This window comes from Gopherus evgoodei, chromosome 15, assembly GCF_007399415.2.
Source record: "Gopherus evgoodei ecotype Sinaloan lineage chromosome 15, rGopEvg1_v1.p, whole genome shotgun sequence".
Lineage (NCBI taxonomy): Eukaryota > Metazoa > Chordata > Testudines > Testudinidae > Gopherus > Gopherus evgoodei.
Window position 1 is genome coordinate 20,786,530 of NC_044336.1, and position 144,179 is coordinate 20,930,708.

Consider the following 144,179-nt stretch of genomic DNA (forward strand, 5'->3'; position numbering starts at 1 on the left):
GCACTTGGAGCTAGGGTTAGGTTACCTAAGGGTAGGGCTTCCCGCCCTAGGGTTATTGTTCCTATGGATAGGGCACTTGGAGCTAGGGTTAGGGTTCCTATGGGTAGGGTGCCCCACCCTAGGGTTAGGATACCTAAGGGTAGGACACTTTGAGCTAGACTCGCCCTAGACTCAGGGTTCCTATCGGTAGGGCACTTGAAGCTAGGGTTGGGGTTCCTATGGGTAGTACTTCCCAGCCTAGGGTTAGGGTTCCTAAGGGTAGGGCACTTGGAGCTAGGGTTAGGCTTCCTATGGGTAGGGCTACCTGCCTTAGGGATAGGTTTGCTAAGGGTAGGCCACGTGGAGCTAGGGTTAGGGTTCCTAAGGGTAGTGCTATCCGCAATAGGGTTAGGGTTCCTATGGGGTGGGCACTTGGAGCTAGGGTTAGGGTTCCTATGAGCAGGGCGCCCCGCCCTAGCATTAGGGTTCCTAAGGGTAGGGCACTTGGAACTAGGATTAGGGCTCCTATGGGTAGGGTGCCCCCCCCAGGGTTAGGGTTCCTAAGGATAGGGCACTTGGAGCTAGGGTTAGGGTTCCTATGGGATGGGAGCCCCACCCTAAGGTTAGGGTTCCTAAGGGTAGGGCACTTGGAGCTAGGGTTAGGGCTCCTATCGGTAGGGCACCCAGCCCTAGGGTGAGGGTTGCACTTGAAGCTAGGGTTAGGGTTCCTAGGGGTAGGTCTTCCCACCCTAGGGTTAGGGTCCTCAAGGGTAGGGCACTTAGAGCTAGGTTTAGGGTTCCTATGGGTAGGGCACTTGGAGCTAGGGTTAGGATTCCTGTGGGTAGGGCTATCTGCCCTAGGGGTAGGTTTGCTAAGGGAAGGGCACGTGGAGCTAGGGTTAGGATTCGTATGGGTAGTGCTATCCGCAATAGGGTTAGGGTTCCTAGGGGTAGGGCGCCCCGCCCTAGGGTTAGAGGTCCTAAGGGTAGGACACTTGGAGCTAGGGTTAGGGTTCCTATGGGTAGGGCACTTGGAGCTAAGGTTAGGGTTCCTATGGGTAGGGCTTCCCACCCTAGTGTTAGGGTTCCTAAGTGTAGGGCACTTGGAGCTAGGGTTAGGGTTCCTATGGGTAGGGCAGTCGGAGCTAGGGCTAGGGTTTCTATGGGTAGGACTTCCCACTCTAGGGTTACGGTTCCTAAGGTAGGGCACTTGGAGCTAGGGTTAGGGTTCCTAAGAATTTGTCACTTGGAGCTGGGGTTAGGGTTCCTATGGGTAGGGTGCCCCGCCCTAGGGTTATGGTTCCTATGGGTTGGGCACTTGGAGCTAGGGTTAGGGTTCCTAAGGATTTGTCACTTGGAGCTAGGGTTAGGGTTCCTATGGGTAGGACTTCCCACTCTAGCGTTCCTAAGGTAGGGCACTTGGAGCTAGGGCTAGGGTTTCTATGGGTAGGGCTTTCCGCCCTACTGTTAGCGTTCCGAAGGCGCCCTAGATCAGTTTTGAGCCACACGGTTTTATGTCCCTGGATTTTTGCTCTGAGTTTATCCAAACTAAACGCTGTGAAGCCAAACCATAAAACAACGATTAATTGATTTAAGACCAGAAGGAACCACTACATCATCTAATCTGACGCCCTGAATAACCGTGGCTGTGGAATTTCACCCAGGAAAGTCTTAATATGCTACCAACTATTCAGACCCACGAGAATTATGGTCCATGCTGCAGCTGATGGTTGCTGGGGGCCAAAGATCTGCTGTGTCACCAACTGTCATATGAGTTTTGTCATGAAACCAGGCAATTTGCTCTCAGAAAATGAATGAAGGCATTTTGAGTTTCAATAAACATTTTGTTAGGCCTCAAAAAGTTTTGCATGGCTGGTTTCATTTCTCTGTTCAAAATAAAGTTAAGTCTGAACCAAATCCCCAGATCAGAACTCCCCGGAAGTTTGGGTCACGTACTGAACTTAGGCTATGTCCACACTGCATTTGGAGGCATGATTTCAGCATATGTAGTTATCCCTGTTACTAGCTTTAATCTAGCTAGCACAGCTAAAGATAGCAATGAAGACACAGCAGCATCGGCTTCAGTCTGGGCTGGCAATGTGAGTACACACCTATGGGACTGGGTCGTCTTGGACAGATAAAAGCTAATGTGGGTATGCCACCTGACCTGCAATCACCCCTTCAGTTGCAGTGTAGACATAACCTGTGTGGCTCAGACCCCTCTCTAACTTAAATCATAGTTTGGGGCTTCATTGTGAAAGAACATGCTTACTGAAACACACTTGTCCTATATGCTTTCTCTGAGCAAGATTCTGATACTCGTGTCAACCTCCTAGAGCTACTGCAGGACTGTTCAGCAGTCCAGAATCCTCCATAGTGCCAAGTACTAAAGTCAGGACTCCATCCCTGGCCCAGCGCAGCCTCTGTGGTCCGCTGGGATCACTTGTGGAGTAGGTCCCATCAGTGTGAGCAAGGGGATCAGAATCTGGCCCAATTTATTTTTATGTCCAGAGCTTCCTCTCTTGATTCGTATCCATCAGTTTGTTTTATTTGTGTCTATTGCTTTTTATTTACTGTATCCAGCTTGTCTTTTTCAGTACATTTTAAATACTGAACTGCTCTTTTCAACCTGTCTTTAACACGAAGAACGGAGGATTCCCTGTACTGCTGGTTAAGGGTTTGATGCTGCCTTCCACAGAAGTTGCAGATGTTCAGCTGTTTTCAGAATCAGGCTGACTGTGTGGGAAATGAAATGGCCACAAGAGAGCGGAAGAGGACAAGGAATGGGAGAACTGCTGGCTCTACTTATTGACCAAGCTGAAAATGGATACGATACCTTTAAGGAGATATTTTTCTGAGCAGTCCTATTTCGGTTGACTTCCCCTTGAAGAGGCTTCTTGTGTAATGAGACTCTTAAGCGTGTGATGATTAATTTCAGCCAGATCTCTGGTTGCTAACATTCAGTCCTGGGCAGCCAGGCTTTGTGTGTTTAGCAGAAGGCAGCTCATTGCATGACATTGAGCCAAATACGCAAAACAAACTCGGAAGGGGGAGGCATCTCATGGAAAAGTGTATTTCCGGCCAAAACCAGGTCCCAGCTCTGTACTGCCCCAAACTTGGAGAGGTTTGAGATCCTGATCTGCCTTTGTGATTGGAGCCCATCTCTATGGATAAATCCCTATAAATATTATTATAGATCTAATGATTTAGATTATACAATGGCAAATGTTTGGCAAGGCAGAATTTCGACCTGGGGTTGGACTCCTATGTAACAGATGAGTGGAAAGAGAATAGAGGGCTCCTCCCCCTCTGAACTCACTGATGTAACAACCTTTCATAAGCATAAAAGAAACTGAAAGTTCACATCTTTTCTCTCTCCTTTTGGGCCATGGCGGCTGCTGCTAATCCTGTAAAAAGTCTCCAGGAAGAACTGACTTGTTCGCTTTGCCTGGAGTATTTTAAAGATCCAATCCTAATCACAAAATGTGCCCACAGCTTCTGCCGAGCCTGTATCACCCAGCACTGCAAGGATCCAGGAACCGACGTCCGCTGTCCTCATTGTAGGAAGAGCTTTCAGCAGGAAAACTTAATCTCAAACAGGCACCTGGCCAATGTGGTGGAAATAGTCAAGGGCCTGAACGGAACTGGCGAAAAACAGGGAGAGGAGAGCAAGGCAGAGAAACAGCAGGTAGTATTGAAACTCTTTTGTGGCGATGATCAAGAAGCCAGTGAATCCTGGGCTCGGAATCCTCACGCTGGGCTTCCCCCGGACAGGAGCGCATGGGAGAACAGGGTATTTACTGTGTGCCGCATATTTAAAGAAATAATAATTAATTAATCAATAATACATAGCACTTGTAAGAGCTATGGGGCCTGATGACAGTTGGGAGATGAGGGTGCTCAGCACACTCAGTAAATACCTTGCAGAACTGGGCCATAATTCAGGATATACTCCCCTGGGGTCGTAAGAAGAGAGTTTGACTGTGTCTTTGCCAACAGGTTAAAATTGCTCTCACAACATTCATTTTGCATTTTCTGACTGCTTTGTGTTCGCTTTCCGGCATCACCGTGACAATAACGTTAGTGGGCAGATGTAAGGGAAACAGGAAGGCAGATTACTTTTCCTAAAGCAGCATTTATTTCTGGGGATGACTAATGGCCTGAGGTGATCCAAAGCCCATTGAAGTCAATGAAAGACAAAGGGGCTGCTCAGGTGTAATTGAGGTGCCAAGGTATAACCACCTTAATAATAATACTTGACTGACAAGCACCTAGATATCACAGTGATGGGCACACCAGGGCAGAAAGCCAAAGCCCTGCTGCCCTGAACCCCGCCATGCAGAGCTGAAGCCTGAGTAGCTTAGCTCTGGGGGACCCCCTATGGTGTGGGGCCCCAGGACAATTGCCCTGTTTGCTACCCCTAATGCCGGCCCTGGGTTTTATGTGCAGAAAAACAGTTGTGTCACAGGTGGGCCATGGAGTTTTTATAGCATGTGCTGCGGCCTCAAAGACAAAGGTTGGGAACCCCTCCTGTAACTAATCAAAACCACTCCATGTATTCAATGGGCGGAAAGAGTTAATGTTGCCGTGGGAACCTTGACATCTGCATTTCCTGCCCTCCTTGTCTTTCAGTTTTCAGCCTTAAAGTTTATTTTAGTGTTATTTATTTATTTGCACTTTATTTCTTTTAAAAAGTAAATAATTACTGATCTGTGTCACAGTTGCCCCTAGAGGCCTGAGCCAGGATCAGAGACCCTTGCACTAGGCTGTGCATAGACACCCACAGTGCCCCTCCCCAAACAGCAAACAGTCCAACTAAAATAGCAAAGACAAGAAAAATACCTTAATCTCTCCAGGACCAATATGCTGATTAAAAACTTGGTGTAGCGCAGGTAGCTTTGTCCAGCATGATTAATAGTGGGCATACTGTATTTTTGGATCCACTTTTGTTGTAATCCTCTCTGCAGTTACTCTTTCATTTCTTAATTAAAAAAAAAAATTAGTTACTTTGTGGGACCAAATAACGGCAGATGAAATTTAGGGGCTCTAGACACTAACTAATTTGTGGCTGCGGTGCCTTCATGGTGTGACTTGCACCCACATTACAATTCTGCAGCTCTGACGAGAGAGGCTCAGTTAGGTTGGGCAGAAAACCAGGCAGCTGGAGTGATGGGGAACAGATATTCTGGAGAGTAGATTTCCTGGGCTTGCCTCTGACAAATACATTAATGGTGCAGGGTGGCTTTCACAAGGCCAAACCTCAGTCATCTGGGAAAGTCTCTCCATGCAGGCCATGCTATTTTGAGGCACCATTGGCTTCACTTTTGGGAGGAAGAGGTGTATTTAATCATTGTCCTTCACCCAGTCTGTGTTTGTTGCCCTGTCTAGTAGTGTTGTTGTTTCTCTTTTGCTCCCAAGACCATGTGGATCCAATGCTAGTGTAGCCAGTGATTTTTGGACAGGGGCTTTAGCAAATAATTCAGCCCCTGGGGAGATGTGTGTGGGCTTCAATTAGACTCACCTACCTCTGGAATGGTGCTTGCAGCCCCTGGGGCAAGGTATCCTCCAAACTGGGGCCCCACAGTGTGAGGGAATCTCCAGAGAGAGAAGGGGAGGGTGTTTGCAGCCCCTTCGGGCTGGAGTTGGGAGGGAACTTTGCCGACCCTGAGGTAGATGCCATGCCTGGCGGGGCGGATGGGTCTGCAGCTCCTAATGCAGAGCCCCCTCCCCTGCCTAGCAGGGGTCCAGGGGAAGGAGGATGGAGCTGGTGTACTGTATGAAACTGCTCTGTATAGGAATGTGCTACTGGTAGCAGTTGCTGATGCGTTAGATTGTAAGAAACTGCTATTGTATAAAACTGCTACCAGCAGAATTTTACGGCTAATAAGGGCAGGATGAAGGGCAGTGGCTTCAGCAAATGTTACTGAGCATGCTCAGTTCATGTGACCATACAAAAAAGCCATTTTGATAAAATAAAAAAGCCTCTCGCCCTCCTCCCCCACCAACTATTTTGGCAAACCCCAGTGTCTCAGTCCCACTGGGGTACCTGCTACCCCCTCTGTTCCTGCCTGTGCCGGGTTTTGCCCTCTGACACCCTCTGCCAGCGCCTCAATCCTGGGCTTAACTCCACCTCCTCTTCCCCCATCCCTGATTTTGCCATTTAGCCCTTCTCCTAATCCCACCTCCAAGCGCTTGACCCCCCTGACCAGTCAATTTCCACCCCCTGCTCAGACCCTGGCCACCCCCTGTGCATGTGGCTCCTCCTCCCGGGCTTTGCTGTCTCTCCTTCGTTCTGATCTGTCTCCAATCTCTGTCCCTCCCCCACCGCCTTCTTCTGTTGCCCGTCACCCGCCGCACCCACACACCCCTTCTTCCCAGGGTTCCTTCTTTTCAAGCCAGCAGCACCTGCCCTCTCGCCCAGCTCTATGCCACTGCCTTGTCCCCCGCCCCCCAGCTCATTTCCTATCGCCATTGTGACAGTGCAGTGGTGCCAGGGAGCTGTCTATTGAGTGTCCTCATCAGCCAGCTCCTGCTGGCCACTAATTCCACTGTCTCTCCGTGGTTCTCCCAGCCCTCTCCTGTAGATCCTGGAGAGAAGCAGGGATCGTCAGGAGCCCTATGGCAGTGGCTTTCAACCTTTCAAGACTACTGTCCCCCCTTTCAGGAGTCTGACTGGTCTCGTGTACCCCAAGTTTCACCTCACTTTAAAATGACTTGCCTACAAAATCAGACATAAAAGTACAAATGTGTCACAGCCACTATTGCTGACAAATCACTTTCTTTTTCATTTTTTACCATATTATTATAAAATAATTGGAATATAAATATTGTACTTACATTTCAGTGTATACAGAGCAGTATAAACAAGTCATTGTATGAAATTGTATTTTGTACTGATTTTGCTAGTGCTTTTTATGTAGGCTGTTGTAAAACTAGGCAAATATTTAAATGAGGTGATGGACCCCCAGAAGATCTCTGCATACCGCCGGGGATATGCATACTCCTGCTTGAGTATGGGACCCACCACAGATGGGGGCCTGAAGAGAAAAGGAGCAGCTACCCAGCACCACTCTGACTTCTGCTGGAGAGGATTGGTTAGAAAGACTGTGCCGCTGGGCCGTCTACTCCTGCTGTGTCATGTAGTACCTTGTGTCAAAGGCTGCAGAGAGGTCTCGCCATGTGAGCATGGAGATCTTATCTGACTTCAGTGGGACTGCTCACTGGCTCAGATTTAAGTACATGTTTTTCTGGATTGGGGCCAGAGTGCTCAGTGCCTTGCTGGACTGAGCCCTAGATTAGTATTGTTAATGTCTGACGGTTATTTGGTGGCTTGCATGGAATTTACTGGTTTCAGTTCATTTCCCAGTAGCAAAGTGACCACGTTACAAAACCATTCCCACAACTAGAACCTTGTGGACTGGCTCATGAAAGAAGCTCAGGACTGATGGATGTTTGGGGTGTATTTACAGCAACAGAAATCTGGTGTCTCATTCACCACAGGTGCAGCTCCATGAGCATAAGAGCAGTGAAAGATACAGTTATTATTAGCTACTATGAATATTTATTATTTGCATTGTGGTAGCAACTAGGAAGCCTGCATCAGAGATTGGGGCCCCATTGCAGCAGGCATTAGGCACAAAATACAATGCAAAGACAGTCCCTACAATCTCTGGCCCTGATCCAACAAGGCAGTTCAACTCATCATAAATTTTAAGTATGTGTATGTGAGTAGTTCCATCAACTTCAATGGGATTAGCGCCATGCTTAAAGTTAATCATATGCTGCTTAAAGAGTTTGCTGGACCTGGGGCTAAGTAAGGCAGTGTTAACAAGGCACAGATATTTTTCCCATCATGGCTTCTAATCCTATCACATTTTCTGCCAGGGTTCTATAAATCAACATTCATATGTTTCACTTTAAAGGCAAAATTGGAAATAAGTGAGGTCTCCAAGCAAATTGAAATGGCCCAAGATGCCATCAGCAGCAGCAAGAAGGCCAGCACTGCAATGAATGTATGTATACACATGATCAACCCCTCTTAATTTATGCGTTTACCCATCACTGAGAGATGCATGGCCACCTTTATTTAGCAAGGTGGAGCAAGGGGTCTGCCCAGGATCATCCACCTGTGAGTCCCCCTTTTACTCCCGCACCCCTGGTGGTTTTCTCTGAGGAGTGCTGGGTATGGCATCAGCTGTTATAACTATGCTCTGGAGCTGGTCAGAGTGGTTGCTCCAAATTTATGGACACCATTTGCCTCTTTTGCCTCCCTCCGAGGATTTGCATGTGATACATCTGTGCCTCTCGCAGCCCTGAGCACAAGGGACTGAGCCAGAATCTCAGTCTCTGTGTTACGACATTGGCAGAGGACTGCTGTCCTTTCAGTAGCCCAACCCTGTATTCCGAGTGCAACCCAAAACCCCCATTGCAGACAATGCAGGATTGTGCCAAGTACGTGTATTTATTAAGAGCACTGTCTTCCTCCGAATAAAAATAATCGTGCTGAAATGAAGTGGTCACTTGCCAGAGCGGGTTAGATCGGGCTTTAGATGTCGATGTTCCTCACCTCCTTGTTGCTAACAGAACTCACTCCTCATCTGCTGCCTTTCAGGAATTCGTGTCTCAGATCAAAGGCTTGATTACTGAAGACTTCTGTGCCATGAAACAATACCTTGAAACACAAGAGAGAGCCACACTGCTGATCATTGAACAAGAGCAACAGGTGGCTCACCAGAAAATAGAAGAAACGATCGGCCAGTTGGCCGCAAAAGTGAACATGCTCACAGAAATCAAAACCCAGCTGGAAAACAGGCTGCAAAATAACACGATGGAGCAGCTGAGTGTAAGTAGAAATCTATGGGCCAATGAGCATGTACTGAGCATGTGCAACTTTCACTCCCTGCACTAGTACTCTTCTTCAGATTTCCCAGTGCTGCATTCACACTGGTATAGAGCAACCAGGGTAGCAACAGTGGGAGCAGTAGTGTAGATCGGATCCTGCCATTATAACCACAATGACATTAGACCTGCTCTGAGCAGGGTTAGACAACACATGAGCTACAGCGCTGGCAGCTGGTCTACACTAAGGCTCCCACCTCTGCTGCTACTGGTGGAGTGGCACCAGGGAGAGCTTACAGGTGACAAATTTGAAGAAAAAAAAATTAGCGTTGACACAGCTTCTAGGTGCAGATTCAGAACCAAAGGGGTATTTTTTGCACAGGAAGGCAAGTTTGTTTGTATGGTGGCTTAATGCACAAGTCTTTCTTCTCTTGGCCAGCAGAGTCAAGGACAATAAGGAGTTTTTTAAGTATATTAGGATAAAAAAGAATCCTAATGATGGTATTGGTCCATTACTAGATGGAAATTGTAGAATTATTAATAATAATGCAGAAAAGGCAGAAGTGTTCAATAAATATTTCTGTTCTGTATTTGGGAAAAAGAAGAGATGATGAAATCATGTCATATGATAACCCTCTTTCCATTCCACTAGTATCTCAGGAGGATCTTAAACAGCAGCTGCTAAAGTTAGAGATTTTTAAATCAGCAGGTCTAGATAACTTGCATTGAAGAGTTCTAAAAGAACAAGCTGAGAAGCTCAGTCTTGGAACCCTGGGGAGAGCAAGTTCCAAAAAGCTGGAAGAAAGCTAATATGTCAATATTTTAAAGGGGTAAATAGGATGACCTGGGGAATTATAGGCCTGTTAGTGTGATGTTGATCTGGGGCAAGCTGGAGAGGGCGATATGGGACTCAATTAATAAAGAATTAGTGGAGGGGAATTAATGTAAATCAGCATGGGTTTATAGAAGACAGATCCTTTCAAATTAACTTGACATCTTTTTTTTTATGAGATTAATTTACAAGTTTGGTTGATACAAGTAATAGTGCTAATGTAATAGACTTAGACTTCTGTAAGGCATTTTACCTGGGCCCGTACAACATTTTGTTAACAAATCTAGAATGATATAAAATTAACATGGCGCACAATAAATGGATTAAAAACTGTCTAATTGATAGGTCTCAAAAATGTAATCCTCACTGAAAGGGTGTGTTTCTACTGGGTTCTGCAGGGATCATTTCTTGGCCTTATGCTATTTAGTGGGCTAATGTAATTCTTGGATGCATAAACAGGGGAATCTCGAGTAGGAGTAGAGAAGTTATATTACCTCTGTATTTGACACTGGTGCGACTGCTGCTGGAATCCTGTGTCCAGTTCTGGTGTCCATAATTCAAGAAGGAGGTTGAAAAATTGGAAAGGGTTCAGAGAAGAGCCAGGAGGTCGATCAAAGTATTAAAACACAAGCCTTATAATGAAAGGCTCAAGCAGCTCAATCTATCTAGCTTAAAAAAGAGAAGGTTAAGTGGTGACTTGATTACAGTTTATAAATACCGATGTGGGGAACAGATATTTGCTAATGGACTCTTCAATCTAGCAGAGAAAGGTATAACAAGATCTAATGGCTGGAAGTTAAAGCTGGATAAATTCAGACTGGAAATAAGAATGATTAACCATTGAAACAATATCAAGGATTGTGGTGAATTCTCTATCACTGGCAATTTTTACATTTTTAAAGTTTGGAATATTTTTCTAAAAGATTTGCTCTACTGTTTTTTTTTTTTGTTTTTTTTTCAGGGAAGTCCTATGGCATGTGTTATAGAGGAGGGCTTACTAGATGATCACAGTGGTCTCTTCTGGCCTTGGACTCTATTAACCTAAGACTGATTCATTTTTAAAATCTCTAATTTCTTCCTCCAGATCTCTAGAGTCTGAGAAGAAAGTCTAGAGAGAAAGAAATCATATCTGTGGGGGTTGGGTGGTTGCTTATTTAAACAAACGATGATCTGACTACAGAGACAAGTCCCTGTATGAGTTCTGTTGGGGAAAATGTTATTTTCATTTTTGATCAAGAACATATCTTTCAATATTTTCAGCAGGGTTTAGGTTCTTCTCCTCTGATCACAATATTATAAAGAAAACTCTCGTTGTGAAGTATAAGATTTCTGGAGAGTTTATTGGTGCTTTCCTCTCCTGGCTTTATGAAATCACCAGAAATTCTTGATGGAATTATTGCCATTTGTTTAGCTCCAGCTACCCTTGCATTCATCTTTTCTGTTGTCGTTAGGATACATCATCCAAAAGAGAAAAGTACATAGGCTCTCCGATAATAATTAATAAAATGATGCTTGATGCTAAGAAGATTAGTGTTGTCACAAGTGCTGTAGAAGAGCTCAAGAAACAACTGGAAGTGTTAATATTGAAGAAATATCCTGCCCAGCTCCCACAAGGTAAATTTACTTTATTTGTGTCTTTTGTTGTGAAACCTCTTGACTTGTTACAGGACTTGATCCTGCAAGATGCTGCTGCTGGAGGCTCTGCCCACTGTCACCTCTCTTTGAAGTCAACACCTTGTTTGGCACCTTGTTTGCAGGGTTGTACTTATATGACTTAGAGGGATACTGTTAGGACGTTTGGGCTCAAAATGTAAGATTTGTTTGAGTATAATAGAAATAGAGAGGTGTTTGCAGCATTTTTTTTAAACTCTCGGGGGGGGGGGGGAGGTTGAGCGGGAGGGAGTGTTCTAAATTCCCTTGCAGTTTTGAAGACCAAAATAATAATGTGCTATTCCATGGACCATGGTAACCAGAAAGTGGTTCTAGAAGCAATTTGGAAACAGATCAGTTATGTTTTATTCTCTGTTTACTCTTTAGATATCAATGTAAACAATTTCCTAAAAGAAATGCTGACCAGAAGTAGAGTCTTTACTAAGAATAGGCCAAATTCCCAAGTTCTTGCTCAGAGAGAGTTGTGTTTTAGCAAGGACTTTGGGATTTGGCTCAATATTTGCTCATGTCTCAGGTACAGTTCTTATGCTTAAGAAGGGGGCCTGTCCACTCAGCAGATGATTAGGAGAACTTCAGCCTAAGGACCACAGGCCTATAGTAGAAATTATTACTTATAAAGCACAATGTGCTAGTTGATGTACAAACAGAAATAAAGACAAGGTCCCTGCCCTAAAATGTTTTCAAATGCAATAAGAAACTGAACGAGAGTCTCATTTTCCCATTCTTGAGAAAACACCAGAATAATTAAACCAAGAGGGGGTTAGCTGTGAGCAGATCTTCTCTAGTGAATATTTCCAGTGAGCAGTCTTTCTATTTTTTCTTCTCCTCCTTTCACGTATAGTCCTTATACTGTGGGGACTGGAGTACCAATTCTGCAAACAGTTATTCGCATGCTTAATTTTAAGCATGCATATAGGTGTTTGCAGGATTGGGACCCTATGCAACAGGCAGCAATAGAAGTACAAAGTATTAACATAAAAGCAACATTGTTTCCAAAACACTTTTCCCAAAAAAACTTTCACCAGAACTGTGCAGACTAATGTTGAGAGTGACTCAGTCATATGAAAAGAGTTCCAAGTGGCAGTCTTGCACATATGCTTTACAGTGTTACTGCAAATCATAGACAGTTCCAGGAGTGGAAGTATTTAATGTTTTAGAAATACTCATGCAATTGCACATACCACAGTGATGAGTACAGTATAAGAACTTGTATAGAACAGATAGTTAATTTGTGATTACTTATACAATATCATGCCTAACTGGTCTGTTACACATCTAATTGGTCATATATAGGTATAGTGACTGCAGCTGCATGCAACTTGTTTTGATAATTGTGGATGTAAAGTATATATACCAACTGCACAAATATCTTTGCATGAGTAATTGCATACCCATTCATCTAGGAATCTAGGTCAGAGAGCATTATAAAAATGCCAGCTATTATTTTTTTCCTATTTGACATGTTCTGTAACTATTAGCCATTGCAATTGTATTTTGGTTCATAAATCTGTTGTTTGCCTTTTAGTCAAATAAACCCCTAACAGAAAGGTTTTTCCCCCTCCACATTTATCAGAACCTGTAGGTTTACTTCAGGAGAGGAGTGTCTGTTCCACATCTGTGGTGTCTGCATCTGACAATCCAGAACCAATTGCTTCAAGTCAGTTTTCTCAGTGTAAGTATGTAAGCCAATGTGACCACTGGATAGCAACATTAAAACGAAGGATTTTAGAATGTTCACCAACAGGGCCAGATCCTCAGCTACTCTGATTTGGTGTAGCTTCATTGACATAAGAGGAGCAATGTGCATTTACACCAGCTAAGGATCTGGCTGTGTATTTTTCAATACATCATTTGTTTAAAGGAAGAAATTTTCACAACATAATACAAAGTACTGAAACTGTAGCTTAACCACTAATCAAACTTATCAGTCTAAAAACCATACAGTAACTTGTTCAAATGAACTGGTGGCTACTTAGATTCTGATGGGCGTGGTAAGTATTCCACTTATATTGCTAATGGGATCATTGTGTTGTAAGACTGTGACTGGGGACAGAGTCCAAGTGGTAGGTACCCTCAGCTTCTACTGAAGTCTGTGAGCCAAATCCGGAGTCCTTAGTGAGTTTTTACTCAGTACTGGCAGCCAGTCAATGGAGTTTGCTTGAGTAAGGACTGGGGCCTGGATTTGGCCCCTGGAGTTCAGTGGAAATTAACGGTTCTCAGCAATTTGCCGAATCAGGCAATTTATGAATTTATTATTATTCGTTTATTTTGTTAAGCATCAGTGTCTGATCACTACTAGAAAGCTAGCATTTGGATTACCCTCATGGGGTACACATCCAGGAGTATGCAGAGGGCACTTCAACTTTCGGCTGTGTTTCACCCTTGTTGAAAATGTTTCATTGCCCAGCCTCCCAGGTGCCTTCAGGTTAGGAAATTTTCTGTTATCTACTTTAGGGGCAGTGAATGTGACCTTTGATCTCCAAAGAATCCATCATAACCTGGAGATCACATCTGAGAATAAGAAAGTGATTGTATCCCGTTTTCCATCTCCATATGACCCAACTCCCAAGAGATTCTGTGTCAGCCAAGTGATGTGTTCCCAAAGTTTCTCTGAAGGACGTCATTACTGGGAAGTAAGTACCAAGGACAGTGGTGGATGGGCTGTTGGAGTTGCTGATGGAAATATTGGTAGAAAAGATCAACTGGGGAGAACTGAACTATCCTGGTGTGTGGAATGGACTGGTAAGAATAAACAGTTGTCAGCATGGCACAGGAACCAGGAAACCCGATTAAGTGAAGACAGACCCCTAAACGTTGGAGTTTTCCTTGATCTTGCAAACAAGCAGATGTCATTTTATTCTCTCACTGATAAAGAAACACTCTTGCATAGATTTGAAATCAACATCCTACATCCTGTTTACCCTGCTTTCTGGCTGTATGGTTTGGATGAAGAAGGATCCTTAACTATAAATCATATCAACAGGAACTAGTCTGCAGTTCTTATGGAAACTGAAGATTTAAGCTGTGAATTGCAGAGTTGCAAGAATAGAGCTCTTATAGAGTTTTATGTTTTGGATGTGAGGCTTTTATATCATTATGCAGGGCTGCCATCTCTAGCATTGCGGGAAATTAACAGCTGATATGTTTTCTTCCTTGGCTTTTCTCTATTTTCTCCCTCCTTGTTACAAATCCTGCCTGATCCGCCCTGGCTGTGTTAAAGCAGGGTACGGGGGTACTATGTTTAACTCGGTTACACTCCGTTTCCCTGCACCTTAACTTAGCTTAACTTTTTGCTCAAGCAGAGGCCAAAATTGTGTCTTTCAGAAAGCATTAGGCAGAGTCAAACCTCAGAGCTATTGTATGTAAAACCCTGAATGTAGCTGTTAATAACAGTTCCCAGTCAGCTTGAAAGAGAGAGTACCTACATTTTCATGGCACACAAACATTTAATACACTCAAAAACATTGTTAATAATATTTGGAATACTTAGGAATAATTTATCTAAAGCTATTAAGTAATAAATTTCCAGTGTTTCCCATAGAGACCTCCCTTTGTTGCTGTTACATATATCTAAATTCAAGGCTTTAACATACATTTACACTTCTGTACCTGGGTACACACATTCCTCTGTGATCTTCTTTCAGAGATGATATCTCAGATGCTATAGTGTGTCTAGTGACTGCCACACCCTACTGCTGCATATTTTGGGTCCCTTCTAGCTGAGTTGCCCGGTCCTGCAGGTGTGCAGAGATGTAGTATTCAAACAAGTCTGTCTTCTCCCCATTGCTTTCTCTTCCCTTTCTTTGGGCCCTGCAAAATTCAAATGCTGCAGTACAGAGTACATTGACATGTGCCTAAGTGTCTGCAAGATCAGGGCCCTAAGAGTAAAATTTTGCTCTCTGAACTTCATGGAGGATGTAGGCTCCAATATTTCTGTATTTCCAACAGTGAAGATTTCAGCACGATTAGAGAAAGCAGAACATCGGTATTTATGGCCTTGATCTCATAAACATTTACAAATATGCTTAACTTTAAGCACAAGTCTTCCCACTGACAGAAGTCATTAGGACAACGCTTGTGCTTAAAGGTAAGCACATTCATAAGTTTTTGCAGGAATGTAGGTCTGTTGTGTGGATATGAGAGATGATGCACATGGGATGACTGACATGTAAGCAAGTTGGCCCTGGCACATAACCACACGGATATTTCTTTCCCCAAGTCGACTTGGAAAAGAGAGAAAGAGCAGCAACAAAGCAGGGAGCATACTGAACAGGATTTGGGCACTTCCAATTTCCCAAATGCAGACTGATCATGGCAGCTCCGAGACAGTAATTTGTCACTGTTTGTAAAATGACCCTCCCGTATAATCTGAAAATGGGCACTTGACGTTGGTTCTGACTTTTCATACATACCACCTGCATGTCTCATTTGCTGTCTTTTACTTTGTGTCATTGATGTGGATGATGTTTTTATTAAAATATATGAAAATCTGACTGTGTGTCTTTCATTACTGAAATCCAAATCACAATCCCATTGAAACTAATGGCGAAATTCCAAATTACTTTGATGGAATCAAAATGTAGCCCTTAGGGCCTAAACCTATTGCCTTTCCTCAGGCAAAACTACCATTGACTTCAGTAGTTTTACACCTGAGTAAGGAGTGCTGGCTTTGGCTGTTAGTTTCTAGGTTACACAAACAAAATGAGGGAAGGGTACACAATATTAGTCAGCGTGTTGTATTTCACGGGATAAACTGTGAATGTCTTGTTGGTATTTAACGGGAACTTTTTATTAAAGTTTCTGATTATTGTAACTAAATGACCCTATTACCGGATATTTCTCTTTGTCTTTATAAAATAGAAACAACATGTGAAGGGACCTTACCGCCTAAGCCTGTTAAACATTGGGGCACAAACAGAGGTGGAAGCAAAGTCCACGTAACATTTACGCCTGCAGGGTCCAATTTGTGTGGTGGTTAAATTGTGGTGCACAGGTGGCAATGTGGTGAGTCTTGCCCCGCACACTCAGCTGAGAAGAAGGACTCCTCTATGCATCCTGCTGGTTCCAGATGCGTAGATGGTCTCCCTACCCCACGCACTGAGGGATAGCAAGCAATGGCCCAGGTCCCCCGTGTTTGAAATTCTCCTCTGCCAGCCCTGGACTCAGTGTGGAGCGAGCCGAAAGACCTGCCCAACACACCCAGATACACTCATGTTACAGACATGCCTGTTACATGGACGGACATACAGAGACCCTCAACATGGAGAGAGACATAGAGCACGGTCAGACAGACAGACCTCCATGCCACAGACAGCCCCAGCACGGACAGACTGTCTATGGTGTGGGTGAGTGTGTCTGACACAGGGCGACCAGACAGCAAATGTGAAAAATCGGGACAGGGCGTGGGGGGTAATAGGAGCCTATATACGAAAAAGCCCCCACAATCAGGACTGTCCCTATAAAATCGGGACATCTGGGGTCCCCTAGTCTGACCCAGCATGGACAGACAGGTGCATTCATTCCCAACACAGACAGGCTCAGCACAGGCTCCACCACTGTCCCGCTCCCTGGCCCGGCCAGCAGAGCCCGGACCTAGTACGGGCCCTTCACCGCCAGGGGGCGCGCTCGTTCTCGCGCGCTCATGCTCTTTCCTCGCGCTAGCGTGTCCCCCTCGGGCTGCCGTAGCTGCTGCCGCTGGGGGGCTGGAGCGTGCTGGAGGCAAGGCAAGGCCGCAGCCTCCCCCCAGCCCTGATGTGAGCGGGACCCGGAGCCTGGGCCCAGGGTGTGGGGAGATGAAGAAGGACGTGAGGATCCTGCTGGTGGGAGAACGTGAGTCGGGGAGGAGGCTGTGGGGGAAGGGCGATGGGAGTGTGGGGGAAGGGAGGCGGGTGTGGGGGGAGGGCAGGGATGGGGGAGGGGAGGCGGAGGTTAGGGGTGTGCGTAGAGGGGGAGACGGGGGTAGAGGGAGGTGGGGGAAGGGGAGGGCAGGGATGGGTTAGGGGGATGTACAGGGGGAAGGGGAGGCGGGGGTAGAGGGATGTGGGGGGAGGGGATGGGTTAGGGGGATGGGGGAGGGGAGGGCAGAGATGGATTGGGGGAAGGGGAAGTGGGGTAGAGGGGTGGGGGGAGGGGAAGGCAGGGATGGGTTAGGGGGATGTGGGGGGAAGGGAAGAGATGGATTGGGGGAGGGGAGGGTGGGGATGTGTAGGGGGGAAGGGGAGGCAGGGGTTAGATGGATGTGGAGGAGAGGCTCATCATTAGTTCAGTTTTATATTTATGGGTGGACAGGTGAGGGGGGATTGCTCCCCTTCCCAGGGCTTCCCGTACCTCCTGGCTTGGAGATGGGGTCATCTCAAGGCAGCCTTCTGAGGCTGGTGACCAGGAGCTTTGCTTTGTGTGTGTGTCACGGAGACCATCCTTAGTAAGGTATAAAATCACACCCTCCACCCCCCATCTGATGCAGACTACCCTGCCCGCACCTGGCAGATGTCTTCTCCCTACCATAGTGAAGGGAGAATAGGTAGCTGAGTGCCACGGGGATGGTTCAGTTGTGCGAGTTAAACAGCTTAATTAAAACCACACCAAGAATAAAATAGGTAGTGTAGGAGGCTGTGTGTGTCCAATTAGTTTGCAATTACCGGCTTGAATTCTTACAGCTCTTTGCTAGGCAGATACCCAAGTCATAGCTTATCACAAAACTTTGCATTATAGCTTGCATACTCTTCTGAGCGGGCCATTTCAAAATTCTTGTCTCTTTCCTATATTTGGTGGTGTCCTGGCCCAGGATTGAAAGTATAGTAAGGTTTTTTTTTATATTCTGAATTTGGAAATTGCAAACACTGCGTTAAATGATCAGTGATCAGATGGGCACTGTGGTCAGAACAGGGGATTGGGAGTCCAGACTCCTGGTTTCTGCCATTGATTCATTGTGTGACCTTGGACAGATCCCTTGAACTCTCAGCCAAACATTTTAGAAAATGAATGTCTAAAGTTAGGTCCATTGGTCCATAGTTAGACACCTAAATCAGGGGCCTAAGTTTCAAATGTGCTGAGCCCACGGTATATCCCACTGAAATTAATTTGTAAAGCACTTTAGGGTCCTTGAAAGCAGAAGTACTATATAAGTGACAAGTATTTTATATAATACATAATTATATTAAGAATATAGTTCTTGCTTGAAAAGTATTGCTAACATAATTTCCTTGGCAACTGTGGGCCTAGCACGTAAAATTATTGTATAGTGTGGTAGTCCTGTGTACATTGTTTGGGGAAACTTTTAGGGTCTTTCTAGAGAACAGTGTTACAGCATGGTTCTCTAGAAATATGTTAATATGCTTTCAAATCTCAATGTAGATAAAGGCAATACATGGCCAGATTTTAAAATAACAAGTTTATTTGGCTTTAAATATATTCTTTATTCACTTGATTATACAACTGAATTTTTCCTATGTGACTTCTTTTCAGAACCTGTCCCTAACCTAGTTTCTTTGTTACTAGCTTTTGTAACACAACTGCTGCCTGCCAAGCTGACTTGCTAATTTACAGACAGTACAGAGTTTAGAATTGAGTTGAGTCTAATTGAAGCTCACTCTATAAGGAAACAGGCAGCGAGTTTTAAATTACACAGTCTTTCATATATTGTGATTGCATGGAATAATCAAAAATCTGTGTAGCTAGTGGATTAGGTAGAAAACATACAGGATAAAGTCATGTAAATTGTTAAAGATGGTCATTGTTGTACAATATTAGATTAAATGTTATATAACTTGCAGAAGACATGTTTATAAAGTGAGAAATGAGGACTCTTCAGAGATTAAAAACATGATTGGGAGAAAAACTCAATTCCAAGGTCACTTAATTGAAAATGTGTGTAGTGTAATTTTAATAGGAAAAAACAACCAGAATATTTCAGTGTCACAGATCTACAGTAATGAAAAGTTGAGTATTTTGGACTGGTTCTGCTACAGTGATTTAAGTACAGATGCAACACAAGGCTCAGTTCATATCTGATAAATGGGCACAGATCATGTTTTATAGGTAATATGTGTTTCTGCATTTCAAAGACCAGTACTGATCTGAAAGCACAGGAGTCATTTGACTTCTATATTGAGGGGGCGGAGACAGCTCCGGTTAGGCCAGTGGGGCTGTGCGTGGGGGGCAAATTGGACACCTTCCTGAGGCTTGCAGTTTGGGGGGAGGGGGAGAGAGGGCAGTGTCTTCCCAGCCCCTCCCCCCAAACTAAGCCTATGGCTGAAAGTGTATTGGGTTGCTGGGGTATGGATTTTTTAAGAGATGCCAAATTGATATTATTGCAAACTGTATTGTATCGATAATAACACATACATACAGCATGGGTTGTTCGAACATCTCTACCAGTATTCCTCAACTGTTTATTTTTTAGGGACTGTTTCTGATAGAAGTGAAAAGTTAGTTCAGTCTACATGCTCATTTGATATTGGCTTGTCAGCTGAAACTGCCAGTTATATTGATGGGAGTGATATATTTTTTTTTTTGATCATGTGGACACATCCGTTGGACTGGAACCACAATTCATTTCACCTAGGCCAAAAAAGAGCCATCAGATGATAATGCCAGTCTGAGTCAGATTCAGATTGTGATGTAAGGTGTGAAAACCCTTGCATCCTAGTGTATCCCCACATTCATTCAGTCCCCATTGTCTTGGTTTGCATTTTGAGGCTTTTTTTTTTTTTTTTTTTTGGTAAGCCAAATACTGGGATCCAAAATAGCCAAGCTGTCATGAATCTTTAATAGCCGTTAATTTGCAGAGAAGCTCTAGAATGCTGTTTTTAAGCTTCGTGATGTAAGAGGTTTAACTGTCATGCTCAGAAAAGAGAGAATACAGGTTAAACATTTCACAATACCACACAACTTTATATAGTAAATCTAACCGACAGATAAGCTATTATTGCTAAGACTAAATAAACAATAAAACTGAATTGGAAAGATAAACGTTCAACCCAGATTTAAGCAGAATAAATATAGTTTCCTGCATCTCAAGCAGTAGAACTCCAGAGAAACAAGACAGTGGAGATTCCACTAGATTAAACATTCAGGCAAATTTTGCCATGACACAGATTTTCCTAAGCCATTCTGTAAAAACGAAAAACCAAAATATAATCTAGCCAGGAATGTTATAAATAAAGTCAGTGAAACATTCTGGACCTAGAGCACATAACGCCTTATGAGTGAGGCGATCTTTAAAACTGATGCTGTGCTTTTTTGCAACCATTTTCTTCATCAGTTAAAATTATCCAAAATCTTATCCGCTAAACCAGCTGGTAAAGAATTGCAGCAGTTTAGTTTTTAAAAAAAGTAATGGCATTTCCATTCAGTTATTGGAACAATAGTTCTTTCCTTGCCTGCAAATAACCCGGCTACTACCATGAGGTCCTGGTCCATGGACTGGGGCTCCTAGGCACTATGGTAATACAAATTATTATTATTATTATTATTATTATTTATTAATAATCCAGAGATCACCACCCCTTCATCCTATGGAGACACCTTGCTTTTATTACAGTTATGCTCCCCTCCTTTTCTAGAAGGCTGTGTGTGCAACCTCTGAAGCCAATGCAAAATTTGCTCCATGAATCAGCTGTCAAGAGGCTCATGTGTAGCAAGAGGTTGATCTCTCTTGTTTTCTTCCCTCAGCTGCTTTAATAGCTGGCAGACTAAAGACCTTATACTTGGGCCTTTCATGAGTAATGACATAATGATTACACAAAGCAACAGGCCTGCTTACAATAGACTCTTGTTGTTAAATGAAGGAAGATTGAGACTAAAATTAACAGAATATATCAGCAAAGAATCCTGTGGCACCTTATAGACTAACAGACGTTTTGGAGCATGAGCTTTCGTGGGTGAATACCCACTTCGTCAGATGCACGAAGTGGATATTCACCCACGAAAGCTCATGCTCCAAAACGTCTAGTCAGTCTATAAGGTGCCACAGGATTCTTTGGTGCTTTTACAGATCCAGACTAACACGGCTACCCCTCTGATACTTGACAGAATATATCAATATTCTGTAAATAGCAAAGCAATTTGTCGTCACACATCTATCTTGAAATATAAATATAGATTTCTTCTTGCCTGATGAATCTGAAACAGTTTGGTAGTTATCAGTGGAAATAGCTGATAGTAACTTGGAGCCAAGATGGTAATTAGGTTCAACAAAAAACTATTTCTGTTTCATTAGAGATAGGAGTTTAAGGAAATTACCTGACATTTAGGATTGGATATTGCAAAGATATGTAAGGAGTGATTGCCAGAACTTGATATATTTGTTAAACATCTAGTAGCTGGAAGTAGAAAATGGCAAGTAGACCTGCCATCCCAAGCTGTTGAGAAGGGATGAGCTTTCTTCTAGGGTCCTGCCTTCAGTTCCTGCCTGGGAGTTCCTACTAACCAAACCTGGTACCAAATATGGAGTTTGATAAATTTGAAACTCAAGCCTCTTGCTGCAAGAGAAGGAACTCTCTCTCTCTCTTGCCTGGCAGCTACAAGAGTGGGAAGGTGGGTCCTCACTTTTTTCCTGGCTGTGGGAGATCTTTTCAACAGTATACATCTCACTCAGCCTCCAGGTTTTTGCCCTCTTGCCTAATGAGTAATTTCATTGCCTGCATTTGTTGCTGCAGAGAACTTTCCCACTAGGACTGGTATAATATTGTGAAGCTGACCAGAGTCTTATTAATTTTCTTCTTTGACTGCTTGGCAAACCAATGAACAGAAGCAGAGGCACTGGTGCAATCTGTCTGCAGACTCAGGAAGATGACATTGTGTCTGTTTATGCTTGGTTCAGATTTGGCAGGCTAATGTTTGGAAGGCTATCTTTGCAATAAAAAGAACTAGACAATTCTTAAAAAATGTGAAAGTGCAAATCTTGTAGATATTAAAGATTCAGTTTCACCCACTTGCCAGAGCAAATATCTTGCTCAGTTAGAGCAAATTGGTGACAGCATCAAGTCCTGGTGACAGCATCAAGAGTGCAGCTAGAGAATACATAATAAAATAGTGATTTTCTATTCAGTTTCTTATATCATGCTCATCACCATTGTATCTTAGCATTCTCCGAAGATAAAACTAATATAATGACTAACATAGGTCTGTAGTGATTTCTTGTTTCCACTTTTCCAGGGAGAACATTGTTCATATTTCCAATGGTAGTATAAATAGCATGTAGTACAGAATTAAGTGTTGTTGTATGGTACATTGAACAGGATCAGTATTAGTAATACACGGTTCTAGATAGAAAATTTCATCCTTTTATCGTTGTTTTTCAGTTTTTGCGAAGAAGCTGTAATTTGCTTATCAGATTCAGACGGAATCAGTTATGGGGTACTGCTATTTTCTTTTCTGGGGCTCTGTCAAATATGCCTCTTCATGCTCAAGTGCTGCAGATTGTAATGACCTCTTACCTTAGCCATCATGCTGCTTGGCTCTGTTGTGCTGAAGCAGCATTACTAGAAACAGCAGGTTTCTTCTGAAAATAGTACATCAAAGGGCAGGGGGTCCAATGACAATGGAGGGATTTTTTTAAAATATATCTTTAGCAGGATCCTAAAAATTGCCTACCCTCATTCACACAAGTGGTCCTAGTGGTCTCGTTGGGGTTACACTCATGATTAAGGACTATTCATATGTGGGCACAGTATTGAGTCCTTAATTAATAACATATCCTATTTTTAATTGAGGAAGGGAAGAACAAATAGCTTATTGTCCCGCACATTAAACTAACTATAAATAAATTGTATGAATTTCACACAATATTTAGTTCTTTAAATTGAGAACCTGCTGACGTTTTTCATTAATCTGTGACCACGTTGATTTTAATATGCTTGTTTCTTAAAATATGTAGCTTTTTAACATTAGTCTATGTCTAAAAAGTGCATCAAAGGCTCTTTAATAGTCATGGTATCTTTGCTAACCACTCATACAAATAAGCTTTTTAACTGATTCAAAATAAAACAGCTGTAACTGGCCTATGTTAGCCTTGCATATAAATCAAGGAAAATAGTATGTGCTCATCCTCCTATGCTATGATCATATACTTGCCTCTACTTAATGTTTTCCTTGTGATGAAGCTAGCCATGTGAAATTACCAGGATCTTCTCATACAAGAATATTTAAAATAATGAGAAATCAGAGAAGCACAAAGTCAGCTAGAATTAACTCTTCTTACCAGTATTTTTTTTTAAAATTATACATCAAAAGAGTGCTTAGCGTTTTGGCAAACATAGGAAAAAATAAAGTCCTATCTTCATGGAGTTTACAATCCAAACTAACTTCAGAAAGTGCTGTTCATAGATGATTGCTCCCTGTAGTATATTCTTCACTGTCCAATCTGATTTTATTGCAGACATCCCTGCCCTTCCATCTTTTTTTAATGCAGATGTCACTTTCTTGTTACATTAATTCTTTTAATTCCTTTCCTTCCTGAATTCTTATGCTAAAGTAAATGTTCTGTATGCATGCCCAGATATTTTCAGAGGTGCCTCATATTGTAGTTATTTGAGGCTAAATCCTGCTCACCTTATCATGTAAAGCTGGACAAGGCAAAAAAGATTTGATGTTTTGTTCCCTTAGCTGAAAAGTTTAGGCAAGTATTTGAAAACACATAGGAGACGGACCCACATTTCTTTACCAGAAAGGTCCTTAAAGCGACCCTGTGAAGGAGCTGAGGACCCATGTTTAGATTTTATTAAAAGAGACATTTTTGTTAAAATTTTAATATTGGAAGATGTAAAACGTTTTTAAAATGCTTCCCATCTTGAGATAGAACTGTAACTATTCAGTGAAGCGGAAGGTTAAAACAAATATTCTAATTCCATTATTTTTTTCCCTTCACAGCCAGAGTTGGAAAGACATCACTCATTATGTCTCTTGTCAGTGAAGAATTTCCAGAAGAGGTAGGACATCCCTATTTGTCCTCTAAATTGTGCTTCTCTGCTAGAAAAGCTACTTACCAGTCACAGAAATGTGCATGTAAGTTAAAGTTAGTGAAGTTGTAATTTTAAATCTATCAGTGGATTTTTTAATGTGGTGCTTTTCTTATTAAAGTATTTAAAAGGGTGATAAAAGGTATTGGCTTCTCCTGGAAGAATGACTTAAACTGGTTAGAAACATTTCTATATGGAGAACAGGAGTCATATTTCAGTTACTTATTTTTGCTCATTCTTTTCATATGCTTAACTGAACTCACACTTGTTCTTATTGATCCACGTACGCCTGAAGTGTTAGTCCTTTAAAAATAGTCAGAAAATAACATAGGTCAAAAGAAGGGAATAATGGAGGAAAAGATGTCGAAGAAGGAGCAGGGGGGTAATCTCTGCCGGAAGGCATTACTTGTAAAAACGTGAGCGTCTAACTATATAAATAAAGGTGAAGAGTTCGAAACTTGTCAAGCTGTATAGCCCTTGCAGTAGCAGTTAGTCAATATCTGTAATTAAGAATGACTTTGTATTATGTTACTTTTTGAAGCATGTTTTCATAACCCCTTGATGTAAATAATTGTCTAAACCTTTTTCAGATAAATATAGAAATGGTTGGGTTTTATTTAGTTGGTTATAGACTGGATTATACTAAAACATTTTCAGGCTATTCCTTTGAAAAAGGTAGCAGGCAATAAAACTTGTAGTGTCTTATTGTTAACACTCACTGGATTCCTTTTCTTGGCACGGTATTAGGGGAAAGATAGTTTATCATCTGTTTACGTAAATGTTTAAAGTTTGGAATGTGGGACTTGAAGCTGGCCTCATATACTATGACCGTTCGCTCTTTAAAACTGCAATGTCATGTTTCCTAATGTACGGCAGTATATGTCTGAAGTCCAAGAACAAGGCTGTAAATGTTTTAAAATATGATTACATTACTGATGTCACTACTGGGGCACCTGGCCATTGCTATCCCTTTAAATGAATTGCAGCTCTATATGACCTTTTTGTCTTTATACAGTAGAGTCCACTTCGACAAGTATCTTTTTTAAAGGAAAATTTCATCTACACTCAGCACAGCAATCTGATTGCTGAAAACAGCAAAGATGATTTCAGACCTAATTGTATCATATATAACTCTTCAGAAGGACTTGCTGGAATCATGCATGTGTTTGTTATGCAGCTCAGGACTATGTAGATGTGTCATTGGGGTAGTCTTATTTCATGCACCAGGTGTTGCCATAATCATGTTGGCAGAAATGTGACTATGGTCTGCAGCTTTACACAAGACCATTCTTTGAGCAGTCAGGCTTGTTAAAAGAACATAAAGATACGGAAAGAGAGATTTGCCAAGCAAAAAATCTGGTCAGTTGGATGAATTTCCTGGAGACTTAAGATTGATGTTACACCTTGGTGTTGCACTGTTAAGAAGACAGTATGGATTAGTGGATTGAGCGCTGTACTGGGACTCAGGAAACCTGGTTTCTATTCCCAGGTCTGCCAGTGGCTTGTTGTGTGACCTTTGGGCAGGTCACTTCACCTCTCTATGCCTCAGGTTTCCCTGTAAAATGGGATGATGAGACTGGCCTGCTTTGCAGTCCATGGATGAAAAGCGCTATATAAGACTGATGTATTATTTATTTATTTATTACCATGTTCCTGAATCTGGATGGGTACTATTTGGGGAATAAATTACCAGTCATGGTTGATGTACAAAATTTTTCAAAGCATTAGTTTTCATGAGTATCATTTTTGAGCTCCCTGTAAACTTCTGTAGATTTAATATTTAGCAGAACCTATGAAATAAAAGAGCCTGCCACGTGTTGTGATTTCTTGGAGAGAGCACTTTATCTATTGCATGTCATCACTATTAGACAAGTTTGGCATACTTTGGAGAAGAAGAGTGGTTTTCATAGGCCTAGTCTGCTTCATTCAGGTCAGTGGGATTTTTGCCATTTACTTAAATGGGAGCAGGATCAGGCCTCATATGTGCAAAAGAACAGAAAAATTAAAATGAGATTTTTGGCAGCATTTTTAATCTGGCATGTCTATGCAGCCAAAACACCCCCAAACTAACCTGCAGCAGAGTGTTTCAGAGCCCTGGTCAACTGACTCAGGCTTGCACTGCAGGACTAAAAATAATAGTATAGGGGTTTGGGCACAGGCTGTATCTTGGGCTGTGAATCACAGCAGGAGGGAAGAGTCTCAGATCCCAGACTCAAGCTTTAGCCCAAACATCTACACTGTCTTTAGCCCTCCAGTGTGAGCCCTGGCATCCCAAGTCAGTTGACCTGGGCTTTGAGACTTGCTACCACAGGTCATTTTTTGATGTGTACCCTTAAGATATGTCTACAATGCAATAAAACACCCACTGCTGGCCCATGTCATCTGGCTTGGATTGTGGGGCTATACATTTGCAGTTTAGTTATTTATGCTCAAGCTCTGGGACCTTCCCTCTCGCAGGGTCTTAGAGCCTGAGCTCCAGCCCGGAGCTGACCGTACACACTGAAATTTTATAGCCCTGCAAGCCGAACCCCATAAACCTGAGTCAGCTGACACGGGCCAGCCAAGTGGGTGTGTTACTGCACTGTCGACTTTAGTGTAATGTCCTTGGAAACGGATGTGGAGATAGCTGTACTAATAGTTGAAATAAACAAGAAACCAAAAATGTACCCATTCTACAGAATAGTATTGCTTAAATGATATATTTAAGCTTTAGGTGTAATTGTTAAATATGGTAAATTGATTTACAATTCAGACAGCAGTTTATTTGTAGGGTGCCTTGTAATAATGTTACTTCTAATATTTTGGGTCTGAGGCCATGTCTACATCTAAAATTTTGCAGCGCTGGTTGTTACAGCTGTATTAGTACAGCTGTATAGGGCCAGCGCTGCAGAGTGGCCACACTTACAGCAACCAGCGCTGCAAGTGGTGTTAGATGTGGCCACACTGCAGCGCTGTTGGGCGGCTTCAAGGGGGGTTCCGGGACCGAGAGAGCAAACCGGGAAAGGAAACCAGCTTCGCCGCGGTTTGCTCTCTCGGTCCCGGAGCCAGCCAGCAAACCGCAGGGAAGGAGACCTGCTTGCTCGGGGTTCCGGGACCGAGAGAGCAAACCGGGAACGCCGCGGTTTGCTCTCTCGGTCCCGGAGCCAGCCAGCAAACCGCGGGGAAGGAGACCTGCTTGCTCGGGGTTCCGGGACCGAGAGAGCAAACCGGGAACGCCGCGGTTTGCTCTCTCGGTCCCGGAGCCAGCCAGCAAACCGCGGGGAAGGAGACCTGCTTGCTCGGGGTTCCGGGACCGAGAGAGCAAACCGGGAACGCCGCGGTTTGCTCTCTCGGTCCCGGAGCCAGCCAGCAAACCGCGGGGAAGGAGACCTGCTTGCTCGGGGTTCCGGGACCGAGAGAGCAAACCGCGGCGAAGCTGGTTTCCTTTCCCGGTTTGCTCTCTCGGTCCCGGAACCCCGAGCAAGCAGGTCTCCTTCCCCGCGGTTTGCTGGCTGGCTCCGGGACCGAGAGAGCAAACCGCGGCGTTCCCGGTTTGCTCTCTCGGTCCCGGAACCCCGAGCAAGCAGGTCTCCTTCCCCGCGGTTTGCTGGCTGGCTCCGGGACCGAGAGAGCAAACCGCGGCGTTCCCGGTTTGCTCTCTCGGTCCCGGAACCCCGAGCAAGCAGGTCTCCTTCCCCGCGGTTTGCTGGCTGGCTCCGGGACCGAGAGAGCAAACCGGGAAAGGAAACCAGCTTGATTACCAGAGGCTTCCTCCTTCCACGGAGGTCAAGAAAAGCGCTGGTGAGTGTCTACATTGGATTACCAGCGCTGGATCACCAGCGCTGGATCCTCTACACCCGAGACAAAACGGGAGTACGGCCAGCGCTGCAAAGAGGGAGTTGCAGCGCTGGTGATGCCCTGCAGATGTGGACACTCTCAAAGTTGCAGCGCTGTAACTCCCTCACCAGCGCTGCAACTTTCTGATGTAGACAAGCCCTGAGATTTACATGAGCCTTCATTTCAGGTCTTTTCATAACAGTGATACTCTGGCACAGCAAAGCTTAGACTTGTGGCAGAGGCTTTAAGAACATAAAGAAAACAAAAACTTTTGCTGAAAAATTTAACAAAATTAATAATCACTTCTATTTAAAGTTTCCTAATCCACGGAGAAGTTTATCTATACTCTTTGTATAAACCATTGTTAGATGTTCATTTCCCTGGTTTATTGACTGTTTTTATAGAGGTTTTTCCTTCTTATTGTTTGTTTACGAATCAAGGTTCCTCCACGTGCAGAAGAAATCACCATCCCAGCTGATGTCACCCCTGAAAGAGTGCCAACACACATAGTGGATTATTCAGGTAGTGGTTCTATAGTACACATGGCTATATGACTTGTTCTGATCCAGGATTTCTTTCCTGCTTTAGTAGCCTCATCAAAACTTCCAGCCTCTGCCAGGAGCTGGACGTTAAATTAATGTTATTTTAATGTAGGTTTGTTGAGGTAGATTGACAGGGATCGATCCTGCAAACTTCACTGAGCCTAGTGCGTAGTGTTGTGAGTAGTCCCTCTGAAGTCAACAGTAGCAATGTTCTAATAAGGTCAGTGGGTGGTCTGATCATGGTCGTAAGTGTTTGCAAGGTCAGGCACAAGGCAACTAAATTCAGGGAGATCCAAAACTGCTCTCATCCCATTTAGTGAAGAAGTCACTAAAAATGTAGGCAACTTTTACATATTCTGTGTGCTGTGCCATCTTGGCACAACAGGATGAGATGACAACATAGTTTAAACTTCTGTGAATTTCTTTACTCTTATTTTCATTTTTTTTAAAATGTTCCCATCTCGTCTGGTGCTTGTTAAATAAATATTAATAGTCTGAATACTGAAATTGAATAGAAGGCATAAATAAATTGTACCATTGCCTAGCAGGCAGAAACTCAAGTCAATAGTTAAGTTTTATGCCATATCTTAAAAGTCAACAAACTCCGGCTCTGTCAGGCAATATAGAAAGCAATTCTAAAGTCAGGAACCTCTGAGGAAAGCTCCCTTCAAACATGCAAAGGCGGGGACCCAGGGCGAGGCTGCATCAGCAGATTTTCTACTGTTATGACTGCTTAGGGGTGAAGTTGACTTTTTTTGGTCAGTTTGTGTGTCAGTTTAATTTTAATGTTCTGTGTCCACTGATATTAGTGCATGCTCTGAATTTTAAACCATACAAACCTAGGTAAGTCAAATATCAGAATCCTTTTTCCTTTGAGTCTCCATTAGTTGGGAATGCTTGAGGCAATTCTACAGTTGATATGAGCAAATTCCTATGATAAATGTGATTTTAAAGATCTTACTACCACCTTGTTTCAGGTTTGTCTTGTCATGTGAACAGTAGTGGCAGTACAGCTAGTCTTTCCTCTATTTGAAGACTTCTCTCTCAGTAGCAAACACTTCCTTGGGGCTGTGACAAAGAAGATGATCACTTTCTAGTAATTACCCCAAACTCTGCCCACAAAACTTTTGAAGTTTGCTTCTTTGTGACAGTCTTTACAAATGATTTCATACTTCTGTCTCCTTTTGATGCTATCCTCAATTATTTCTCAGTTTAGTACAAAGTATTTTGTGATGAGCTCCCTCTGGGTTTAGGATTAACTGTCGCACAGCCAAGAGTTTTCCATGTTGTTATATAACATCTCTCAGACAGATATAGCAAAAGCTCTGATTTGCTAGGAATTATATTTGCTGGTAAAATTATAGTCACCAGGCTGGAACTGGCATTTTCACACAAATTTCCAGTATGAACTTTAAAGCTGAATAATTGCACTGGCAAGACAGGCTCCCTCTGGAAAGCATCAAGGATTGGGTCTGCTACATTTTATGCTATCTCCTTCTTGGGGTACTAAACTGATGGTGTTGTTCTGTAATGTAAATTCCAGCATAAAATATGACATTGTAGAACGGATAGCGAACCTGAGCCTGAGAAGGAGCCAGAATTTACCAATGTACATTGCCAAAGAGCCACAGTAACATGTCAGCAGCTCCTCATCACCTCCCCTACCCCAGGGGGAGGAGTGAGGGCATGGCAGGCTCAGGGAAGGGAGCAGGAAGGGGTGGAGTGGGGGCAGGGCCTGTGGCAGAGCCAGGGGGTGAGCAGTGAGCACCCCACAGCACATTGGAAAGTTGATGCCTGTAGCTCCAGCCCCAGAGTTGGTGCCTATACAAGGAGCCACATGTTAACTTCTGAAGAGCCGCCTGTGGCTCACCACCCCATTGTAGAACAACAGCATCACTTTAGCACCCCAAGAAAATGGCAGAAAATGTAGCAGACTCAATCCCTGTTGCATTCCAGAGGGAGCCTGTCTTGCCAGTGCAATTATTCAGCTTTAAAGTTCATACTGGAAATATGTGTGCAAATGCCAGTTCCAGCCTGGTGGCAAGGGCATTAGAAGCATATTTTTGTTCCACATACTTTGCTAAAAGTAATTAAAAATGAAAAAGGGCCATTGCCAGGATGGCTGTACCTGGAATGAGTACTGTAAAATATTCTCAGGTTTAGTTCATGATGATATAGAATATCAATGGCATTTTTTCCTGTTGCATGCAGAAGCAGAGCAAAGTGATGAGCAGCTTCACCATGAAATATCACAGGTAAGTGATAGTTTGGTATTAGCTAGAATTAAAATTAGGCAGCTTCTGCTCCTTGATTTTCCTCTGCTGTTTAACAAACTTTTAAAAAAGATTTTCACTCTAGAGAGCTTCTGGCTTGAATTATTGGAAGAGAGCCCTCCCATTCTTTTCTCTTAAAACTTTCCCCACCTTCCTGTTGGAGCCTTTTGTCACAGCAAACCTTCCTCTGGTCCAGGAAGATTGGGTGCTGTTCGTTTTCTAGGAAGTGTATCAGAGCAGTTATCAGTATTCTTGAGAAGAGATTGCTTTGTATTTCAAATCAGGTACTCCTTTGAGAGTGCTCTGCCTCTGCAGTGTTCCTGTATGGTGGAGAGAGGGGCAAACTTGTGACCTGGCAATGGTAGAATGTGATATTGGCGAGTTCAGGTTGATCACAGTGAAGTATAGATGGGATGGCAAAGCCCAAATCAAACTTAAATCCCCATAACCTCTGAAAACTAGACAAACAGCTGTACCCACATAACACCACCTCTCCTGGTTCCCATTTGTAATATTTGTCAGGGCCAGCCTTACACACACACAGTTCCATGGGATGCTGTTCTTTCTGCATAACCATTGCAAATGATCAGCTGTGCCTGTTCCACTTACTGGCCTGCCCAGAGAAGATGGCAGCTCTCAGCACAATATTCCTCCCCCTTTGGCAATTTGGGCTCATGTTCCTGCTTGGTTGGAAAGGGAGAAACCAGCATTCTTTCAGGCAGTCAACCGAGGGACTGACAGCATTTGCAGCAAAATGATCCCAGTGCCTGAAAAATCCTGTTAACTATTTTCCTGTCAACCTGTTGCATTACCCTTACACGTGAACTGCTGCAGTGAGGTGTTTGTGGAGTTACTAAGAAACCTTCATTTCCTGCCCTCAGTGCTTTCTGAGCATCTTAAATGCACCTTTGTATATTCTATATAGAGGCAGTTTTTTCATGTCCTGTTCTTGGTGGGTAGCCAAACTCGAGAACTGCAGCTCTGGGACCAAGGAAAAATAGATATGTGACAGCTCAAATGTAGGTAGCTTAGAAGTCTATGCCACCATTTCCCTGGAATGTACCTCTGCAAAAAACTGATTTGGGCATTTCTTTATATCTTCCATTTCTCCGTTCTCTTCAGGCCATCAGTCCGGCTTCAGATTGTCTGAGCAAGCTAGGGGCACAAACACTGGCCAACAATGAAGCATTTTTTACTCTTTTGTTGTGATGTTGCTAGGTGTGCTTTTTAACTGTTTGCTGTTCTAGGGAATCCACACATTCAGGATTCAATGGTTTCTCTTTTTCATTTTAGGCTAATGTAATTTGCATAGTATATGCTGTTAACAACAAGAATTCTATTGACAAGGTACGATGAAAACACCTTTTATACTATCTAGCTGCTTTTTAAGATGCATCTCCTGTGACAGGATAGGCACAGTGAAAACTTTGTTCTTAAATATTTAAAGTGCATAAAATCTCACTGGAAAATATTACATGGTATATAATCTACCAATAGTATTCTTTTTCTGGTGGTCCCCATCAGTCGTCTCTTTTCCTTGTTTAACACTGACACCTCAGAGTTTTCTCTTGGGTGTGCCATTCTCACAAACAAGGAGTACTAGATAAAATTCTCTTCTGAGCTTGTTAATTCCATTCAGTAATACGCTGGGAATGTTGCTATCAGTCAGCTTAGGCTTTTCCTTTTTAATTCCTACACCCTCATGGCCAAAAGTGGTGCTCATTCCAACTCACAATAAGCCCAGAAGGCAAGAGACCAGGACCAGCCATTCTCAAGTTTATTGTATGCAATTCAGTCATATTAGCCCAAGTGTGCGTTTTCTTGATAAGCGTTAATTTGTTGCTTTAGGTAACAAGCAGATGGATTCCTCTCATCAGTGAAAGAACAGACAAAGATAGCAGGTTTGTACTGAGAGGGAGGAAAAAGCATGAAATAGACCTAAGTATTAAGGGTGATGGGGGTGGTTAAGAAACATTGAGGGTATTGTTCAGCCAAAAAAGACAGATGAGAAGTTAGTCTGAAGTAGCCTCATTGCCTACATTTTTTACAGATATTTTTTAACTAGCAAGTGACTTTTTAACCCATCAAATATGCTGTTTTAAAAATGTCATTGATAGCTTGCACCATATATGTGAATGCCTTCCTACTTTTTCTGCTGTAATGGCCTGCACGGGTTTTCTTCCAATGCCAGTTAGGCTAAGAGAGAGTCCATGGCTTGATCACAATGCTGCTTCCATGGCTAGGCTTCTTCAGGCACCAGATGTTTTAAGTTTTGTACAGATCTATGAAATGTTGTTGGAAGCTGAGAAATTAAAGGAGAGCTTTGAAGGAAGTTCCGTGACAAGCTAAGCATCGGAGACACAGCTTGTATTCTGAACTTCCTGCCTTTTGTTGGCTTAAGCCAGACCCTCATTTTTGTGTGTGAATTTCTAGTTTAGCTATTTAAAAAAGAAAATCCAGAGGAAAAAAATCATCCGTGAGAATGCTGTCCATTTATTGTCCATGTCTGCTCTTTCTGAGTAATCATGAGCTACTTGGGGATGTCTTAGAGTGAAGTGTGGAAAACAATTATTTTTACCCAGTGGACCAACTTTCATATCTTTGCAAGGGTAATACATTGTGCATGTGCAGTAGGAATGCCCGCAAAATATCCATATGAAATTTTGTGTGTTACTGTGTATAATGGAAGTTTTATAAGTAATTAACCACACTGTTTAACTTTTCAAAAAAATCCAAAACAAGTACAGGCGAGTCTCATCTTACGCGCATTTAACATGCGCAAATTCAGCTTTGTGCTGTTGGCAAAAACAAAAAGAGAAAAATAACAATTTAAATACTGTACCTGTAGTGCAGGCGATTCTGCCCGCCATTACACTCAATGTAATTTTGACTATACACGATTTTCGCTTTACGCGCTGACAGCAGAATGTAACCCCAGTGTAAGATGAGACTCGCCTGTAAAGCACTTTGTAAGTTAAATCCTTGTCGCATTAATTTGTTTTGACACCATTATGAAATAAATCTAAAACTGCTAATTCATTTTTGTTCCTGCTCTTTACCATTGGCGTCTAGTCAGTCATAGAAACAACATAAGTGCAAATTGTTTACTTCCTTTGGAGTAGAATAAGTTGCCAAATAAAATAGATATTTTCAGCTCCTTCTCATTGTAAATCTCCTTTGATAAATCTTATGTTTTCAGGCTTCCTCTTATATTGGTTGGAAACAAATCTGATCTAGTGGAATATAGCAGTATGGAGACCATCCTTCCCATTATGAACCAATACACAGAGATAGAAACTTGCGTAGAGGTATGCTCCTACATTTTGGAATTAATTCTGAGTGAATAACAAGTACGACATTGCTGCCAAGTTTATACTTTAACTTTTTCGATTGTAGTAGTGATAGAGCAACTCAAAATGACTACATTGTTTGTATCGCAGTAGTGCTAAGACGCTGCAACTGAGCTGGAGCTAGTCCCCGCTGAGCTAGTCATTGCAAACACATAGCTCTCAATTTTTTTGAAAGGACCATATTTCCCTTCTTTTCAAAGGACCATTTAGACACCCAAAGAAGTGGTGAAATATTCAAAAGGGTTAACTAACTAATTTAAAGTCGTCTTTTTCAGTGTTCAGCCAAAAACTTGAAGAATATATCTGAGCTATTCTATTATGCACAGAAAGCTGTTTTACATCCCACAGGGCCTCTCTATTGTCCAGAGGAAAAAGAGGTATTTGTTTCTTTTTAAACCAATATGTGTGTGTAGTTGTAATAAACTTAGTTCTGCCAAAGACAGTTGGCAAGACAGTTAGGTTAAAATAGTAAAATATTTTTGCCTTTTTGCTTTTTATGCTACTTCCACCCCAGTAGATTTTTTCTTCTTTGATTATTTCTCTGTGTTGGTCATCGTGTGCCAGCTCCCTTATTCCTGTAGTCTGTGACGTTAATCAGAGCTGTGACTTTTACTAAGTCCTCTGTGGGAGAATGTTGCAGGATGTTCATTTTTACTTCCCAATTAATTACATGTACAAACAATTGCAAATTGATTTTCAGATTTGATTTGGTCATGGTTGTACAATTATGCCAAATGTAATCCGATATAATCTGGTTCCAGATTCTTTTTCTCCGTTAACACAGATGTACATTCTGAGTAACTCTGTTTACTTCAGGGTATTTACTCCAGTGTCATGGAAAGCAAAATTCTTTCAGAGCACTCTTGTGAGACCTTGATAAGAGCGCTTCAGAAAAATGAGTGCATATTTTTTCTAGTGTTCTAGTAACAGCCGTAGCTAGTTTCTTAGTACACAAGGAAACTAATTAAATGGATTACCCGGGTACATGTGGATTTTTATAGTAGTAATAATATAGGTTGCAATTAATAGGGGCACTGGATTTATCACTTATTGTGGATTGTCACTTCATCTTGAACTGTGGAGAAAGCCACTCAGTCTCAAACACTGAGTAATAGAAAGCCACAAAATAATCGCTGCTTGACTTTGCACATCCTGATTTTGCCTGGTGCTATTGTGTAGTGACATTGTATCACCAAAGTGCAATTAGTGTCATCATCCCTTTTCTTCCTCCCTCACTCCTCACCATGGCTGGTAGTCGGAGAAGAGTTTTCTCTCTTCTCTTTTTTCCCCTCACCATCTTATTTATTGGGAGGGAATTCCCCATCTTTCTATTTTCTCTCTCACTCATCAGCTTTTCCTCTCCCAGGCCGTTGGTCCATATGCTCAGTACTTTGTCTAATAGATGAGAGAGGACAGTTAAAATTACTGTGATTGGCCCCAGGGTTCTTCCTGAAACCCTCTCTAAACCAGTTGAACATGGATCAGGTGCCTGTTCAATAACAGTTCACTGTGGCTCTAGAGCCAGTGAATTGAATTTATTTTTTGTGTGGAATGTCCATTTAAGATGCCTTATTAGATTTATCTTCATTGATACACAGAAGATTCTTCTCTAGTCTGATCACATAAATAGACTTTAATTTTCGAATTAGAAGTAGAATCATAGAAACATAGGCCTGGAAGGGACTTAAAGTGGTCATCTAGTCCATCCTGCAGTGCTGAGGTAGGATTAAGTATACCTAGACCATCCGTGACATGTGTTTGTTTAACATGTTCTTAAAAGCCTTCAGTGACAGGGATTCCTCAGCCTTCCTTGGAAGTCTGTTCCAGTGCTTAACCATCCTTATAACTAGAAAGTTTTTCCTAATATCCAACCTAAATCTCTATTGCTGTTGATGAATCCGATTTCTTTTTGTATCTTCAGTGGACCTGGAGAAACACTGATCACCATTCTTTTCATAACAGCCTTTAACATATTTGAAGGTTTCCCCCTCAGTTTTCTTTACTCAAGACTAAACATGCTCAGTTCTTTCAATCTTTCCTTATGGGTCATATTTTCTAAACCTCTTATTGTTGTTGCTTGCTTGTGGATTAATGTATTATCTTAAAACATAAATATTTTAAAAGACGATCATACAGGGGCTGAGCAAGGGCATAATAGTCTAATGCAGTGGTTTTTAACCTTTTTTTATTTGCGGAGCCATTTTTCAAACAGAGGTGCGGACCCCTTTGGAAATCTTAGATGTGGTCTGCAGACCCTCAAGGGTCTGCGGAGCCCAGGTTGAAAACCACAGTGCTATGGAAATGACAACCTTTCACAGACCTCCTAGATAGTCTGCAGACAACCTCCCCCACACTTCCACCAACCGGCGTCTGCAGACCACAGGCTGAAAACTACTTGTCTAATGCACCTCAGCGTACATTAGGAAAGGCTTGGAAAATGATTTTCTTCAAATTTCTGTCATCAAATTTAGTTTTTAAAAACTTTTTACATCACAATAAGGCAACAAATACAGAGAACTGTTTTTGGATATTTGTATTTTTGGATACTTTTGGATTGTTCAGCCTGCAGAGATAGTCAAGATTTTATATAATTGAATTTAAGGACGTTTAATATCAAAAATGACTTCTTTGTAATCTTTTTGGAATATAAGTTTACTCTTCCCGGGTTTTGCTGTTACTTATATTTATTAATTTTCTAGGTGCCCATTCTGAAAATCTAAAACAAACCAAACATTAAATTGTCAGTATCTATTTGAATTCTGTTTAATGCTCTCTTGTGTTGTTAGTGTGATTATTTTCATGTTCAAGCAAAAAAAAAAAAAAAGTAATTTTCCTGTGAAAGTGGGTCCTAATTTCTCTCTTGATCTGTAGATGAAACCTGCCTGTATAAAAGCTCTGACTCGCATCTTCAGAATCTCTGATCAGGATAATGATGGCACTCTCAGTGATGCAGAGCTCAACTTCTTTCAGGTATCTCGCCACTATTTTTTTTATCACCCCCTGTTTTCTCCATACTGAGTACATGGTAGCTCAGCTCTAGAATACTATCAAAACAAGTTGAGGTGACTGGTAACGTTTGGATACCTATTTTTAATTGTGAAATTGCTTACTGGCTAGGTTGTGCCATTTTAGGCATTGCCCTGTGCTTGGGGACTGACTTGACCAAAATTTCTCCTTGTGTTATAGGAGAGCCAGTACAATGGGCACTGTACCACATAGCAAATAGGTGCATTATGTACTATTCTCCCTGCTGATGTGGATTTAGGGAAAGGCCATAGGCCTTGTTCCTCTTGGGAAACTGTTACCATCTTCAGTGTCTCCACTGGGATTGTGCTTTTAGTCCTGTGTGTAGTTGTGGCGGAAGTCTCTTTGCACACTCCCACTGGGTAGCGCAAAATCTTGCCCTATATAAATCATCTTTGTATTGTTGATGCCCATAACAGATACTGGGCCTCATTCTTCTTGAATGCTGGTCTAAAACCGGGAGTTATTCCCCTGAAGTCAGTGGAATGACACTGGCGTAAAATGAGTGAGATGAAAATCAGGTGTAATATTTCACATACCGAACTACATTTAACCTTAAGTATTAAAGCTAAGAAATGGAATGCAGAGTTAAAGCTTCTCCTCAAACCTGAATTCACATTATTGTGGCTAGCTATTGCTAAGATTGTAACTCGATTGAATGTCCTGCATTTGTCAGTTTAAACTGGCAACACTTTTCTTGAAAAACTAAAGAGAGTTTTTCTACATCTCTGCCTGTACTGATTAGTGCGAGTTTAAATACACTCCTGAGGTTCCCCGGTATTGCATTTGTTTCTTTAAACACCTGTTCCTCTCTAGGTGGCTGTGATTCTTTAACAGTCTTGGAAACCGAAACAAATAATAGATACCCTGTCTTGTTTTGCTCTTACGTGGGAGCAGTACCAACGAGCAAGGAACTGTCCTGCCTGCTTTGCTTTAATTTAAAGTTTGCTTGAATTGTCCCTACCATTAAATTAACATAGCTTTTAAGGCTGCACTTTGAGCAGGACATGCTGTATGACTGACTTAGTATCAGTGTTTCTAATAGCGTTTTCTTTGTTTGTTAGAGAATTTGTTTTAATACTCCACTAGCGCCTCAAGCATTGGAAGATGTAAAGAATGTAGTCAGAAAAAATCTAAGTGATGGAGTTGCTGATAACGGATTAACATTAAAAGGTAGGTATTGTTTGAAGAGAGACATTTAAAGTTGATACAAGATAAAAGTCCATGTGTAATCTATTGTTAAAGGAGGGAAAAGGAATTGAAATAGGATTTCAGTTTTTTGCTCCCTTGGCAACAAGAGTTGATCATAACTTGGCTGTGGCATGGGATAAAGTGAGAAATAATGAGGGAGAAAGAAATGGTGTTCCAATGGAGAATGCTTAAGGGACCAAAATGTCTGAAATAAGTGTGCTGATTCTAAGAAATTCTCCTTGGGCAAATTCTATAGTTTCCATTTAGAATAGGCTATTTGGTTAGTTTTTACCAGAGTGAGCACTAGCATAGATAAAAGTGTTGGTTCCCACCAGCATTTTAATGACTGCTTCGTAGATCTGTTTGGAGTAAGTGGTAAAAATTAAAGGTGATATCTTTTCTACTGCTTGTGGGAGCTGCAACTGTGAAAGCAAAAGTGAGAAATAGGGTGAAAACCTAATCTACACACAGCCATAAAAAATCATGTGTGTATTGAACTGGGGGAATAATCTCAGTTTTCAGAAAGACATGGAAAGTACGTAAGCAATTATCCTCAAATTTTGGCATAGGAAAACTAATACATGCTTCCGTGAAACTACTGTTGAAGGTTGTCATTCTTTGTATGTTTAATGGAGACCGTATAAAAACTTTTAGCATGTTACAAATTAAACCAGCTCTATAATAAAAATGCTGGTGCTAACACAGGAAACAAATTTTAAGAAAATAATAATTTTGGCTATCTGATTATAGAAGTATAATAGTACAAATTGAAGGTACAGAAAATGTCATGCAGTCATTAAGATTGTATATATTCCGCACTGTGCTTTTATGTTTGTGTATTTTTTTATATTCACTCAATGTAAAAAAACCCAGCAGCTCTCAATGTAAATGTTAAATGTTTGAAAGCCTTCAAAATCTTAACAATTATCATTTAATTTCAGGTTTTCTTTTTCTACATACACTTTTTATTCAGCGAGGAAGACATGAAACTACTTGGACAGTATTACGCCGCTTTGGATATGATGATGACCTAGAGCTCACACCAGAGTATTTGTTTCCTCCGTACGTTTCAGCTGTTAATTTTCACATGTTAACTCTTTATAGAACTTGTATGTCATGCCTTGGGATTGCTAAATCAACTACTTGCTATACAAACACAACTCCCAACTTTGTCAGCAATATTTGCATTTTCATAAACACATTATCGAGTATACGGTATATAATAATCTCTTGATGTATGTGTCACTTCAATTATTCATGTGCATTAAGGGCCTAATCCAATGCCCACAGAAGTAAATGGAAGTTCTTTCCAATTACTACCTTGAGTATTGGATCAGACTTGGACCAGAATATCCTTTTATATAGAGCAAGTAGAAGGATAAAGGAATTCCAGTTTCGGTATGTTACCAGAAATGTCTAAACGTTCATAGTGTCACCTAGTTTCACTGTGGGTTGCATATGGAGAGCAGAGGGACAAGGTATTTGCCGTACCAGATCAAACTCTGTTCGTTTCACTCCAGAATGCTGTCCCTGGCAGAGGTTCATATCTCACTCTTAAGAGGGAAGCAAACTTTTGTCTCTCATAATGCCAGTTGTGCAAAAGGAATCACATGGCGGAAGAAGGAAATTCTTTCCCTGAACTCTGCAATCAGTTTATGACCAGAACATGGGACTTAATTATCCTTTGTCCAACTATGACAGGAGACACTGAATGTGGTTTAATTAGGGCACTATTTTATTCCTAAATATCAGGGAGTACCCAGCAGATAAATGTGCAGTGCAGGTAATTCCATAATCATTTACATGTACTTGGGGGACGAGGAGGCTACTGTCCCCCTTCTCCCTTCAACCATCTTGGTCCCCAGCCAACCTGCTGCTTGGACCTTGCCCTCCTCTCCCCCCCAAATGGAGGGTTAAGGGGACTGTAAAGGGGGGGCAGGAGCCTTGCTGTACCAGTCATAGGAGCCCGAAGTCCCCCATTTCCATTCCTTTAAAAAAAAAAAAATACATCCTTTAAATCCTTTACCAGTCCGTTTTATCTGATCACCATGTCCCTTCCCTACGGAGTAAGTGCACTGGACATCCGTCCTACACATACATAATGAGTTGTGACATGATAGCTTAACTCCCATTTCATGTTTGCCCCAACTAAGCCCCTGCCCACTGTGGAGAAGGGGTAGGGGGGAACACTTGCGTTGGCCAACGTGGTGGTGAGGGAAAAAATTTCTTCCCAGTCCCCCAAGACTAAGCACCAATACCCACCGTGGATCATGACAAAATCCGGTATTTAGCTATGGCCATTGGTGGAAGGGTGGGTGCTACTCTATCTGGTCCAGGTAAAAGAGGGCTTTTCCTGCACTGGCATGAGCGTAGGCCTAAATAGTCTTCCCTCTCTTCTGGTGATCTGAGGGGGATGGATCAGTGTCCCTGCTGACCTGGTTTGAAGCTGCTGCAGGAAGTGACTCTCTGAGTGTCTAGTCCTTAAACAGGCCACACATCTTCTCCTATAAGCCCGCCAATAGCCCCAACTGCTTAATGTGTGCTGAGACCATTCTCTTGCCAGGCATAGTTACAAGTGGGATAGTTCTAAAATTGTCCAGCCCTTTTTATGACATTTAACTCCTTTAGGATGAGATTTTCAGAGGATCCGAAGGGAATTAGGTGCCTAAGTCGCTTACTTTCTTTTGACTATCCCATACCTATTTCTTTCATAGAATGCTGCTGATATTCCTGTTCTGTATGAAAGCGCCTTACATTACAGATGATTTTAGAATGCCTAGTAAACAGTGCTTGCTGTGTTTTCAGTGAAACAGAAAAGGAGCTGGTTGCAAAACCACTAAATGCTATTTTCATATTTATTTCTTGGAAGAATTACATTTATTATGTGACTAATTTTTGGTTCTTTTTTTTTTAAAATAGGCTAAAAATTCCTTCTGACTGCACAACAGAATTGAATCACCATGTGTATTTGTTTCTCCAAAGCACTTTTGATAAGCATGATTTGGTAAGACTTAGTCTGACTTAAGTGGTGCTTGTATAATGTTTTAATTGCTCTCTAAGCCTTAACTCTTTTTGACTTGATCTGTACAATGGGATGTTTATCAACAAAATCCAAACCCTGATGTCCAGACATCCTTTTTACCTTCTATTAGGATTGGATTGAAGTTTATGAAGCTGAACCAATTTTATTTTTCAAACTCAAAGAATTAGGAGTCAATACTCCTCTTTAATGTGGCACAGGAAACTAAATCAATACTTAATATTGGGAGAGCCATCTTCCTTGGGTTTAAATTGTTCTGCGAGCAGGTAACATTAGTGCCCCACACCATATAAAGTCTACACATGATGTCAATTTATCTCCTTCCTGGAACTAGGCTTTGTTAGCTCAAGTAACAGAATAAAACTCAGCATAAGCTTTCTGCTGGAGCCTGGCAATTCCTTGGGTTTCCTGAAGGGCTTCCATATTTCTTCTTCCAGTTTTCTTGGACTAAGGATCATGTTTCCCTCTGCTCTTGGAGTTGAACGGCCAGCACCGGTTACAATGTGGCAGCAGTTCTGTGAGGGTTCTGACTCCTGACAAGTTGAGTCAACAGAAAAGCTCTTCCTTATGCAGGGTCAGATTCTGCTGCCCTTTTAAATGTGTTGATCAGTGATATTCCTAAACCAGGAAAAATGTTCTTACCATGTTATGAAATTGTATTAAAAATATTTATTTTACACACCCAATCAAGAATGCTAGAAATGACAAATGCCTATGTAGGAATAAAGATTGACTAAGGCTTTAACAAAAGATCCAGTGTTTGGGGGGTTTGGACTTATTCTCCATTTTATGTATTTAGGTTCTTAATTTAAAGGAATAGTTGTGACCCTTTGTCTGTCTGAGGCCTGTTCTGCACTAGAAATGTTTGTCTCATAGGGGTGCAATTTTTCTTTTAAACAACCCTTTTATACCAGCAAAAGCCCCAGGGGAGATGCAGTTACACTAGCAAAAGAGTGCTTTTGTATATATAACTTATTTTGTTCAGGAAAGTGCATAAGTTGTACCAGCAGAAGCACTCATACACCAGTATACGCAGCTGGTATATTTATCCTTTCTAGTAACGGGGGAGGGATAGCTCAGTGGTTTGAGCATTGGCCTGCTAAACCCAGGGTTGTGAGTTCAGTCCTTGAGGGGGCCACTTAGAGATGTGGGGCAAAATCAGTACTTGTTCCTGCTAATGAAGGCAGGGGGCTTCCAGTTCTAGGAGATAGGTATACCTCCATATATTATAAGTCCCGAGAATCCTTTTAAAAAACTGATTATCCACCTATTGTAAGTAAATCTTTAACATAGTTTTTATGGAATGAATGCTGCACAGGCCATTCAAATCCCATACAAGAAATACTTTACTTTTGCAGGTATGTTTTGGTGAGAATATTATTGGTCTCTGATGTATAACTATTTGCATATTTCCAGGATAGAGATTGTGCTTTGTCCCCTGATGAACTCAAAGATTTGTTCAAAGTCTTCCCTTATATACCATGGGGACCTGATGTCAACAATACTGTTTGTACAAATGAAAGAGGATGGATAACATACCAGGGGTTTCTTTCTCAGTGGACGTAAGTATGGTACATTATATGTTGCTGTTGCGCAGGAGTTACACTAGGACCTTACAGTGGCCTTACATTAGGACTTCATGTGATGTAATAACCTATTTTATTGCACATTTATATGTGTAGTTCTGAATATGCTATGCAAACTTTTGTTTAAAAAAAATGAATAGTAAATCTAGTGAGGTAACTGAAAAAATCGTTCTAGAGTTAAAAAATTTTTGATGAATGTTGTCAGAGTGATCTGCTTCATTGAGTACTTTTAAATAACTATGCTAATTAAGATGCCACAGTTTTACAGTGTGATTTATTTTTAAGTTATTCAGATCTAATCAAGTAAATAGATAGCACTGGCAGTGCTGCTGTTCAAATGTTTATAGCAAATGGGGTGCCAAAACTGTGGAGAGCTACGTTAACGGATGAGTTCCTGAGACTGCTGTACCGTATTCAGAGAATTGAGAATTACAAGCAAAGTTAGACACACAGCTCTTGTTTTAAAGGGAATAGGAAAGATTATTGCTATAGAGACTTGCTCAGTAAAACATTGTCCTTTCCATTTATGTGCATTATTTGGAGCCAGAGGTTCTCCCTGAAATGCCTTGGTGACGTTTCAGTTTACTCCCGTAATGGGGTTTAGTCTGCATTATAAAGTTGTTGCGCATGTTTGGCTCAGCTACCAGTGTCCCCAGGAGAGGCATGCTGACTTCATGTGAATGGAAATTGAATTTCCTTGTACTATGGAGAAGAATGGTAATTCCTCAATAAGTTGGAGGTCATTCTCCAATAGGGCTTTCAGAGAAGTTCACATTATTTTTTTTGGCTGACTCCTTTTTGTTTATTGATTTGGAAACTTGCAATACATTTTCCAGAACTTTTATGTCTATCATGTTTACATAACTGACTTATAGAGAAATTCACTTAAATATCTATCACTGATTTCAGGGGGCTCTGCTAGTTCAGTAGCAGACTAATATCGCTGACTAGAGCGAGGTATAACATGGAAAGCATGTACAAGCTTCTCCATACTGCTCTGCCAATGCAAATCAATCCTGATCTCCAGCACCCTCAGTATACCAGTCTTGGTCCTTTCACTCACCTACCCAACCTCTGCCAATGTATTCCCATCCATCTGGATCCTGTCACTTGCTTCTCCTATCCAAACATTAACCAGCCATATTAAATTACATGGTGTGCTTTTTATATGAGCATCCGTGCTTGAAGAGGCTAATCTGAAATCACTACATTTCTTCTTACTAGACCTACATAGGATTGAAATATAGGTCTCCAGAAATACTAACTTTCTGTGCCAACCAGCTGTTGTCACAATAATATTTAAGGGATGCATGTTATTTTTGGATTTTGTCTGTCAGTCCTGCTGTCCTGAAGCTCATTTGAGAGCATTGATAGGCAAGTCTCCAAAAATCCAGTTTGTTTGATTTACATAATTGCTAAATCAAACATAACCTTGTGCTTGCTATGTAATTAATGCATAGTTTATCAGTGTATCACCTATGAGAGAATTTTTGATATTTCTCTAAGAAAAGCTATTGGATGATTCCATGTCAGGTACCACTTAAGTTTCCTTTGAACATGACAAAGCACTTTAGAGAACTATCATCTAGGAACAGTATTGAGGACATTCGCTATAAGATCCCATTTTAAAGCTTCCTGTTGAAGATCTGCTATTATGTAGAAAGGAAACAAGCTAAAATGTTGAAGAATTGACCAAAGCAATAGAGCTTTTGGAGCCACTGTGTGGCCTGCTGCTCAGAGAACTACAGGCTGTTCTGGAATTTGGGCAGTGTCTAGTGATCACTGCTTCAGGACTCTCACCGAAATTTGGAAATCTGCCTGAAGTAGTATGATCATTAAGTGTCATTAATTATCACCCTCTCAATAATTAGTCGATATTTTCTCTATATATACCTCCTGTAAACATTAAAGATGTTACTGTCTTCTGTTTGCGTTCCTCTTGACAATGAGTTGGGAATACAGAGGGGGAGCAGTCACATTCATTTTGCAATGTGGAAAGCATTGTGTACATGGTCTGCACAAGTGGGTTGATCTTAGCAGGGGCTGCCCTCATAGTATCATGGGTTCATTACATTAATAAAACTAGGGCCATTTAACTTTCAAACACGTGTGTTCTCATTATTGTATGGCACCAGAATACTTTGCTTTTGCCAGATGTAATACATAGGGCACAAGTACTTTTAATAGAAATCTGGAATGGTGGATGTTGGCAATTCAGGAATGATTGTTTTGGGATTTTTCCCCCTTTTTTTTCCCCTTAGGCTAACCACATATTTAGATGTACAGCGCTGCCTGGAGTACTTGGGCTATTTAGGCTATTCAATACTCACAGAGCAAGAGTCTCAAGCATCAGCAATTACAGGTAATTATCTGAAATGTTGTTTATACAGTTTGAGAGCTTATTTTAAAAGATCAGTTTCATACGCCCAATTGCCAAGAAGTAAATTGAGTTTAAATGAAATGTCTTGTGTGTTTTTTTCCTCCTTTACGCTTAGAATCCAGGCATATTTTGAAAAGGGAGAATATCCTGGAGAGCATTCTAGTTTGTTTATAAAAGGTTAAAAAAAAAAAGTATTTGACTTTTATAAATGGCGCGTCATATGAAAAGACTGGCTTGATTCCTGTTGAATTAGTTTGCATTTTGTTCACTTGAACTTTTTTTAAAAGCGTGTGCCATTGAGATATTAAAGACTTTAATTACAGATGTTTCAAATATGATTTAAGTAATTTAACTGTTCCTCTGTAGGAATTTTAATTTTTTTTTTTTTTAAAGTAACTAGAGATAAAAAGATAGACCTCCAGAAAAAGCAGACTCAGAGGAATGTGTTCAGATGTAATGTTATTGGGATGAAAGGCTGTGGGAAAAGTGGTGTTCTACAGGCACTTCTTGGAAGAAATCTAATGGTAAGAAACATTTTCTTTTTAATATAAGTTGTAATCGAAAAATATCGAGAATTAAGTTTAGGCAACAAAACTCTGTTGACCGCATGCATCTGCCTTAGAACTTTACTTGTTAGCTCTAAAGTCTGGAAGACCCATCATGGATTGCAGAATTTTCCAGATGATCAAGTAAGTGAATAGATATGACAATCAAGCATACTGCCTTGCAAAATGTGCTTTGTTCATTTCCTTTTACATTAGTAGTTTTAATTTTAATCTTAGATATTTCATGACTGACAACAGCTACAGATTTACTAGCATACTATGAAGTCTTCCTAATATAAGACTTCACCATAGTTCTCTGATACTAAGAATGCTCAACTGTGTAGGAATCTGAAAAATTATTTAAATACAGTTTTTATTGTCTAATCTTTAAATTCTGTGTGTTTTCAGAGACAGAGGCAAATACGCGCAGAACACAAATCTTACTATGCGATGAATACAGTCTATGTATATGGGCAAGAAAAATACTTGCTGGTAAGACTTACATCATGGTTGTTTACACACACACACACACACACACACACACACACACACACACACACACACACACACACACACACACACACACACACACACACACACACACACTTTGAATGTAGATGTGCAGCATGATAATATGCCATCGTGTACCAGCAATGCCTCTCTGCCATGTACATTGGCCAAACCAGACAGTCTCTACGCAAAAGAATAAATGGACACAAATCTGACATCAAGAATTATAACATTCAAAAATCAGTAGGAGAACCCTTCAGTCTCCCTGGACACTCAATTACAGACTTAAAAGTGGCAATTCTTCAACAAAAAAAACCTTCAGAAACAGACTCCAATGAGAAACTGCAGAACTGGAATTAATTTGGAAACAGGACACCATCAAATTAGGCATGAATAAAGACTGGGAATAGATGGCTCACTACAAAAACTAATTTCCCTCTGCTGATACTCACATCTTCTTGCCAACTGTTTGAAATAAGCCACCTTGATTACATTGGCCTCATTAGCACTACAAAAGTGATTTCCACCCTTTCTTGTCAGCTATTGAGAATAGCCACTTCCACTGTAATTGGACTAGCTTGTTAGCACTGACCCACCCACCCTACTTGGCAAGGCAACTCCCATCTTTTCATATGCTGTGTATTTATACCTCCTGTCATGGTATAATTCCCCACTCTGAACCTTAGCGTCCAAAAGATGGGGTACCAGCATGAATTCCTCTAAGCTCAATTATCAGCTTAGTACTTGTAGCGCTGCCACCAACCAGGAATTCCAGTGCCTGGTACGCTCTGGTCTCCCCAAAACCCTGCCCGGGGACCCCCAAGACCCAGTCCCCCTGGATCTTAACACAAGGAAAGTAAACCCTTTCCCTCACCGTTGCCTCTCCCAGGCTTCCCCTCCCTGGGTTACCCTGGAAGATCACTGTGATTCAAACTCCTTGAATCTTAAAACAGAGAGGAAAATCCACCTTCCCCCTTCCTTATCTCTCCCCCTCCCAGATTCTCTCTGAGAGAGAAAGTAATCCTAACACAGAGAGAAATTAACCTTTCTCTCCCCCTTCCCTCCTTTCTCCCCACCAATTCCCTGGTGGATCCAGACCCAGTCCCCTGGGGTCTCACCAGAATAAAAAAACAATCAGGTTCTTAAACAAGAAAAGCTTTTAATTAAAGAAGGAAAAACAGTAAAAATTATCTTTGTAAATTTAAGGTGGAATATGTTACAGGGTCTTTCAGCTATAGACACTGGGAATACCCTCCCAGCCTAAGTATACAAGTACAAATTAAAATCTTTTCAGCAAAATACCAATTTGAACTCCTCCCAGCCAAATACACATTTGCAAATAAAGAAAACAACCATAAGCCTAACTCACTTTATCTACCTAGTACTCACTATTCTGAACTTACAAGAGCCTGTATCGGAGAGATTGGAGAGAAACCTGGTTGCACGTCTGATCCCGCTGAGCCCCTAGAGTGAACAGCAACCAATAACTAACAGCACACACACAAACTTCTCTCCCTCAAGAGTAGAAAGTATCCTGTCCCCTGATTGGTCCTCTGGTCAGGTGACAGCCAGGCTCACTGTTCTTGTTAACCCTTTCCAGGCAAAAGAGATATGAAGCACTTTTGTTCTATTAACTCTTACTTACCTGTTTATGACACCTCCCTACTGTATTTGCCACTCCATGCATCTGATGAAGTGGGTTTTAGCCCACGGAAGCTTGTGCCCAATTAAATTTTAGTCTCTAAGGTGCCACAAGGACCCCTCATTGTTTTTGCTGATACAGACTAACACAGCTACCACTCTGAAACCTATCGGATGATAGTTAAGTTAACCCTTGAAACACTGGCAATGATACATTTGGCAGACAAATTAGTGCTTAAGATGTATTTAATCTTCAACAGGTGAAGATCTGTGACGATTGGAAATACACTTTAACATTTGTTTTAATGTAGTTCATTCATTATCATTGGAATGCTCCCTTGTTTTGCAAGTTCTTGTTTAGTCCTTTGCTCAGTGGTTTTGACTCTAGAATGAGAACCAGATTGAATGGGAATATAAGGCATTATGTGGTATAAGCAAATATTTCTTTATGCTGAGAGTATTTTCGTTGCCTGCAGATGTGGTAGTAGCAGGTCGTGTGCTAGCTTGTTGGCACATTTTCTGTATTATTTTGAGCTTGAATAACCCTAATAGGAAATTTAAAATAAAAAATAAATCAAAACAGAAGAGAAAGTTATGCAATGAATTTCATAATATCAAAACTTTTTTCTTTCTTTTTCAGCTACATGATGTTAGTGAATCTGAATTTTTAAGTGATGCTGAGACCATATGTGATGCTGTTTGCTTGGTGTATGATGTCACTAATCCTAAATCCTTTGAATACTGTGCTAGGATTTTTAAGGTTTGTATCTTTTGTACGTATCTCATTACACTGGTTAACCAGAGGAGAAATACATGTTCACTTTCAGTTATCAGCATTCCTGACTGACTGAGTTGGGCACCAGAAGTCCATACGACTCCTGCATGATTGCTGATTATATGCAACTGGTGCATTTAAAAATGCAGTAAGAATTCAGTGGGCTTCTGTCACTAATGCCTGGCTATGGTTTAGCTGCCTGTGCAGAACACTCTGCTTCTAGATTTGTGCTCAGCTAAGCCTTTGAATGCTTGATGTTGCCACAAGAAACAATAATAATAGGCTATTCCATGTTGTTTGAACACACGAACTCATGTTTATCGCAATATTTTTCTTTAAATTTGCAGCAACACTTCGTGGACAGCAAAATACCTTGCTTAGTGGTAGCTGCAAAGTCAGACCTACATGAAGTTAAACAAGAATATAGCACTTCCCCTGCTGACTTCTGCAAGAAACACAAAATGCCTCCACCACAAGCCTTTACTTGTAACACTGTTGATATACCGAGTAAGGATATCTTTGTTAAACTGACAACAATGGCCATGTATCCGTAAGTAGTCAAGCGTCATAGTTTTCATACTGCATGGATCATGACAACACTGCATGCCATTCTTAATCAAGAGGATGGAACTCTCTGCCTCATTTGAGTTGTTTAGCAACAGAGAGAGGTGCTAGTGATATCAGTGATTTAGAAGGTTCCATTAATCCAGTAGACACACAGTTCTGTTCATGTGTGCATACATAACTCATTGCTGTTAATCATTGTCAGTGGGGGACTGTAAGCATATGCAGAAGAGACTAGGCTCCCATATGTCATAACTACTAGTCTAGTGAGTTTATTAATGTAATAATATTAATAATAGTGTATAATTACTACAAAGTGTCTTAACAGTAGGAGTGAGTGCAATTAAGATATAATATTTATATAATATGCGCCTGAGTTTTAAAGGTACCGAGTACCCACACTTTCCACTGACTTAATACTGAATTGCAGGTGCTCAGCGCTTTTGAGTCCCTGTTTAGATCTAGAACTCTGGACAGGAATGGTGGCTTTTGAATGGCTATTGGTGGTGTTATGCCCCTATCATCTTATATCCAGTAGATGCATGAGTCTGAGAGCAATAACATAAACAAGTGCCTTTCTGGGAGATTACTTTAAGACTGAAAGTTACTGAGACTACAGTCATGTACCACATAACTGGGAAAGTGACATCTAGTATTTTTCTGTTTTCTTACCTACCAAATGGTAATGAATATTTGATGAACCGACACAACGTTGTCCAAATTTTATAACACTTAGCAATGAGATGCAATCCATGTTCTACTAAAATGGTAAAATCCTAGCATATTTGTAGCAATTTATTTTAGGTATATAGAAATGTATCTTAAATATTCACCAAATTACACATTCACAGTGTGCCCTATTGGTTGTTTAAAGCAATGAAAGTAACCAGTGAGATGAATGACCCAGTACTGCTTGGTAATATTTTCAAGTCATAGTCATAAAAAAATAAAATTGACTTACCTAACAATTATTGTAATTCAGATCCGGAGACCATTAGGGTTCATAATATTACTTAGTGTACAATAATTCCCTAGAAACACACTGAGATTTCATTGGTTAATAATGCCTATGTAGGACATGTTATTAATAATGTTTGCATCTTTGTTTCACAAATCTATTAGATATTACATATTTTATATGGTGCCCAAATATATATATTTGTCAGACTTCAGATTTAATGTATTTAAGATTACATTGCTTCTCACTAAGCATCTCACTCTGTTGCTAAGCATACTTTACATCCCTCTTTATTTGGTAGGTGGAGCTTTATGTATGGTGGTGCACTAGACATATATTATTAAATAACAGATGGATTCTAGTATGACAGCTGGCATTGGCTTTAAAATTAAAGAGAAATAATGTCTCCTTCACCCAGAAATCTGGATTTTAATAATAGGTTCTATTGAATTAGATCAGTAAGGTTTCTGTTTTGTTTTCTTCTTTGGTTTATTTGGTAGTGCTGGAATATTAGGACATTTAAAACTGTATGTGGCATTGAGTATTTGTTTGTCATATAAATATCCCTTATTCCTCCCTGGTTTTCAAGCATGTGTATATTAGTTGGGCGGGGGGGGGCGGTGTATGGAAAATGGGTTATTTGTGTCACTTTATAAAGTAAAATGTGTTCTGTTACTGAGTGATAGAAAATGTGACTTCTTCAATTTTCCTTTCCTTTGATTGAGAAGAGGGTGTTATCTACTGCTGTGCAGACACATTCCATTAAACCTTTGATACTTTGTTCCTGAAGACAGATATAACAAACATTTTTATTAATGTTTGCATTTTCCAGTTTTTATCTGTGTAGGAGGAGGCATTTGCCAGTGTGTCATGTAGACTTAAAACATCTAGCGCTGGAATTCTGCACAGCTTTAGTCTACCCTTGCCTCCCCGTCTGACCTTTCTTTTCCGTTTTCGGATGTAACTAATTTATTCCTAAATCTCTTGGTTTTGGCACAGCCCTAATATGTGCCTGATTTAATGAGCAAGATCTCAACACGTGTCCTTCTGTGTGTTTTCGCAGCCATGCCCGATTACGCTGTATGTGCGCCTGCAACAGGTGTACATTTTGCATCTGTCAGAACTTCCTCAACTCAGACTTGCTGCAATCTGTAAAGAACAAACTCTTCACTGCAGTTCTTAACAGGTCCTTAACTTTATTTACTAGGTACCCGGCGTGCTTTTAAAAATACTTTAAAAAAAAAAAAAAAAAAAAAAAGGGGGGAAAAAAAACAATTGATAACCTTATATGATGCAGATTTTCACTCCATATCCACCAGACAGAGGCTTCTCTTAATATTTGCAATAAATTTAGTCAAGTTTTATGACCTCTTTAACTTAAAAGTATAGTTGACCACTGAGGAATTAATCTAATAGTAATGTATTGAAGCATTGCCAACTTGATGCTCAACTCAGCCAATTAGATGGTAGCAAATATTGAAGAATTAGACCTATCATTTTAGGTAGATAGTCACGAATGAAAAACTATTAACATTTTAAAATCAGTTTAGTACTGAATAATATATAAAACATCTATGTAGTGTGAATTAGATCTGTATATCTCTTTGACATTAATTTTAGAAATTCATTTTAGGTAAGATATTGTTGCAGGCAAAAGTAAGGCTTATGTAGAGCAGTACTGTTCAGTGTAATTATGTATATAATACAATTCATACCATTTAGCTTTGTGGGAGTTAATACAAAACACATTTTACTGATCTTCAGTCTCTACAGATCAGTGGATATGATGTGAAGAAATCTGCAGCTTTAACAACCAGCTCCTCTTGAACAAAACACAACCTGTTTATACACTTTAAGAAAATTAGCCACTGTAGAAAACTTTGAAACACCCAAACACTCAGATATTTTGGAAAAAATAATTGATAAATGAACATTAACATGTTTTCGATAACAGATCATGTTTTCATAATAGAAAACAGTGCTGCATCTTGTCTGTCTTGTGCTGCAGGCTGTGTTTGTTAAACCCTTGTCTTTGACACACACAAATTACTAACAGCTGAAATTCTGTCATCTTGGCCCAGCAAATGAATGGGAGTTCAAACCGAACAATAATTCTGTAGTGCAGTGGTGTCATGTTCCATATTTTTCTTGGAGTGACAGATGGTTGTGATATGCATCTTGGAAGGTCAGGATTAGAATGCATTCTTTTATATCCTGAAAGTCTTGTTGTGTTGCATGTTTTGTGTGATACCTTTTGTTAGTTTCAGATCATTATAGTCATAAAACAGAGTAGGCATATGCAGGCTGTACATATACAAGGGCTCTGATGGTATTTCTGATTTGTGTGTGGAGAGTATGAAGAAAGTTCTAGTGAAATGTACCTTTTTAGAGTTCAGTGCACAACTGATAACAGTACAATGTGAATTTATAGAAGAGAAACATTTTAGCTCAGAAAATGAAGATTGTCAATTTAGAAATGACAATTGTTCATTCATGTTGCATCTTTTCTACATAAATTGTCCCTCAAACAAATCCCCTTGAAACTTGTCCCCACTCATGTATTCTATCCCAACCACAGAGCCAGTTTAACACACTTGAAAATCCCAGAAAACAGCAACTCTTCAGACTCCTCAGTAGGAAGGCTGTGACCGCCCTAAGGGGGTCGCATAATCCATACCCAGTTCCCCTTTCAAAATAGTCATGGATAGTTGTCCCTGTTTCTTAGCTACATGCTGCTGCTTCCCCTTGCTGCTTTCCTATTTGAGAATCCTCCATCAGATCCCTGACTAGATTGATCCAAGATAATAGTAGAGGCTTTGGCTGATGTGCTATCCTCTGTGGGCCAGTGCAATCACCCTAGCCCTTGACACTGTACAGTAGGGAATCATAAGTACCAGAATATGCCACCTTCTCTGTGACAGGCTTGTAATTTAGGAGGAGGATAATTTATGGAAGAGCTTCTGCCCTAACCATGTTGGAAAAAATGTTTGCTTGGTATGATCTGTTGTATGGATCATTTACGTAAAGCGAATTGTCTTTACTGTAGGAGTCCAGCCCACCAATACATTCATCTAACCAGCTCCCCTCCTGTCTAGCTTTTCCTTTTCCTCCCATAGCATTTCCGTACTGAACCCCTAAGGATCATGGGATACATAGTTTGACACAGTCTCCCCATACTTCAGCAGAGTGAACTGAGTAGTGTGTATGTAAATAAATGTATTTTAAAGAAAAATAGAGCTAAGATCTTTGTTCATTCTCATAAATATTGTTCCATAAAACGAAAGCAGAGATTAGCCTTTAATTATAGACTAACAAGGAGAGCCACTGGAGGTGAAAATTTAAAGAACATTTTCGTAGGGGAAATAAGGTATTTAAAGAAAGATATATTACAAGGGAACATTATTTGATGTCTGTTTAATGTTTATAAAACAGAAGAGCCTCAACAGAAAATGCATTTGAATTAAGAAGTTTATAAAATGCAGTTGTTATACTTTGTATGGTTTTCTCTGCTTGCTTCTACAGCTGCTTACCCATAAGTCAGAAAGTCAGGCAAAACATTACTTAACTAATAAGCAAAGAGGCTTGTCTGAGTGGAGAACCTACTGTCATGATCTCCCTTTCACTCCCAAAATATTAACCCTCTAGATAGCAGAGGAATGCATGATTAATCTGTAAACTGAACTGAATTTAGATTTAAACTCTAATTGTTATTGTTAGCTGGTGTTGCTAGTTAATGTTTATATATAATCATGATGACAAACATACTATTTTGTAATAATCTTTAATAGTCCAAACCCAGCAATTAACGTAATAGCAGTGATTTTATGCAAATGAAAAATCCTGCATCTATGTTCAACGTCTCTTGGGTCTGACTCTCTTCATGGATTCTTTGGGGATTTCCTAGCTTAGCAGAAAAACAAATTGAGAGAAATGTGGAAGTTTATCCATTTGCTGTGTCTGTTATGGAGGAGCAGGATTGTTGGTTTGAACTACCCAGGATCCTTGTTCATAGATTCCACTAGGAAGACGGCACTGCATTCCAAACACTGCTGATTGCATGTGAGAGAGAAAGCACTTGTTCGTATGTTGTTGTATTTTTACATTTTTAATTTGTTCTTTCCTTTAGGTGTTCATTTTCATTTGTCTGGCTGGCATTCACTCTCCTTTTACTACATTATTTTACCTCTTTTTAAAAACCTTCTTTAACCATCAATTTGGGGTGTTGTTTTTTTTTTAAACTATACTGCATCTATTTGGAATGCTCAATGAGATTTTTTCATTCTTTCTGCTCTGTTGGTTTAAAATCATTCATTCATCTTGTTTCTCTTATACAATAGCTGCATTTTACTCTGGCAATTGAGTTTATGGTTAAAAACAAGATGTTTATAGTAATTCTTATGGATGAGAATTAAGATGATTCCTTCCATCAGGGAGATTTTTTCAGTTAAGTTTAATTCTTAGGTTCTGAAATTGAAATAGTGGAAATAAGAGTGGGGTTTTATTTAACTTTTTTTTAAAAAATCTTGCACATAAAAACATTATTTCAACAGTTTTAGGATTTGTTCATACAGTTTCAGTTGCCTGTAAAACCCTCCTTCGGTGAAACCCAATCTGGAAAAAGCACTATTTACTAACTGTACTAGAGAAAAGAGTAGCTCTCTGAATCCAATATAAGTATGTAGACTTCATAGTATAGTGCATTTACATTTTTAGGCAATATGTTCTTACAGCCTTCCAAAATCACCATAAAAATCTGTTAAATTATACAGGCAAAGAAAACAATGTATTCACTTTTACCATGATGATGTTGATGAAAATAATGTTCTTTTATTGACCATTTCCTACCATTCATAATGGGCTATAGCCAAGCAGAATTTTGCAAAGCTATGCTAATACATTATTTTACAAATGGAGTATCTTGAACTGGCTTTTTGCATTGCCTCAGACATTGTGTGTGCACTAAAATGCACTTATTGCTTTTCATATTTTAGACAGCAAATGGGGAAAAAATTCTAATATCCAGAATGTGTTTACAACAGAGAAAATTATGTGCCTAAATGTAATATTTAAATGAAAGCTGCAGCAAATTGCATGTATACTTAGTGTGTTTTTATTTTAAATTCAGTTGCTTAACAACTTGTGGCTAAAACATATTGTATGTCAAAGTAAACTGCTGTTGCTTGCTGTTTAACTTCTTATTTATCATTTGGTGTGAGTATCCATATGGCTGGTCCATTTCCATCATGACAAGGTGGTGTTGACCCCATCTGCTACTCTTTTTATATTCTTTGCCAGTTAGCATGTGGATAATTTTTGGAGATTTTTTTTTATAATTAAGATTATCTTCCCAAACTTGGGATTTTTCTGCTATTAATGTTGATTAAAAAGGTTGTCTGTTGGCCCACAGCTCAACAGGGTCCCATGTGAAATTAATAGGCATGCTCAGTTAATATCTTGCTTACTTGTGATGCTAACTTCTTGTGAGTTGTTAAAGTCTGTTAAAAGAAACACTGTTCTAGACCGCAACATATGTTACTAATAGCAGGTGATAAAACAGCTAATTGCCTCAATGTTTAGGGACAATTTGAATCAAAGTTCTATGCTTTTTCTTTCCAAATTATTTTTAAACCTGGATTCTGTTTCTAAATGTAATGTGGAGCAAATGTGTCTTAACATAGAAATCTTATTTTGGAAGCTTAATAAACTACAGGAAGTTGACTAGCTACATCCTATTACTAGCAGGCAAGATCTCATAAAACTCTGCATCAGTTTCTAGTTCTAATTTAGGATAATCTTTCTCTTCTTGTTTAAGATAGGGACCAAATTCTTCCCGCATTTGGAGTTAGTGGAAGTATCTATTAGTGGCTAACTGACACTAGTAGAATAGCTTCTGACATACCATTTATACATTATAGATTCCTAATCTCTCACACATCATTTTAAAATTTTGAAATGTTATTTTAATATATTTGGCTTGCCTATGTATTTGAGAACAGAAGAAACTCCTAAAATGTGAAAGCTTTCTTTGATACTGATATGGAAGCTGTTGATTTTGGGACAAAATGTCATGTGGTATAACCACAGTAAAGTTGAAGGGCTTATATCAGAAATGAAATGTCCCCTTTTTATTATTTGGGGTTATTTTCACAAGAGATGTGAGTATGGCACTGAGGTGTGGAAAGATTCCATTGGCTGTGTACTCTGATTGTTATGGAACATTTATAAGTAAAGGCTGGGACTTTCAGAGGAGCCCAAAAGAATTGGATACCCAAGTCCCACTGAATTTTGGTTGGTTCTGGACTCCTAACTCCCTTAGGCTCCCTTGGAAGAATTTCTGCCAAAAAATACAGGGGATGATCGAGTTCCCATTGAAGTCAATAGAAGGACTCCTATTGGTTTCAGTGGGCAAGGGCTTGGGCCTTAGAGTTTGGTTAGGTTAATTTAGTTAAAGGAAAAGCTGCTTTATCCTTAGCCTTCGATTAAATGGAGAAAAAAATGCTACGCTATGAGTGAGTCATTAAATTCTCTGATGCTTTGACATGGGAATAGGATTTTGGCATGATCATGAAACTACATTAGTTGCTTTTAAAGGTACATGATCACTTTTAACCATGCTCAATAACTTTCTTTTGTAATGCTTGTTAAATGTTCACATGTGCAGAAATGTTGTAAAAGGCCAAACTATTCATTGGAAATAGTAGTAAATACAGACTTGAACGATAGATGGAGCTTCAGTAGACAAGCTGCGATGCATCTAAATTAAACAAGTGTAGATTCACACTTTTAAACTGATGCATTTAAAATATATATGTAAATATTTTGTCAGATAATTTAAAAAAAATTTGAGCTGTTTTATCAAAAATATACATCCTTCAGAGTTTGTGTGTATACACACATACTGTTCTATATTTTAACGAGTTTTGAAACTGAGGTTTTAGTGTACATATTCACTCTACAAAAACATTTTAAAGTTACATTTTCTTAACATACAGACTTGACCCAACAGTAGTAAAGGAAATTCATCAGAATTAGAGTTAATGCTCCTGTATTAACACAGCCTATTTTGCTGAAGTACTGCAATTAGGGTATGTTTTCATTACAGAAAGGTGTTCTTAACTTAGGTTAGCTAATTTGGGTTAAAATAGCAGCTTGGCTAGTAACACAGGTTAGCAACTTGAATTCAACGCCAGGATCCCTTATAGGTTTAACTCAAGCTGCAAACCTGAGTTAAAAGATGAGCTCCTGTGTCTTTGCTACTATTTTAGCTTGAGTTAGCTAACCTGGGTTAAGAACATACCTTTTTTTTAGTGTTTTGCAGTGTACAGTCTAAGGTGTACCGCAGTATCCTGGGGTAAAATAAAAGTCAAGAAGCATGGGTTTTCGGCTTCTATAGCAGCTTCCTTTCTCTTGTTGGTTAATGCTACAGCCTCCTAGGTCTTTAAGCATGCTCTTATTTTGTGTTTACTTTAGTTATCTAGCTAGCCATTGAACAAATTCCTATTTTTATATGTTAAGTTTTTAACAACTGCACAAAAGCAAAGGATTAGATGAAAACAAATTAGCAGCTGAATACAGCTTGTGTGAGATGTAAGTGTGGCATGCATTGAGTCACTTCCTGTTTGAACCATGCTATGAACTGCAAACTGTGCATATGTGTAAAAAAGGTTAAGACTCCATATAGATGAGTTGGGTGCCATGCTGTTAGCAGACGAGGAGAGCAGTATTATTCATCAGGTGCACGCCGTCAGCTCTGTAGAAGATTCCATCTTCATGGAGTCATCTCTTGATCCACATATACTTGAAGACAGGTAACAATATCTTGACTGGGATGATCTTGTCATTTTTCCCTTTCAAAAGAACAACCAAACTACTTGATATCTAGTTCTGAGATATTTTGTAGAAATTCGTTGTGGGAACTAATGCTTGCAAGAAACTGTGAGTTTGGTCTGTTCAAGATCATAATCTCGCAGGGAGCTTTCGAATAAGAATAGGAATTTGGAGAGCAGATGTGAGTGGTTGTTCATATGCTGCATTTCACTTCAGTAGAAATAAACAGAAGAACCCATATCTGTTCTGCAGCATGTGATACCCTAGTATGCAAATTTATAAGTACAATATATACAGGACCTGTTATTACTATAAATGTTTGCTAAACAATATTTTACACTGGTTTGTATGTTGTGGTAACAACAATTACACAATCCATGTTTTATAAAGCAGCATGATAGTTCTGTAATTCGTACTGTATAGTCAGCTAACTCTGTTTTGCACATGGTATACGCACAGAATAACTGTATACGCCTTGTGCTGTAACTGCTTTTAAAGCATCCACCCAGTAACCCATTATAAAAATATACAAGCTATATAAACTCAGCTATATTACGCAGGTTCTCTAAATCACCTCCATAACAATTAGTTTGAAACTTGGTGTGCTTTAAATTTAAGATCATTGTAATAACTTTTAACACTTTATCTACTCCTTTATGGTAAGCTGTCATACTTGAGACTCTTGAAGATGGCTAGCAGGGTTTAACTGAGCATGCTCACAAACTTTATTTGTGGTATCTGGGAGATGTGGGTCATTGGCTGTATCTATCTTGTCATGAATAATATGGCTTTTTATGTCATCCAACCACTTTCATCCTATTGTTTCATTGTTTCTTTTTCTGTCTGTCACGCACTGCCTGTTCCACTAGCATGTCGTTCTCTTAACAGTTTTCAATTTAGTACCTGTTCCTCTTTTTGTGATTATATATTGGGGAGGGATTTGCAAATTGTCATTGTGGTGCTAGCTTTTGGAGAAGTATTACTAGTCACTTGTCAGTTAACTAACTGGTAGTACAACATTGCTTGGAAGGTTTCATTCTGAAAAGCAGAAATATGTGAAAAATATTATCTTACTAATATTTCAGTGTGCGGGGATATTTGCTCACTCTGGATGGGCAATTAATTATTTGTAGCTGCTTTCCCTTATGGAGTAGTTTTTGCTGCTGTCAAATAAGTCAGTTCTGCCCTCGCCCCATTCACAGCGGACTAAAGGCTTGATCCTGCAGCCCTCTTCACTTGCATAGTATCTTTGATTTCAGTGGGACTTTCTAATGTGATCAAGGGCTGCAGCATCAGGTCCTGAGCCTTTAAGAGAAGTATAAATGCTTGCATTGATTAAAACTTTGTAACCCTAGTGTTGTGCTGCTTAAGCGTGACAAGTGTTAATAAATTTCCAAAAGCAGATTTTTATTTGACGAATTGCCTGACATTCCTGTCATGAAATTAATTAAATTCTTTATCTTTTTAAATTGCAGGCATGTGACACAAGCAGACCTCAAAAGTTCCACATTTTGGCTTCGAGCGAGTTTTGGTGCTACAGTCTTTGCAGTTTTGGGTTTTGCCATGTACAGAGCATTATTAAAGCAGCGATGATCTGAAAAGCAGTACCTGGCCCCTACCAAATAAAAATAAATTATGTATATTCTGAATGCTTTAAATTCTGCTAGAAATATTTATATATGCAGAGTTACTTTATTAATATTTGTAATTCGTGCATAAGAGTCTTTTAAATGAAAGTTATAACTACAGTATTGCATAATGTGTGGAAAAAATTGCATCGTTAACAGCCAACTAAAATGGTTTAATTTGTAAGGCCAAAAGGGAATGTTGTAAATAAACTGTATATATTAAGGCAGTAAGACATTGCTTCCCAAAAAGTTGTTAGAAATACTGTTCTTAGATGTTTCAGCATAGTGAGAGTGTATAATTGGAATTCATTTTCAGTAGAATAGGTTCAACTCAAGGATCATACTTGCTCAAGGATGACTTATTTATTTCATATGCATCTGAAGTTCGTTTTTGGGACTACAAGCTATACAAGGCAGAATATGTGGCTGGCTTTCTTTTTCTTTTTTAACTGAAGAGCCAGCCAGTTTACCCACTGAGCTATATTTTAAGGAAAAAGTTACTGTGGCAGATGTGGCCTAATGATTTTGTATGTTACATGATCTGTGACATGTTTAACTGTCTGAGATGCCTCTTTTAAAAGAAAAAAGTAAACTTTAAAAACTGCCAGACAGACTTCATATGCTTTGTGTAATTCTGTGTTGCTTCACTTTCCACTATGTTTTATAGCCCTTTCAAATCCGATGGAAAACAGTTTGTATATTATAAATGTTTATAATTCAAAAAGTGTTGCTGTTTAATTCCTCATTATAAATCATTCTTCTAAAAGCTGTGTACGGGGTAGAACTAACATAGTACACAGTGCTTACTCTTCTTCAGTGTGTATTAGTTGCATGGTTCACAGTGGGTTATATACCTAGCTAGAATTATCTTTAGACAGCACCTTTTTTAATGGATCAAGTAATCTAATGAATATAAAATCCTCATGACAAACCTATATTTTCCATTGCCGGCCTTTTCAAGTATTTCAATAAATAACTGTGTACTGTGCTTTGTCTTGATATCTTTATTTTTTAATTAAAAGTATGGTTGATTGTAAAAACCTACTCTTCATCACAGAGAATACTGTAGCAGCCCTTTAAGCTGTCAAGATGTAAATGTCTTGGATACATTGATTCTTCTGGCTTACAGTCACTCCAGTTACTCCTGATTTTCACCAGAGGAAGACAGGATTGGGTACTAAGCTCCACTGAAACAAGACTATATTGCCAATTCAAACTTTCTCCATCACTAACCATATTCTAATGCATTTTGATCCAATGGGAAAATGAAGAGGTTTTTCTCAAGATTATGTACTCTGAGGAGAGTAATTGCAATAACCATCTATTGTTGATCAAAAGTTACATGAAAAGCTTCCAGTCTATAGCTGGCTGGTTTTTGCAGGACCTACTATTGGCTGGTCTTAGAGGGATGCATTAATATGCTGAGCCTAGTGAAGAGAGAGTTACTGGTAGAAAAGCAGAGAAATATTCAAGCTTTTAGTTTTGTGCAGGAATTCCTCACTTAAAGTCGTCCCGGTTAACGTTGTTTTGATGTTAAGTTGCTGATCAATTAGGGAACATGCTCATTTAAAGTTGTGAAATGCTCCCTTCTAAGTTGTTTGGAAGCTGCCTGTTTTGTCCACTGCTTGCAGAAAGAGTAGTCCATTGCAGCTAGCAGATGGGTAGTTGGAACCAGGATGGACCAGCAGCCCCCCATCAGCTCCCCTACGTTCCCTGTGCAGCAGCTGTCCCTCCCCACACTGCCATGTGCTGCTCCTGCCCTCTGCCCCACTGCCATCCCTAATAGCCCTGAAGTTTGACTAGCCACTTGGGTAGAAAAGAGGCAATACTGGTAGCAGTGGGATGTAGTTTCATAGGAGAGAAATTGTGAGCTGGTATTCCTGTTGACCCAACATGGAGCAGGGGATGGTGATGCTTCCAGAAATCAAAGATGGACAAAAATAATTTCAAACAAGACCTGGAAGGTTCACAAAAGCAATGAGAGAGGCATGAGGAATCATCCCAGGAAGGGGATGAGGGTTGACTTGCAGACAGAAGTCAAATCTCTGTTGAAGCAATAACTACAAAGTTTCTAGACAGGTTAGGAAGCCCAGTTGCAAAGTTGGGGGGCCAGAATAAGACAAGACAGATCAAAGAGGTGAGAGCAACCTAACTGCCATCAACCAGAAGCCTTGCCCATGAAATAGTGGAAGGCAGGCAAGCTTTAGCCAGTTTGGAATTTGCTAACAGAGATGAGCTGCAGCAGAGAAATCGTTATTTGCTGGCATGTGCAAAACAGAGTGGGGGAGGAAGTGGGAAGCTTGTAAAACCGATTAAAAGCGTAATCGCTGTCTGCTACACTGTGACCTCGCCAAAGAAGTGGTGGGGAGAGAAGATAAATGAGGAAATTCACCTGCTCTGCTCAACATCAGAATACTGAAAAGCTCCTGGCCCAGGGAATTTTATTACAATGGCTGTTGAAGCTGATTTGATTTTTGAAAGCTTCTCGAAGAAAAGAAAAGATAAAATGGTTAGTGTTCTTCTTGGACAGATGCATAGTTTGGGGTATAAAATCTTTCATGGAAAAGGTAGTCACTAGAAATCTAGTTAAAGTCCTCTTTGGTCTGTAGTCCAAAACAAAGTTAAAATGTATAATTAAAGGGAATGTGTGTTAAGGCTCTTAATTTCTGTGATTATACAATAAGTTAGATATTTCTTTGCCTGTGTGACATGTCAAAATTAACTATAAAAGGATTATGAATGTCTTATTTTGACATTTGATTATAAATATTTTTTAGAAAAGTAAAATGATTCTTCTGCAGTTTTAAACGGGTTTTATTGCCTTTTTCACTATGTGCTCACTACTGTGTAGCCTGCATATTAATACAAAAATACATGAAATTACAATATGTATTTGGGGAATATATTTTAGTATTTATTGCTAATGCAAAGGACATTAATTTTTTAAATATGAAAGTGTTACTGCTGTCCAATTCTTTCAGGCATTTACTGTTTAAAGTTACATATCTCTTTAAATGTTTGTAGGATGGGAAGCTAGATCTACACCTTTTAAAAGTGCTGTCATTGCTTAAGTCATTTTTAGTATAAATATTTAAGCAATGTACTTAGTACACAGTAAATCAATTTACATCAAAATATTGCTTTCATAGCAATAGTGGACTTCAGTTTCTTCATAGACAGTGACATTTTATCAGAATATTTGTAAAGGGAATGGATATCTGCACTGTTGCTGAGAATGCCTAGGACAAAGTCTGGTGTGTACATTTCTAACTTCCCTTTTTATTCCAGCTGATTTAATCACAGCAGGAGTGGGAAGATTCTGTGTAGCTCTGACAGCTTCCTTATTTTACCACTTAAAAAAACCCAACAGATTGCTGAGATAATGAAAGCTGGAAAAAGTGAAACTGAATGGATTTTTATTTTCATTCTCATTCAGTTTAACAAAGAACATGGATTTGTCTGACTATAATTTAGGGGGAGGGATAGCTCAGTGGTTTGAGCATTGGCCTGCTAAAGCCATGGTTGTGAGTTCAGTCCCTGAGAGGATCACCTAGGGATCTGGGGCAAAAATCAGTACTTGGTCCTGCTAGTGAAGGCAGGGGGCTAGACTCAACTCCTTGACCTTTCAAGGTCCCTTCCAGTTCTAGGAGATAGGTATATCTCCTATTATTAGAATATATGTGATAGCCTTATGAATATGGCCTCAATTCAAAGCAATTAAGCACATGCTTAAATCCCACTGATCTTCAGTGTGGTGGTGTATACTAAGTATATATATGAAAGTTAAACACATGCTTAAGTGCTTTGCTGAATAGGGATGGATTTAAGCATGTACTAAATCAGGGTCTGTATCCTGTATCAACATCTAATTTGTATTCAGTGCCTGCTGTTTTTATTCTGTTTTTTAGGGTAGCATAGATGTCTCTCTTGTTTTGACTCTTCCACTCCTTCCAAAGAAGTCAGAAGAGATCTGGTAAAGGTTCTCTAATAGCCACTAAATGGGATAGGTTTCAATTTGTAGTGTGTAAATGCATTCCCAGACATCCATATTCAGTTCTGCACAGAGACAGTGGGAGATGGTGCTTTGTATAATTCATCCTTGACCCATTATAAATTATGGAGCAGCATTAATATGCTGTTAGGTGTGTCCAGTCTAATCCTTCTTGCTCAGTAGGGAGTGGAAATAGGGCTCAGTGGCTAGAATCCTGGACCCTGGGTTCTTTTCCTCGCTGGCCACTGACTTTTTGAATGCCCACGAGCAACTCTTAATCTCTGTGCCTTAGTTCATCTCTGAGATACTGAGACTTCATCTTTGTAATGTGCTTTGAGATCTTCTAATAGAGTATATACAAGTGTAAAGTTGTTTTTTTAACTGGAATTCCACAGGAAGAAGATGAAAGGGGAGTACTGATGGCCCAAAAGGTTCTAGATGTCTAATTGCTGAATGACTTCAGTGCCTAACAGTTCCCATTCTGCATCTGACGCAGTGGGTATTCACCCACGAAAGCTCATGCTCCAAAACGTCTGTTAGTCTATAAGGTGCCACAGGATTCTTTGCTGCTTTGACAGATCCAGACTAACACGGCTACCCCTCTGATACTTAGTTCCCATTCAGACACCTAAATGAAGTGGTCTTAGAAAGTGCTCTTCACCCATGAGCTCCCATGATTCTCAGTAGGAGCTACTTGGTTCTAAGCACTCGAGAAAATCTGGCCAGTTATTTGTAGATGGCCATATAACTCCACACTATGCTAACTGAGGCTAGCAGTTCTGTACGTAGCTAGACTTTGTTCCCATGTATGTGACAGCTGATTAATTTTGATGTCTATTTTAAGGGAATATCCAAAAAAAAAATCTGCCATTGGGGGAATCTGCTGATATGTAGGAAAGAGATGACAAATAATGTTCTTTAAATTATTTTTTGAAGGTCACTAATAATCTAAGATGCACCTTCTACAAATGCTCACACTGGGCTTTTCTTGAGAGAGGAATTGGATGGAAAAGGATTCAGAGCAGCAACCTATAGGCGGGAAAGTCTCCATAGGCTCATGCCAGCCAGTACGACAAGCCAGTCTCCACGTAAATCAAATGTGAATGTTTATTGGGGACAGAGTCTCGGTTCATCTCCTGGTGCCATACACTGTAGGTTTAGCCAAAACAACATATTTAACTGGTTTATATTTTTGTTAAATAAGTCACATACAAACTTCCCCAAAAATGTATAGTTCCATTTTCATTAACTTGCCTTTACAAAAGCCCTTCTCAGTTTGCTACCAACATGTTCCATTCAGTTTTAATAAGGCAAGACCTTAAACTATATTAAAAGGAACATAGGCTGGAGTTATCAGAGAGCTCTGCACCCAACTCCTAAATGTCAGTAGGAGTAGGGAACTTAACTCCTTAAATGTTTGGCTTCTAAGAGACTGGCGTGTGTGCGTGTGCATGTATCCATATGTAATAACTACTTTTGCACTTCTATAATGACTTTCATCTGAAAATCTAAAGGCACTTTACACATTAAGCGTCATACCACCCATTTTACAGCTGGGGAAACTAAGGCGCAGAGTGCCCATAGTGACACAATGAGTTGGTGGCAGAGTCTGGAATTCATAAGAGAATCAACACCACTGATTTATGTCATGTTTTTTCTACTGTTTGTTTTGTTATTTAAATAGAAATTTACATGGGTAAAGTATTGGTTCCGACTTCACAATACCACCCTCTACTTCTTTACAAAGAAACATGGAGATGCAGTAGGTGTATAAATTATTTACTTTTTCCATCTTTGATAGTATGGATATTTTTTCCTATTGATAACTGGTATGGTGTTCTTTTGCAGTTACGCCTCCACGGACACTACTCCATATACGTAGTAAGTAAAACCTGTGATCAAATACATGCCAGACTGTTTTAGAGAGACTCTCAGAAGTGCTTCTTGTATTTGTATTTGCACTGAGGGGAATCTTTCAGTGACTAGCTGGCTGAGGATTTCCATAACCAAGTCAATAGTTTCTGTATCCAATTTCATGTTTAAAGTCAGTAGTGAGGATCTGTAACTTGTGGAGGATCAGAGTTCAACACTCTGGAGCTGAGAGTGCTACAGTGGCACATGCCTCTCTACAGATGCTGCATCTCACCTTGCTTGTTATTGACCCTCCTGGACCATGCAAGAGTAGCCTTGGCCAGCTGGAGAGCAAACTGCAGTTAGCCCTCTGAGACTGGAAGGATAGTTGGTATAACATGAGACTTCAGGACTTCCTCCTTACAGTCCTCCCAAACACAGGGCCCGGTCCTGCAAGTCCTCGACACCTACTGAATTCCACACCAGAAGAGCTGGAAGGATTGGACCCACACAGAACTAATAATTTCTATTTTGTACACATATGGGAGTAGAATGTAAACAAATCTTGCTGTGTGAATCCTAAATGACCAACTATCACTTTTGAGAAGACTGCTAAGAATTTGGACAATGACTCGTTATCCGAAGTTGAGGGCCGGTGTGCTGCAAAGCCTTAAGACTGATGCACACAGGGACAGGAGTAGAGATTCCAGAGGGCAGCACTTCCTTACACTTTCCAAATACAAAATAGTGGGCTGTAGTAGTTCTGCAGGGGAGCAAAGAAAATGGTCAGGTGAGGTATAAAGTCAGCTCAGTAATAACGGGGGATTTCAACTGTTCCCATATTGACTGGATACAGGTCACCTCAAGACAGGATGTAGAGGCACGGGTCACTTCCTGGAGGATTCTCTGCAGCTTAAGGTCTTCAAACCACAAATTGAGGACTTCAGTAACTCAGACATAGGTCAGGGGTTTGTTCTAGGAGTGGGAGGGTGAGATTCTGTAGCCTGCGTTGTGCAGGGGGTCAGACTAGATGATCATAATGGTCCCTTCTGACCTTAAAATCTATGAGTCTGAGATAAAGTTCCTAGATACCATTAATGACTACTTCTTGGAACAACCAGTTCTGGAACTCACAAGGAGAGGGATAGCTCAGTGGTTTGAGCATTGGCCTGCTAAACCCAGGGTTGTGAGCTCAATCCTTGAGGGGGGCATTTAGGGAACTGGGGTAAAAATCTGTCTGGGGATTGGTCCTGCTTTGAGCAGGGGGGTTGGACTAGATGACCTTCTGAGGTTCCTTCCAATTCTATGAGAGGCAATTCTTGATTTAGTCCTAAATGGTACACAGGATCTGGTCCAAGAGGTGAATATAGCTCAACCACTCAGTAATAGCAACCATAATGTAATAACATGTAATATTCTTGGGGGGGGGGGGGAATACCAAAGAGACCCACCACAGAATCATTTAACTTCAAAAAGGGGAACTACACCAAAATGAGGAATCTAGTTAAACGGAAATTAAAAGGAATAGTCACAAGAATGAAATGCCTGCAAGTTGCATGGAAACTTTTCAAAAAACGCCATGCTAAATGTATACTCCAAATCAAATGTATATGAGAACCCAAAAAAAATGCCACCATGGTTAAACAACAAAGTGAAAGAGGCGGTTAGAGACAAAAAGACATCTTGTAAAAATTGGAAATCAAATCCTACTGAGGAAAATAGAAAGGCGCATAAGCTCTGGCAAGTTAAGTGTAAAAGCATAATTAGGCAGGCCAAAAACAAATTTGAAGAGCAACTAGAAAAAGACACACAAACTCACAAAAATAGTTTTAAATTCATCAACAGCAGAAAGTCTGGCAAACCATCAGTGAGGTTACTAAACTACTGTGGGGCTAAAGGAGCACTCAAGGAAGACGTGGCCATTGCAGGGAAGCTAAATTAATTATTTGCATCAGTCTTCAGAGGATAAGGGGGAAATTAATCCACCTGAACCATTCTTGTTAGGAGACAAAGCTGAGGAACTGTCCCAGATTGAGTTGTCACTAGAGGAGGTTTTGGAACAAATTGATAAATTAAGCAGTAATAAGTCAACTGGGCCAGATATTATTCACTCAAGAGTTCTGAAGGAATTCAAATATGAAATTGCAAAGCTACTAACTCCAGCATATAGCCTATCACTTAAATCAGCCTCTATACCAGAGGACTGGAGGATAGCTAATACAGATTTTTTTTAAAAGGGTTCTAGAGGTTCTAGAGCAGCGGTTCTCAAACTGGGGTCTGTGGACCCCAGGGGTCTGTGAAGGAATTCCAAGGAGTCTGCGAGTCATGTCCAGCTCCAGGGAATCCGTGAGTCATGTCTGGGACCACTGGCCATGCTGATCAACTCCTCCCCATCTCCCCAGTGCCTCCTGCACACTGCTTCGGAGGAGGGGGAGGGATGGATCAGGGGCGGGAAGAGGTGGGGTGGGGAATGGGGCCTTGGGGGAAGGGGTGGAGTGGGGATGGGGCCTGGGGCTGAGTGGGGTTGAGCACCCCTGGAGAAATTAGAAACCGGCTTGGCAGTCTGCAAAACTTTTAAAATCAAAATGGTGGTCCTTGGGTTGCTAAAACTTGAAAACTGCTGTTCTAGAGCCATCATAGTTTTCTGAAAATGTCTGCTCAATGCACAGCAGCAGTCAAAAAAGCTAACAATGTCAAGAAACGTTAGGTGCCACTATATAAATCCATGGTATACCCACACCTTGAATGCTGTATGCCCTTCTCGTTGTCCCATCTCAAAAAAGATATATTAGAATTGGAAAAAGTACAGAGAATGGCAACAAAAATTGTTAAGGGGCTGGAATAGGAGGAGAGATTAAAAAGATTGGGACAGTTTATCTTAGAAAAGAAACGACTAAGGAGAAATGTGATAGAGGTCTATAAAATCATGAATGGTGTGGAAAAAGTGACTAAGAAAGTGTTATTTACCTCTTCACGTAACACAAGAACTAGGGGGCACCCAATGAAATTAATAGGTAGCAGATTTAAAATAAACATAAGGAAGTTCTTCACACAATTTAAACTCAACCTGTGGAACTCATTGCCAGCAGATGTTGTGAAAGCCAAAAGTATTACCGGCTTCAAAAAAGAATTAGACAAATTCATGGAAGATAGGTCCATCAGTGGCTATTAACCAAGATGGTCAGGGATGCGAGACCATTGTGGATGTCCGGAAGCCTCTGACTGACAGAATTTGGGATTAGACAATGGGATGGATCACTCAATAATTACCCTGTTCTGGCAATTGCTACTGTCGGAAAATAGGATACTAGGCTAGATGGACCATTGGGCTGACCCAGTATGGCAGGTCTTGTGTTCAATGTGGCATAACCAAAGAGGTCAAGTCATACTGACCCTGGTTCTCCAGTGTCAGTGAAGCTATGCCAATTTATACTTTCTGGAAAAATTGGCCCAACGTGTTTTAAGTCTTTTCATCTATCAGGATTATGGTGTTTTTTTTTAAGTGCTAATAGCAAATCTTAGAGGTTGCACATACTTGTGGAGGCTTCTTTATAGAAACGCTTTTTAGGTGCAGTCAGTACGCGAGGCACAAGCTGTGAAAGCCGATTACCCTTTTGAGATCACAATGACAAACGGAAAGAAGAAACTCCTGGTAAGAACAGAATCTCAGTGCTATCAAACACCTGGCACTTAGGAGGTTCGGTGAGTTTTGTAGTGACATGGTAGCCAAAGTGTATTCCCTAACCCACTGTGCAGCCGGGACTGCTCCAGTGCTCTCCAGTCTCAAGCCATGTTGCTCTGTTATAACATTATCCAATGACTTTATCCAGTACACAGATATAAGATTGCTCAACTATGGCCAAAGACCTTTGCAGTGAGACTCTTTCCATTGACTTCACTGGGCTTTGAATCAGGCTCATAGTTTGAAATACAATTTCTTGGAATGTTCAGCTTTCATCCCTAGCTTCAATGTAAAGAAAAGGATCACAAGTAAGAAAAAGATACAGCCCTGGACTCCGGGAGGTGGAGAGGAAATGGTTACAACAGACTGTGAAATTAACATGCATCAATAAAATGTCTATCCTTTTGTTCCAGTTAAATGTCCCTAATGATTGTACTTCTTTTTCTATCAGTCTGCAGAATCTGCTGACTTACGTACTGCCTGGATTGAAATCTTATGGAAATCGATGCAGCTGCCAGGGCCTGGTAGAGAACAGTCAGCCTGCACGTGGTACAACTTGAGCTGTAAATTCAGTGTCGTGCAGTTGACTGTGGTGCTCTTCCTAGACGGTGTGTGATTCCCAGCTTGACAAGAACTAGAGCCTCTGGGCAAGAAGGTTTAGGGGATCTAGGAAAGCTTCAGCCTTGCCTCAGTTATTTAAGTCATTTGCTTCCTCTTCCTAAGAAATAGGAATTTTGTCATGCGAAATTCACAGCATCCTTAACAGCTGGTAACTTGTGTTGGTTCATGATTTAGTGCCTGAATATACCTTTGCTTTTGAGGTTATTATGGAAAGTTAGCAGGGAAGTTTCTGATTTTGGTATCTTTGTGAAATTTGTCTTTCTAGTTGGACAATATTCACCCTCCCCCCATACCCACCTGCCATCTTACCTCAGTAGCGATGGAACGTCTTCCTCCTCCCTCCAGGATGTAAAAAAAAAAATCCCTCAAAATTGTGTAGAGCTACTGAATTGGTGACCCCGACTGGAGCAGCAAATTGTGTCCCAATTGTTGAATTTTTACAGCATTTGTTAGCACACTCACATCATCAAATGTACAGGAAATGTATTTAGTATGTGAAAGCTGGAAAGCATATGCTACAGTGACTGATGGATGCTCAAGATTGGTATGTCAGGCTTGTTTTTGTCACATAACGCACAGTCAACCGGTGGAACTCTTTGCCAGAGGATGTGAAAGCCAAGACTATAACAGGATTCAAAAAAGAACTAGATAAATTCATGGAGGATAGGTCCATCAATGGCTGTTAGCCAGGATAGGCATGGATGGTGTCCCTAGCCTCTGTTTGCCAGAATGAGTGACAGGGAATGGATCACTCGATTATTACCTGTTCTGGCCATTCCCTCTGGGGCACCTGGCATTGGCCACTTTCGGAAGACAGGATATTGGGCTAGATGGACCTTTGGTCTGACCCTGTGTGGCCGTTCTTACGTTTTGTTTGTTGTTTTGTTAGGCATGATATTCCTATCTTGACGGAAAGAGCTCAAGTTGCTAGAGACCATAAGGAAGAAAATCATTACAACACTGTACTTTATCTCGAGGAGACCATTAGCTGCATATCCAGGGCCACTGATCTCTTAATATTAGAGGAGACTAAGAAAACCACTGATTTTCATATACCTCTAGTGAGTTCTTTCATATTTAATTTGAGTTTTGAACTTTGTTTTAAGGACATCCATCATATCTGAAAGGCAAAGGGCTTCCAGTAAGGATTTTCTGCCTTTTGTTATGTACAAACACTTCTCTGAGTAACTTGCCCCACTGACACTGAGGGAGGTCTCTGAAGGCTTTGGGGAAACGGGGTCCTGCTGTTTCATTAGCAGTCTGGCTCTAAAACATCATTGTCATTGCACCATGTCAAACAATTACAATTGTGACTCCTCTTCACAATGATATACTTCCATTTCTCAAGCACCATGAATCCAGAGATCTCAAAGCCTTTTATAAATGTTCTGGCTCATTACCTTTATCAAGTAGGTAAATGTTATTTTACCCATTTTGCAGAAGGGAGGCAAAGAGGAGTTGTGATTTGCCCAAGATTACAGAACATGCGGCAAAAAACTGGGCATGGAACCCAAGTGTCCTGACTCTGTCATTTGTTCCAAGTTTTAGACCATATATCGAAACCATTGGTTCAGAAACTTGAATAAATCAATAATTAGTTCATTAACAAAAGTCCACCTGATACTTATCTTTTGTTTCTCTTCTTTTTAATCAAGATTTTAATGAAGACAGAGAGTCAGCTATTTATGAAACTCTAAAAGTGGAGACCATGGAAGACAAGCCTAGTGATGAGATAGGTGAGTACAGTGGTGATATTAAAGCTGTCACAGTGGGAAATGTGGTGAGCTATATACATTTTCTCAATTCTCAGCAATTACTATGGTACCACAAAGTGCAGATCTGGATTCGAACTTTCCAAAGTTAGGGGGTTTTGGATGGGCTCCTTATAGAAGTAAGTGCTAACTGCTAATTTCTAATGTGCTCTCAAACTTTCCCAAAGGTAGGGAGCATTAAGGGGCAGGGTTTGGGTTCGGGTTCAGGTTCAGGACAGTTTCTGCATCACTGCGATCTTCCTGTTGAGTAGAAGAATGAGGCTACACTGCTTCTGGCTCCCTCCAGCACCACAACCCCCATTGTATCAAAGCAGGGTACCAACTTCCTGCTCCCAGGGGCTGAGAGCATGTCCTCCACTGTGCTCCCAGCTTAGTGGCTTGGGCTCTAAATTTCCCCCATGCAATCAGCTGTTGTATCTCACTGGGCTGATGAGTTGGCTCCGGAAGCATCTGTATGGAGAGTAGCCTTGGGGGAGTAACAGTGAGAAGTGTAGAAAAGAATGAAGGCGGAGGCTTTAGCGGTTCCCTCAGGCATACATTATGATCTCAGACGTTCAAATAGTCCCAACCAAACCTCAAATGCCTGTGCTTGATTAAACCTTTCCAATCTATCTGGAAGAAATCGGCTGGAGAAGGTCATGTTGCTCCTTCTGGACTCCATAATCATTTGCCACCTAGTAGTTAAAATAGTAGGTAACCATGGTGGTGGACTGATTCTGCCATTGATCAGTTTTTTCCTGGTGATATTGGCTTACTCCGCAATTTAAATGGATTCCAAAGCAATCAGAGGAAGGTGGTAGGAATACCTCTATCTCCCGCCGCTTATTGTAGTCTTCCTACATGGTCTGCCATTGCTGGGGACTCAGTTTACTATCCCAGGGATGGAGGGTGTCTCTCCTCTTGGGGCACATGTACAACTTTCTTTCCCAATGTTAATGGGAGTCATTCCCTAGACAACCCGTGACCGTGTGTGCGGACACCTCCGACATCTACTCAACGTCAAACCTACTCAAGTGCTGATGATCAGGTCACCCTTGTGTGCAGGTTTGCAAACATACTATGTGCTTGCTCACCCTGGATGGGTATTTTTACGGCAGCTGATTAAAGTATCACTACCACCACTGTCAACACCAATCCCGTAACCCCGTCATCACTGTAAAGCTGGGTGGGCAGATCTTTTGGCCATGCTGGTGGGTTTTTATGGGGATTTTGCCAGACTGCTGTAGTGGCTAGAGATCCACACAGGATATAAACCCTATAAATAATACAGCTTTGTACTTATCAGTGGTTCTTCTTTAGCTCAAGTGATAAGAGTGGAAAGGGGGAAAGGAAGGAGGTATGGAGCAAAAGCCCCCAAAATAAGGAACCAAATATATCCTAATATTAGAGAGGAACAATTGTGCAATGGTGAGGGTGGTAGCCTGGGACTTGAGACCATGTTTATTTCCCTGCTCTGCCACAGACTGCCTGTGTGGCCTTGGGTTAGTCTCTGAGCCTCTCTGTGCCTCAGTTCACCATCTGTAAAATGGAGATAATAGCACTTCGCTACTTCACAGGGCTGTTGTGAGGATAAATTCATTAAGGCTTGTGAGTCGCTCACATACCACAGTGATAGGGTCAGGTAAGTACCTTAGATATTGGTGATTAATTTTCATAAGCATTTTTTACTTAAGGTAGCCAGTCACCGGAGTGAAAAAACACATTATTTTTCCACCATCCTGGAAGTGGAACTCTAGTAAGAAGACAAGGTCTTTGGCCCCATAAAACTTCCTGAAGCATATACAACATAAGCACAAACGTCTGAAACACTAAGCTGTGTTTTGTTGCCACAGGTGGTGATTAAGTTTTATAGAATCATTACATTGTGCATTGACGGGAGACTAAAACATTTAGAATTCAGTAGATTAACACCAGCAGTATTGTTATTGACGGTGCTGCTATTTATTTCTATTTCACTTACTTTACAGATCATGACTCTAATTAAGATGAGGCCTCTAGTGTTTATGGGGATGTCGTGAGAACCAAAAGTATAACAGGGTTAAAAAAAAGAATGAGAAGTTCCTGGAGGATAGGTCCATCAGTGGCTACTAGCCAAGATGGTCAGGGATGCAACTCCATGCTTTGGGAGTCACTAAACCTCTGACTGCCAGAAGCTAGGACTGGACCACAGGCGATGAGATCACTTGATAAATTGCCCTGTTCTGTTCACTCCCTCTGAAACATCTGGCATTGGCCATTGTTGGAAGATAAGATACTGAGCTAGGTGAACCACTGGTCTGACCCATGAAATTCCAAGTTTCAGGGGAAAGGAAATTGAGGCTAGTAATGATATTGGTGAGCGAACAATGCATAGCTCAAGTAGCTGAAGAAAATCATTCTGTGGGTGGTTTATTGTAACAGGAAGGTATTAAGAACCATTTTTACTGTTGTCTGAGCTTTTTTAATCAGGACTGCGGCACTTCACCATTGGGTGGCCATAGAATTTGCCACAGAATCTACCCCTGCTGTGGATTTGTGCTTCAGAATCTAATCTTTCCTTTAAAGGAAAAAATAAGTCTCTAGTCCTTATGGTTGTGAAGACAATCTAAATATAAACTGATACATTGTGATCTTCCTGAGGCAGCAGACAGTCTGAAACAATAACTGAGTATGAACTGCCTTGTTCACTTCAGCAGTGCCTCAGCTCTGAAACCTAATGAGGAAAGTTTTTAATGAAGAAGTTTATTATTTCACTGCTGATCATTTTACCACAAATATTTAGTTAACGAGATTATTCCAAATTGCCTCTCTCAACTTCCTGGCTGCTAAAGCCACCTCTGTGCCCTATTTCACTCCCAAAGCTTCCAGATTTCCACCTACAGCTTGTACAGAGGAGTTATGTACTGTCAATGCAGAAATCTGTGGCATGCCAACAACTGAGAATGTAAGAAGAGGCTTGGGTTAAAATGAATATAAACATAAAATGGGAACCTGGATGACTGCAATTATGTAGTGACCTATTAAACTCAGCAAAAACCTCAACTTTTACGCTTACTTAGAGCTGCTGTTGGATTTCCAGGCTCCTGCACTAGGAAGCCACAAACATGCAGTGGGATTTTGCTGTAGAATGTCGATCCAGACTGCCATAGAGAACATGGGACCTCATGGCAGGCTCTGCCTGCCTACAGCAGAATGCAGTGCACCAGACCTCTCCATTCAATGGGATATCCTGGATGGCTGGTGAAGCATCGGTCCTGATGCTGGCTGTGGAAGCATCAGTTTCTGCCAAGCCCCTGGCCAGTTGGAAGAAGGGGCAGTTAGAATAGTTTTGAACACAACTGAGGAAGTGGCTATCTGAGTTTCAAAAATTGCACCATAAAGAAAGAACAGCAAGGTGGAGAGCTCCTCAGTCCATCCAGTTGGTCTTTGAAGGATGGAGCTCATTGTTTGAATCAATAGGGACCCTACACTTTTTGCAGTTCCGTAATTTCTCAGCTCCTGTATCATTTGGGGACATAGGCGCTGGAGCACAGCCACAGAGAGACCATGTGAAGATGGGAGTTAGACACCAATGTCCTCCCAGCTGCTGTTTGACAGACTGAGTTAGGTTTGCACAATACAGTCTGGAGAGTTTGCAGGCATGGAAACCTCCTCTGATTCGATTGTATTATGTTTTTCATTAGGGGAAGCTGGTGGAGATGCTAAAGAGCAGCATGGAGCAGCTGGTTGCAATACTTCTGCATATCCATATCTTGCTGTCAACAGCGCTGCCCCAGCAGAGGATGAATTCATGCCCTGAGCTCTTCAGAAGGAACCATTGGCTGCTAAGAAAGAAAGTCTATTAATATTAAGCGAGCTGCTCCCATCCATCCCTGAAAATGCTCAGGAAAAAAGTCCTCTTTAGGCAAAGCTGGCTAGATGGGGTTTCCTATTCTTTTCCTCTTGGGTTTCCAATCTGGGATCATTGTTGCTTTTAAAAACTTTTCCCTGTTTGGGTTAATTTTTTTTTTATTAATTAAATATGCTTTGTACTGAATTTTTGTTTTTCAAGCATTAAAAGATAATATGCATTTATTTCCATGGTAACATGTGAAAATAGCTTCTTGAAATATCTGACTTGCTCCCGGCTCCTGCAGATGGGAGCAAGCTGCCAGCAATGACTCATTGCTACTTGCCAGGAAAATTATACTTGGTAATGAAAGCAACTGAAAGTAGCCAGGTAATTACAAATAAACACGTTGCTAAGATGGACAAACAGAACTCCATGCGTTGACTGTAGCAGCCTTCAAGTTCATAGACTCATAGACTCTAGGACTGGAAGGGACCTCGAGAGGTCATCGAGTCCAGTCCCCTGCCCTCATGGCAGGACGAAATACTGTCTAGACCATCCCTAATAGATATTTATCTAACCTACTCTTAAATATCTCCAGAGATGGATATTCCACAAGTTCCCTAGGCAATCTATTCCAGTGTTTAACTACCCTGACAGTTAGGAACTTTTTCCTAATGTCCAACCTAAATCTCCCTTGCTGCAGTTTAAGCCCATTGCTTCTTGTTCTATCACTAGAGGCTAAGGTGAACAAGTTTTCTCCCTCCTCCTGATGACACCCTTTTAGATACCTGAAACCTGCTATCATGTCCACTCTCAGTCTTCTCTTTTCCAAACTAAACAAATCCAATTCCTTCAGCCTTCCTTCATAGGTCATGTCCTCAAGACCTTTAATCATTCTTGTTGCTCTTCTCTGGACCCTCTCCAATTTCTCCACATCTTTCTTGAAATGCGGTGCCCAGAACTGGACACAATACTCCAGCTGAGGCCTGACCAGCGCAGAGTAAAGTGGAAGAATGACTTCTCGTGTCTTGTTTACAACACACCTGTTAATGCATCCCAGAATCACGTTTGCTTTTTTTGCAACAGTATCACACTGTTGACTCATATTAAGCTTGTGGTCTACTTTGACCCCTAGATCTCTTTCTGCCATACTCCTTCCTAGACAGTCTCTTCCCATTCTGTATATGTGAAACTGATTGTTCCTTCCTAAGTGGAGCACTTTGCATTTATCTTTATTGAACTTCATCCTGTTTACCTCAGACCATTTCTCCAATTTGTCTAGATCATTTTGAATTTTGACCCTGTCCTCCAAAGCAGTTGCAATCCCTCCCAGTTTGGTATCGTCCGCAAACTTAATAAGCGTACTTTCTATGCCAACATCTAAATCGTTGATGAAGATATTGAACAGAGCCGGTCCCAAAACAGACCCCTGCGGAACCCCACTTGTTATACCTTTCCAGCAGGATTGGGAGCCATTAACAACTACTCTCTGAGTACGGTTATCCAGCCAGTTATGCACCCACCTTATAGTAGCCCCATCTAAATTGTACTTTCCTAGTTTATCTATAAGAATATCATGCGAGACCGTATCAAATGCCTTACTAAAGTCTAGGTATATCACATCTACCGCTTCTCCCTTATCCACAAGGCTCGTTATCCTATCAAAGAACGCTATCAGATTAGTTTGACACGATTTGTCAGTTGGATGTTCTTTCAAACTATGTAGTGCTGGATATTAATATAGCAAAAAATGGCCCCATCCTCAGCTAGCATAAACAGGCATTGCTCCACTGATCTCCTCAGTTGGTGCACACCGACAAACATCCTTTGACTTCAGTTAATGACTTATGACAATTTACACCAGTGGAGGATCTTCAAAGCACCATATAAACAATAATTAAACACAAAAAATAGTGAAGGTGAGATGAAAAACTATTTACCTGCTATGGCCTGAGTCCTGTAAGTTTCCTGCACCAGTTGTTTTTCAGTTGTTACTGCCATGCCTTAGATGTGATGACATCCTGAACATGGGTCTGATCAGGTAGTTCAAGACCAGCTAGCAAGTGGGCCTGTCTGATCCAGGTGTAAAGGAAGTTTATTTTTATGCCGCTCACATTGGTTGTTGCTAATGGCCTGTTCTTTTTGAGTGTTTGCGGGAGAGGGGGGAAGGGGGGAAAAAGCCTTATTTAAAAATGGCAAATATCCAAAGAGAAAGGAGCAGTGTGAATTCTCCAGTCTATTAATTTCCCTTACAAATCCTTCCTGGCAAAGACCTTGGGGTTGAAATGTCATTGCTCTAATTTATCTTGTGTGTTCTGTGTGCATTTATAACCCTCTGTTCTGCTCTCAGGCTATGTAGTGATGTAGATTTCCCTTTTTTGTGTGATGTGTAGAAAGCACCTCACATTCAGGATATAATGAAGCATAGTTTTGCAAATTATTCCCAGTTAAACATTGATTTAGGTTCAGTGCAGGTTCTGCAAAGCTGTTCAAATGCATCTGCTTGTTTGTAAGGCCCATGGCCAGGTACTTGAAGGCAAGGCTCAATAGATCATTAGGGGCTGAACGACTGGTGAAATGATACTTGGCCACTGTGCAGGATGGAGCTTGGGCAGGAGGAAAAGAGGCTGGTTGAAAGACTTGAGTGGTTTAAAACATTATCTAGGCTAATTTAGGGCTCAGTCTTTAGCTGTCTTCCCGTCTCAGGCAGGGAGTGATAGAAGTGTGAGGCGCCTCTTTACTTCCCTCCTATCCACATTGCTGCTGTGTGTGTGACAGGGAAAGCAGCCACCACAGGGTTGCTACTTGCCCTGCTGGGTAGACAGGCAGGGAAGGGGAGGGGCCTTGGCTTTGACACCACCTTCCCCCAAACAAACAGGCCAGTGCAGCTGAGCCTGCATGGAGTAAACTGTGCCTGGTACAAAGCTGGTGCAGCTTAATTCCTCCATGGAGCAAGGCGGAACCAAATGGTGATGGCGTCACCATTCATTGTGTCTGCTGGCGCAGAACACTGATGCACTGCCCCTTACCTAGGGCTAGTGATAACTCTGCTACCTCGGCCTTAGAGTGGCCTTAAATCTGTGGGGTCACCATGTTGCTGCAGAGGGCCCTCCTTGCTAGATCAGCCAGGGAGCTGTGTGCATTCGGGGCTACTCCTGGAGGCAGAGTGGGGATAGAGACACTGCCTTAGAGGCTGAACTCCTCTATCCACACCAGAGGCAGCACAGCAACTGACAACGCAAGCTCCCCCGCATTGACCATTCCACCGTGTCTCAGCCCTGGCCTGGAGCAAACCACTTCTAAGAGCGAATAAGGGGTTTAGTTCCCATTCAGTCTTTAGCCTGACTCCAGACACTACTAGCCAAGGTGGCTGATGTGACACAGGTTTTTGTCTGAGTGATTGAGACCATGAATTCTTCTCGCCAAGGCCAGCAAACAGCCGCTGGATACTTTTCCAGGGGCTTTTTAGAGGCGATGGGAATATCTAACAGGAGGAATATGAAATTAAACAGCCTTGTGTCAAGTGACTTCTCCTAACTCTGTTAGGTGGAATTTGCTTTTAACGCAGGGGATTCATTGAAGGGTGAGAACTTGTAGCAGAGATGCTAAACACTGTGTTTATGAGGTCTCCGAAAAGCCAGAAATGTGTCTGCATTCCGGAAAGTGTGTGAACCTTGTGTAAAGAGGAATCACAGAATATCAGGGTTGAAAGGGACCTCAGATGGTCATTTAGTCCAACCCCCCTGCTCAAAGCAGGACCAATCCCCAGACAGATTTTTACCCCGATCCCTAAATGGGCCCCCTCAAGGATTGAACTCACAACCCTGGGTTTAGCAGGCCAATGCTCAAACCACTGAGCTATCCCTCCCCCGATGTGGATGCCAAGGGCCAGATTCTGATCTTTGTTATGCTGGTGTAAATCTGGAGTGATTCTGTAGCAAAGATTAACCTTTCTATCTTTCCAACAGTAGCAATATGAAGCCACGTCACTGAAGAGCTTTGCTTATCCATTTATATGAGACTTTGCTGCCACTAGAGGGCAGTGTGGTTTCAAGACCTGAGTTTCCCTGAAACTACTTTCCACTGCAACCTTGATGCAACAATAGTACATTACCTGCCATGCTGCAGTGTTTCCAGAGACTGATTTTAATGGCATGCTCTTACTCAAAGTAATGGTGCCTGTTATTTTTTTATCCTCAGCTTCTACTAGAACAGCTGGTCTTGTTTCAAGGAGACCAGATGAACCTTGTAGAACAAAGGTACAAAATCAGTGCAAGGCAGGTGCTTTGTTTCCACTGAACACAACCAATTCCCTGACCAGGGATGCAAACTTCCTCATGTTAAGAAAATACTTCAGCTCAGAACATAATGCAGCAAACTGATAGTGTATGTCTACGTTCAGTAACTACCCCTAAGCTTTGAGAGGGTTTGAGCTGGAGGGGAAGGAAAGGGAGGATTTCCCTGTCTCTGATAGGAGCTCTTCCTCCCACTCTGCATCAGTTACTACTAAACCAGCCCTGGCAAGGACAACGCTTACACCTGGTTTTCAGAGTTGCTTCTGAGGAGCCTGGTTTTACCTTCAATGCAGGTCTATTGCACCAAAAGGCATGTGTGTGTTCAGATGCAGATTTCTGCTTGTGTGTATAAACATGCCTGTTCAGTGTTGCCAGCTCTCACGATATTTGTTGCTTTACTAAAAGCCCCAGCTCCTGGAATTGTGTAATTTGGTGAGCATCTTGGTTTTCCTTTAAAAAAAAGAAGTAAGTTAGTTTCTAGCCCTTCTGATTGCAGAGAAAAGCTGGAAGACCTGATCCAAGGACAACCTAACAGTGCAGAAACCAAAAGGTTTAAAAAACTCATGATTCTGGGGGCCTGACTCCAGATTTTTAAACAGCTGGGGCCAGCACTGCTCACAGCCACACAGAACACAAGGGCTTTTCCTACATATCCTCTGTGCAAATGGATCAAATAATTCATTGAGATCTAATGGATGCTTATCCAAGCACTCAGAACAGGCATCCTGAAACTTCAGCAGCAGAGCTAATCTATTCTGAGAATAAACTTCCTCCTTTCTCCCACCTTCCTCTCCTGGGGGAACAAAATATTTTAGTGGAGCATCTGGAAACTTTGCAATATTCATCTGAATTCCTGCCACTTCTCTGATTTACAGCCCATTCTACTCTATTGCAAATCGCTGCAGATGGGAAGAAGTGTTGTAAAATCCTCCTGAAGCATTACCCTATTTCTCAGCACCTATGCAAATCATGCCGATCAATGGCTTAGTAGTGCAAAGCAATGTTATGCATATGATTCTCCCCTCCCTCCGTTAGTGCTGCAGTCCGGCCTCAAGCACCAGAATTTTGTTCCAGTTCTGTAACCAGTATTTCAATTAATGGTAGCGGGCAAAGCAAAACAAAAATAATTTGAATCTGAATTGAGCCAGATGAGCAGGGGCTGAAGGAAGGAAGGTTTTATTTTCAGTAACAGGATGCCCTTCACAGTGGAAAGGGAGGTTGGCAACTTACCTTTTCACTGGACCTTGACTGCTCTCTTTCCAGCTCATGATCTTTTTCAGAGCTCCAGCAGCTCTGCTATTGTTACTCCTAAGAGAACTGTGAGGGTTTAGTGTTCAGCAGTCAGACCTCCATACTCTCCTGCTTTCCAGGCCCACCTTTTTCTTTGCATCCCTCACCAATGAGGCATCATCAATTTATCACGAAATAGGGGAGAACAGAAATGCAGAAGCATGAAATCAAGAGGCCGAAAAATATTCATGGTAAAGAAATGAATCCTCCCTCTCCCCACTTTTAAACACCCAGAGTTATTAATATTCTGATTTTTGTTGTAGGTCTTTGTTTTATATTTGGTCTTTGGTAAGACCAGAAAGGATACTGACCAGGAAACATACTGCAGCAAGATCCTATTGAAGTTAACGGGAGTTCTGTGCACAGGACAGCTATAGATTTAGGCTTGAGCTAGCATGAGATGCTCTGGCATGATTTTAGACCTGACTTGGAACAATAGATGGATAAAGTAAATGCGCTGATGAAATATTGCTCCTGGAGCATCCTGGAATATAATTTTTAAAGGGAAATGTTTGCTGTCTTGCCACATCTTTCTGTCACTTCTCATGCTGTTGACACCGAATCCTGCTTTATTTATGCTTCATGTTTCTTTAATATCCCTTCTTCCAAATGGCAAATGTTTGGTCTGATGGCTGGTGCCAGAAAGCAAAACTAGGAGAATTTTGGATCCACTTTGGTGAAGAGAAGCTACCATGCCTAACTGACATTTAGAAGCCATTTTTATAGAAATGCCATTTTATAGCAATTTCTTCTCCCCCAAAAAGGATTGTGATGCCAGATTTGAGACACATGACGTGGGAAAGAATAACTGGGCAAGGTTCTCGGTATATAAATCCCAGATTAATCATAGTTTAAAATACCTTCCACTCCAGCTGTGGCCGATCAGTAGAGCAGGTCAACTTAATTCCTCTGAACCTACTTTTTAGGCTTGATTTCTCATTTTCTATTGTCCTGATACAGTACTCATTAAGTTACATTATGCATGAATGATATAAAAACACACCCTTCAGGAAGGTGTTTATCTAACTTCCCAGCATGAGCAGGATTCCAAGCAGATGGTATTTACAATGTTCAGTGAGAAGTTCTGCTACAAATCCAGTTAAATGCAATGATGGGGAAGGCTGGAAAGCAGGAAAGTTGGGTCCCCTCTGTGTTTGATTCAGTCAAATCCATTTTGCCAGCTTGTTCTTCAGAAATTCTATGGAACCCAAGTGGGAAAGAGAAGTTTGACTCCCCTGTCTGATGGGATAAAGTAACACAAACTCCATAAACTTCAGCTTCATTGGTCCTAAGCATACTCCCATGATAACTGGAGATTGGATGGCTCTCGGGGTCAGGAATGGATAGAGAGAAACATATCTAGTGTTTTCTGGCTTTAGGTCACTACTTCAAACCCTGACCCAGCTGATGGAGATCAGCAGTTGTTCATGTCTGATGGTTTTTGGTAGGCTCTGTGAATTGAATGTGGTGCATCTTGGCCAGGGAACTGGTGTTACTAACTGGCATCCTTACTGGCAGGCAGAGTCTTCTGAGGGGCCAAAGACTGAATTGGTATGGAGGCAGAGCCTTCCACCCCTTGTCAGGAGTGGAACTCTGATTACCTCTGGAAATCAGGCAGAAGATGCAACCCAAAATCAGGGCATATTTCTCTGTGTGGCTCTGTCTCTGTCGGAAGCCGGTGTCTTGGTGCTGGTTATTATCTGACTCCCTCCGTTTCAGTGGCAAGATGTGTGTATCATCTGTGATGTGCTTGGGGATCCTCTGACACGAAAGGTGCTGCACAAATGTGAGATGACTGCATCTCCCTAGAGCAAAGAGAATATTGTGAATTCTCTGGTTTCCAAGCCTCTGCCAGACACTGTGGCTCAGAGCTTATTTTCCAGGTCCTTGATGCCTCGGAGCTTCTGGCATTCTCTGTAAAACTAGTGCTGTTTCGGTAAGCAGGTACTTTCCTTTCATCATTTCCCCCTCCGTGCACACACCTCTTGTGATCTTCATCGGAAGCTTGCTGGATCTCCCGTTATCACATGTGCCTAATTCTTTATTAATGTTTACAGAATTCTTGTCCGCTTTTGCTTGATGCGTTCAATCGCTGCCTCGCAAGGGTGAGTTAATGCAGGATCCATGGACCTCAGTTGTGCCCACGGACTGCAAAGTGTTTCAATCCAGCTAGGGTTAACCCTGGGGACAACACAACAGGACGTAGCATTGGTATGGCAAGGACCTGGCAGGACCATGAGCACTTTTCCAAGGAATGGGGGTGGGGACACTTGATCCTATGGGGGCCCCATTTTGTCTTCACCCACCCTTGGCACCTCCTCGCGGTGTGACAGCATGGCAAGTTTTGATTGGCTTTAGCAAGGGTCTTGCAACAACAGGATCTTTCTTCCACTTGCAGTTCATGGCAATGCCTTTACCATTGTCTCCACCTCTCTCCATTATGGCCCCTGGATCTGCCAGTAGAACAGAAGCCCTTCTCTTTCCTTGTTGGCTAGGATGAAGACAAAGCTGATCTATGTCAAGTTCATATGGTAAAGAACCTGCCAATTATTTTAATCGACCAAGGTGGATACAGGCACAATACTGTGGTTTAATGATCATTTTAATGATAAAATGTGTCTGGCCTTTCATATCTGCATTAGGGGTAGTGTGGCAAATTGCCAAAACAGGTAACATTTGGCACTTTTCATCTGGTGGTCTCAAAGAACTTTACAAAACAGTGATATCTTTATTCTGCAGCTTGGAAAACTGAGGCACAGGGAGGCAAAGTGACTTGCCCATGGTCACACAGCAGCTCACTCGCAGAGCTGGAACTAGAATCCAACTCTTGTGATTTTTAGCCTGACACCTTGCCCTTGCATGGGGTCTTTGAGGGAGGAAAGAGGAAAATCAGGCAGATGGAATGAGGGGGCTCTTTGGAACTTGATGGAAAATCTTGTGTTGAAGAGATCATATGAACATATTCATCTATAAGGCCAGGCCCCAAACAAAACACTGCCTAACATGTCTTCTGTTTTGTACCTATGCAAAATATACAACATGCTACATTTGTCATTGTGCTTCCACAATATCTTCATGTGTGCCAGTGCTCTCTGCTGGACAGGAGGTAAGACCTACGGTTGCCCAGTGATTTCAACCTTCAGAGGCAACGGTTAAAATTTTCAAAAGCACCCAAATGAATTAGGCACCTAGGGACCCAAATCTCACTGAAAGTCAATGGAATTTACATTCCTAAGTCACTTGATAGCTTTTGAAAATATTACCCTAAAAGCCTTAATACAACTTCAGAAGCATGAACATTTCACAAGTTGTCATGAGTACTTTATTACTTTCTCTGTGGATATTATTTTAAAATCAAGAGTCTCAGCTCAGTTGGTTACTTTTCTTTTAGCTCTGTAACTGTTAAAGACCTTCTGTTAGTTTTTGCCTAGAGATAAGATAGACACAAGGCATTTTAAATGTATCAATAGCTTAAAAATTGCCAGATAACTTTACAATGGGCTTAACAGCTAAATAATACAAATTTTAGAGTTAAACCATAGTTAGTTCAACCATTTTTCTACTACTGCTGCAGTTGGTCTTATATTTCAACTTAAAACATAACTCAGTTGCCTCAGGAAGAAGAAAAACGGTCTTTGGAGCCTGTACTTACATTGTACTCTGCAGTCCCTCAGACCTTGAAAAAACATCTAAGGGAAGCTGTCAGAATTGTTACTGTGCCATTTCAGATGAGATCCGAGCTACAGTAAAACTAGGGAGGAAAAGAAATTTATTTCAGAACCAGTAAATAATGAGGGGAATTTAACTGAACTCAAAAACCTCTCAAAACTCTAAAAGATCCTGTAGCAACTGGAGCATTCCAGAAAAAGGAAACACGAGAAGCCAGAGCCATGTTTCTTCTGTTTATTTCAAGTGTGGCTAGGGAGCTGTGGAAATGCCATCTTGGAAAAAAAATGGCCTAAAGTTTATACAAGGCACTGAATGTGAATAGCATTATTTATTGTTTTCCAAACTGCCAAAGAATCCCGCCATTTTGGAGAAGGTAAGTGTTGCAGATGAAGAAGAGCAGAATTGCTATCCTACCCATATCCAAATCCAGTCCTCTTCACTGGTTTAGGGAAGGAGAGTGGTATAGTGCCTAGAGCTGGCAGTTGGGAGACAGGACTTCTAAGATCTATTTCCACTCTGCTACTGATCCACATGGCCAAACCTCCTTCATCTCGGTTTCCTCTGTAAAATCCATATAATAATGGCGACCTCCCATGGAGTTGTCAATCATCTGTAAAGCACTTTAAGATGCTTGGATGATGATACAGGAGGTGGTCAGCATATGACGTTCTCTGAGTGAAGGAAGGAAGAAAGTGCTTAAAGTTGAAATACTGCAAGGTAGAAATAATTGTTCTGACAGCTGTAGGTGGGGGCTGGGAGAGGCTAAGGCCCAGTCATGTTCCATGTCAGATCACAGACTCCTAACAGCAGCATATTTGTTTTTCTCATAGTTTCATCTGATTTACCAGAAACATGACTTTTCCCCCATATCCACTTTTATCTCTGAATTTCCTATGTTAGGATTTGGTGTAAAGTAATTGGGAAAGGATTTTGATTCATCTTCCTTAGAGAGACATTCTTCACCTCTTAGCTTTGACCCTCCTATCTGAAAGCCTGTCAGTTCAGAATTAATTATGAGCATGACTTTGTTTTATGTTGGCAATTAACCTTCAGATACTAACTGGTCTCTTTTTCAGACAGATCTGTTACTTTTGAATAAGCCATACCAACTTGTGTTGTGGTCTCGTCAGATGACAAAGCTAAATAACTTGTTTTAAGTGGTGGTGTAGTTGTGTTGGTCCCAGGATATTAGAGACAAGGTGGGTGAGGTAATATTTTGTATTGGACCAACTTTTGTAGGTAAAAGAGACAAGCTTCCAAGCTACACAGAGCTCTTCTTCAGGTCAAGAGTTGGTCCAATAAAAAATATTACCTCTCCCTTCCCTCCCCCCGTCTCTCTAAAACTAAATATGGTCAGGTCTGGTCAATACTTGGACAGGACTCCTCTTCTAAACATCTAGGCACTGTGAGAAGTGGCTTGTGCTGAATCAGGCTGGATACCACAAAATGAACATCCCAGCATAGAGTTAGGTAGGATGTTGTGCCATCTTTGGGGTGAAATGTAAAACCCAAGTCCTAACCACATGTGCTCATGAAAGTTCTGCTGGCACTTCTCATGAAACTACAAGGGGTTAACCTCACTGTCTGGCCCAGTTCTATCTTGGGTAAATACATTCTATCTAAATTCCTTCTGAAGTTTCAGCCAGAAGCAGTGTTCTTCACTTCCTGTCCTAAACTTCTGTTTAATTCTAGAAGCTGCTGCATTTTAGTGGTGGTTGCAGTCTGAGGCCTGCTCCTGCAGCCAGATCTACACAGGTCTGTGCATTCAGCTCCAGTTACAGGATCAACGCTGAGGTTTGTAAAAGCGTTTTGGGATTTTGTGAGCTGAAAGAAGTCCCATTAACAAACTGTTTTGACTTGTTTAGAAAACTTTACTTTTTTGTGTCATATGTGAATAGGTTCCTACTCCTGGAGCTTTTTATTGTATGTTAACTGACCTTTTCAGCCACTTCCCATGTAGTGGGTAGAACCGAATACCATTTTGCTTGGAATACCAGACATCACAAAGGCTGCAATACAAATGAATAAGAAGTAGCAAAGGCAAATCATGCTTGATATTCTCAAGGCTTCCTTTATGAGGTCTTGAAAATGTTCCTCTGAAGTACCTACACGCTTCGTATCCTCAGCAGCAATCCACAATTCCACATTCTGTGTTGCAATTATTATATTATTAGGCAGAGCAGCCAGGTTGTGGAGCAGGGGCGGCTCCAGACCCCAGCACGCCAAGCGCGTGCTTGGGGCGGCATGCTGCGGGGGGCGGCAGGCAGGCCGTCTTCGGCGGCTTGCCTGCAGAGGGTCCGCTGGTCCCACAGCTCCGGTGGACCTCCCACAGGCGTCCACTGGAGCCGCGGGACTGGCGACCAGCAGAGCACCCACCGCGGCATGACGCCGTGTTTGGGGCGGTGAAATGTCTAGAGCCACCCCTGTTGTGGAGTGTGGGAAACAGTCATCTAAATCAAGAAGCTCTCAAAAATGTATAAGATAGTAAATTGCCTGTAATAAAACTCCTAATTATAACCTTGTTAATTTCCAGAATATAACTCACACATGCAAGATCTTTCTCTTTTACAAAAATCCTAATTTTTATTGCACCTTTGAGTTAGTGAAAATGATCCTCAGAGATGGGACAGGCTTTCAACTTTCCAGTAATATTTTGTTTCTAATGTAAGAGAAGTTTAGTACTCCTGAAAGGTGTCAGATTGATAGCCCATCCTAATTTGAGAGAGTGATGATAAATAATACCTAGCTCTTATGTAGAGCTTTTCAGCATGACATCTCAGACCACCTCACACTCTTTTTAATGTATTTATTCTCACAAACCTCTGCTAAGGCAGGACAGTGCTGTTATCCCCATTGCACAGGTGGAGAACTGAGGCACACAGAGAGTAAGTGACTTACCCAAGGTCACACAGGAAGTCTGTGGCAGAGCAGACAACTGGACATGGGTCTCCCAAGACCTCGGCTACTTTCCTAACCACTGGACATCCGTCCTTAGATGCCAGACAGGCCTTTGCAATACAAGAGCCCTACACTGACCTGCCTCAATCCTCATTTGAAAGAATCACCTTTCACCCTGAATGATTTCTCCTCTTCACTGGTTCAGACCTTCGGCCTCTTCTGTGAGACTGGCAAGGATGATTTTGTTGTTAATGGTGTGAATATAGGCTCACTGATTGATTTATTCCATAGAAGACAACTGAACAGCCCTTACATGAGGACTGAATTATCATTCACTTTCCCTGGCTGAATTTGCACCTGTAACCCAGAGGTATAAAAGCTTCACACTTCAGTTCCAAGCTTCAGGGCTCTCATTTACCTCTCACATCTGCTTTACAATTTTAGCTGCAAAGCATTAGAAAGAAAATTCCTAACCGCTTTTGATTAAAAATTTGATGTATGTAGCTAGAGCCCAATTTATCAACATAGAGGAATAGCCCAGTACTCTTCAAAACAATGGTTTGCTTCCTAGTTTTTTCTTTTAATTCAGGGCTAATGAATAGTGCCAGAATGATAGTACAGTAATCAAATCTTTCATTCAGCCACAAAGCAGATAAAACAATACAGGGCAAGCTTCTCCCTACAGCCCTGCCAGGAATTCTCAAATTTCTTCTCGAGGAATCCACTCTAGGAGGTCAAAGGACAGGGACTGGGCTCTGATCCTGCTCCTACTGACTCCATGGGGTCCTAGCAGTTGGTGGGCCATGACCATTTTAGTAAGGTAGGCAACAACTTACTCTATGCTTTTGGTGGTCCAGAATGGCATCCTCGGTGCAGCAGGACCTCGTATATACTGTGCAGGCGAGGTCATGCAGTATGGAGATTTGTTCAACAAAATGGTGTCTGAGGGCCCAACAGAATCAGCCTATAGGTCATAGCCAGCCCAGGGGCTGCCAGCAGGACAGTGCACAACAGTCAGGCAAGCAGTGCATGCTTTGTATACAGACAGTAAGCCACTAGGTCCTGCCCTTGCCTTCCCTGAGTGCGTTTGGTGGTGGGATTTGGTGTTGTAGACTCCCATCGGCTGTTTGCCAGTTCGATGCCTCCCTTTTGTTTCACATGTCATCACGCAGCTCCTGAATGGTAAAGTTCTTCTGCAAACCAGATCTGGGTAGAAATAGTGACTGAGAAGTGAAACATTCTAGGTCCCATTACCAGCTTCTGGGCCATTCTGTCCTTTCTTGTTTTCAAAGAATACTTGCCTCATCACCTCTTTCTGGCTATCACTGGTCTGCTGGGTTTCCCCAGGCAGGTGATGGAGTTTTCACTCTTCATTTCCTTTGGCTTTGGCTCAGACTCTAACTGAAGCAGGAAGCAAAGGCATTTTTACCCTGTGGCTCAGTAATGCTACATTGCACGACCCCTACTTTGAGAATAGGCTAGCTCTGTATTTTGATTGGAATACACCAAACTTACTGGCTTTCTCTTCCTTCCAGTCAAGGTTTCCTGAAGTTTCTAATCCAAACCCCAGATGGGTAAGATTTACATCTCCATAGCTGTGAGCTTGGGGCAAATTCTTACAGTGCAGGATTAAAAAGAATCTTGAGAAATAGGACGTTCACTGGCCTGCCCAGGGTGGAAGCCTTGATTAAAAAAATAAGAATGAAACCATTAACTGCAGCTTGCCCCATTTCAGATTGCTCAGCAAAGGGAGGATGGAAAGGGGTTTAATGTTAAAACCCATCCAGCATCAGAGAAAAGGGAGCAGGGCTGCCCATAGGGGGGCATAGTGGAGATCAGCAGAGCTCAGAGAAGGGAACCTATGGGCTGGTTGCTGGGGCTAGAGCCAGCCAGTACAGCTGTCAGAGTCAGAAGGAAGAAGTGGCGAGGAACACGTTTGCAAGACTTAGTAGGTGGGGGCGGGGGCTGAGGGATGCCTACACCTATGGTTCAAACCGGGCTCTCTGACGCTGCCTGGGGACCTTCTACTTCTCCTCCCTGTGCAAACACCAGGGCGAGGTGACACTGCCGAGCGGGTCCCCCTTCCGTGACCGCCCTGCAGCCTGACCCCGGAGGAGGAGCCGGGCGCGGGGCTGTGGATGGAAGCTCAGGCCGGACGCGGCCCTCTTGCAGGGCGGCGGACGATGCGCTTAGCTCAGCCTCGGCCACAGCCCCGCTCGCTCCGCCTGTAGCTGCCCCCGGGCGCCCCTGGACCTGCTCCCTGCCGGGGAAGGGGCCGCACCGCGCTCAGCCGCCTCGGGCCCTGCAGAAATAAAGGCCTGAACTGGGGGTCGGTCCCCCGCGGCATTGCGCTTCCCCCAGCTTGGCGCCAGCAGGGAGCGGTTCAGCGCAGCGCCAGCCAGGCAGGTGCGCACCTGTGTGAGCCTCCTCCCCGAGCAGCTCGCGCAGTTGCCTGGAGTATTCCCCGGGTGCCGGGGTAGCGCCGGCGGAGGGCGGGGCTGAGCCGTTGCAGTGGAGCCGCGGGAGGGGAGGAATAGTGAGCCGGGGGGGGTTGCAGTGGGCCAGGGGTGAGCTTAGGGCTGGGGAGTTGCAGTGAGGCCGGGGGAGGGTAGGGGGGGTGAGCCTAGGGCTGGGGGGTTGCAGTGGGCCTGGGAGGAGGTTGCAGTGGGGCTGGGGGAGGGTGAGCCTAGGGCTGGGGGATTGCAGTGGGGCTGGGGTAGGGTAGAGGGGATGAGCCCAGGGCTGGGGGGTTGCAGTGGGGCCGGGGGAGGGTAGGGTAGGGGAGATGAGCCTAGGGCTGGGGGGTTGCAGTGGCCTGGGAGGAGGTTGCAGTGGGGCCGGGGGAGGGTGAGCCTAGGGCTGGGGGGGTTGCAGTGGGGCCGGGGCAGAGCAGGGGGTTGCAGTGGGGCAGTGGTGAGCCTAGGGCTGGGGGGTTGCAGTAGGGCTGGGGTAGGGTTGCAGTGGGGCCCGGGGAGGGTAGAGGGGATGAGCCCAGGGCTGGGAGGTTGCAGTGGGGCAAGGGTGAGCCTGGGGCTGGGGGGTTGCAGTGGGGCCGTGGGAGATGGCGGGCAGGGGGTTGCAGTGGGGCCGGGAAGGGCTGCGGGGCTGTGAGCCTAGGGTAGTTTAGGACGGTGTCAGGACTACCAGGAGCTGGTCCTACCTGGCGCCCCGCGGGTCTGGGCTCCCACGTGCACTTTGCCGCCCCCCCGCGATCCCTGGCGCGCGTCTGCGAAGTTGTCCCTGTGCAGCCCGGGGGCTGCCCGCGGAGCCGCCTGGCTGGGAGACCGCGCCACGTCCTTGTCGCAGCCCCCCTCCCCCTGCGCCCGGAGCCGCCGCCCCCCCCCCCCCCCCCCGAACGTCCTTCTCCTTGATTTGCAATTCTGGGCTCTGCCTCCCAAGGCTCCGGAGGAGGCGCCGCGCCCCCGCCCCCCGATGAGAGCGGAGGAGGCGATCGCAGCCTGGCCGAGCCTGGCTCGGGGGCCACAGCGCAGCGGGCTCCCCGCGTGGCGCGCAGGTGCTGGCTCCGGGCGGCGCGGGGCGAGGGCGGCCGGCTGGCCATGACCGGCGGGCCCTATGCGGAGTGCGGGGCGCTGGGCAGGACCGCGGCGGGGCGGCGGTTCCCAGGGGGCCAAGTCTTTCCCGAAGGAGCTGGCGGGGGGCACCCGTCCCGTCCCGAGCCGCAGCACACGGGCAGCAGCAGCCGCTGTCACCGGCATGTCTGCGGGATGGCTCCTGCCTGCGCGCCCGGGAGGCTCCCTGCAAGGATCGCCCCGGCGGCAGGAGCCGTGACGGAGGAGGCGAAGCTCGGCCAGGTTTGAAAGTTTGCCAGGCACCCGCTAGTTTTAATTGCTGTCAAGATCCGCGGGCCGGCGGGGGGCTGTTTCCCAGCATGGGAGACAGGCGGCCGGAGACTCGCGCCAGCTCTTCCCCTGCCGTGGCTGCCAGCTCCGAGGCGGAAGAAATAGAGGTTTTAGAGTCGGAGGATGTCTTGCCTATGGCCACAGAGGATGTAAGTTTCATTCTCCCCTCTCCCCCCCATGCCTCAGCGGTTTTAATCGGATCAAGCTATTTATAACTGAACTGCAAGTAGGGAGGAGGGTTGGTGACACCGGGGAGAGGGAAAGTCAGCAAGAATAGAGTCCCCCCCCCAAACCTGTTTGAATTGCCCCCCATCCTCCATATCCCTTAACCACATAAGCCACTGGTGAAATCAAGGGGCAGAAGAGCCTAGAGCTAAATCTTCCCCTAACAGATAAAGCTGGGAAGGGGGAATTTTTATGGTGCCAGCAGCATGCTGGCTGCTTCACAGATGAGTGTGAGGACATGGTCCCTGCCCCTAAAAGGTTATAATCTACTATTATCTACATACATTGAGACCTGGAATCCAAAAGAGGTTAAGAGGGTTGAACACTCAGCTGCCATTGACTTTCAGCAGGAACCTTGTAGTTAACTCCACTTAGGTTCCCCTGAAAAATCCCCATTTTAGGCATTTTTCATCTTAAAATCCTTTACAAATATTCATCTCTTCTGTTGCTGTGCTTACTTTATAGTGTGCATTTTTACCGTCTAGAATCCATAGGGAGTTAAGAGTTGGTGGGTTTACCTAAACCCATGGCTCTCATAAATATTTTCTGCCACTACAAGTTGTTTCTGGTTCAAGAATATTATCAAGGAATCTGTCTCTACAATAATTTTAGGAGAACTTTATAACGAGCGCCACATGGTCCATGTTCAAAGTGTGTGATCTGATCTTTCATTTTCATTGTGGGCACACACCACCTTAAATTTCAACCTTGTTCCTGGTAAGCAGCCTAACTTAGTTGTAAGCCTTAATCTCTAAAGATTCTTAAACAGCAAACTTCTTATTTACCAAGAGCAGCATCTCTGTGTTTATAAGTCTGAGAACTCATCTCTCCTCCCTCCTCCCGTCTCTTGCAACTTCCCTTCAACTGTTCAGAAGAAGATTTAGGGATCCTGTATCTCTCTTAACCCATAGATACTAAAAGATTAATTGCTACATGATAAGGAGTGCATTCATACTGGGGAAAGTATGCAGCCAGCTAAGCACTTACAGAGCTGTTTGTTTCTCTGACAGTTATTCCATTGGTAGCGCTACAGTTAGGCTTCTAATTATTCTGTTTCTGACTGCGGTGTCCTGCACTTCCTGATGCAAAATCCAACTGGTCAAATGTAGGAGGCTGATCTGCCATCGGTGCTTGAGTAACTCATTAGCATTAATGGGAGGGAGACTAGCAGACCCTTTTGAAATGTCTGAAGCATTAAGCACCAGTACAGGGAAGTGATGGAGGAAAAAAAAACCTTTATTTCCAGGAGCCTTTCACATCTCCATTGGAAGCCCTTAGACCCCTGTGAGCTCTCCCTGCCTCCCCATCTTGCTGTGCGTCCCCATCCTTTGAACAGTTTGTTTATTTAGTTTATGAAGCACAAGACACCTCACTCTACCCATTTAGCTTTGACGCCTGTTGACCTGTGGAGTGGGGGACTTGGTACTGGAATTCCAATCCAGGTCTCTTGTATCCCAGTGCAGAATGCTGATACTGGGCTACCAAGTGGTCTTGATGCTTTGAATCTTCTAGAAGTAGAGATGGGCAGTGAAGTGATAAAGTGCTGGGATCGCCTAAGATGAAAGCTGCTGTATAAGGACCTGATTCAGTGCTGATAGTAATCAGTGGAAACACTCACATCATGGACTTCGATGGGTGCTGGATCGGGCCCTAAGGTCAAAGAGTCATTTGTTATTTTGGCTTCAGTCTGCACTACCAATCTATTTTTACAGTCCTGCTGTTTCTTGGCAGGATATTGTCCCCAGTTGCTCACCCCCTGCTCCCAGTGACTTGGGAGACACCAGTGCTCTCCACAGGCAGAATCTGATGCTCTTCATATGAATCCCGCAGTGTAAATATTGAATTATTGTGGGGATTTTCCCTGTATAAAAGTGCTTTACAAACATTAGTGGGCCAATCTGGCATTTCTCATGTGCCAGATGAACATTCACTCCTTATATGCTGAATTATTTAGCTGGAAGTTTTGGGTGCATGAGGAAATTAGTATCATAGCCCAGCTAACCATTGCAATGTCTCTTAGGTAAGATAAGCAAAGAAGCGGAGGAAGCTGAAGCAGAGAAGTATAATAATAATAATAATTAATACATTTATTGTAAAGTGCCCTCCACCAAGGCATTTGGGGCATCAGCAAGAAAGAAAATTAAATAACATTTATAAATACAAAACATATAAAATGACCACCCTGTATAGCTATAACTTTCAGGGGGTGGCTTGCCCAGAGTCACAGAGAGAAGTGACCAAATTCTGAATGTTTTCTGTCCTCATGGGCCTATCCTTCTGAAAGCATCTAGATACTGGTTTTGTACTGGATTTCTTTCCCAGAGGGTAATAAACCAGGTATTGTTAGTTTCAGGAACTGAGTTTGTTTCTGGGTTTTAACACTATATGTGATCAGCAGCCAATCCCCATGTGTAACATTACATGATAGCCTGGATGGAGCATATATAATTAGGGCTCCAAGCCTCCCAGCACTTATTTATCCAGAATCATGTTTTTGGGTCTCTCTGGTAAGTACTGTAGCTGCTTAGCTGGCCTTTAAGAGAGTTCTGGTTTCCTTTCCGCTGTGGAAGAGAGAGAAGCAAGCAATGCCTTTGAGCTACTCCAGCCTGCTGTAGAATCCAGTGATTGATCCTGTAGTGTGCTCAGCAGCATCACCATGTGTTTAAAGTCAACAGATATTGAAAGTGTTGAGCATTGGGCTGGAGTGGACTCTAGCAATGGGAGAGGAAGAATGGTCTCAAGGTAAAAGCACACAGCTGAGTGAGATCTGGATTCTAATCCTGGCGCTGCCACTAACTTGCAGTGTGACCTTGTGCAAGTCACATAAATCCCACTCCAGCTCCTGTAGAAATCGCTCTGAGATCTTTCCATTGACTTCAGTGGGAGTTGGAGCAGACTTTTGAAAAGTCCTGTGCCTCAGTTTCCCCATCAGTAAAATGGAGATAACACACACCAACCTGAAGAAGTGCCAGGAATCATTTATGTGCCATCTGTAAATAAAATGTTAGAGAAGATGTTGTGAAAGTCCCCTTCCCCCACGTAATCAGTCAATGAATTTCAAGTTGGGATTAGCAGGCTGCAGAACACCCTCTGAAAATTAAAACCATTGTGTTAGGAGCACACCCAAGGCCAAACTGGGCTTTGATTTTCTTTCTCTCTCTCTCTTTTTTTTTTTTTTAAATTGGAAACTTAAGATAAGCTTGCTGGCTTGTCTGCCAAGAACTGACACACAGTCAGTCAATTCTTATACATTGCGAATCACTTAAAAAAAAGGGTGAGGTATACAAGGCAGGTTATGCTGGCACAGCCTTGACTGCAAAGGAATTTGTCAGTACAGCACTTGGAGTGACATTAAACAAAGCCAGGATTTAAAATATCCTAAAACATTAAAGCATTGGGCAGATTTACAGGGACAGTTGGGAGTTTATATTTGACTATCCACTCAAACAACAACTTAACTAATTCATTGGGAATTCAGTGAATTAATATTTAACCCACGGTCTCTCCACTAGGTAGGCAAAGCTCCAAAATTGATTGGAGGGAAATATTCCTTACTCAGTAGCTAAGACTTTAACCAGAGCTCTACTCTGCATATAACAGCAGATGCATTTTGCACTTGTGTGAAATCTGGTGCCAATATTTTTCTCACCTTGCTTTCATAAGTGAGGGAGACACAAATCAGGAGTGTTGTGCTGGGGTAGCCAGCTGGGAGGATGGGTATCCGTGGGCTTTCAAATACTATCCTGGGACTAACTCTTCTAGGGACCCTGGAACTAGCTGGGTTACCGTGTCACCCTCACATTGCCACATGACTTCTCTTCCAACTTCTTCCTTCTCACCGTGACCCATATGAACGAGGGCAGGGGACTGGACTCGATGACCTCTCGAGGTCCCTTCCAGTCCTAGAGTCTATGAGTCTATGAGGCAGTGTGATGCTGTTATGTCAGGTTTGAAAGCCCTGCTAGGGAGCTGTCTGTTGCTCAGGCCTCTCTGTTCTGATAGATTGTGAGCCTGATGGGGGATGCTGAGGTGAGAGCTTTAGGTCTGAGGTTGTGTAAAATGTAGCCAATGATTAGCTTGTTTAGTGTTCTCAAAGCACTCAAAAGCTACAGGTGTGAGTGCTAAACACGCACCTGACTCTGTATGTAGAGAGCGGATTCTCAAGTAACTCCTGCAAGGTTCTTTTAATTGCACAGCTGATGTCCCAGGGTTTATTGGGCAAACCCTTGGCACTTGACACCCCTGAAGCACTACAGAGGCATTAAACCTCAGAACTTCTCCCCTCTGCCTGGAGATGCTAACCATTATTATCCCTGTTTTCCAGTGGGGTCATGAGGCACAGAGAGGGTATGACTTGCCCAACACCTCACAGCCAGTTACTGTGAGAAGCAGGATTAAACGGCAGGAATTCCTGGATCCCTATCCCACGCGTTGTCCACTAGATCATTCAGTTATTTGCTTGTTTCAGTATATTTCCAGTACGTTTGCACTCTAATATAATTGCTTATACCTGTTTTTCCTTTTTTCCTCCTTTATGCATTGCCTCTTACCTATCAGCACTGGAAAGCTCTGTTTGATCAGGTATGTGACCAATTCCCATATTTTATCATCCTGCTTCTGGTGAGACAGGCTCTAACCCCTGCTTGCTTTCCTTTGTACGTTAGACTTTCCCCTCTGCGCTGTGCTGCTTTCATTTTCAAATTAGGGCTTTAACGTGTGGCCCATGTGAAATGAGTTTGGCCTCGATTCAGATCCCAACGCGTTGGTGTCCGCCTCATAGACACCACCACTGCAGTTACCTCCCTCCCCCCATCCCCATTGGCAGTGCCGTTAGTGCAGCTAAGGTTCTGAATGGGCCCTGGAGACTGAACTACCCTACTGTCCATAGAGGTGATCTCCCCCAGGTCAGAGCTGAGGTGGGGTTGGGTGTGTGTGTGCGCGCGTGCGTGTGTATGTGCATTCGCTCTTGCAGTGCTACCAATTGTGCTGTAACTGTTCTCTGGCTAGGGGACCTTACTTTCCAAGGCTGTTAATCCAGCACCTTCATGATGATTGCTACGTTCTTTGGGCTAGATCCTCAGCTGGTAAATTGACTTCACTGGAGCTACTTCAATTTATGCCAACAGAGAACGCAATCCTTTAATTTTAAAAGTAAAAACAATCACGTGCATCTGTTTCTACAGTGAAATTTCTAATTTTATCAAGTAAGTGTATAGGAACCAGATTCTCATTTGGTGTAAATTAGTGTCACTCCACTGACGTAGATGCTAGTTATAGCATCTAAATTATAATCCACGCTCCAGCTTCTCAGTTTGGAGCGTGGATTATAATTTTAGATGCTATAACTAGCATGCTTGCTTTGTGGCATTCCTTCCATCTAGCCCCATGAAATGCTAAGTAGCTATCACCAGGCTTTTTCTATGGTTACCTCCTTGACTTGCTTCTAACTGAACCACTGTGTAAATGAAACTGCTTTGGCTCTTAATGCCATAGACTTCTGTGTGTGACTATCAGCTTGTGTAAGTGAGCTATTCCTCTTACACTGGCATCATTCTATCTGCACTAAAGTTCTGAGGAGATTTCTCCACTGCTTTATGAGGCAATAACGTTGTTCCTGAATGTGAATCAACTACAAAACCAAAGGCTGTAGTGCGGCCTCCTCAGAGGGATGCCCTTGTAGCCAGAGGTGTCCTGATATCATTCAGTAAATAATCTGACTGCTAGCCATGATGATGTCCATTTATAACCCACTAAGATGTGATCTATTATTAATCCATAAATCTAGGTTGGGTAGCATTTGTCAGTGTGCTGCACCATAGCCAGCTGGTGATTGAAGGTGTAGTAACTAGATTATTGAAATGGTCAATCATATTTAAATCTCTGTAGTATGTTTTAATTTGTTAGCATCCTGTGTATGAAGGAGGATTGCTCCCATTCAGAAGGCAGGAATCGTAATAGGAATCAGTCGTTAGTTGGGCTTGAATGTTTGTTTCAAGCATTCTGAATTCTTGCATGTTTCAAAATTTTGCTTTACTTTGGGGCATATCCTGCAAGCTCCCTGACTGCACTGAAGTCATTGAATCCTTGCAGGATGGGGCTTTTGGCTTGTAGCTAACTTGGGCTCAGAGAGGAATCGGCAGGTTCCAACTGGGGTGCAGAGATCTTGACTGAACAGCAGCAGTGTCATGTTTTTAAAATGGCTTGATGGCAGTTGGATTTATGGTACATTTCCCTAATGACAAGGGAAACAGACTGTAAATCAAAATCTCTCATAATTAGTCACATTTGAATTAGGGCTGCAACTGAAATTTAAACCCTGTCCATAAGGCTTTATTATCAAAGAGAATGCAACCCACGAAAAACCAGTCCCAAATCCTGAGTAAATCAATACAGCCTTTGTTGCCTATGGGCAAAAGCAAAAAGCCGACGTCTTCCTTCAGCATTATATCAGTAAGACAGAAAACTCATTAGCTTAGCAATGAATAGTGAGATTCTGTTTGCCATGAAACACATTCTCTGTATCCAGAAATTCACTGCACTGAGAGAGGAATGTGTTTTGTTTAATGCCAACTGGAATCTGTGTGAAACATGAGGTCAGTTTAAGGGATTTCTGCTGCACTGGCTAGAAAACACAGATGCACTGAAACATACATCTCTGTTGTACAGTGCTAAACTTGATTCTTTCTGCATGTTTGCCTAGAGGGCGAAACAGGTGCCTAAGGATTTTGTGTGCATTAAGATAAAGGGAGGACCTATCTTCCCAGAAGTGCTGTGCTGTTACCACTCTGAAACTTGGCTAAAGATAGGTTAGCTGAAGCATGCAGGTCTCTCCAGTCACTCCTCTGGAGAAAGAGAACAGCTGGGGAGGAAGAGAGCAAGTGGGAGCCCTTGAGAATTCACATGCGGTGATCCAGCTCTGGCTGCTAAGGCAATGGGACTACCGTGAGGATAAATGTAGTGATTAGAGCTGCTTGGAAGATGATTGCTCTCCCTCCCCCAAGAGTTTTTGATAAAATATTTTTAATTTTTATTGAAAAAAGGTCTTTTAAATTTTGGGGGTTTCCCTGGGAAACTGGACATTTCTCAGTTTAAAAGTACAAAATTTGGGGGTTGGCATTTTTTGTGTGTGTAGAACACCCAAACATGAAAACAGAAACCTTTTGGCAAAGATTTCCGTTTAATCAGAAACCATATGTGTTAATGGTAAGATCTATATATTTGTTTGGATGGAAAATGTGCAACTGACTCTAGTTTGTCTCTCTGATCACTGCCAATGATCCGTGTCGCCCCCTGCAGAAGTGTGAATTGCGCCCTGGGCAGCCAGTCTGAAAATCCTGGCAGTTGAGATGAGGGTTGTGCAATTTCTGTTTTAAACAAGTAAAATAAAAAAAGGCTGGAAAACAGGTGGGTTCAGAACTGACTGCTCTTCTTTTATATACCAGGCCCAGAGTGAAATCTTGGGCTTATTGAAACCAATGGCAAAACTTCCCTGGACTTCAGTGGGGCTGAGCAAACAGATTTTCAGTATTGCAGCTCCTATTCCGCAGAGTCCATCTGTGATGCATTTTCATTTTGGGGCCATGGCCCTTATCCAGTAGTAACTCATTGGTTACTTTTATATGGATTCGTACATTTATTTATTGTGCTCATAAACACCCCCGACCACGCACACTTTAGCTCCACATCTGCCACCTCCCATGGGGCTCAGGCCGTGTTTGAGCGCTTCACACGTTCGTTTCCATTTAAAATCCTAACTCTGAACAAAGTGAGGGCTCTTCTTTTCCTCCCTCAGATCTCTTGGTTTTTTCCTCATTTGCTTTTCATTTGGAGAGGTCACATTTCTTGCTAACCATTGAGATGGATTACATGGCAGGTGGGACAGAGAGACAGCTTTGGGGGGCAGGTCTTGGCAGCGTGAAGGCAAATGTGGCCATTGTCTTTTACCTTGAGTAAATAACACCCTGGTTAATTCTCTCTCTCTCTCACTGAAATGAAGGGCTGTTTCTCAATTCCCATGTGAAGGTGGAGTTGCCTGATGGTTAAATTACAAGACTGTGAGTCAGGACCCTGTGTTCTTTCCCCAGTTTTGCCACTGGCTTTTTCTGTGGCTTTGGGCAAGTTACTTAACTTTTCTGTGCCCCTATTATCCCCATTTCAGGAATGAGTGAAACTTAATCACTGTGATAAAGTGCTTTAAATCTTCTGATGAAAGTGGGCTATAGAAATGTGCAATGTTTATTATCACAACAGACCCACATTTTTGCTGTTCCTCTAGTGGGGAGAATTTGGTTTTTCAGCAGCTTGTTGGTCAGGTTTCAAAAGCTGGAGTAATTCAGATCAGGTGTCACTTTGTCAAGGCCTCCATGTCTGAGCTGCCAAGGATTGGTTCATGGGATGGATTCCCATGTCTAAGTACCCACTACCGACACCTTGGTCAGTGTCTGTGGGTGACAGTAGGGTATTTGCTTTAAATAGACAAAGCCTTTGCTACCCCATCACCTTGGTTCATCTGCCTGTGAGTCTGGGCTGCATTTTTGTTGCAGCTGTCTGAGAAGGTATGGATTCTTCCATGAAATTTCTACGTGGGTGTGATGGTATCAGAGAAGGAGTTTGCCGAGAATCTCAGGAGATGTGTGGGCAGCTAATGGGAAGCTGGAGCTCAGTAAGAACTCTGCAGACATACCGCAGACCAGACAAGGCATTCTTGTCTGTGCCAGAGAAAATTAAATTGACGACAGTAGTGTTGGGAACAGGTGCAGCTGAGCCCATTTTGCCACCATTTCAGAAACATGGTTAAAAGCTGCTCACAGCAAAGTCCTTGCTGTTTGCCTTATGACAGGGAATAGGTAGCTTTCTTGGAAAGGGCCATTTACCCGCAGTTGTGGAGACGCAAACACAACAGCCTTGTGCTAGTGCATGAGAAAAAGGACTACAACCAGAAAGTGAAAGTGACTAGGCTAGCTTTGAGGAGTGCAATGCAAAAACCAAACAGTGTAAACAAGGGAAAGCCAATGACACTTAAGTCCTTTTGGCTCTAGGCCTGGATCCTGGATGATTGAAGGTGAAAAGTACTTTGCAGAATTGGGCCCACTGATGAAAGTTGATGGTAACTCAGGCAAAGAGTTATTTTTAAGTAAATTATTTTTATTTTAACAAATAGTTAAACACAGTTTAACACTATCTATTTCCCACGCTATAAAAGAAATTCCAGTTTGTTCATGTGGACTCTATTGAGTTAAAAATCACACTTTAGTTTGAATTATTTCCTCCTACTCTTGTTCCAGGAAAAATCTACTGGCTATGTCTAGCAAAGCCTGTGAAATAGCGTTATTTGAGGTATTGACAGTGCTTAGTGTATGGCCAATTTTTCTGTTTGCCCTGTAAAATCACTTCTTTCCTCTTCTTTATGTGGGTCTTACACATGGCAACAGGGATGGGGAAGAAGAAAATGGTGGTTATGAAACTGCAGAAACTGACAAGGGGCTCAAGGAGATGCAGAGTATTTTCTGAAACCACTTTTTAAGTTCTTTAAAACATTGGCTAGATGTCAAATTGTTGCTATCCCTTTAACACTAAACATCTTTTGGCCAATCCTAATCATAGCAACTGTCCCTACTAAGCGTAGTGTGTCAACAAACAGAACCTTGTGGGATATAATATAAACTAGAAAACACTCCTGGAGAGGGGGGGTAATTTTTTTTAAATGTGGACTAAGGATCTAATCCAAAGTGTCAATGGACTGATTCTTGCTGATACCAAGGGGCTGTGGAACAAGCTCTAAAAGCAGGATCTAGCTTTGTTTGTCCAGCTCATTGAATTAGGCACATTTGTGGGAGCGAGGGGATTTTTCCTCCTTCCCGACCAAGATTGGGCTTGTAAAAGGGGGAAAGAAACTTAAAAGCCGGGAGAGCTCATTTGATACGGCACAGAGAGGGCTCTGCATCTGTCCCATACCCTGAAGTCTAATCTCATTTACAGTTGTCAGTGTGGCCTGTTGGAGGAGATGAAAGGGGGAAGACAAGGAGGCAGAATATATTAGTCTCGAGCAGAGGGCGCTGAGAGCACCTGCCCCATTACCTTGAGAAGGGGGCAACGGCAGCAGCTGGACATGGGTCATCTGCTGCTCTTTGAGGTGCGCTGCCTATGGAACACACGATTAATGAGTCAAGGGAGGGTCTATTGTAAGCCACAAAGACTCGGGACTTAAGTAGGGCTCTCAATCCTCTTTCTTCGCGCAACTGCCATCACTTTACATTTCTCAAGTGGAGTAGGGGCGGCGCAGCCAGCCGCTGTCTGAGACCACAAAGCCTCCCTTTCTCCTCCCTCCCCAAACTGCTGCTGACCTTTGTCACGCAGCATTAACCTTTTGACTCTGCCATTTTGGGCTTTAGGTTGGAAAAAGTCAATGGAAATTAATTGCACTGTGTATGGTTTTTTTTAAAAGAGAATGTGTTGGGAGGGTGGGCGGTGGTGTGTCATTTTTCTTGAACAATGGGAAGTTTCTTCTGTGCTGATACTATATGGATCCCTCTTTCTTATAATAATGATTCCATGGTGCCCTTCCATCTGAGGATCTCCAAGTGCTTTGCAAACATTAAGCCTTCCAGCACCCCTGAGAGGTGCGTATTTATCATCTTCCAGCTATGAAAGAAGGGAAACTGAGGCACAGAGCAGCCAAGACTTGCCCAAGATGGTGCAGCTGGTGACTAACAGAGCTCTAATCCCCTGCTTTAACCAGAAGGCCCTCTTTCGTCTCCCTTGCGGGCCCAGGACTGCAATCAACTAGGAGGAGTGGGTAGGTGCCCAAGAGATGGGGAAGTGCTACCAGGTGTGGTGAAGACAGATAAATGTAGTTGATCTTAAATACCTCATGAGTCAGGTTTTTGAAGCCAGGTGAGCACTGCTGTGTGCACTCACATCAGGTGTTTCCTTTTAGATGGCCATCTATCTATATAAGAACAGCCATGCTGGGTCAGACCAGTGGTCCATCTAGCCCAGTATCCTGTCCTCCAGTGGTGGCCAATCCCAGGTGCTTCAGAAGGAATGAACAGAACAGGCAATCATCAAGTGATCCATCCTCTGTTGTCCAGTCCCAGCTTCTGGCAGTCAGAGGCTAGGGACACCCAGAGCATATGGTTGGATCCTTGGCCATCTTAGTATCCATCGATGGACCTATCCTCTGTTAACTTGTCTAGTTACTTTTTTGAGCCTCATTATAGTTTTGGCCTTCTCAACATCCCCTGGCAAGGAGTTCCGCGGGATGACTGTGTGTTGCCTGAAGAGGTACTTCCTTTTGTTTGTTTTAAAGCTGCTGCCTGTTAATTTCATCGGGTGACCCCTGGTTCTTGTGTTATGTGAAATAGTAAATAACACTTCCTTATTCACTTTCTCCACACCATTCATGATTTTATAGACCTCTATCATGTCCTCCCTAGTCATTTCTTTTCCAGGCTCAGCAGTCCCAGTCTTTTCAATGTATCCTCATACGGAAGCTGTTCTATCAGCTTAATCATTTTTGTTGCCCTTCTCTGAACCTTTCCCAATTCTAATGGCTGGTTGTTTTTTTTTTACCCGAGATGGGGTTGTCCAGAACTGCATGCAGCATTCACGGAGTGATCCAAGTATTCATATGGCCCTTATATGTGTGCCTCACAACACCCAGGGCAGGGCAATTATCTCCACTGTATGGATGGGGCAGTGAGGCACAGAGAGAGCAAGTGAGGTGGTTAAGGTCACCCATGAGAGCTGTACTGGAGCAAGGAACTGAACCAAGGCCCTTGACATCCTCGGCTAGTACCTGAACCCCTGGACCATCCTATCTCATTGGTCACTTACTCATGCAATACCTGGCTGGTGTTTGTATGCACACCTGATTTAGGCAGCCAAAGAAGTCTATCTGTGCAATGTAATTTGCCTAGCTTTGAAAATCTGGCCTAACATGCTTGCTTTCTTTAGATGGATCCCAGTGGTGAGAGCCACATATACTAGAATGAATATTACTTTGTTTGCTCCTCAGTATTTCAGTGCTTGTCATTGTGTGTGTGTGTGTGTGTGTGTGTGTGCGCTTGTGCATACGCCACAAAAGTTACCTGCAGATTATTAGTATCTTCTTGCCACATTCAGTGCAAACAACAAGAGTAACAGCTACCCTAGAGAAGGGGATATCTCCCCTCGCCCCCATCTGCAACATTTGCAACCACTAAAGCAGCAGCAGGCCATCATGTCTGATGTGATCCTCAAATGTTGTTTCTGTGACTACTACTCCCCTGCTGATATCACATAAACAACATGAATATTTATTAATAAACCTGTCCCACCCCTTTCCCCAGCCCTGTCCTTTGCTAGGACGCTCCCTTCCCCATCCCATGCAGCTCAGCTGCCAGATTCCCCACTTTACTGGCCGTTCCATTTCCCATGCCTGGCTTCCCTTCCACTAACTTCCCAACAGGTATTGCATCAGACTGTTCGGTTGGTTATTGTTAGCCATGAGTGCAAAGCCTACTGGGAATAGAAGCCACCATCATGATTTGGGACTGGGTACCCCAGTGGAGACAGGGGCTCTGGCAGGTGGGACTAGAGGAATGGATGCTTCTGGCCATGACAGTGATTTTTAAACTTTCACGCACACTCGTGTGTGTGTTCTCTCTCTCTTGCTCTCTTTACAAATTGCTGTGAATCGCTTCTGATTTTTAAGGGGAAAAATGTGGGTGACAAATTTCCATCCAGACCTACTGGGTAGACTGGCTAAAGGCAGTGGAGCAGTGCAGGTTGTGGCAGGGCTGATTGGCTACAATGAGTTGATCAGCTCCCCTCTTCGAGCTAGGGTGCATGTTTCTGATTCCTCCCCTTGATCTAAGTTAAGAATCCTGCTCGCTCGCTCACGCTCTCTCTCTCTCTCTGCTTATTGCCTTTCACTTGCCTGCCTCTCTCCCCACCAATGATGCCAGAACCAGTGGCTTTATTTCTCTTTCTGCTCAGCTGGCATCTTGGGAGGATCACCTGCTGGGACCTCCATAGGGATATCTGGAGACTATAAAATGGCTTATGGGCCATGGCTTGCCATCTTTGCCCTGACTCCAATGGGAATTTTGCCTGTGCAGAGACTGCATGTTCAAATATTGCAGGCACTTCCTATTTGATTTGGCCCAAGTGTGTTAGGAAACCATAATAAATATATTGAATGCACAGAAAAAATGCTAGAAGGATGAGTCCAGTCTTAAACAGCTCAGGCGCGTTTGTCAGCTTGATGCATCTCTGGATTTGTAAAACCTTGAGGAAGTTTCTTTACAAAAATACATTTCTGTTCCCCCTTTCCATCTCTGAGACGCCTGGGAAACCAGATGCGATGGAAGTCAAATTGCACTCAGATGATTTTACCTCAGCATTGTCAGTGTGATTTTCAGTGGCATACTTACTCTTCCATTTCAGTTTAATACGCTGAGTGGGTTTTTTAGATACATGCTTACTAATGCGTTGTTTGGAACATTTCATCCTGCTTGTGAAAAACCATTAAGGCAATATTAAGGTTTAAGCTTCTGTGTGGTTTTTATCTTATTTTAGTATTTTTTCTTAAAGTCTTAGAGGCAACATGGCCAAATACTGCAAATACTGTATGCAAATTGCCTGTGTGCTTCGTCTCACTCCTCAGCACTCTGATATGATTGTGGGTCCTGTCTCTATAGGAACAGTGCCAGCTGGCTAGCTAGTCAAAATAACTTGGAGGTTTCTCTCCCTCTCTTTCTCCCCCCACACTCCCCCACCCTTATCACTTATGCTTGTCACATTTGAAAGGCTTCCAAAGTTACCTTTCAAGAGATCTGGTAGGTGAGTGCTTTCCCCTTAGATATGAAGATCTCACTGTGTTTCTATAGAGCGGTTGTTGCAAACCCACAAGTATATGTTTAGAAAATAAATGCAGCTGTGGTGTGACAAAATCCAGGAAATGCCTAGCTGAGGCTATGATCTGCCTCCAGTTCCTCACTCTGTCTAGCTTAGTGGCTACACACGCTGGTCTGAAAACTGTTCAGTGTCTGATGATGCCAGATCTCCTGAACTCAGAAGTGTGCAGACCTCCTAGGCAGGTGATTTGGTAGATGGCATTCTCTTCTCAGAGCCGGTCATTTAGCGTAGTGCTGGGGGCACTCTGAGGATGGATATACCATGCTGGAGTGAGGGCAGGCTTCGGAGCATTTGTGTTAGTGTAAATTCCAAGGACATTTTTGCAAGAGTAGTCGCTAAGCCTAGTGCCCTGGCCAAATTCCCAGCTGACTAATTGTGTGCTGCTGACAATGCTGCAGTTTCACTTGGAAAAATTGGATCTCACTTCCCCTATTGTGTGTGGCTTGGTTTTTCAAAGGCCCCAAGAGAGTTAGGCACCCAGCTCAGTGCCTTTAGGCCTCTTTGACAAGGCCAGCTTGTGCTGTATATAGTATATTTGAGCTCAGGCCCTTTTCAGCTACTTCAGCCCAGCAGGCAGTGCAGCCGCTGCCATCTGACCCAGGGCTGTTGCCATATCATGCCAGTGATTTCTAAGCAGGTCATTATGCAAGAGGGATGTTTCACTGGGCTGCCATCTCACTGCTCCCCCTTGTCAGCTGCACTGGGGCTAATCCACAGAGGACCTGCTCTTGAATAATAGGCTACACTTGTCAGAGGGACTACCTGACACCATGCATGTCACACAGTTTGCTTCTGAGAGGGTGCCCAATGGGAGTTCATCTTTCACTTAAAACACAAAGATCCCTGGCAGGGTTGCTATGGGATCTGGTTATAATTGGCACTGCGCATATGCTGGGGCCTTACTCGGGGTCAGGGAACCATCAGATGAAGGAGTCTTACTGCAGCTTTTAATTCTCTCTTCCCTTCCCAAACCCCGAAATAAACCCTTGCATTGGTGAGATGGTTTTTCCCCCCACCATTGCTTGGGAACAGCTGTGCGGGGCAACCTTACGCTGCTGGTGACCAGAGTAATGATGGGTGAAACTGATGTTAAACAAACCCAGTCAATCTTCCCTGTAGAAACCATTCTTCACGGTCTCTGATACTTGACATACTATGTGTAGCGTCTGCTTTGGAGCTTTTGGGAGGAGACAATCAGATGGGAAAAAATAATCTAGGTAGTCAGAGGAAAAGCCGAGGGTCCGATGCCTGATGGCTACTGATAAATTTCTGGAACCAGGCCCTTCTTAGATAGTTCTTTACCTAGCAGCTCTCCCCTTCCTGCTGTAATCCTTTAGTTATAGAAATGTGGCTGAGACTGAGGCCTGGTATACACTACAAAGTTGGGTCGACATAAGCTGCTTTATGTCGACATCATGATGTCAGTGTCTACACTACGATGTTCCTCCCACTGATGTCACTTGCCTGCTATGTTGACTTAATTACTTCACCTCCGTGACAGGCTGTAGAGAGGTGTAATATAGACACTACATTGCTCACGACGACTTATCTGGCTTCCAGGAGCTATCGCCCATTGTGACCGCTCTGGTCGCCGTTTTCAACTCCGCTGCCCAGAGCAGTCACTCTGGTGCAGAGGCGAGGACATGCTGCTTTTACAAGTTGCTGCATGCTATCCTCTGCAAATGTACCTCTTGTTATGATCACAGAGTGATATCCCCCCACCCTTTTCCCCTGTGCTTTGAACTTTGCAACCCCTTCCCAAGACACTCTGCCCTAGTGTTGCAGTGGGATAGCTACTCATGATGCAGTGCTCTCTGTGTCAATATAAGTGCTGCTACTGTGGGCACACTCCACCGACACAAGGAGCATCACGTCGACATGCGTAACCAACATATTACTGCAGTGGCTGTATGTCAATTTAAGTCAACTTAAATTTGTAGGGTAGACGTGCCTTGAGACTAACAGAGACCCTGGCCTCTGCAGCAAACTAGCTTCTGGCATCTGACTGTGATGGGATGGTTTGCTGGGGATATTCTGAGGGTGGACAGACAGACTGCTTGCTTCCAAGACAGAGACAACCATCTTAGCCAAGGTGAAGAACGGGAAACATGATACAGACCAGCACAAGAGCTTAATCCTGCGTGGTTCTGAGCACACTGATCCTTATTCAGCAAAGCACTTACCTAAGTGATTATATGGGATAATTCAGCTCCTTAAAGTTGGGCATGTGGTTAAATACACTTTGCTGGATTGGCACAGTAGTGCTGGGGACCTTGCAGGACTGATCCCTCGAAGGAACAGGTGATATGCTATACCATCCAAAATATTGGAAACTAAATGTTTTATTTCTGCTGATTTCCTGCCAGCCTTTCACAGGAGCTTTCATTTAGGCCTACATTGGGAGCAGGAGCAATTGACAAGGATTATTTTTTTTCCCTTGACTGCTTTGCTAGAGCCCACCTAATCTATAGACTGGGTTAATACTACAGCTTTTAGGAAAGGGTAGAAATCTCTGTTCAGCCATGTTTGAGAGAGTCCTGGTTGTGATAACGTAGTTCTGCTCTCCAGGTGGCATTGGAGTCTGAGGTAGGGGCACTAGCTTGGCTCTCATCTGGGTTTCTCCTGATTTCCTGGAGTGCAATCAGTTAGCAAATGCTAGAGGCAACAGCAAACCTCCTTGCTGGGCGAATCCTTTGGGAAGGATTGTGGAATGCTTTGGGAATCCAAACATACACCGTGCTGGCTGGCATTTCTAGAGAGACTCTATATAAGGATGTTGTCAGTTGACATCTTCTTCCTTCATGGATCTTCCTTCTTCCTTTTTTATAGTACTGGTGCCTATTCTCCCAGCTACTCTCCCTCTGTGCTTCTGATAGTGGAGACAAAAGGTGGTGTTTTCTGACTCATTCGTTCATGTGCCAGTCATTTCAGCACTGGGAGCTGTTTGTTTTGTGGTGCTTCAGAGTCAGCAGAGGGAGCTCACACATTGTTTTTGTGGGTCCTGCAAAAATGGTGGTTTTATTTAGGACTTTTTTTTTTTATAATTGAATGGTCCAGTTGGACAACCTGGCTTGGGAAGTGTTCCCTCCAGAGCAAAGCTGTAGCCTGTTAGCAGAGCAGGGGGTGGGAGGTGAACTGACACAGCCTTTGCTGTACCGCTTTTGTTGATATACAGAGGATGCTGGTGTCCAGGGAAATCAGCCAGTTCTAGCTCTAAATTCACTGCTTAAAGAATATTATTAAGCTATTCATTTGCTTTGCGATTTTCTGCATTCTGCTTGCCAGTTTGGAGAAGTATTTTGGGTTGCATTGACCCAGATATAGGGTGCGCGTGCATAATGGCTCTCATGTCTGTCAGCAGGTTCCATATCCGGCATCTTACCTTTGGCATCTGCCCTAGAACTCCATTATAGTAAAGTGGCTAGGATACAGTTGACTGGGTTACCGAGAATAACATGGGATGGAGCCACACACACCCTGTTTGTCAGTGAGAGTCTCCCCCTCCCCCTCTTGTGATGCAGTTAAACAAAGCAGTAAGTTCCCAGCCTGCAATCCTGTGAGGAGATTTACTTTTGTTACACTGAACAGTCCCTTGATAAAATCCATACCCCACAATGTCAGCACTGAGGACCTTCAGGGGATTTGCTAACATCGTGTGTGTATGAGACAGCCTCTCATCCTGAAGGTACCCGCTGGAATACAGCTAAGTGAATTTCCCACTAGTTGCACTCCAACCAGGACAGCAACGCAGGGGCCTCTGAAGTGCTATCTGTATGCACCACAGCTAATAACGTGCCTTTAGCTTACTTTCGTATACTGCCTTGCATAGCATCTATAGAGGAGTGCGTTAGGCGGACAGCCACCCCATCCCACCCTTCACAGCAGAGGGGGATAAGGCCCAGGACACCAGAGCAAACCACATCTCTTCCACAAAGGTGCAATGGGCTGTTTATACACACACACCTGATATGGGACATGTGTTAGGGCAGAGACTATGACACTGAGCTTTGCCTTAAGGTCATATTTATGAGTTCTTAATCAGCCATGGTGTTACGGCCACATAACCTCTCCAGAGGTGACAGCCATCAAGGAGAACTCCCCATGGGGAAGTCTGTTTACTGTTGCCTCCCCAAAAGTTGGCATGTGTATTTGAACCAAGCTGTATCCTTCTCCTTTTGGGGTCCCCAGGGTTGAACTCTGGCATGATGCATCGATTTATAGGACAATTTAGGATTGCTGTGGTGGCCAAGAAGAGCTGGAGCAGAAAGTCATTTGCTGGCTGCTGATTTTATGGGCCTGGTAAATAGTCATGAAAGGTGCAGTGACAATTCTCTGGGCCTTGCTTGGTTCCAGTTGACTAGCAGCTCCATCCCATTATTTGACCGTGTGGAGTAATAAAGCTGGGAAAACTAATTAACTTCTTGGCCTACTGAAAAACAAAGTACTCTGCTTTTGCAAGCAACTATGAGTTTATGGGCTAATAATCCCGTGTTAATGACAAAAAGTATAGCCACAACACACGAAGTGTGTTCCCTTTGGCTACTTCTAAGGCCAAATGACATCTTGGAGAGCTCTGCCTCGCTGGAGATAGCTTGGAGTTCAAGGTCTATTGTTACACTTCATCCTTTTAATTATTCACCTGGTTGAGGCTTTAAATGAAGCTACCCAGGAAGATTCTTTAAACAGGCTGAATAATGTAAAGCAAACTTAACCCTGAGCTTTATTGATGCTCAGTCTGCTGTGGAGGACACTGGGTCTGGACTGCCCTAAGCACTCTACTCCCCTAGGGTCCATCTCTGTTTGTTTGTTATTCACAGAGAGCCTCTTGCTACAGTATCCGCTACACCAGCCTTTTCCCTCCAATGGTAATAGCCGGGGATGAATCGGGGTAGAGGAGAGCATCTGTATCTTCCCATGTTAATGGGAGAACCAGGAGTTCAGCACCTCTTGGATTTGGCCCTACCAGAGGAGGGAATTGCACACCTCAGTGATGATAAATGAAGCCAAGGGCGTGATGTTTTTGGAGTGCCCCACTGCCCTGCTCCTGGCATTGTCTCTGCTCAGTGAGGGTTGCTGGAATATTTGTCAATAGGGTCTGGAGAATCCCACTTTAGTCTTCTCTGGAGCAGTTCAGTGGGGGCGGGAAAGGTCGTGAAGACAATCTAGAGAGACGCCCTGTGTCGTTTCTCTCTCTCCCTGCGTTTTTCACCAGAGTTTCACCAGAGAGTTTCAGAGAGTTTTTCACTCTCTCTTCGGCTGTCGCCAGAAACTGATACCTGTTTAACCCTGCAGATGGGGGAAAAATGCAATAGTATGCTTGCTGACGTCCCTGCTCTTCTACCTGCCCCCGGAGGCAGTCACCTGCTAGTGAATGGGAGAGTTTTCTTTAAAGTCGTTGTAACACCATCGTTCAACCAAGTTGTGGTTTTTATTACTGAGAAATGTGTGTACTGCCTGCAACTGTGTTTCCCCAAAGAGCTGGGTAGGATTTCTGTACAGAATCCATGGAAAATGTGTGGCTTTCCTGCCCCCCTCACCCGCTCCCTGCTCTGCACATTTTTTGGAACCTATAGGGGAATGCAGAACTGTTTGGTATTGGAACAATTTGCTGATTTGCAAGCAGGCTGTTTAAAAAGGCATGAATAACTCCTAAATCCCCCAAGCAGCCTTCTGCATGAGAGGGGAAGGCACTGGGCTGGGACTCTGGTGATCTGGATTTAGTTCTTGGCTCTGCCACAGACTTCTTGTGTGACCTCAGGCCAGTCACTTAATCTGTGTGCCTCAGCACCCTCTCTATCAATTGGAGGTTATCCTTCCTTTCTTTCTCTTGTCTGTTTAGTTAGTCCCTACCCTGCAGAGCTTACCCTCACTTACAATGTGTTTGTGCAGCACCCAGCACAGGGAGGCCTTGGTCATGCTTGGGGCCTCGAGGTGCTTTTGTAATAACAAAGAGCAATAGCAATGATGAACTGTTGCCCAGCATTTGGACCAAGTACAATGACTTCCTTTGGTTGTTGATGGAACAGAAAGATACTTGGGCATTGAAAGAGAAACCAAACCCAGGCCACTAAAAGTGGACAAGCCGCTTTCCCCCACCTCTTTCTTGTGGTGGGCAAGTTTGAGCTGTGGGGTAACCTAGGGACCACCTAGCACAAGATTATTGTTCTTCCATCCCAATAAAACATTACAGAACCAATAGGTATTTGACCTCTCGTTTAGTGTGCATTCATAGCTGTTAGTATACAATTCTGCTCTCTTCACACATTAAATCAGCTCTCTTGCAGATTTTCACCTCCCTTCTGTATCTGACAGCCTGGCAGACTGTGTAAAAGGGGGATATTTTTTCTCTGAACTGTTCCGACACTTCCAGTTTGGAGTCTAAAACATAGTTTGTCTCATGTCTGGCTCATGGCTTGTGATATGAGCCTCACTGCATGTCATGTGGCTTTGGGTACAGGTGCACACCTGCCCCTAAACTGGCACTGTGTATCTTGGTTCATTTGAGAGGCTGAAATTGCATCATCTTAAACCATGCAAAGGGCAGAGAGCTTCTGTTACTGGAATAGAGACTGTTCTCTTAATTGCAGTTCTTGACAGTGGCATCTTCTCCCTCTGGGTCGCTATGTTCCGACTGCCCTGTATGGAACCACTCCTCCTCTTTCTATTCTGTTCAAAAGACGATGATGTAGTGTGGGCTGGGTTGCCAGGCCTGGTGGTCTCTCTGTGTCCACAGCGCTAGCACAGCAGCTGCAGGACAACCTCTCCTATGTGCTTGCCCTGTGCCTCAACCCAGGGCTGTCATTTTCCATGGCCATTCAAGCCTCCTCTTCTCAGCTGATGGGTGCCAAGGGGTGTTACCTGTAGTGATGGCATGTTGTGATGGGCAGATCTGTCATCAAGATCTGGGCTGAGGTCATCCGCTCATGTCCTGCCTCGCCTTTCTCCTTTTATCAAGAAAGTGCTGACCTCTACAGGAGGGAGAGGGCTGTAGTTGGCGCTGAAGTTCAGATCTGGATACGAGCTGCGCCGAGGTCTGGGCAGGCCATGGTTGCGCCAGAGGGGTTGATGTGGTCTGTTACAGAAATACCTGGCTGTGAAGTGTGGGCCAGGTCAGAAGTAGAAAGTTGGGTGTATATTGGATCTGGAGTTTTGGGCCTTGCTAGAAGAAATCTGTTGAGTGCAACAGGTATAACAAATACACCAGCATTATTTAGGGGACCCTGTCCTATAACACCTCCAGCTGCTCAGTGTCACAGCACAGAACAAAGCTCCAGTCCCCACACAGTGGCATATGTACTAGGAACAATCTCTACTAGGGAACCACAGGGAGCAGTCCCACTCTGGATGAGCCGGTAGGTCTCTTCCATCCCCCTCATAGACATGCATGGCATTTGCCCTGGCTGGGATTTTTGACAGCACTCGGTGTTGGCCTATTGATCTCAGCAGGAGTTTTACCCTAGACTTCAGGGGGAGCAGAGTTAGGCCAGAGACGGGCACTTATGAACACCCCATCCTGACACTCACAGGGCTGCCTGTTGTTGCTTTAGAGAGACACAAGGGAAATGGCAAACTCCCTGCAAGCCAACCTTGCAAGGACACAGCCATTCCCAGGGCCTATTTGTTATGGAAACCCTGAGGCCATCAGCCCATGGTCTTGGCCTACAAGCTTGTTTTAGGTCTTGGCTTCTCCAGCTCCGCTACGCTTCACTCCAGCTGTCAGACCACCGTCGCCAGGAGCGTGAGGCTCCCTTCCTGGCTGTTAAAGCTGAGTGTTCCCCACTCACGGAGCAGCCTCTAGCTAATGGTGAAATGGCTGGGAAACAGTTCCACCCACAGCCCATCGGCTGTTCCTGAGGAGCTGTCTGCACGTGCCCCAGCCATCGGAGCATGCTTGGGCTGCTTCAGTCAAAGCCCTGGACCAGCTCTGTCCTGACTCCTGGTGCTGAAATGGCCGTTAATTAAAAGGCCCTGGGGCAGCTGTGGCTGGCTGGTGTGTGTGTCACCCTCACTCTCCCAGTAGAGGCAGCCGGTGGTGATTTACAGCCGACGGAGCACACAACTAGGCTCATGTTTCCTACTGGGTTAAAGGTCTGACTGAGGCCTTCAGTGCTGGGAGCTCAGAGCTCTTGTTGTCTTGGCCTCTCACTTCCCTTGCCCAGCAACACGTGCCTATGGAGCTATAGCAGGAACAGTTACGAGAACCCAGACTGAAGGGTCACCCAGCCCAATATAACTGGTGTGGGAGAGGGGACGTTAACCACAGGGAATCCTGCTCCCCAGCCCACATGCTGCCTGCTCCCTCACTAACCACATGCTGTCATGGGGCTTGCTGTCCCCCCTGTCCCTGCCAACATGTCCAGCTCTGTGGCTGAGCTGCTGTTAGCCTTAAGGTGTAGACGGACAACAGCCTGCTTCTCCCGTCCTTCCTGTCCCTTAGGAGGTTTGGGTGGGGGACTGTGAAAGCCTGTTGGGAGTATAATGGTGCAGGGAGCCACATTAACTTATACAAGGGAGTCTGAATGTGCCACTTGGAGCAGCTGTTCCCCAGCTCTGCTGTCCCTGCAATCAGCCCTGTCTGCTCCCTGATATTGCCTGGGGCACATGCCTGATGCGGTGATTATGGAGGGGAGCTGCCTGTAGTTTTTAAAGGCAAGGTTTGCTTTCCTCCTTGTTGAATTTTGATCTTTGGCCACAAAGGTGATGTGCCTCTAGGGCTCAATACTGGCTTCACCCTGAACACGCTGCATTATTATTAATTGCAAGCCTCTATTGAATAATGCCCATCACCATGGCATCTTGGGCACCTTACAAGACTTATCAACATTACAGCACAAAAGACCACGCACAGCGATCCCTGGCTGCCTGAATTTTTACCAGTGCTGTTAAAACAAGAAAGCAAAGCATGTGTGTTGGAAAGCCAGTTGGATGCAGCAGGAAACTGTTCTGGAGTAATTCACTCCTGGGCTGGGTTGTTTTGCACCATTGTTCCTGACTGGGCTGGGTGTCAGTAATGCCATGTGCCAAGTATTTTGCTAAATAAAACAGCATGAAGAGACCTGGTGGCTGGGATCTGATTAACCTTTGTAACTTCACCTGTGTCTTAGTTGGATTAGCTGTATTTTTTTAAGAGGGGCTTATCCCAGTGACATCTGATGCAGACAACTTGCTAGGGCAGCAATGCTCACAACCAAAACATTATTACCAAGCAACTTGCCACATGCCTCCTGTATAGATAGTTATGGCTTCAACCTATTAAACTGTTAGTGCTGATGCCTATTGAAGGAGAACAAATAAGAAGCATTGAAAACAGATCTTTCTGAAAAGAGGGGCTGGACCTAGTGGCCAGGGTACAGGGCTGGGTGCCAGAAGATCGTGATTTCTAATTGTAACTCTTGACACTGATTCCGTCTGTGGCTTTTGCCCTGTTGTTTAGGCTTTTTGCCTGAGTTTCCCCATCAGCAAAATCCTTACCTATCTCACAGGAGTGCTGTGGGGATCGAAAAATTACAATGAAAAGCACTGTACAGGTTCAAAGGATCATTATCTTTCCAGGTTACGTTTCTTTTCTCCCTTTCCCAATCACATAAGCTTCCTTTGGCCCTTATCCTTTAGCATCTTTGGGATTTTTGTCGACATCAGGGCTGTAGAACTGGGCTGATATGGAGGCAGATCAGCAACGGTTGGCATTTGCATAGCATCTTTCACTCAAGTATCTCAAAGCATTTCAGAACTGTCAGCATACTTGGCTTCACAGATGGGGAAACTGAGGCACAGAGGTTAGTGACTTGCCCAACATACCACAGAGAGACTATGGCAGAGTTGGCAGTTGAACCCAGATCTCTTTGCTCCCGGTCCAGTTCCTTAATTCCAAGACTCTTCTTCCTCTCAAAATTCTGCTCTTTAATACATAGGCTTTATATTAGACTAAAGCAAATTTCTGGTTCTGTTCTGTGTATTCTTATTTATTTCTTATAAACAACCACATACTTTACATGGACAGACCTTTAATTTCCCAAGCGGTCTTATCAGGTCTGAGCCCCTGCAGCTCTAGATGAAATCATTCTGGGAGCTTAATCCCTGTGAAAGTCAGTTCCACTATTTGTTTTGGAGTTTGTTTGTTTTTCCAGAGAGGGGGAGTTAACATTTGCACTGGCATTTACTTCTGTCTTTCTAGCCTACAGCACCATAATGTACTAAGTACTATACAAGCCCAATCAAAGGCACAGTCCTTGCCCCAGAAAACTTACACATCATAGAATCCAACTCCAGAAAGAGATTTACAGAAGGCTTTTGCCCAGAGCCCCCCTTCCTCCTGCAAGAGCCAATTAATTACCTTCTAAGCAAACTTAAAATAGAAGTCTCCTTCCTTGCCCCACTAGTAACAGTCTCTGGCACACCCACTGTTCCTGCTGTTCATTTAGGTCAGCTGTCTATCTTAGGTATAATAGAAGGGTTAGTTACCTCTGGGAGGGTAGCTCTCAATTCTATATATGGACATCTGAAAAAGTCTGAGCTGTAATTTATTATCAGAGAGAGTCTCTGCAACAGGAGGAATGAAAGATGCACACAGCTCCACTATAGCTATTTTGAGATCAAGAGTCTGACAGTAGATGCTTCTAAAGTATGTGTCTGTTTTCTATTTTTGCTGGTGAGAGATGGTCGGGACTGCTGGTCCTAGTTATATAATAAATGGCATCTGGCTTCTAGTAACTAGAATGAATATTTGTAATTTTTCTCAAAACTGCCTAGGGGGCTTGAGCACTCAACTTCTATTAATTTGAATAGAAACATCCAAATTTATTAAGCAGCTTTGGGACCTTTATTAAGCAGCCTTTAAACCCATATAAATGTTACATCAGTGATTTGGGATCTTAAACGTTAGCCAGAAAGGTTTTGTAGTTTACTTTTTGGTCACTGGTCTTGACGAAGACACACTTTGTGAGCTGTCATTCAAGACAAGAACCCAAGGGAAAAGCAGAAGACCTTTTGCTTTTTTTCCTTAGTAGTCACTAGCCTTTTCAATTGTCTGGAGGTTTTGGGACTCGGCAATAGTTGCTCTGACCACCAGGTTCTTATTCAAAAATTCTCTGTCCATCCTTCTCAGGTGTAACCCAGCTAATTTGGGCTTCTGGTGCTTGGGATGTGGATCCAAAAATGTTATTGTCGACATTCGGACCTCGGCTGGAGCCCGGGCTCTGGATACCTTTCCCCTGTCGCAGAGTCTCACAGCTTAAGCTCCAGCCCAAGCTCAAACATCTACACTGCAGTTTTATAGCCCCACGGCCAAAGCCCAAGTCAGCTGATCCTGGCCATCCGTGGCCATGGTGTGGGTCTTTTATCGTAACATAAATGTACCCATAGCGGCCAATTTCTTTATCAGAAGGTCAATTCCATGACCTGGCTTTTTTTTCCCTTCAGCCTGCTGTTGAAATGTGGCAAGATGATTTGTAAGAGTCACAAAATAAGCAACTGTGGTGGGGTCCGTGGGGTGCAACTTGGATTGAGGGACTGCTGAGTCCTCCAAACCCACCAGCCTGGGTTGTTGTGTCTCACACTGTGATGCTAATGTCAAGCTACAAGCCTCTGGCACTTATACAGTCATCCACAGGCAGGGACACACCCAGTTGAGTTACATGAATGATCTCCTAGCCACTCATGAACCATCAATAGAGAGGCTCCAGCCAATTCCCCTGAGGTCCAGCCCTACGACCCAAAGCTGTATCGTCTTACACCGCTCAAGCCTTCATTGGGCAGTGCAAGTTCATTAATTATTTTGCCACTCCCTCCATGTGAAATGGACACACACTATCCTTTGTAAACTGAGCTGAGATTTCCCAAGAACTTCAACCAAAAACATGCTATTTTAGGTAAAATATAAAACAGATTTAGTAACTACAGAAAGATAGATTTTAAGTAATTATAAGTAGCAGGCATAGAGATCAAAGTTGGTTGCCTAAAAAACAGAAATAAATCCACAGTCTAAATTCTAACTTAAACAAACTAAGCAAGATTTGAATCAAACAGTCTCTCACCCTAACAGATGGTACAAGTAGCTTACAGTTCCTCAGTGCACAGACTTGACCCCTCCTTCCAGCCCCGGTGTACTAATCTTCCCCAGTTCAAAGTCTTTTTCTTCCAGATGTTCTTCCAGGTGTTGTGATGGGGGTGGAGAGAGGCCAAGTGATGCCATTGTTTTTCTTTATAACTTCTTTCAGCTACTAGAAAGATTCTTGCTGTGACATGGTGCTCAATCAGTCTTCATTGTATACTTGCCTTCTCTAAGAAGCCTCCTTTAGCACCCATCTGGCCAGTGATGTGTGCTCCTTTGCCCTTACTGAAAGTCTGTCTGTGGGCATTTTCCAACCTCCCGACGTGTTTCAATAGCACGTATAGTGATATTTTGTAACTTCACATACGATGACAGTACATGCAATCCAATAGGATATTAGTGTTCAACAAATTAAGACTTTTAAAATGATACCTCACAAGGCATGTATTTGTATCACACATATCATCATCATATCACAGTGGTGAATATGGGGATTCCAGGGTGCTACTTTGAAGTACAGAGTGTCAGAGCAACATACTTGCTTCAACATATATGAAGCCTTTAATGTGGTCTCTAATGCAATGTAAAGTTACAGTAGTGTTGATATTTTTATTTGTTGCGATGGAGGTTTTCCTTTTGGATCCTGTCACCCATCAGGCTATAGAATGTAACTGAATCCTCTTTACCGTTTCATGATTCACATTGGATTCTTCTATTCTTACAATGAGAACTGGCAAGTTTTGTCACATTTTAGATGCAATCTCAAGGTGTCTTCACTGGTACCTGGGTCTGAGCACCTGGGTTATCCTAGTTCAGATATGAGCATTCCTATAGCAAAGCCCTACCCATGTTACTGCGACCTCACTGTTTCTGCTCTCCTGTGTGTCTTTGGGGGCCTTTCCTGTGGTTCTTTGTGCTGAGGTTCTCTCGGAGTCTTTCCTAGTCAGTTGTGTCTATTGCGGGAGAATCTGTCTGTCCTTCAGGAGGAATTGTGGGAAGGCATTGGAGGACTATCAGTGCTCAAGTGATTTTTGCCTGTATCCTCACTGCAAAGCGAGTGGGTCAAAGTGGAGCTTCGCCTCTAATCCACTGCACAGCTGGGTCAGGTAGCCCTGGCTAAAAGCACTTCTAAACCTGGGTCAGAGATTTTTCTGTGTGGATGGTGGTAGGTTTGGGCGAAACCTGGGTAAGAGCCTGGGTTTAACTGTGCAGTGAACGCGTACCTTTAGTCTATGTCTATATTGGGGGAAAGATGTGTTATAAACATGAGGTAACTAATGTGTTAAAATCCTGATATAGGCAGGGCAAGCGATAGTTTTACCACGTGTTAGCAGATTAAGGTAAATTTTGAGAGTAAGGTCTAGAGTCTATCTAGGAGACCTAAACACATGTTAAAATGATAGCTGCTTTATCTACACTAAGGGTGAAATCCTGGCCCCATTTAAATTAATGATGATTGACTGCAGTAGGGTTGGAATTTCATTCTAGTGTTTTGACCTGTGTCAGCTAGCACATACATTCTTCATACTGAAGACAAGGTCTTGCACTCATGCACATGCAATAAAATTGGTCATGTGACTTATTGAAAACACACCCAGACAGAGAGAATTTACCCCTGATACGATGCTTGCACTTGTTTCGGTTGTGAAACCTGCATGTGTCACATTTTCTGCATACCGATATAACTTTTAAGTGTAGGCTTTGCAGCCCATATATCTCACGCTGCCCATCTGTCTTAGTGAAACATGGGCACCCCTCACTACTACCACTTGTAAAGAAAGTGTGACCATTAAATTGAGTTACGATGGATGTTAATTTCCTTTTTAGGAATTAATGTATTCATATAGTTCGTGTCCATTGACCCCATAGCAGCTTGCAGGCGGGATATGTAAATTGCAAGCTACAGAGGATGACTGATCTATTAATAGATGGGATCTGATACCCGTAAAAATGAATGCATTTAATGTTGCATGAGAATGGTTGGTTTGAATTTTGAAGGAGCCTTCAAAGGGATATCTTACTTGGCATTCAGTGTCTCAGGCCATTTTATTACAGTAGCAATAGAAGTGAGGAGACCTCATGGCTTTGGACGGTTGGCCTGTGACCTACTTCACTCGAGCATTTTCTTCACCTGGCATTATTTGAAATAAAGTGTGAGAGAATTTAAAAATGATGCAGCAGTATTTTAAAGAGTAGTTAATAAACTTCAGCCTAAGTTCGCCTTCCTCCAGCTCTTAGTTCAAGAGACTGTTGGGTAGCTTAGTCCCACATTTAATAGTTTCAATTTGTTTTTTGCAAAACCAGGTATTGATAGAAATAATTTTATTAATGGTTTTAATTTAAGGGAGGAAGCAGGGAGCGGGGAAGGGATCCTTAGGACTCAAACGTTCCCTTGTAGCATTTGCAACACAGATATGGGAGTGCTATACTACTGCATTGGGACCAAGCAAAACTGACTATAACCAAAAGCAAAACTGACCAGTTTATTTTTATTGTCCCAGCCAGGTGCAATTAAACCAACAGCCCTGACCGTGAATAAAAGCACCATGGACTTATTTTGTAACTCTCATTCTAAGCAGCTAACATGGTATAGTGAGAGAGATAAGGAAATGCTGTTGTGGATTCTTAAATATGGACTGAAATCCTGGCCCCATTTAAGTCAATGAGAGTTTTGCCACTGACTTCAGTGGGATCAGGATTTCACCCGTGATTTGTAAGTTGACAGTGTCTCTTTAAACGTGTAGAAAGAACAGGAGTACTTGTGGCACCTTAGAGATTAATAAATTTATTTGAGCGAATGCTTATGCTCAAATAAATTTGTTAGTCTCTAAGGTGCCACAAGTACTCCTAGTCTATTTGCGGATACAGACTAACGTGGCTGCTACTCTGAAACCTGTTGTTTTAAAAGTGTAGATATGAAAATGTTTGAGTCCTTTGAGCTGGATGTTATTACAGGAAATGTGCATAGGATACATTACTTCCTAGGAAAATATTTGTGGTAAATTTCATTTTTCAAGAGTATGATATTGTTATAGTTAATCAGACATTTTGGGCCTGTGTTCTGAAGTAGCTGCTGCATCTCATTTTTCCTTTCTACACTGCAAGATGAATGCACTGGTTGTTTTCAGAAAACATGGGGAAATAGGCATCTGCATACTAGCATCTGGGCTGAGTATGAGTCACCAGCCTTCCATGAGGCCCGAGCCCGGAAGGTGTTGAAGTACACCCCGTTGGCTGAGACTCTGAGAGCCCAGGGCTACGAGGTCCAGAAACACGCCCTGATGGTGGGAGCCCTGGGCTCATGGGACCCCCACAACGAGCTGGTTCTGAGAGCATGCGGAGTCGGTCAATGCTACACCCGACTCATGAGACAGCTCGTGGTGTCCGACACCGTCAGGTAGTCCAGAAACATTTATACGGAACACATCATGGGACACCGTCAATACCACATTGAGTAATTGAGACCGCTGACCAGGGAAATAACCCAGTTCCTTCCCTGATGAACCAAGGGACGCACCCCACCCATGTTCTTATTCGCTACACTGATCCTGACTTGGACTCTTTATACATTCCTTGGGTGGCATACCCGAGCCCACTTATCCACGGACACTTTAGAAACTCTTGCGCCCCAGTCTGGGTCTTTGCCGGTTATGTGATATTTGTGTATCGCTTCACCCTTGCAACCGATACCTGTAATCCCTCATAACTCATGCCTGACTCCAGATGTACAGTACCTTCCCTCTTAACTTGTGTCTATTTAATTTCAAACGTTAACTTTTTAATAAAATTTTTGTCTACAGTTCGCAAATACACGGAGAGGGAATGGCTTTGAAGAAGTACAGTGTGATTAAAGTTTGTGTGTCAAAGAGAAGGGGAGATATTTGACTAGAGCAATTCTTTCTCTAGTGTCTATGAAAGGGTCTTCATAATATCTTAAAGATGCAGATTGAGAGTTTAATTTTTTTTAAACTGAAATGTTGAGTCCAAGCTTAGGTAACGAATAGCCAATATCTTATCTAGTTGAAAACGCACCACCTATGAGCAGGCACTTTGCTGTCAAGCAGCCTCCTTGAACATGACCTTTCTGAAAAGCTGGTGGGTTTGATCAAAAGAGTTGGTCTGAGAAAAGCCCATTATTATTGTAATGATGTGGGACTCTGTGTACACACACTGCATCTATCCTACTGACTGACCTATTCTCACATGCTAATGCTTGGAGGTTAGCTGGAACAATGTCTCCATTTGGCATTGTCAAGAAATGAGCACAGTTTAATACATTTCAATAAAGAAAACTCTACTTCTTGGGGAGCAGGGGACAGTAACAACAACAAAATTTCAGTGTGAAACGGTTGTTATCTGCGGATAGCACCGCTCCATTGTGCATATTCTCGGTGTTAAAGAGAAGTGAATTTATTTTTTTTTAAAAAGAGGCAGATATGGGTGTTTGGTGACGTCTCGCCTTTAAAGTAGGCGCTCTTCCCAGTAGTAAATCCTCACAATCTGCCATTGACTACTGAAGTAAGTCCCTCTTTTAATTTGCAAAAGCAGCTGTGTTTGTTCGCAGTGGCATCAGTTGAATGTGCAGACAGAACCAGCTGCTTTGCAACAGTGTCCTCCTGCTGTTGTTTAGCCTTGGGTTACTGGGAACCCTGAATTAACACATTTATGGGCCTGATCTTGCCCCGGGTGCAGGTAAAACTCCCCCTGAGATCCGTGAGAGCTGCAGGTACTCAGCAGCTCCTGATTCGGAAATCAGCCACTTCTTTAAGTTCCTGAATATAAATAACTTCAAGTGGCCAAGTTTGTAATTTTTGGCCAAGTTGGGAGTCCGTCTTCTAATCACATTTCTCTTGGGGGGGTAGGGAAATGTTTCCAAATGGTTAATTTGTTGAAGTGCAGCCCAAAGCAGTTGGGAGGCCATTAACCCCTTCCCTCCAAGGGCCACTAAGGTGGTATGGCTTTCATATGGTCACAGAGAATTCTCCAATGAAGGGCTTCAAGAGCATGAGTGGGTAGCTGCAAAAACAAAAAAACACCTCCTAGGAGGTGAGCCACAGACCCTAGAACAGCCTTCTGTTGATTGTATTGAGTACTACAGAGAGAGTGTGTCATTGCCTGGACTTTTGAACTTGACCTTACAGGCCGTCACCCACTCCTCCCCATTTCCACTGCAGTCCAAGTATAAGATGAGAGACAGTGGACAGATGTCGGGGCTTGGAGGGCAGAAGTACAAAGGAACAACGAGACAATTGGTGATATGCAGGTGGTCTTAGAGTAGAGCATCTCAGACCCTAAAAGGTAATTCCCTGAAAGCCACATTTGCCCTCTTCCCTCCTTGCCACCAGCACGCCCCTGTTTAATGACTCCTAAAACCCATCTTGATGTTTCCAAAGTCGTTTTTACTTTAGCTGCTTCCTCAGTGAGGTATTAGAGGTTATAACTGTGGTAATTAGGCCTGGTCCATTAAAAAGGGCACCATAATTTTCACTGCCTTAGTAAAGACTAATGTAAAGTAAAATTCATTCTTTTATATGTGATAGGACAGGAATGGAATGTCTGTTAGATCGACTAGACTGTTATAATTGCCTGCTTTGCCGCAATGAAGAATGATATGTACAATGAAATGTTTGGCATAGGAAAGACAAGGAAAAGGCACACACGATGTGTAAAGAGTGGGCCCATCCCAAAACTCTGAATCTGGGCATATATCAGTTTGTATAACATGCTTTGAAAGTGTGTTGTGTTCCCCTTAGTGGCTAATACATGGAGCAGATGGTAGCCTACTACTGGTGACAACTAACAGTCTTGGTTAACTCATGTGAGAGTGGGCTGTGCTGTGCTGCTGAAGGATCTGGGTTCAATCCTTGCTGATGGCCGAAGGCTGTTAAATTTGCAACAAAAATTTCTTATTGTTGTAATGGGTTGAATCAAAACATAAAATCCCAACCTTTTCCAATGCTGGGAATCCTCCGGATTCAGGTCAAATGTTCCAGTCTCTAAATTTGGATATTGCTTCTGGTCTATTGTGTGTGATTCTACAAGTTTCAAATCCCCAAGGTAATTCTTGTTGCAGGGGCTAGTTCCTACTTAATGAGACAGACACAGACGTTGTCCTATATCTCCTTCTCTGTGGGTGCAATCGACTTACTATCAGTCCATTTATTGTACAGGGCCTGTCTTCAATAGATGGGCAGTCAAGGTAAAAGCCTTGCTGGCTGTGCAGCCTGAACAGGTGTGTCCTGCTATTCTGCCCCTCATAGGGAACCTACAAGTTCAGTGATGAGCAGATCCTGGTCGTGCCTCTCTGGGAAAATGACACCCACCTCCTCTTTGCTGTCATTAATTGTCAGCTCCTGGCTTGAGGGATCGCTGCTCAGGAATCATTCTTTGGAGGATTGAGAATCAGTGGATTGACAGGGGTATTGATGCTGTCATGGTGGAGGGAGTTTGCCAACCATGATGCACAAGAACCATTGGATGCTGTTGTTGTGATTAATCTGGCTCATGAATGGAGTGGCTCTTCCTGGACTCTTCTGTGATATAGTGCATGCCTGCGTACAATGAATGGTTAGGGTTGTCAGTTTTGGTTGGACATATTCATGGAGGTTTCATCACATGACATCTTTAATTAAAGATTAATCTTTAATTTCTGGAGACTCCTGGACAATCCTGGAGGGCTGGCAACCCTGCGAATGGTGAGAAGTCCTGCAGCCAGAGAAATCTGCGGTTATAGAGGGTTTTCTGTATTAAACTGCATTGTATTCTACGGGATCAGAATGTAGTTGAGAAGGAGAAGACCTATTAGATTATCCAATCCAGCCTGCTATAAAGAGCAGAATGTAGTCCACCAATAGCATCCCCCAGATGACGGCATCACGTCCCAGTGGACAGGACACGGGTTTGGAGCTGAGAGTTCTAGACTCAGCTCTGCCGTTCTTTTGGCACCTTAGTTGTGTTTTGTTCATCTGTAAAATGGGGTAGTGACGCTGACCCTCCTTCGTACGCTTCTTTGAAACCTCTAGATGGAAGACATTAGGTTTGTGTGTGGGTATTATTTGTATGTTTGTTATACTGACACTACACTGTACCCAGGGCCGGCTCCAGGCCACAGCGTGCCAAGCACGTGCTTGGGGCAGCACACCGCGGGGAGCGCTCTGCCGGTTGCCGGGAGAGCGGCAGGCGGCTCCAGTGGACCTACCGCTGGCATTTCTCTGGAGGGTCCGCTGGTCCCGCGACTTCGGTAGACCTGCCGCAGGCGTTTCTGCGGACAGTCCGCTGGTCCCGCGGCTCTGGTGGACCTTCCGCAGACACGCCTGTGGCTCCACCAAAGTGCGGGACCATCGGACCTTCCGCAGAAACGCCTACGGGAGGTCCACCGGAGCCGCGGGACCGGTGAGCAGCAGAGCGCCCCCCACGGCATGCTGCCGTGTTTGGGGCACCAAAATTGCTAGAGCCGGCCCTGACTGTACCTCAGCTTTTGGTTTTCAGGCACTGCTGTAGTATGCAACATTAAGAGTTGTTAATTACTATGGTTCGCTGTTGTTTATTTTTTTGCCAAAAATTAACAAATAGGTGGCTGCCTTGTTGGGATTCCCTCCGAGACCTGTTTCCCAAGAACTCAGTTCAACTCCAGCCTTCATCACTCAGGTATCTAAAGACAGCGATGCTATGCTGAGTTGATCAGACTCAAACACAGCGGGGAGGGATGCAGGGCACATCACAGCTCCAAAGTTGCACAGAAACTTTCTCCTTTTACATGCATTACCCATCTGATTGCATTCACTATACGTTGCATCACACATTTTTGGATTGGCTTGGTGACTTTGCAGGAACCAATCCCTCTGTGCAGCATGCACTGTGATTTGACTTCTTCTTTACCTCTCTCTACATTCCATGTCCCTTGTTATCTAGTCCATAGTAAATAGGACCCTCAGTGTTCTCCCTCTGATCTTAGTTGGTTCAGACTCTCTGTCTTCGCCTACTGACCTATTTGCTTATTTTATTGAGCACAAACATTCTGTTTTCAACCTGATGATTCATTTACATCCCTAATTCTGTCTTCAAAATGATTCCTCCATCTGTTAATTACTCATGTCAGGCCAGCCCTCAGCTACATGCTTTAGTAGAAGCCTCTCTCCCCTCGCCCGACTTTCACTGTCCTAAGGTAGTTCTATAACTATTGCAGTTCTGGAACTGACACCGGGGGCAGAGGTGTCATTTTCTAGTACATAGAGGAAGGATTGTGGGAGGAGTCAGTGGTGAATTCTTTTCCCTTCTGTGCTACAGACTGAGAGTGTCTGCTACAATTAAATACCTGCTGCTGGCCTGTGCCAGCTGACTCGGGCCAGCTGCTGGTGTTTAATTGCAGGGTAGACATACCCTCTGTGATCATGGGCAGGCCAAGCAGATGAGTTTAGATTAGGGGATTGAGCACAAGGGTTGTGGACTGGCCGCCTTCATCCTGAACTCATTCCTGCAAGTGACCAAGTGTGTCCTTGGTCAAATCACTTAACTCTGCTGTCTGGTTTGCTTGTGAGTGGAGTGGGGATAATAATAACTTGGCTCACAGGCTAGTTAACTGTGTGCAAATGCTGGCGAGAGTTGTGTTTTATTAATTGCAGAGAATGAGGATAAATATGGGCATGACATCATTTGCAGCCTATCAGAATGCTTCAACAGTACGAGCTGAGAAACCATTTCCTTAACGGGCTGTAATGAGCTCCTTAGGTGGTTCATATGCTGTAGATCATGATAGCCCTTTACTATAGCTTTTCCTGGCTTTATGGGATTTCATGAGGTGTACAGTACAGATACTGGAGGAAAGAGCAGCTTCCATCACTCATAGGGTTGAATGGCTAAATCCAAAGGGAACTAGCTAGTATTTTAAATGTGCTTGACTGAAACCAGCTTCCCTGACACGTGCTCATCAAATGTGAGCACCAGACATGTCATGGTTCATCTTTAATACAATACTTTGCTTGGCAACAGTGATTCTCATGGATTTCCTGTTCATTTCTACAAGACAAATGCCTTACGTACATGGGGTGTGTATGGGCTTGGATTGGGGTCCTCTTGTCAGGAAAGTGACCTTTTGGCTAAAGTCAGTGCAGTGTCAATTTTATACCTGACGCATCCTCTGTCTGTAATTCCCTGCACTTGGACTGAAAATTTCATTTGAGGATGTCAATGCGCTTTATATAATCGAATTTAGCTTCACAACATCCCTGTGATTGTCCTAATTTTACTGATGTGGTAGTTGAGGCAAAGAAGGGTGAAATCGTAGTTACTACATAGTTACAAGATATTCTTGGGTATTTCTAGTCTTTCAATGGGATATTTACGCAGTGCCACAAAGTGAGTTAATGTCAGAACAGAGCTCAGAACTCCTGCCTCCCTGTCCTCTCCCCTATTCTTCCTAAACCAGCCTCTCTGATCTAACAGGTCTCCTACAACTACCACAGTCCTATGGGGAACTGAGGAATATCCATTTTCTCAGCCTATTTCCTTAGCTCCAAACATCCCATCATTCCCTGCCAGAAAAAGTATTTTTTGCTTAAGATAGTGGAGCACCTACTATGTAGCTCAGTCTGTGCCTTTGGTGTGGCTTCCTCCTTCAGCCAATAATTTCATACATGGCTCGTTCACAGAATGGAGTCTGCATCGGCATTCCCCGGGCAAGGCTAAAATGTTTTTTTAATAGAGTGAGGACATCAGACCAGCTGCCTGGGTTTGTGTCATTGGAGTGCTCTGTACCTGTGTACATGGAACTAGTGAAAATGCCAGTAGATGGCACTCAAGAATGCGTAGCATGGTTTTTGGGTTTTGTAGGATCACTCAGACTTGCTTTTCTCCTCTGCAAATGATTTCTTCTCTGCAGCTCTTTATAGTCTGAAACTCCATGCCTTGAACTGTATGGCGTGGCTCCATCTTGCCTGTTCAGCTACTGTTGGTAGCTTAGGTTGGGTCACTGGCTCTTGGTGCGTGGGGCAGCTGCTGCTGATACATAAAGGTGGGGGGTGTGGCTACAGTGATCAAAGGTCATCCTTTCTCGAAAGGTGGTGCTTAGGATGAGAGGTTGATGAGGGAACTGCAGAGAACAGGTTCTGTTTATTGTGTTCTGCCAAATTTTTACACTTGAACTAGTTTGCTTGTACATACAAGTTCTCCAAGCCCTATTGAGAAGAACACCACAACTGGGAGGTTTTCTAGGCATGGTGCTGCTGTTTATTACTAGAGTTTTTATGAAGTATTTGTAATAAATTGGCTGTATTTCATGTCTCTTACTGGCAGCTCTACAAAGAGGTTAAGAGCCTACTACTGCTACCACACAGTGGAGTTATTCCTTGAGCTTAAGAGTGGCAGATTTGATAACAGTTCTAGCCCCACCAATAACGGGGTTGGAGGGTGTTGCACATTAGTAATACAACCCTCTTTTCCAGTCACAGTGTGCCTGGTTTCAGTTTTTGTCACAAACCACAAAGCAGGACCATGTTCTCTGCAGCTCATGAATCTTCTGGTGAACCTGGGCCAAGTTCTGGGGCTGATTTATGGCTTTGGATAGAAACTCAAGTTAAAACATTGATCAGCTTTTCCTGATATCAAGTCTCTTCAGCGTTGGACTTGAGCTTGTTCTAACTAGCTCTGGGCCTGATCTGAGCACCCCAGAACCCCGAGGAAGTTTGGTTCTGCAATCAGGACTTCACAGCTGATACATCTGTCTAATAGGGCCAAAGCAAAATTTCAGCTCTAACCTGCCTCAGACTTGAAAGCCCAAAGGAAGCCAAGCCCTTGTTGAAGTATCACCATCAAATGGACTTGCACCAGCCTCTGTTACTCAATCAAGTTTGCTTTGATAGTAGGGACAAATTTTCAAAAACGCCTCAGGAATATAGGAGCACAAGTCCCACTTCTTTACAAAAGGGCCTATGCTCCTAAGTCACTTGGGCCCAGATCCTTAAAAGTAATTAGATGCTAACTAACTCTCATTGATTTCAGTGGGATTTAGGTACTTAAATCCCTTTGAGGATCTGGTCCTTAGGCACTTTTGTGAATCTTCCCCTATAGCTTTAACTACTTTTTTTTTTTTTTTTTTTTTTTTAATCTTTGTTCAGGCCGCCAGCAGACTCTAGGCCTGAACATCTGGAAATTAACATATGATTTGTTGTTGTGATCCGTTCGCTCTGTCTGAGGGCAACCCTCCCTGTTTATGGTCCGTTTTTCATCATGAAATCCTTTTAACCCCTCCCTCCCCCAGTTTGTCGCAGAGGGCTGGGAAAGTTAACACTGGCGCATTATGTTCTGTGTCTGAATTGTTGTGGGGTTGTGTTTATGTGAGGAAGGTCTCAAGACAAGAAGACCACCGGGCAGGGAAGGGTGGGGCTTTTCAATCTGTCTCCATTCATCCCCTGTGGTGGTGGGTGGGAAGGGCCTTGTTTTCATGACTGGATTTAGGGGGAGGTTTTTGTTTTGTTTTTTTAGGCTCCTTTTAGAGCTGCCGCGCTGGGCCCTGAGAGTACAACAAAGCGGAGCATGCATGTGAAATTCATAGGGCCAGAGCACTCTGAGTCTGGCAAAGGGGAGTGACAGAAGGGGGAGTTACTCTGCCAGATGCAGCCATTCCAGATTCAGCCCGGAGACCATCTATCATTTCTCCAGATGAGGGGTTTTACCCACAGCTCTAGTTAATGATGACCAGTGTGAGGGGGAACCTCACTGGGGCTGGGGAACAGAGGGCAGCCACAGCCTTTCAGCCACAGACCACTCTGGCAGCACCAATGAAATATGTAAATCCCACTCCATTGTGACACCCGCTTTGCCCTCCTCCACCTCCTTCTTCATTTGGCACCTCAGCCAATGCTGTCGGCTTCTGGGGCAAACCCCAATCAAAGCCTTCTCCGATGCAAGGAGGTTTGCTGCACATGCAACCCCCTGAGTTCTGGATTTCAGTATGATCCCCCAACAGCAGCCTGATGCTCGTGAGTTCTCTGCCCACACTGCAGGGCTGCATCTCTTGCCCAGTGATCCCGAAATGCTGCTAGAAATACCCCCTGAGGTAGGAGGCCGGGAAGGTCCTGCTGGAGTCACAACTCACTCAGCTAGCCTGTAATAGCCTTTCATATGTGCTTTCCTTTCTTACAGCTTGGTCAGAGCAGCGGGAACCCATAAGTTAGGCCACAGTTCTCAAACTGTGGGTCAGGACCCCAAAGTGCGTCACAACTCCATTTTAATGGGGTCACCAGGGCTGGCTTAGACTTGCTGGTGCCCAGGGCTGAAGCCCAGGCTCAGGGCCGAAGCCCAGGCTTTAGGGCTTCCGTTGTGGGTGGCAGGGCTCAGGTTAAAGGCCCTTGGTCTGGGGGCTGAAGCCCTTGGGCTTTTGGCTTTGTCCCCATGCCTGGGGCAGCGGGGTTTGGACTGGTTCAGGCTTTGGTCCCCCTTCCTGGGTTCATGTAGTAATTCTTATCACAAGGGGGTTGCGGTGCAATGAAGTTTGAGAAGCCCTGGATTAGTGCATGCAATAATCCAGCAGCGAGGGGTCTTGATTGCAGGTCTTTCCAGTTGGACCAGGCTCTTTGTGCTAACACAAGGATTGGTGCGTCCTAGACCCTGTGCACGACGCTTATGAAATCTTGCTGTGAATTTTGCAAAGCTTCCTTTCTAGGAATAATAACCTCTAGCTCTTTCATCCATAGATCTCAAAGGGCTTGACAAAGGAGGAGCAGTGTCATTATCCTCATTTTACATGTGGGGAAACTGAGGCACGGGGCAGCAAAATGACTTGCCCAGGGTCACCCAGCAGTCCAACGGCAGAACAGGGAATAGAATTCAGGTGTCGTGAGTCCCAGTCCAGTGACCCGATGGCTAGATGCAGCCAGGATTTGGACAGTTGGCTGCCATGGGGAATTTGATGGCCATCTTTCTTCTTCCAGTGATGGGGATGCTGCCAAGATGCTAAGTTTTTTCATAAGTATGACTCCGCTTAGTGTTCCCAGTCCACTGCCACAGCATCTGCTTGCTCTTTGAGTCTGTGGCATATATTTTTGTATTAGCAACCTAGAGTTAAAGCAGGATACACTTTCCTGTGATTCCTCTCAGAAGCTGAGTGGTCATCTTTCCCTCTTCTTATTCTCCATGCTCAGAAAGCAGCTCAGTAAGTGTTTGCCGCCATACTCACAAAGCCAAACATTGTCAAGAACTCATTGACAGCATGCAGATTATCCTCTGCTTATTTGCATAAAAAGATTAACCAGCCTGTGGTATGTGGTGGTCATGCCTCCGCCTTCCCATTTGAGACACCTAGATTTGGGAATGGGAGGGTGGTGATGCATAACGGGGCCAGACTACAGACCTGGCACATGCTGTCCTCTTGACAGTTGCAGCTGATCCAGTCTAACAGCAGCCCTTGCTGGGCAGTTCAAAGGAGTGGGTGTTTCCCGGAAGCTAAAGATGAAAGGAAAGATTAGATCAGCCAGTACATTTAGCTGGTACAGGATTGTTCCATCAGCTACCTGTGTAATGTATGGCCATTCCCATGTGATGGGATTTGCATTGTTTCCCTTGGGAGGTATCTCATTGTCAGGAAGTTTTTCCTGACACTGAACTTAGTCCCTTTCTTAATTTCATCCCTTTGCTCCTAATTGGCCCATCTAAATAATTCCTCTCCTTCCTCGGTGTTTGCTCCGCTCAGATACCCATAGACTGTTCTGTTCCCTGCCTTGAATCACCACTTAACACAGCTATGCATATTTAGGATTGTTTAACCTTTTCTCGTTATTAATGGATTCCCTCCAGCATGCTTGTGGACAGGTGCTAAAGAAAAAGGGAGGGTTGGGTGAAAATTGAGTGCAAGCCTCCTTCAGAGCTGGAAAGGTGTTTAAAAAGTGGGCTACATTCTCTGGACCAGATACGTTTTAGCGTTAGCCCCAAAAGTCTCACGAACACTGGTGGCAGATACACAGCTACAGCTCCTTGCACTGAGCCAAGAATAATTCATCTTCTCTCTCTCCCCCCACTCCATATGTAACATGCTATGCATATGCCCAGACTGGCAGATGGAAGAGCAAGAAGCAGTTATATTTGCAATTATGATTCTTCGTGGGCTCATCTGTCCTGTGAAGTTGCAATGTTCAAGCTTGTCGGTTTCTGCAGCGTGGCCCTTCTGGAGTTCCTTACAGGCCCTCATGTTCTTGATTGTTTCCTCTTCCTGCTATTTTTCCATTATAATCACTGTGACATGGATAAGAACATTTCCTGCTTCCTGTGGATACCTGTAAAATGTCTCCAACACAGATCATTTCCCGGTGGCATTTTTGGCTTTAATCTCCTTTAGCTCCTCCATAGGACTTTCCCTCCACTTGACCTGTTATTTGGCACTTTGTTTTTTGTCCTTTCCTGTTAAGCTGCTGTGCAGCCCCAGAACTGCTCAGCAAAGAGAGGGAAATTATAAGCAAGTAATCAGAGAACAGGTAGCTGAATTCTGCTAAACTCTTCTAATCCTCCCTCTGTACTTGGGTAAATTACTTAACCTCTTTGCCTCAGTTTCCCCATCTTTACAAGCAGACTGCTTTTTCCCTAGCTCACAGAGGTGTAGAGAGCATTGATTAAGTAATGTTTGTAAAGAGCATAATTTGTTGTTTCAAAGTACAGTGCATGCCAAAGACCTCTGGCATAAACACATTAGGCTGAGTACACCCGAGTCCCTAATCTAACTTGTGTTCCCCTTTGAGGTCTCTAAATTCTCTCTTGTCTAGTTCCTTTTTTTTCTAACCTGGTTTCTTCTCTCAGCTAAATCCGTTTTTTATATATTCTGCTTGGTTTTGTGCTGTTGTTGCAATGTGCTTTTAAATATATTCTATTTTTATAATATTTGTTCAGCACAAGAAACATCAGGTGTGCGGGGAAGAAAAGCTGCTTCTTGAGCAATGGCACCAATGGGCACCTTACGCAAGGTGATGGAAACGCTCAAAGGCAGAATGGGGGAATGCTATGAGATTCAGTCCAGTTCTTTCTGGATTGCATTTGCTTTTCAATGCTGTGTTCTGTTGTAGCCTTCTGAGCCCCGTGATATCGAGAGTGGCACATATGGTAAATACATTTCCAAGCATGTCGGACATGATCTTCAAATGTTAAATTAAGTCAATCATTAATATTGATAAATACGAATATCTTAAAGCACTTGACAAACATTAATGAGTTAAGCCTCACAGCTGCCCCGGGAGGGAGGTGTCATCGTCGTCTTCTTACAGATGGGGAATTGAGGCTCAGAAAAGATACGTGACTTGTCCCAGGATGATGCAGTTAGTCACTGACGGAGCTGGGAACAGATTCCAGGTCTCCTAGTTCCCCATCCCATGCTTCACCCACAGATCCTCCAGTTACCTCTTTGTATACGCAATCCTGGCCCTAGGTATAGGGTACTAGACTGGGAGTGAGGAGACTGGGTAATACTCACAGCTTTGCCATTGTCTCGCGGTGTGACCATGGGTAGGTCATTCCCCCCCCCGCCCATGGTTATGTCTACACAGGAAAAAGACCCATAGCAGCGAGTCTCAGAGCCCAGGCCAGCTGACTCGGGCTAGTCATGGGGCTCACGCTGCAGGGCTAAAAATAGCAGTTTAGATGCTTGGGGTCAGGCTGGAGCCCCGGGCATTGAAACCCGGTGAGGAGAGGAAGAGTCTCAAGCCGAGACTTCAACACGAGCCTGAACAGCTACACGGCTATTTTTAGCCCTTCAGTGTGAGCCTGAATGAGTTGACCCAGGCTCTGAAACTCACTGCCATGGTCCGTCTGTCTGTTTTTTCCCCTTTGTGGATGTATCCTATTGCCTTGGTCCCATCTCTCTCCCCCACCTCCCCCCTGTAAAATGGGTGTGTCAAGGTTTTTTCCCCACTTTGAACTTTAGCGTCCAAAAAGTGGGGACCTGCATGGACCCTTCTAAGCTTAATTCCTAGCTTAGAGCTGATAACGCTGCCACCAGCCAAAATATAGTGTTTGGCACACTTCCTGTTCCCCCAAAACCTTCCCTGGGGAACCCAAGACCCAAATCGCTTGGGTCTTAAAACAAGGAGAAATAAACCATTCCCCCTCCTTCCCCCCACCCCAGACTTTCCCCTCCCTGGGTTGCCTTGGGAAGCTATACAGATCCAAACTCCTTGGATCTTAAAACAAAGAGGAATTAACCATTCCCTTCCTTCCCCCCCACCAATCCCTGGTGAGTTTAGACTCAATCCCTTGGATTCCAAAACAAGGAAAAATCAATCAGGTTCTTAAAAAGAAAGCTTTTAATTAATGAAAGAAAAAAGTAAAAATTATCTCTGTAAAATCAGAAAGGTAAATGCTTATAGGGTATTCAGTTTCATGTAGACTAGAGGGACTCGCCCCCTCCACCCCCACAGCCTGAGATTCAAAGTTACAGCAAACAGAGGTAAAAATCCTTCCAGCAAAATACACATTTACAAGTTAAGAAAATAAACTTAAGACTAATCCGCCTTTCCTGTCTAGTACTTACTATTTTGAAACATGAGAGATTGATTCAGAAAGATTGGAGAAAACCTGAGTGTACGTCTGGTCCCTCTTAGCCCCAAGAGCGAACAGCGAACAAGACAAACAGCACAAACAAAGACTTCCCTCCACCAAGATTTGAAAGTATCTTGTCCCCCCATTGGTCCTCTGGTCAGGTGTCACCCAGGTTCACTGAGCTTCTTAAACCTTTACAGGTAAAAGAGACATTAACCCGTAACCATCTGTATATGACAGGGTGTGATAATCCAGCTCTGAGCTCTACAGAGGAAGATGGTGTGAAGTGATGCTATGTAAAATCCAAACCATGTCCCATGTTAAAAATGTTGCTTCACCTTAAAATGCTGGTTGCCTCCTGCCAGGCTGGCGTGAGCCACAGCTTTCAATTCTTTTGGCGTTTTTGGCCTTTTTGTTTTTCCTCCACTTGGTTTTGTTGAGCCTCCCCTTGGGGGATGAGTTTTCAGGTGTCTGGTGTCTGCCTGCTGCTGATTGAGTTGCTCAGAGTTCTTGAGAACTCGGTGGACTGGGAGCAGAGAAGGCCTGCATGTGAAGGGATTAGAAGGGGATGGAAGATGGTAACACTGTCTGCTCTGGGATGCTTTTCTTGCTCCTGGATTAAAGTTCATGCTGTGTCACTCACCGCTCTTTATAAGGGCTTGTCAAGTGATGTGGGAGGCCATTCTGTCTCTGCAGTTGCACTTTGTACCATTCTGCTTTCTGTCCGCCTCATTTACCTCCTTATTCTTTCATTCAAGCAGCATCTTTAGCTCTTCCCCATTCATGTCTCCATTTGCTCTCTGCCCCAGGTAACACTTTCTTGCCTTCGATACCATTCATCTCCCCCCTGCTCATTCACATCTCTGCTTTCCTTTGCTTCATTCATCCCTACATTCTTTTTGGTCAATCAAGGGGGTCTTCTCCTTCTCCGCTCTTACCCGGTCCACCCTTTGTGCCTTCCAATCTTCCCTCCACAAGCAATGGTTGATGGAGGTGGTCAGTAAGGACACTGTGCTGAAAATTGCTCCAATTGGGGGGCCCAACCCATCCCCAATAGTGGCCCACTGGAGCTGCACCAGGATGATTTGGCTCAATATATGTTTTACTCAGTAGGCTAAAAGATTTTCCAAGTCCCTTCCCCTCCTCCACAAATGTGTAGATGTGTGGGCTGTCTGCCAGGGGAATGCAGTGAATAGGAAGCACACTGCAATTCACTAATACAAAGCTACTGGGGCTTGCCTTCCTTTTCATTCCTAGTTCTTTGTTTCCTTCTGTCTTGTCTTTTCCTGCTTCTGTTTGACCTCTTGTTTTAGGCTGTTTCAACTTCTTGGGCAGTTCCAAGGTATGATTCAGTGTCTGCTCTAATTTCCCATCACTAAAGAATGTAATTCTGCCTCTCCTAAGGCCTTCACGTAACTGTCTCTCTCCTTTAACTGTTGCCATCGCCTGTATCTTCTCCATTTCTTACATATCATTTCTATAATAACCTGCAGCCAGACTACCTGGTGCTGGGATCACAGCAGATTTCAAAAGCGAAGTTGGATCAGGCCGGCTCAGGATTTGGATGAGAGTGAAGGGGATATTCAGGAAATACTATTAGTGAATCAGTCCGTAGTTCGTAATTCCAACTCAGCACCAACCCAGCACTCTAGCTTGGTGATAGTAGGCACTGTGTTGCTTTCAGACAAGACTCAGAACAACGGTGCTGATCATTTGTGATCATTTAAAGATCCCATGTGCTCTGTGAATGGGACCTCCTAACTCTTACTGACGCCAGCATTGTGTAATGTTACTCTGGTCTAATTCTACTAACGGAGCTTGCTCTGTGAATCTTCTTTGTTGTAACACGACATGACAACTGACTGGGATGTGTGCTTTCTTGACGGTCACCGAGATTTCCTTGCCATGTGTTGATCAAAGCACTTCTGCCTCCGATGGGGAGGCTGTTTAGCCTAGTCCATTCAGGGAAATGGGGAGCAATTAGAAAGGCAGAAGACACAGGCCAGCAGGTGTTAGAGGAGCCAAGCCTCTTTTAAACCTCAGGAAGCGTTGTCGTTTTCCATGTCAATATGGAGCATTCATTACAAGCAACAAAAGAGGAAGAAATGACTAGTGAAGGCAGGGTTAAAGGAAAAAACGTTTTAGATCTTCATAAGAGAAAGGATTCAGTTAGCAAAACAAAAGCTTATTGTTGGGGGAAACCAAAATTAAAATATCGGCAGCTGTCTCCATCGGTGGGCGATAAGGAATTGTTGCCATCCAGGGCAAAGCTTTTGCAAGGAATATTTAACACCCATTGGAGGCTTACTCCCCTTGATGACCTATTTAAAATTATTTTGAAGCAGGCAGAAATATTTCAAGTGCTGCTTACAGCCAAGCCAAGTGGGTCTATAAGGGTGGCTCCGTTAACAGCCATGCTGAATGTGGACTATACAACTAAAAGATGAGGTCTGTAGCTGCATCAGAAGCTCAGCCTGGGACCCACCCATGCATTTTCTGATGGTCTTGTGCTTAAAGGATGGAACATGGAGCTCTGGGATGTGTGCACATCTGGGTTCTGTTTTCCTGTGGGTCTTGTCTACGTGGCATATTACTGCTTGGCACGCTACACTTTCAGGTAGTAGTAAGCCAAGCCGCACTCCGGGACTTTCAGTGCTCTGTAGCAGTCTCTTCATGGGATATTACCATGTGGCAAGTTAGTGTGTCTACGCTCACATCCTGACTTGTTGCACAGTAACTTGCTGTGTAGACAAGTGACTTAGGAATCATTGGTTTTCAATGGGGCTTTTAAAATGATGAGTTAGGATCCTGAACCATTTAGGCATTTTGGAAATGTTACCTTCCATGCCGCAGTTTCTTCCTCAGTAAAATAGGGATCTTGTTTTGCCTCAGAACACCCTGTGACATTCTATACCTTGGGGGAGCGTCTTGTAACTCCCATGTTCCTCATCTGTATATGTAATTGTGATTTTGTATATGAAGCAGGCCATGTGAGGAGTCGGGGAGAGGTTATGCTCTGCTGAAAGTCATTTCTCTATCCATATATGTACATCATTAATGCATATGAAGTCATGAGAATTGTGTTGTATACATGCTGTAAGATGGGGGATCATCCAGATATTGGCTCCCCAGAGGCAATAGCAAGGAAAGTAACCAAAACCCGGGTGGGGTATCAAACAACCCATCAACAGCCATTGTCCAGCAAGGGAGCTACAATGCAGTGATTCACCTGTATGAGGCTACACCAGGGGAATTGCTCAATCTTGTCTGGAGACTCAGCAATGCCCACCAGACATGCCTGGACTTGTGTTCCCCAAGTACATGGAACTGAGGGTATGAAACAGAACACAGGGGCACCATGCTTGGCCTTTCTCCTGCCCCCACCTATGCTGCTAGCAACCAGGACACTAAGAAGAAGACTGAAGACTCCAACAGACGAGGCTGGCCCAGGTTTAAGGGACAAACCTGTATATTATTAAGGACTGCAGTATCCAGTGGGATGAGAAAAATTGCTTAATGCAGATGTTGCCCAGTCTAATAGGATTGAGAATTTAGACTACATGCTTATATTTTATTTTAGTTTGGTAACTAACTCTGACTTTTTGCCTGTCACTTACAATTATTTAAAATCTATCTTTTGTAGTCAATACATTTGTTTTACTGTTTATCTTTACAAGTGAATTTGCCTGAAATGTTTGGTTATCTGCTCAGGTCTGCAAAGGCTAGTATATATCTACTTTCCATTGATGAAGTGGTGAACCAATTAATACATTTGCACTGCTCATCTTGAGGCTGCTGTTTTTAGAAGCTAGGCCTGTTCATTGCTTTTGGTTTTTTTTCTCTGTTTCATACATTCATAGATTCCAAGGCCAGAAGGGAGCAGAGTCTGGATAACTCTGCATCCTAGAGTTTAAAAAGAGCTGGCAGATAATGTATCTTGGCTGTTAATGTAGATTTTCAATAAGTCTTGGAACACTGGGGAAGTCCCAGAGAACACTGTTGGGGGGGATCGATCTAAGTTAAGCAACTTCAGCTACGTGAATAACATAGCTAATGTCGACATATTTAGACTTACTCACCACAGTGTCTTCACTGCGGTGAGTTGACTGCTGCCACTCACCCCATCGACTTCACCTGTGCCTCTTGTGGCGGTGGAGTACAGAGTCGAAGGGAGAGCACTTGGAGGTCGATTTATTGCATCTAGTCTAGATGCAATAAATTGACCCCTGCTGGATCAATCTCTGCCCACCAATCCGGCGGCTAGTATAGACATACCCTAACTTTGGTAGTTGCTGTTTAACGTTCTCCAGTGTTACTGTTGAAATGGAAAGTGTTTCATCATCATATGACATGAATATATCATCTGGTGTTTTCCCAAATGCAGAACAGAAATATTTCCTGAACACTTCTGCCTTTTCTGCCTTATTATTGACCATTCTCTCATTTCTAGCTAGTAGTGGACCAGAACCATTGTCTAAGTGAAAAGAATTCAGCTGCTATCTTTGGCTTTGTCTGTCTATGCTAGAAAACCTTGTATCTATATTCCAGCAATGTTTCAGCCAACCAGTGATAACAACAGGAAGCCTCGTGTTCAAGAGGGAATAGTAAACAAAATGAAAAACCTTCCCCAATAGTGCAGGTTTAACTAACCTGGTCATAGGAAGGGATCTGGTTATAGGAGCCTTGTCTACAGTAGTTCTCCAACAACTGTTTTTTAGCACCACTGTGAATATTTTTTGTAAAATTCCCTAGTATGCTGTGCTAGCACTCACAGCTGTGACTATCTAAACCCCAGTGCTTACTCTGTGCATACTAGAGTTGTGTACCCTTTGTACACGCGTTCCACCCCAAAGGTGACTGCCCTTCACTTGTAGGTGAAGTGGTTTCCCTGTATCCCTCACCTGCCTTACAGGGGTATTGAGAGGCCTAGCTAATGTTAATATAAAATATGTTGTGCTCCTCTGATGAAAAGCTGCTACAGAGGTGCTAAGTATGATTAACATTAGTAGGTCACAGTATTTAGTGTGAATATCAAATATCCAGTGTTTTTTTTTCAGGGTGTTAAACACTAGAATAGATTGCCTGGAGAGGTTGTGGAATCTCCATCTCTGGAGATATTTAAGAGTAGATTAGATAAATATCTATCAGGGATGTGCTAGACAGTATTTGGTCTTGCCTCGAGGGCAGGGGACTGGACTCGAAGACCTCTCGAGGTCCCTTCCAGTCCTAGAATCTATGAATCTGGTAGTTTTAAGTACCTCTCTAGTGCTCAGTTTTTGATAGTTGACCCGTAGTCTGTATATGGGAGAAGTAGGTTAGATTTTAATTAGACTATGGAACTCATTGCCACATCATGTCGCTAAGACCAGAAACCTGGAAAGATTTTTAAAAAACCTTGAGCTTTTAATATCCCAAGTTATTCTCTCACATCCCAGATGAGTGTCCTAGCCAGGCCACTCACCTGCAGAGTGAGAGAATAGCAGAGCACGGACTTGAACCTGGATGTCTCACATCCCAGCTGAGCATGCTAGCCACTGGGCTATTGGCTATTTTGGGAGCAAGGGGGGTTGGGGGGGAGGTCTCTCTTTCTGAAAAACTTCAAAAGTTCTTTGATTTGTCCCACATTAAATGGGAAAAATTTAGAAATCTTGAAAATTTTTGCAGGATGGGAAAACTATTTCAGGCCCAGCTGCAGATATGGGATTACATGGATTTAAGAATTAGCAGGCTGGATCAGACCCAATCTTCCTAAGCTTTATGAAATATGCAAGAAGTCCATTAAAGTAGAAGAATGTTGTTCTCTTTTCCCTGATTCTCAACATCCCTCTGTTAGATCCAATTCCTGATTGAAAATAATCTCTCCATTTTTATGTTACTGTAGCACCTAGAAATCACCACCCAGATCATCGTCCCATTGTTCTAGCAACACAGAGTAGGAGACGGTTCCTGCCCCAGAGAACTTGCTTTCTCAGTAGACAAGACAGGCAAAGTGTGGGAGGAGAAATGGAGGTGAAGTGACTGAGCCGAAGATCACACAGCAAATCAGTGGCAGAGCTTGGATTAGAATTCAGCTCTACTGACGGTATCTGGTTACCCTAGCCACTGGACCACATCGCCTCCCCTTATCACCAGGACCCTGGTTAGATTATCTGGCAAAACGTGCCACACACCTGATACTGCAAGATTCGAAATGATGTTTCTATCTCAAAAATAAAATCATTTCTTTGTTTTGGCCCCCGGCCCTTTTTCCATTAGTCTTAATGCACTTACATTAATAATGAAAGAGGAAAAAGCAGATCTGGGGAGCGCTCAGTCTATAAACACTTCCTTTAACAGGACAACTAGCAGCGTCTCTTGCCATCTTTAGGGTCTCGCTGCTAATATGACTGTCTGTCTCGCTTTAAAAGCTGCATCTCACTTTCCTGGTAATGGGGCAGCCTTTACTTACCCTGGATCCTTTCTGGAGAGCCTTTTCAGCTCCAGCGTCATCAGGGCAGCGTGTTGGGTATAATTTTGTCCCATGTGGCTGTAATGCTGAATGTGATGTGGGATTGCAGGCTGATCCCTTCTGAAATGCTGCTTGCAGTGCTGCCAAAAAACTGAGCAGGAGAAAACAAGGATGGTTCTTGTAAGTGGATCATAGTGATTCCAAATGGTCAGAAAGGGTGGGCTCAAATTCAGCAAATCTACAGGGTGTCTCTTGACATCGCATCCTACCCTCCCTTGCAGCAAGATCCCAACCAGCTGAGGAAGGGGTGGGAAAGGGGTTCAGACTGGAAATGAGCCTGAGGCGCTATGTTTGGATTTGTGTCCCTTCTGGTTCCAAAATTCTGAGGTGTTCGGTTTCAGGGTTTCATTTTGGCATGTTGTAGTGACATCCTACGCTGCCAAGGTCTGATCTGGATCGGAACATCCCTAAAATCAAGGGGGGTTGAATCCCAGGTTTCACTTCAGCCTATTATAGATTTGGGACAGCTACAATGTGGACCTGATCTGAACTTCCACTAAGTGTGGTGGGGGACAGTAATCCAGTTTGGGCCTATCTCTAATCAGTGAGACCAGGCCCCCCTGGTTTTGATTTTGGACATCTGACTGAATGGGCTTTGTCTGTAAAAACCCAAATCACTCCCTCTCTCCCTACCCTGGGAGAGAAGGGCCAGCTCTGTTTATGTTCTTCCACCATTCTGAACCTGAGGTATTTTTGCCCATTTCTCCTACTTTGGAGTTGTAGATCATCTTCCTTTCAAGGATCTGAAAGCACTTTACAAATCTAAATGAACTAAGCTTCACAGGTGTCCTGGCAGGGACATAACCTCCATTTTACAGATGGGGATACTGAGGCCCAGAGAGGCCGAGTGACTTGCTCAAGGTCACTCCAGAAATCTGTGGCAGTACCAGGAACATAACCCAGATCTCTGGGTCCCAGATCTGAACCTCAAGGCCATTTTTCCTCTCCAGTTAGCAATCAGGCTGGGTGGTGAAAAACATGTGCCTGTGCGTGCACCAGATCGGTGCTCCTATGAACAGTTTCAGGTGAGGTTTCAGCAGGTGGGAACATCAAGAGAGCAAAGAAAACAAACAAGCAGACGTTTCTCTTGATCTTGTTTTGCCTCCCCCTGCTGGCCGTCTAGACAGTAATCCCTCCCAGCCGAGTTATCATGGCTTTGGAGGAAAAGGAATAGGAAAGGTACAAGCAGCAAGCCCCTGCTGCATCCTCCACGTCCCTTTTGCTTTATGGTGCGTGCAGAGCACCATTTAGCCCTATACTGGGTGATTGCTATGCACGTCCCAAAATCTGCCCTCTGCCAGGAAAGCAGCGCTGCTACTCAAATAGCTCTCTGCCCAAAAGACCCTCTGTACTGGGTAGCACCAAATGTTCAGCATGGCAGCTTCTCTGCAGCCTTCTGCCAGGAGTTGGCGCTGTCCAGAGGGCCTGCCCAATGATTTAGTGAGGGTATTAACCCAGCACTTGGATGTTATCTGGCTTTTGAGAGCCTGTTTCCAGCCTTAAGGTTCACCTCAGGCCAAAGCAATCTAAAGCGGACTGAAAGTACACCAGGACAGCACTTAATCACTTAATGTTGGCTGTGTGGTGATGGTTAAATTCATTATTTACAGCAAGAGAGAACAAGAGAACCTCTTGGGCGGATACTGCACTAATGCGTCATTGTGTGTATGGTTTTCAAGGACTCAGTTTAGGTGACTATTAATTGTGTGTGGAGTGGAGTGAGTGTGTGTGTGGAGTTATCTCACAGCAAATTTTGCAACATACCACCTTCCTCCCTCTTGGACCAGTTTAATCTCCATATACCATTGTCCTGCAGCTACCAGAAGTGAGAGCAGTTTCTCTAGGCCCCTGGGAAGATAGCTGCGGACAAAGTTTTGTTACAACAGCTTCTGCTTTTGCTCTCGCCTTTGGTTTATTAGATGGGATTTGATCTGCTGCCTGGTCAGTCCTTTAATCTTTATCAAAGCAGCTAATGCTGCATATTCTATTGCTGTGTGCAGAGATAATAAAATATTGTGTGAGCTCAAGCTGAGTAGCAGCATGAAATTCAGAGACTGGTGAAAGCTAGAGATGCCAGCGTAGTGGGACCTACAGCTATTTTGGGAAGCGTTACTTTGCCTGCCTCATAAATTTACTAAAGAGGGACTGCTCATGTGAAATCAGTGCTCTAATGGTGTAAGTGTACCTGTCTGTCTAGCTACTTCTTATTACTGCAGGATCTGGGCTCTTCACAAAAGCTGTTGAGCAGTGATTCTTAAACTTTTGTACTGGTGACCCCTTTCACATAGCAAGCCTCTGAGTGTGACCCCCCCCTTATAAATTAAAAACACTTTTTAATATATTTAACACCATTATAAATGCTGGAGGCAAAGCGGGATTTGGGGTGGAGGCTGACAGCTCGCGACCCCCCATCTAATAACCTCGTGACCCCCTGAGTTGTCCCAACCCCCAGTTTGAGAACCCCTGTTGTTGAGTATGTCTGCACCAGGGCTGGAGGTGTTGCTTCCAGCTCGGGTGGACATACCCGCACTAGCTCTGATTTGAGTTACTGCGCTAAAAATAGCAGCATAGCTGTGGTGGTGCAGTGCACTAACTGCCCCCAGTACAATCCTGTTTGAGAGCCTAGCCCATTCCACTGCTGGCACTGTGGCAGCTATGCTGCTGGTTTTAGCGAGCTAGCTTGATTAGAACTAGTGCAGGTATGTCTGCCCGAGCTGGAAATTACAGAAACCTACCCCCTGCCAGCAAGTGTCAATATCCCCATTTTACATATGGAGAAAGTAAGGCAGAGAAGCTGACTCACCCAAGGTTTCCTTATGGAGTATGTGGAAGATCTTGGAATTGACCCAAGATGTTGAGTCCCAGCCCCAGTGCCTTAGTCTCACAGCCGTCCTTGCCCTCCTGCACATGAGGTTGATGTTGCAAATGCCGGTTGGATTTCATGAGCTGAAGAGCTAGCTGTTCAATAGCATTGGCCTGAGCCACGAGGCTTGGGTGAGGATCCAAGTTTCAGTGGTGGGTGGATCCAGGATTTTGGTTCCGGTTCTACTCCATAATGGAAGAGCACAAGGGAGCAGGTTACAGCGCAGACACTATGGGCATGTGTCATACAGGAGCCATAGAATGGCACTTTCTCTGGAATAACTGCTGGAACGGGTGGGTTTTAAGGTGTTCACTCTTAGAGGAGGGGGAGGAGTGTGGGAGGCTGTTCCAGAAACAGGGAGGGGTGTGACAGGAGGAGGAGTAATGTGGCATGTGGCAGACAAAGGCGAGCAGTCTGGAGTGGGCTGAAGAAGATGAGGAGAAAGAGAGACCAG

At 43.1% G+C, this 144,179-nt stretch overlaps 3 protein-coding genes across 11 annotated transcripts in view; all 3 read left to right on the top strand.

Moving 5' to 3' along the window:
- Positions 1-1,850: 1,850 nt before the first annotated feature.
- RNF135 (ring finger protein 135) lies at positions 1,851-15,813 on the top strand. Its single transcript, XM_030534409.1, has 6 exons — positions 1,851-3,772; positions 7,902-7,991; positions 8,591-8,821; positions 11,101-11,263; positions 12,894-12,992; positions 13,775-15,813. Exons 1-6 carry the CDS (start codon positions 3,368-3,370, stop codon positions 14,308-14,310), a joined length of 1,524 nt encoding a protein of 507 aa, XP_030390269.1. The 5' UTR covers positions 1,851-3,367; the 3' UTR covers positions 14,311-15,813.
- Positions 15,814-16,983: 1,170 nt separating this feature from the next.
- On the top strand, positions 16,984-60,917 carry RHOT1 (ras homolog family member T1). 5 transcript variants are annotated; one of them, XM_030534183.1, is made up of 21 exons: positions 22,660-22,678; positions 24,191-24,249; positions 28,536-28,617; positions 30,849-30,892; positions 32,204-32,257; positions 32,759-32,811; positions 34,110-34,218; positions 34,536-34,637; positions 37,132-37,230; positions 38,349-38,457; positions 39,417-39,537; positions 41,395-41,479; positions 42,932-43,077; positions 45,363-45,463; positions 45,875-46,005; positions 46,435-46,518; positions 48,818-48,937; positions 49,300-49,502; positions 51,538-51,681; positions 58,139-58,282; positions 59,777-60,917. In XM_030534183.1, exons 2-21 carry the CDS (start codon positions 24,217-24,219, stop codon positions 59,892-59,894), a joined length of 2,082 nt encoding a protein of 693 aa, XP_030390043.1. In that variant the 5' UTR covers positions 22,660-22,678; positions 24,191-24,216; the 3' UTR covers positions 59,895-60,917. The 5 variants fall into 5 exon arrangements, with proteins under 5 accessions (XP_030390040.1, XP_030390042.1, XP_030390043.1 ...); XM_030534180.1 differs by lacking the exons at positions 22,660-22,678; positions 58,139-58,282 and adding an exon at positions 16,984-17,149 and having other exon boundaries at positions 51,538-51,660; XM_030534179.1 differs by lacking the exon at positions 58,139-58,282 and having other exon boundaries at positions 51,538-51,660.
- A 30,583-nt stretch (positions 60,918-91,500) lies between these two features.
- The window catches only part of RHBDL3 (rhomboid like 3), a 128,573-nt gene continuing 75,894 nt past the window's right edge, over positions 91,501-144,179 (top strand). For 4 of the 5 annotated variants that reach the window (XR_003996636.1, XR_003996635.1, XM_030534546.1 and 1 more), the window contains exons 1-2: positions 91,501-91,818; positions 96,452-96,475. Coding sequence is in view for 3 of the 5 variants with exons in the window: in XM_030534546.1 (XP_030390406.1) it covers positions 91,699-91,818; positions 96,452-96,475 (144 nt within the window). In the remaining 2 variants the exon portion in view is untranslated. The remainder of the gene's footprint in view (positions 91,819-96,451; positions 96,476-144,179) is intronic. The other variant, XM_030534547.1, reaches the window with a different exon arrangement.

What these genes read in the sequence shown, in the direction of transcription:
- RNF135 (XM_030534409.1), top strand. Translation starts at nt 3,368, where the DNA reads ATGGCGGCTGCTGCTAATCCTGTAAAAAGTCTCCAGGAAGAACTGACT. An exon ending in GGAGCGCATGGGAGAACAGG is followed by an intron (nt 3,773 to 7,901) that starts GTATTTACTGTG and finishes TTCACTTTAAAG; the next exon opens with GCAAAATTGGAAATAAGTGA. An exon ending in TTCAAGTCAGTTTTCTCAGT is followed by an intron (nt 12,993 to 13,774) that starts GTAAGTATGTAA and finishes TATCTACTTTAG; the next exon opens with GGGCAGTGAATGTGACCTTT.
- RHOT1 (XM_030534183.1), top strand. Translation starts at nt 24,217, where the DNA reads ATGTCTCTTGTCAGTGAAGAATTTCCAGAAGAG. An exon ending in TTCTTGGAAGAAATCTAATG is followed by an intron (nt 46,006 to 46,434) that starts GTAAGAAACATT and finishes GTGTGTTTTCAG; the next exon opens with AGACAGAGGCAAATACGCGC. An exon ending in TCCTTAACTTTATTTACTAG is followed by an intron (nt 51,682 to 58,138) that starts GTACCCGGCGTG and finishes TGTGTAAAAAAG; the next exon opens with GTTAAGACTCCATATAGATG.